The sequence below is a fragment of the Hyperolius riggenbachi genome, chromosome 10, assembly GCF_040937935.1.
Source record: "Hyperolius riggenbachi isolate aHypRig1 chromosome 10, aHypRig1.pri, whole genome shotgun sequence".
NCBI classification, from domain to species: domain Eukaryota; kingdom Metazoa; phylum Chordata; class Amphibia; order Anura; family Hyperoliidae; genus Hyperolius; species Hyperolius riggenbachi.
The window spans coordinates 76,653,393-76,797,571 of NC_090655.1; the positions used below are offsets into that span (position 1 = coordinate 76,653,393).

The following is a 144,179-nucleotide window of genomic DNA, read 5'->3' on the forward strand; positions in this document are numbered from 1 at the left end:
GATACAGTTTATCATCTCCTGGCCAAGCAGACTTCCATGTTGCGTTACAGCTGCGTGAGTACCTTCCTGCTGAAAGTACCCAGGTCTTCTTGTATCTACTCTATGTTACATCTAGACTACCTATGTACAGCATACATTATATCAGATTACAGAAAGGAAGCACATACTTAGAGGTCCCAGTCAGCCTTGCGAGCTATTGCGAAAGTAAAGAGCAGAATGAGCTCCCATAGCTCCCTCAGCCTTTAATACTGACTAGGAAAGAGTTAAATATGACTTCTCTTCGAGAAGTCATATTTATACACCAATAGTCTGATCATCTTCGCCACCCCCTAGATCAGACTATTGGTGGACCCACTCGTGGTGTCATCATACACACCTACTTGATTAATAATCAATGAGGCTCCTGACCTATATGCAGGAATGTGAATATTTACATAACATGGCTGATGTTTATTGTTCTAGTGGCGGTACATGCGCAGGTCAGGGAGACCTGCGGCCTTGTACTAGAACAGCTTCTTGGTATGTTCTAGTTCTGCTGACAGAACTGCAGATTTTCTCTCTCAGAGAAAATCCCCTTAAAGGGCCGATCTGCACTCCAAGCCTTTTTGACTAACTCAGTCCAAATAACTGAGGCCTACTTAAATTATAACAGTAAACAAGTAATAAGGATGCTAAACAGGCAATTCAAAAGTTAAAATCACTATTACTGTGACGATTGAGTGCCACACCTCAGATGTCTGATTATTGGTGATCTGCGGAATCACCAAGAATGCAGACACTATACCCGATTATGTGTGATCCGCAGAATCACCAATAATGCCAGTATAGCAAGACTGAGAGCAGAGAGTGTAGTGATTGGTGTCACGGTAACTATAATGCTTTAATGAGGCCTCACCAGAGGGGCTGATGAGGTAGGAACAGTACACTGCGTGTGTACTAACGTACAACCTCCAGCAAGCTGGGGAAACAAAACTGAAGAGACTGAATCTCTCGAGGAGCGGGTAATTCAGACTATACTGCAGGCAAATGAACACCCAAGGTGCGGGTGCGTCATACTGAACTGCAGTTTATGAGATACAGTAATACTAAAACAACAGGCACCTAATGAGTAGGTAACTAGAACTAACTATAGCCTAGCAGAGCGGCTAACCAGCGGAGCTGGCGCAGTTAATACCTCACCAGTGGCGAGGGCCCACTGGCGAGTAGATTGGTCAGACGGCAGGGTTCGGCAACAGAGAGGTAAGTATCAGTACAGAATTGTGAAACAAGAGAATAGTGGGTAATCAGGCAGAGATTCAGCAACAGGCAGGCAGATAGGCGAAAGTACAGGAACAGAAGACAGGATCAGGGTCCGAGTAATAGCTAAGAGTCATACACAGGAGATCAATACAGAAGCAATAACCTAGTCTGGGTGTGCAATCCGTAGCGTCAACACCCGGGAACTAGTCTAAACAAATAGCAATAACAGAGTAGCAATATCCTAAGCTTGGGGGTGAGGTCCTTGGTCTCAACCCCCCGGGACTGGTCTAAAGTATAACAGAGTAATGAGACAACAATCCTGAGCTTGGGGGTGAGGTCCTTGGTCTCAACCCCCTGGAACTAGTCTACAGTATAACAGAGTAATGAGACAACAATCCTGAGCTTGGGGGTGAGGTCCTTGGTCTCAACCCCCCGGGACTAGTCTAAAGTATAACAGAGTAATGAGACAACAATCCTGAGCTTTGGGGTGAGGTCCTTGGTCTCAACCCCCTGGAACTAGTCTACAGTATAACAGAGTAATGAGACAACAATCCTGAGCTTGGGGGTGAGGTCCTTGGTCTCAACCCCCCGGGACTAGTCTAAAGTATAACAGAGTAATGAGACAACAATCCTGAGCTTGGGGGTGAACTGATCTAAAGCACAACACAACTATGACACAGAAATCCTAGGCTTGGGGGTGAGGTCCTTGGTCTCAACCCCCTTGAACTGATCTAAAGTATAATACAGCTATGACACAGAAATCCTAAAATAGGTGTGAAATCCGTAGCATCACACCTGGGATCTAATCTGACAGATAAAGCAATAGCAATATCCTAATCTAAAGGTCTGAGCGCTGACACACAAGCATTCACAACAACAGACAAGGACAGAGTAACAATTCCTGGTTTAAATACTGAAAGCAGATTCAAGCAGCCCCGCCCGAGGGGCTGAGCCATGCTGCAAGGTAGATTGACAGGTGGAAGTCAGCTGACCACAATGTCAGCTGATCTGTCTCCTCCGCCCATAAAGGTCCTTTTGCTCCATGCGCAGGCGTGTGGATTTAAGATGCTGTGCAAGAGAGATTCCTGTCCCCCCGAGTCGGGAAGCGACACCCGGGATGGCATGGCCGCAGAGGTAACGTCTTTGATCGTTACAATTACTTTTTTGTTTATAAATCATCATTCCCCTGTTTACCTGACCCTTATTTGGTACACACAAAATTTGGTACACACAAAGGAAGTTGCAGGGCATGCTGGGTTGTCCTTTTTTGCTTCTCTACTTCCCCTCAGATTTAACTAATGCAGCCTGATTGTCTGAAGCCTCTTTCCCTCCTGTTTTCCCCTCCCCCGTTCCTCTCTGATTGGCCAATATTTCTCATGCTGAGACAATGCATTTTCTATAGTGAAGGGCAGGCAATGCATACACAATCAGGCAGAGGAGAGTAAGGGAGGAAATGACATCAGGATTGGCTAAACAATAGTCACAGTTCAAATGGGAAATGCGAATAAGGATTTCTTTTGTGCTACTGTAGAAAAATCACTAAAGTCAAAACGTGGACAGTGCAATACATATGTTATGTAAGTAGAGCAAATATTTATCTACTTATATATGTGTTTGTTTTTCTGAAATAGCATGGCTGAGCTGACAGCTACTCTTTAACAAACTGTTCCCCGTCCGCTTCTTGCACCTATCATACTGTGGTTGTCCTTGGCAGGTTTTGTTATGTATAGCGTGCTTGCGGGGGAAGGGGGGGTGTAAAACTTGCCCCGGGGCGCATAGCTCCTTAGCTACGCCACTGCTTGTAGGATGAAATGAATACATGGTTAGCAGTGTTGGGCTTTAGGACCTGTTGCCTTTATTCCAGTCTGAATACATTTGTGTCACATTACGTGTGACAACAAGCTGTTCTTGGCTGAGTGTTGTGATGTGTCACAGATAAGCTGAGCTCCGCCTCTATCTTGTGACACGGCTTCTACTGTTACATCAGCTTCTTATGTTTAGAACAAAGTGATCTAATGTTAATAACACAAAACAGCCATCAGAGCGAGAGGAATGTGTCATGCCATTAGCACGTCACAGTAAGGTAGAGCTAACGAAGCTAGAGAACATTGGGGAACATGACAGAACCAGCAAACCACAACTCTGTTTTAAAAGGTGTTCTATATGTTTCCAACCCATGCCTGGTGTAATGATCTGCTCTGCTGTCTGCACAAGATTATCTTAGAGTAATTCCTTGGGAGTGCACTAGCATTCCTTCTACCGTAGTCAGGTTGTATTATCTGTTTTGCCTTGTACTGTCTGTCTGTTTGGATCGCATTCGCCCTAGCGGTAGCGGCGGTGGTTCCTTCTGTATTCGACCTTAGGGGTGCAAGCCAGAGCGGCGGTTGCTACTGGTAGCTCCATCTGTCTGTCTGTCTGGATCGCATTCGCCCTAGCGGTAGTCGCGATGGTTCCTTCTGTACTCTGTCTGAGAGTGTAGGCCAGAGCTGCGGTTGCTACTGGTTACTCCTTCTGTCTGTCTTGTCTGGAACGAACGCTTGCTGTAGGCTCGGTGAGGTAACTGTTTAGCAAACGTTCGTGTTCTCTATTCGTTTTCGTGTTACATTGGTTAGTTAGGGTTGGTGTGTTTTGTCTCTGTTGCGCTTTTCATGCGGAGACCGTGCCATTAGCGTGCTTTGTCACTGTTGCGCTTTTTGTGCAGCGACCGCGCTTAGCGAGTGCGTTTGTTATTTTCCTTGGCGTTCTGATCATTGTTATTTGTTGTGTCTTTCTTGCTACACTTGTGCTCTGTCTTTATTCGGTCTTGTGTCACTGTTGGCAATCGCCACTCTTGCGATTGCGTTCCCACTTTGTTTCCGCTGTTGTGTGTTCACCGTCGCCGAGTGGCGACTAGATTGGTGAACACACATACATTCTGTCGCTGTGCTCACTCTCTCTCTCTAAAGGGCTGTCTTGCCCTGCATTGTTGCAATTCGTACAATTCCCAGCTGGAATCTGTGGCAGTGCAGAGGGGTTGTTCCTCTGCACTCCACAGCTTCATCTGCCGGTGGGAATTTCCCTCTACAAGTGCATTACACCAAAGCTGGGTTCTGCCGTTTTATATGCTTGTGGAGGACTTCCGCAGTGTTAGCGCACATCTTGTGCGCTGACCACGGAGATAATTCCACAATCGTTACACCTGGGCCAAAGGATATCTGAAAGATTTGTTGTTGTTTTTTGTAGTTGACCTACAGTAAGTACCAGAGCCAGATCATCCACAAGGAAATTCTAGGCAGTTGCCTAGAGCCTGGGGAGAGTTTAGGGGCCTGGTGGATGCTAGACCCCACCAAATCTTACTAAAAAAGCCAGGCGACTATCAGCAGTTGGCAAAAACTGCTATCTTACCTACAGCCCCATTTCATCTTAATCTGTTTCTGCTAAGTACTCATTTACATAGCTAAAGAGCCATGGGTTCCAGTGCACATGTCACAAAGCCCCCCCCCCCTTCACCCCACTATGTATAATAAGTGTATGGTACGGACCGCCAAAACCAGCTCTACAAGGAAAACAATTAGATATAGACAGTTATTGCTAGTTATTTATAAAGTTGGACTCGGGGTGTAACTACAGATCATGGGGGTTCCCCAGCAAAACTTTGATGGGACCCTCCAATGTTAACACCCTTTCCCTTGCTAACCCCCTTGTGACCCTCACAGCCAGGGAGCCTAACCTGCAAGGGTCATAAAACAAGTGTGGACATCATATTATTCACACCCATAACACGTGTAGCCACAAAACCTGATCTGAAGGATGGACCTCTTTATCAGAGGGAGTAAACCATCAATTGCCCCCCCCCCCCTCCCCTCCTCCCCTGCAGGGACTGCTCCAATGTAGTTATGCTACTTGGACTTCAATAGGCCTTCGATTGTATCATTTCTACCCTTTTTACTGATGTTGTTTACCATTTGCTTTTCCTGTATGTTATCCTGCAGATTTCAGTTTGAGTTGCCATTCATACTTACTATGGCATGCCATTTCTTTTTTATTATTATTGGTGTAATTGTTGTTATTGTAACACTCATGCCGCGTGCTTCAATGTGTCATGCAAGAATCATAATTGCGGTGAACATTCAGCGAGTCCCTTTCAATAATTTTTGCTGGATACAAATGGTAAATACAAATCAAAATGCGAAAAAAACAACAACAAACTTTACTCTAGAATCCTATCAACAACTTTTTTTTTCTCAAATAGGCTTCACGGACCTTTTCCCCTGAACAATGCAGAGTCCACAGGAAAAACAATTGCAGGATGATCATTACATGCTATGCGGTTTCCAGTGCCATTAAAATAATTCATTCAGTTTAACTAAAGGGGGCGTAACATATGCAGCAGGCACGGCGTTGGCAATTTCGTCAAGAATTAGATTGCATCAGTGGAAATGGCGCACCACGATTTACATTGGTGTTGTGATCCTCAAAACACCTGAACATTGGATCAGAACACATACAGTGAAGAAAATGCCCTAAACAGAAACACCTTTATTGTTTGAGAAAAACACAGCCCATTCAGTTCAGCTTGCCTACATTGCATTTCTGTGCATCTTCTAAAACATCTGCTTACCTAATGTTTTCGTTCATAAGAAATACCCCCGTAGATAAAACATCTTCTTCTAGTACATAAAAGGTACGGTGTGTAGATGAAGCTCCCTGATTTGGGGTTACTGGAATACTGTACATCATAAGGAGGTCTTTTTGCAGCCTTCTTTGACTTCTTTGTGCATTTTACCTTTGTGCTCACTATAAGTCGTTAGGATAGTACGTTGCTTGCTTATGTATCAAAGATGGAGGGACAAGTCATTTATTTATCATTATAGCATTTCATAGAGTTGAAGGGGATTAAAATGAGGGGTTTTATTGCTTTGTTCCTATTAAACATATTTACCCTTGTAACTTGTCCCTGTGAGTTGCATGAAAATGATAATACAATTGAATACAAAACTTATTAGCGTCATGTGTTCAGTAAATGATAGTAAGTTAATTAAGGGGTTTAACTCTTCCCTACTTTAAAAAAAAAAATGAAATGTTTCCTTGTTGCTGTTTCTTTCAATCTTGGAGTACTTTCCTTCACTTCCTGTCTGTACAGGAAGTGAAGATTTTCACAGATGGGGTTACATGACAGCGGTAAAAACCTAGTAGAGATTCTAACCCTCATTTTTTTTTCTTGCTGAATTTAGGCTTTAAAGAGAAACTTTAGCAAAAAGGGGAAACAAATAAATCAATACATTGCACAGTGAGAAGTTAAAAATAGAAGACAGATCAAGAAAGTATTGATCTTCGCCATGTAATTCGTTCATAGTGTTAGATCCACAATCAGCCTGCACGTCGTCATCTTTACTACTGACAGATATGAAAAAAAGGGATTGAGATACTGATTTCCCACAATGCAACAAGGCTCACAGAATGGAAACTGTCAGGACCTAGGTCCTGACATCACACTGTGGGAGGGGTTTCACCACAATATCAGCCATATAGATCCCCATTATCATGATCTATTTGAGAAAAGGTAAATATTTCTCATGTGAAAGGGGGTATTAGCTACTAAGGGCCCTTTTCCACTAGCGCGATTGTGTTTGCTGAATCGAAAAAGCGCAAATCACTAGTGATTTTAAAATCGCTAGGGTTTGATAAGTAATATAGGAATTGCGGTAGGTTATTTCCACTATCACAATTCGATTTTTACACAAACGCGATTGCACGGAGGATCGATTATTGGCGCGATTTTGTTATGCCCTGCAGTGCATAGCAAAATCACAAAACGCTATCACCGGGAAAAAAAGGATTTTGCTGAATCGCAATCGCTAGCGTTTAGCGCTAACGCTAGCGATTGCAAGTGGAAAGGGGCCCTACTTGTGATGAAGTTCAATCCTTGGTTACAGTTCCTCTTTAAATTCCAAAAAGAAGTTGAGACCAGTAAGGGACTTGGCATTTCTATGTTTACAGCAATTGCAGCATCATTTAGCATTCCAAGGATGGGTTATTATTGGTGCTGCCAGTCATGCTGCCAATATTCTTCTTCTGCAGGGGCTGAAGAACCTCATGTAACCAAATCTGCCAGCCAGCCATGGGTTGTTCACCTAGTAAAGACATCCAGTATAGCCATTTCTTCGAAGCTGTAGTTGCACCAGAACAAGGCGTGCTGATGGAAGCAGATCCAGACCACGTCTGTACAGTGGAGAAGGGTGAACTATTTCAAATGGAACTGGTGCTGAAGATGGTAAGCTTTTTTCTTTAAAGCTATTGATGTATTTGTTTATTATAGAAAAATGTTTAACAGGTTATCAGAAAAAGGATTATCAGGTAGAGTAAAATGATAGCTTTTCATACCTACCTGGAAAAAAGTGTTATAATGCAAGCTTTTGTGGATCTAGTCCCTTTCTTTAGGCATATTTCCTAATGTAAGCTGAACACTGGATTCAAACTAATTATGTTAAATAGGGTGACATGAAGCCAGTTCCACAGTTAAGGCCTCTTTCAGATGATAGGCTGAACTGCACGCTTGCCAAGTAGCTCAGCGTGCAGTCTGATTCTCACAAGCAGCATTTGGGTGCAATTTGAATAACTCCGCTTTTAACACCCTGCATGTGAAGCGCCTGCACGCAGTGGTGTTACTAAGCGGTAAATGTGACACCATCTGGGACAGGGGGAGCAGGGGATGGGGGGGCGTTGGGCAGCCCTCAAACAAAACATGTTCATATCTTGTTTGCCCTTGCCTAATTCACAGGAGTGGCAGCCCTCTGGGGCATCCTTTTCTGACTCGCTGATTCTTAAAGGACAACAGATGTGACATGATGAGATAGACATGTGTATGTACAGTGCCAAGCACACAAATAACTAGGCTGTGTTCCTTTTTTTCTTTCTGCCTGAAAGAGTTAAACATCAGGTATGTAAGTGACAGTTTCTGCCCGGGTCATCGGGACTGGGTCAGACTATAGCATAACCCTCACTGATAAGTAATTACAGTCATAAAACACTTTCCTGTCAGTAAATGGCTTCTGAGAGCAGGAAAGAGATAAATTGGTTCAATAATTCATAGATTTGAGCTCTGGCATACTTCAATGAAGGTGTGATGGAGCAAAGACAATGAAACAGTAAAAACTGAAAATCTAGTTTTAAATATAAAATAAAACTATGGGATATCTTAAAAAAAAAGTAATTTTTAGGAGATGGAGGACAAATACAATTGTTTTTCTCATTCGTTTATTTTTACCTACGATGTCCTTTAAGTAGTGATGATCCATTCTTGTGCACAGTTTCTCCTACATAAAAAATCTCCTACATCTCAATTTTAAAAAAAAATTCAACTGAAATATAAAAATTGTTTTTTTTCCCACAAGTTGCTTACCTAAGTAGTGGGAAGCCACTGGATGTTCTAAAGTCTTTTCAGATCCTCCTGGAGCCCACCACTGCTGCCCGTGACCCTCTTCATCTCCCTGGTTGTACTCCCATTTGTGCATGATCATACTGCACGTGTCAGCATGCCTGGTAGCACAAAGGCTTTTTTCCTCTGTGCAGAGTGACTCCATGCTACTAGGCATGCATGGAGCACTGGTCTCTGCACAGTACAGCCAGACTTGTACATGGATGGGAGTGCGGCTACGAAAGTATATTGAGCAAGCCCTTGTCGAATAAGCTCAGAGGGAGCAACACTGGAACAGTGGGCACCAGCAGGATCGGGGAAGCCTCTGGACTATCCAAAAGATCCCTTCTACTGAGATAAGTACAGAGGCGGACCTACCATGAAGCACCCTGAATCATGTGATTCCGGCAGCAAAATGCAAGGGGTGGTGTTTGGACAAACAGTTTGGGGCGGGCAACCTGGCGCCTCTTCTTTGCCGCCTACCTTCCTGCCACACACACTACCCTCCCCATCCACACATCCCCGAATCCCCATCTTCATTCGGCCGGTGGCAACTGCCATGACCAATCAGGCAGGGGTTCAAGCCGGAAGGAGGAAGTGACGGCAGCGAGGCTTGGACACAACTAATAGGACACATGGACCGCTTTGGAGTGCAGGGGGGATGCTGATTTATGGGTAAATAACCCTTTCATCCCCGCCGCACACCTGCTGAAATTAAACCTCACTTGAATCATGAGTAATCACTCGTGATTACCCGTGATTGAGGATGGAGAGCATCCCTGATGCGCAGTACAGAGCCGGCCGTCTTTAGGAGCACTTGGGTTTCCAAAGACTTCTGAAGCCTACTGCAGCGGGTAATTCAAACGAAGGAGCCAGCGCTGGAACGAGTGGGCTGTGAGAGGAACGGGAAGGCTCTATAGGACCCAAAGCCTTCCCTCTCCTTTGGTATCTTTTTTTTTTTCTTCCCATTAGCTTTAATATGGCAATTTACATTCTCATGCAATTAACACTGAACATAGTTCATGGGTGCACATCCTCCAAAGTCTAGAACCGGGCCTTGATAATTTTTCCCTTCAGGTTCACTTTGAGCACCAGAAGCTCTGTCAAAGTCCAGCATGTTTGTATTGGCTTTTCAGCATACTGTTGTCTGTTGCACTGTTACTTTCATACTGTTGTCCGTGTTCAGCTGCAGGAAATTGGTCCAGAGAATCTTATGAGAGAACTTCTTCAAGAATGTGCTTCAATAAAGACTGATCTGTTATTCCTGAAACATATTCTAGAAAAGGTAAGTTTTCCTGCAAATCAATTTGAGCAGATGAAATGTGAGCAGATGAAATGTGAGCCCTGAATCTATACTGGATTCTAAATGGGTCATGTTCACCTCCAGCAAGAAAAGTCTTCTGTTATTTCATAAAGCTCTGACCTGGTGGACAACTAAAAGTCATGAGGCCCCACAGCACAACTATGATGGAAGCTCACAAGTGCTTCTCTGCCATGCAACAGTTTTATGGCTTGTTATTAGTTACAGTATGCCAGATCTTTCAAAAGCTCAGAGGACACTTGGGGGTTGATTCATTAAGCTGCGCTGCTAAAGCAGCACAGCTTAATGTTAGGAGCACAAGTTGTGCGCGCGGTAGTGCAGTGAGCTCCATTCAAGTGACAGGCAGCCTCTTGGGCCAATCAAAGAGCAGGGATCACGCCCTATGAAGCCACTGGACCTGACGGGCTCAGGGCAGGATGAGTAATGCAGTCGTTATGTGAATGGAGCGTGCCTAAGTTACCAGCGCACGCTACGCTGCACTATCCTGTGTAGCGTGCGCACAACTTTAGCAGCGCAGCTTAATGGATCAACCCCTTGATTCTTGACTGAGACAGCCCCGAATGGCCACCTCAGCTAAGTTTAGTATAGTGTACTGTATGTAACTTAATGCTACAGTCTGACTCAAGTCTGACAGAAGAGAAAGTAACAATTGCATAGCTGGATTCTTAACCCTTACATTGAAGAAAAAAGGAACACAGCCTAACCTAGTTCTATGGAGGTTTAGGACTGTACATACACTTGTTTCTCTCATCATGTCACGCCAGTTTAGGTACACTTTAAAGTGGACCTGAACTCTTGCAAAAGACAGAAGGAACAAAGAGAAATGCACCCTGTATGTATTTAGATAGAAGAGCCTGTCTAACTCCCATCTGTGAATAATCACAAGTTTTAATTTGATCTGACTGCCTCAGCACAGCAGCTAATTTGTAAACACAATATGTTAACCCTATGTCTGCTTCCATGAAAGCAGGAAGTAGACACATTGCAGATTTATTCCAGGATTTGTATCAGCTGTAACAAAGAAATGTTTTTCTTTAAAGGTTATTATGCTGTGGCTTATCTTTTTAGAGCAGTGAGGAAGTTCTGAGTTCAGGTCCGCTTTAAGTCAGTTTCAACATAATAATCCATGTACTGAGATGCAACCCACACACATTTACACTGGATAGAATTATTTGTCTATGGTGCTAAATGTTGTTTGTTTGCTTTTATATGCAGGACAGCCTATGGGAATCCAAGAGCTAGAGAGAAGATCGTGGAGCATCCCTGAGATTATGCACTTTATTAGTTAATGGTAATGTTAGAGGAGATTTCTACTTTAAGGCTTCACACTATGGCCCTTATCCAATTAACTTTTTCACCTACGTTTTCTCCTAGGGGATAATTTTTCATCTTCTATTTAAAATAACTTTACAGTACTTTTCAACTAAAAAAGTACCAACAAATAAATGATAAAGTACTATCAAAATTATTTTAAGTATTTTCTTGCTTTCTGGTGGCTTAAAGGGCATTTTATTGACAAGTTTAAAAATACCACCTAGGAGAAAACTCAGGAGAAAAAGTTAATTGCATATGGGCCTATGGCCCTTATCCAATTAACTTTTACTCTCTTCCTTTCTCCCAGGAGATAATTTTTCATATTTTTAAAAAAATACTTTTTCTGCACCTAGCAACTGGAAAAAGTTCTAGAAAGTAGGTAACAAAAGTGATATCAAACAGAGGTGTAGCAATAGCCATAACAGCTGCTATAGAGCCCTGAAGCAAAGGGGGCTCAGGTACTTACTTGATGTAATCACTAATAACTGTCTTGTGTTCCTCCAGCTTCTGACTGTGTCTTAGTGCCCATAGACTACATACAGTGTAGATTGCATGAGAGTGAAAACTGGCCACATATCCATAGGGAAGGGGCAGGTGGCATTGCCTATGTCCCATGAAAGTTTTGCTATGAGGCCTCATAATCTTTAGCTATACCCCTTATTTTAAGTATTCTCTTGCATGCTGGGGGCTTCAAAGGTATTTTATTGGTATGCTTTGATAATATCACAGGAGAAAAGTTAATAGGATTAGGATATGGGCCTATGTAAGTTGCATGATACCCAAAGATATTATTCAACGCAAATTCTGCATGTTACAACAGGCAGGTAATTTTCATAGCATTGTAACATACTACTTTGTGGACTACCAACTAACAGGATGGCACCGCTCCAATCTGTACTGAATTCAGCTGCTCGTCTCATTCATCTCTCCTCTCGCTCTTCCTCTGCTGCTCCTCTCTGTCAAGCTCTTCACTGGCTGCCAATTAACCAGAGGATCCAGTTCAAACTCCTAACCCTAACCTACAAAGCTCTCCACAATCTCACTCCCCGTTACATATCCTCACTATTTTCCAGATACCAACCCAACCACAATCTCAGATCTGCATGACCTTCTTTTGTCCTCCTCTAGAATCACCTCCTTGCATTCATGTATACAAGATTTCTCATGTGCCTCACCCCTCCTCTGGAATGCCCTTCCACAACAGATTTGTCACTCTCCAACCTTTGATATCTTTAAACGCTCCCTTAAAACTTACTTTTTCCAACAAGCATACACTAACGTTGGCCATTTCCCCTTTGACCTCAGGGCAAGTTGCAATCCGTATTAGACAACCTAAAAACACACTGCTTGTAGGTATGCTTATTGTATACTACCCACCTCTCTCCCCCCCCCCTATTCCTTTAGATTGTAAGCTCACAAGGGCAAGGCTCTCTCACCCTTTTGTGTCTTGGACTTTGTTATACATTTTATTCATTATGTTACTTTTGTCACTGTAATTACCAATTCTGTAATTTGTATCGATTCTATATTTGGTACCAATTCTGTATTTTGCATATTGATGTACAGTATACCATTATCTGCATTATTATGTATAACATGTTTGTTCCTTACTTTGTACAGCGTCATGGAATATGTTGGCGCCTTATAAGTCAACAGCAATAATAATAAACACCATGAAGAATTGCCATGCTAATTCATTTTAAACCAACCTACTGTAGAAAGTGTGTAAGGATAATGTGATCCTTCACAATGCAGAGAAATGCAAACATGCCCATACAGTTTTATGATCAGTGCAATTACATACAGCAACACGCATAGTGTTGACTCACCCTAACCTTATTGTAATAGATACGTGTATTCCTCCACAACGCACATAACGCCCCCACAACTATGGTGTCTGTTGATCTTTAAAGTGTATTGTATTTGTAAAGAATAATTATGCAATGTATTAAATAAAGTCTTTCTTGAAGTTATGGGATTTTTTTTACAGATCAATATAATTTTAAAGAGAAACCGTAACCAAAAATTGAACTTCATCCCAATCAGTAGCTGATACCCCCTTTCCCATGAGAAATCTTTTCCTTTTCACAAACCGATCATCAGAGGGCTCTGTATGGCTGATATTGTGGTGAAACCCCTCCCACAAGAAATTCTGAGGACCATGGTACTCCTGGCAGTTTCCTGTCTGTGAACCTCGTTGCATTGTGGGAAATAGCTGTTTCCAACTGCCAAAAAAGCAAGCAGCAGCTACATCACCTTCCAGCAGTAAAAATGTCACCATTTGATAAATGTCAGAATATAAATAAGGGATTTAAAAGATTTTACAATGGGCAAACACTGACTAAATCATTTATACATAAATATTGTAAAAATGAAGCACTTTTTTTATTACATTATTTTCACTGGAGCTCCTCTTTAAACACTACTTTGCCTTTGTCGTAATTTCCTTTCAAAGTTTTGTAAAAAGTTTGTGATGCTTAATCTAGGCTTAAATGTATTAGCAGGGATTTCTAGAGCTCCTGTTGTGCTAACACGGGAAATCAAGTTTTCCAGGCAGAGTCTATTGTTCCTAAGATGACACTGCTAACTCTGGATCTAAGGATCACGCTGTCTGATCTTTTAGATATCTCTACAACCGATTCCCGAGGCATACACAGAAATTATTTCACCTGCAGGGATTGGGGCCCAATGCTGTACAGACAAGTCACTAGTCTCCAGGCTAGTAATGCATTCTGTTGCTAGAGAGGAGGAAAGAAGGCTAATGGCACAGTGCACAATGGGGGTGGCATGGAGCAATGGAGTAAGACCTTTGGGCCTGTGCTTGGCTGAGACAATCCGCCAGGCTGATTACTGCAGGGGAACCAGGGGACTCAACCGAGGACCAACGGCTGTCAGACCAGCTACTTGTTGCCTGTGTTTGTCTATGGATGGGATGGAATAAATTGGTGACTTGCAAACTATTGGTGCCCGGTTTGCCTTTCTCCTTGAACTGGAGGACCACCTGGCATGTGTACATACGGGGCATGAATGAAACATTTTCTGGCTGATAACTTTTTACAAAAAAAAAAAAAAAGGAATATATATTTCTTATTATGCTCTAATCAAGACCACAGAAAAATTCAACTGGAATATAGTAATCTAATTTTTAATTCTGCCATTCCTATCAATATAAAAAAAAACAAACGTGTTTTGCACACCTTTCGGTTGGTGGCAATCAGTAATTGTGGAATGCTGAAGCTCCTGCAGAGAGCATGACCGCAATGTAATCGATTGATAGCAAAGCTATCCCATCCATAATATCCAGTAAGAAGCCGGCAACCCGGCTTGGGGTCTGCAGTTGTTATGGATGGGACAGCGGGCGGCATCCTGAAGGACAACAGAGCTGCAACACTGATTGAACCTGATAGACTTCTAAGAGCATGAAGAGGCCCCAGGTAGGTAAAGCTAAAGCTTTACTTATTTTCCCCTCTGATATTCTTTAAAGCAAATCCCAACTGAAAATCAGTCAGAATAAACATACACAGGTCACACTTACTTACCTCCCTTGTGGTCTGCTATCAATCTCTTTTTCCTCTCCTGCATCCTGTTTGTCCACTGTGATTGATGGAATTCCCTGTCCTCCATTTTAAAAATGGCCATTACCCCATAACAGCTTCCTGGTCAGCACTCTGTTCAACTGTAATATCATCCACTTGAGCCATAGGGAAACATGGACATTACCTTGCTCATCAGTTGTCCTTTCAGCTAGAACAACTGATATATAACTGACAGCAACTGAGATGTTTCAGTTCAGGGAGGAATCATTGTAAGAAGAACATCTTCCACAAACAAACTGACCACAAGATTAGATACTACGGCCTTAAATTATTATTAATATTTAGTATTTATATAGCACCGACATCTTCCGCACCGCTTGCTGCACAGTGTATATATAGGCTTGTCACTTATAAGGATTTAAGACTGATGCCCTGATTCTGTCTCTCTCTTTGGAACTGGATACATTGTTGATTTAATCACAGTTTGGAATGCTGAAATACATCTTATATCTGGCCAGTCAGCATTTGGGGCAGCTTCAAATTCTGGGTTATTCTCTCTTGTTGGTCCATTCAAAGTGTATTCAACTCAGTTTACCTTTCAACTACATAGATTTGGTAAGATTGGATTAAGATTGGATGAAAATTGGATGAACGAGATTGTATCATTGGAAGGCACCTTTAGAGACCGTAGGTCAGATTTTTGTTTTCTTTATTTCCAGCTATTATTGATTTTCTTGCCTTTATTTTGGGGAAAACTTCTGGAAACTCAGCAGCTACGATAAGCAAGCATTGCCTAATCTGGGAAATTCTACACTTGTTCATACTTTTCCATCCGGTGACATTAATCAGTGTAGCTTTATTATAGTAACATGGTTATGGACCAGAGATGAATGTTTTCTTTTCTAGGGACATCTGGTTATTATAAATGGGAACACACTAGATTAATAAGGATGATGACATCACGTTAAAGGCCCAACCTCAGCCTAGAGGCACCAGAATGTGTTAAGGTCAGTTGTCTGCAACATGGAGTTAAAGTGGACCTGAACTCAGAACTTCATCCCTGCTCTAAAATATACGCAACAGCATAAAACCCTTTAAAGTAAAATATATCTTTGTTACAGCTGATAGAAACCCTGAAATAAGTCTGCACAGTTTTTACTTCCTGATTTAATGGAAGCAGACATCTTGTTAACATCCTGTGTTTACAAATAGGCTTCTCTGCTATGGCAGTCAGGTGACACAGGGGAGAGATCAAATAACAACTTGTGATTAGACACAAATGAGGGAGAATTAGACAGGCTAAACTCTCTTAATACATACAGGGTGCATTTTTTTATGTTTTCCTTCTGTCCTGTGGAAGAGTTCAGGTGCACTTTAACTACTGACTGTGCGGTTACTGCCTATACACCTAAGGCTGTCACTACATCAATCATGCTATATTTTTGCTGTTGGATTGAAGCCTGCTGACCTCCAGTGCTGCCTTGCCTGAGCACCTTGGCTTTTAATGTTTGTGGTGTTAGCATAGGTTTACAACTCCCCTCTCATGGCTAGTGCTCTTCCACAGGGTCATACCGGACCCAGATGTCAGGGACTGTAGAGGTCACAAGTTTACAGGTCCTCACTCCTCTCTTCACTATAACCGCCACACAGCACAATCTCCCTGCCGCTCCCGTCTCTGCATGTCATGTGACATGAGCTGCAAGGAAATAGGCTTTACAGCGGCTACAGCGAAGAGAGTAGTGAGGACCTGTTTCTCCACTCGCTGGAAGAAGGTAAGGTATCACTCAACTTGACTACACCTCGACACAGGACCGGGCCCTCTTAGCCCCAGCCCCCCACTTCAGTAGTGGTCACGGGGGTTTTTGTTATGCCCCTGGCAGGAAGTGCGTGTGATTGGCATACTAACTCTATCAGCTAATTCAGACCATTCATTGCTCTATGGGCAGCACGCTGGCAGGGCCGGATTTCTGCAAAGGCCGCAAAGGTCACGTCCTAGGGCGGAAAAAATCAGAAGGATAAAAGGGCGGCAGGACCTGAGAGAGATAAGAGGCTGCATGTCAAAATAAATCATTTCTCCTGCTCCGAAGCGCCCTGGCTTTGCTGCACACACAGTCAGAATTCCAGAGCTCCATGTATTTTCCTTACTTCGTGGTGTGCGATGAGACAGTGCTATCTACTGAACATACAAGCTTCAGTTTATTGCCAGGGGTAAGAGAAACATGGATCACAATGTAGACAATTTCTGATCCAGTAAAAGTAAACATTTTAACAGAATTATTTCCACTTTACAACTCAAGCTGGGCTAAACAATGTATTGCTGGTCAGACTCTGTTAATGACTTGAGCCATTCCTTCTCCTCTCTCCCCCTGGATTGTAAATCTTAAACAGAAAGATAAGGGTTTTTTTTCCTTAGAGAGATTTATGGCAGCCCCTTCTAAGCTAAATCTTAACCCCTTGCTGGCTCATTTTAAAGGCAGCAGTAGTCTAGTATGAGATAGACAACTTCTCTATAATTATAATTGCAAATGTACTGTTGGATACTTTTGTATTGTTACATTCTGTTTTGTATACCAAAAGTAATAACATACACTAAAAATTAAAAAAATATATATTTGTACCGTGTTGGCAAACAGTAAAAAAACACCCGTGAAAGAATAAGTACAATAAATACTATAAAATAAATGCAACAGATCTGTGATTACAGAAGAGCAGAGAGGGAGATGAACGCCGCTCTGCTACTTCATGCTTGGTACACACCATGCAATTTGCCATCAGATAGATGGGTTCAAATTGATTATTTCTGACAGGTCTAATCTGATTTCTGATCATTTTTCTAATCGACTTTGTATAAGTGAACGGAAAATCGATTCAACCCATCTATCTGGTGCGTACCAGGCATTAGGGACTCACTGCTCTGACAGGAAAAACAATCATTCATCATTTTTCAGAGAGAAAACATTCATAGGTATCCTGCAAACAAGTGATCGTTAAGGCTCATACACACATCAGACTATAGTCTTTGGAAAAAGAAAGATCACAGTCCAATCTTACCACTATTCATGTAGTATGAGAGCCATACCTTCACAGTCTTTTCTATGGAGCTGAACTCCCCATCAGAAAAAATCTTTGCAAGATTCTGCACACACAGATGCTGTACAGACACAAAAGATCAGTATCTGAAAAAGATCTGTTCCTGCCAAAGATCCGTTCCTGCAAATTGCATTCATAGTCTATGAGATCTGCAGATCATCATACACACCTTGTTTAACTGACATTCATCTGCAGATCAGACAATCATCTGCAGATCTGAAAATCCATCCTGGTGGATCGGATCTGCAGATGAATGTCTGTTAAACAAGGTGTGTATGATGATCTGCAGATATCATAGACTATGAATGCATTTTGCAGGAACAGATCTTTTGCAGATACTGATCTTTTGAATGTGTACAGCATCTTTGTGTGCAGCATCTTGCAAAGATTTCTGTCTGATGGGGAGTTCAGCTCCATAGAATAGACTGTGTAGGTATGGCTCTCATACTACATGGAAGGGGGTAAAATTGGTCTGTGATCTTTCATTTTCTTAAAGGCTCATACACACATCAGACCACAGTCTTTGGAAAATGAAAGATCACAGACCAATTTTACCCCCTTCCATGGAGTATGAGAGCCATACCTACACAGTCTATTGCATGGAGCTGAACTCCCCATCAGATAAAAATCTTTGCAAGATGCTGAACACGTTCAAAAGATCAATATCTGCAAAAGATCTGTTCCTGCAAAAGATCCGTTCCTGCAAAATGCATTCATAGTCTATGATATCTGCAGATCCTCATACACACCTTGTTTAACAGACAATTATCTGCAGATGCGACAATCATCTGCAGATCTGAAGATCCATCCTGGTGGATCTGATCTGCAGATGAATGTTTGTTAAACAAGGTGTGTATGAGGATCTGCAGATATCATAGACTATGAATGCATTTTGCAGAAACGGATCTTTTGCAGGAACAGATCTTTTGCAGATACTGATCTGTTGCATGTGTACAGCATCTTTGTGTGCAGCATCTTGCAAAGATTTCTATCTGATGGGGAGTTCAGCTCAATAGAATAGACTTTGTAGGTATGGCCCTCATACTACATGGAAGGGGGTAAAATTGGTCTGTGATCCTTCATTTTCCAAAGACTATGGTCAGATGTGTGTATGCACCCTGAGTGTGTGTGTGTGTGTGTGTGTGTGTGTGGGGGGGGGGGGGGGGTTGGTGGTACCGGGCCTAGGGCACTGGGAAGTCCAAATCCGGCCCTGCACGCTGGCATAGTGGAAAGCACTCTTGCCTTGCAGCGCTGGGTCCCCGGTTCAAATCTCAGCCAGGTCAACATCTGCAAGGAGTTTATATGTTCTTCCCATGTCTGTGTGGGTTTCTTCTGGGCACTCCGGTTTCCTCCCATATCCCAAAAACATACAGATAAGTTAATTGGTTTCCCCCTAAAATTGGCCCGAGACTACAAAGACATAAGACTGTGGTAGAGATTAGATTGTGAGCTCCTCCGTGGTACACTTAGTGACATGACTAAATACTCTGCAGAAGATATCGGCGTTATATAAATACAGTACTTTATAATAATAAATGATAATAATAAGTGACAGCTCACCACCGGTGCTGAAATATTGCAGCGGTATTTAACATTTTGTTGTTTCATGTTCTGTGGTGGTTGTTTGATGCATATTGTTGGTGAACATTAGAAAGCGTTGTTTGTTTCTTATACCGTACTACTGCGAATGTAACAAGGGACACACTGTTACATGAAGTGACCTTTAGATGACAAGCCTGACAGGAAACATCCTTGAGCACTGGCACACGGTCACATCTGCCCTTCTCTATGTGTGAGGCTTTTGTCTGGAACCAGATACTCTTCCTTTGATACACTCTGCTTTATAAACACAAATTATCTCCTTCTATGAACACAAATAAGGGCTTGTTTCACCTCACATACGCAGCAGAGTTGGAGTTGCGGATTTGTGAAAAAAATCAAACAGCAGGAGAATAAAAATACTGGCTAGAGAAAGACCTGACAACCACTTTTTGACACATATGAATGAACTGTAAAAAAATAAAAATAACACCTCATTTTGTCCCCCCCTATCAATACAATCTCCTCATCTAGTCACCTATGCTAAATCCAACATTTTATTTTCTTGTGATAGTCTGATCCAGATTTCTGTGAAGGCCACAAAGGCCCAAGCCTTGGGCGGCCACAGCCCAAGGGGGCACCTGGACATGAAACAGAGGTTGCTACATATGAAAGAAAAGGCTGCAAATGGGGCACCACCCATGAAAAGGTTCTGTTACTGCCACGCTCCCGATCAACCACAACTGCCCCGACATCTTGCAGCATGTTCTATCGATACATGCAACCAATTTTGCCCTGAAATTAGTCGCATTATTGATCGGGCATGTTCTTGGTGGCACCAATTTTAATTTGATTTGATAATAATTACTGAATCGGAGGGTTGATTGGCCGCCAATACGAGAGACCTTTTACATGTAATGTAAGCTAAAATGAGGCTTGCTCTAATGAATAGAACTGAACCAATGGGGTTACTTTTATTCAGCAATTGTGGAGTACCACTTTAAACACTGACTGTCATTGTTGTGATAGTAATAAACAGTTTTACGTTCTAATTCCACCACGATTGAGTCGTAAAAGCAGCGTCTGTCCCGGCTTGTCCTCAGATGTGAGAAAGTGGTGAATAATAGCTGGCTTTCAGAAAAAAAGATGATTGAGAAACCAGCTGTCTCTCAGAGGCTGCTTTTCCTGTAAACGCCGGCAAGATACTCAGAAATGTCATCCTCTGGCTTTAATGTAGCTCCCGTCATCTAAGTTTTGGAAGCTGGGATGGATGGCAATTAAACAATCTGGCATTGCTTCAAAAAATAGCAAATCAAAGTCAAGAAGTGTGGTATCCTCAAAGAGTGTCAGTCTGCAGAAATTCCACTCATGCAATTGCCCATAATGCCACCATCAGATGTTAGGAAAATATATATTTCCTGCGGGTCTACAGTGGCTGGTGTAGCCAGCATTTGGGCACTCGTTCAGCAGCATATTTGATCCATGAGCACCATGGGAAGATCAATGTGCCCAGGGTAGGACTGAGACATTAAGGGCCCACCAGGGAGATTTCAGCCTGGAGCCCACGTGCCCCCTGATTTGGATCTCACATACCCATGTATTTTGTAAATTACTGCAGATGTCAGTGCTATATGAATACATGATGATTTGGAACTAACGCAGGGAATACATTGTGAGCTCCTCTGAGGACTGTCATGACATGACTATACAGGGGCTGCTCTAGAAGTTTTGTGAGGGAGGCAGGGGGCTATGTAGGTGCTGGATTCACTGGCATGCACGGGGTTGGCTATGCACTGGAATATGGGTGTGATCATGATGGGACATGAGAAGACCCAAATATGGTGGCTGCTGACTGGATAGTGTACTGGTTAAAGGCTCTGCCTCTGGCACAGGAGACCTGGGTTTGAATCTCGGCTCTTCCTGCTCAATATGCCAACACCTATTCAGTAGGAGACCTCCTTAACCACTTGAGGACCGCAGTGTTAAACCCCCCTAAAGACCAGGCCATTTTTTGCTGAATTGGGCACTGCAGCTTTAAGGCCAAGCTGCAGGGCCACACAACTCAGCACTCAAGTAATCCCCCCCCCCCCTTTTTCTCCCCACCAACAGAGCTTTCTGTTGGTGGGGGTCTGATCGCTCCCCCAGTTTTAATTTACAAATATTTTATTATTTTACTAATAAATTTCCTTTAAAAAAATGTTTTAAACCCGCCCTCCCTCCTCCTGCCAGTCAATCACTGTGATCGGCTGTCATAGACTTCAGCCCATGACAGCCGATCACCCCTGAGCCTTTGGATGGGACAGCCGTGTGACACCTTAGATTGCAGTGCTGTACTGAGTGAAAAGATGGTGGTTTCGCCGTGTAACAGTCTCCTAGTTGGGGAGACGCATGCATTAGCGCGCGTGATCTCCTGCAAAACAGGCCCGCAGGACCTTACGGAGGATCGGCGTTAGGCAGTCCTGGGGCTGCGTGACGCGGTCGGCAAGTAGTTAACACTGCTATTGCTGAGCGCTCACTAGTGGCTTCAGCTCTGGCGCTTTGAGTCCGCCAGGAGAAAATAAATATTATTTGTTTTGTCTTGTCAAATGTCCATTAAATAAGTAGTGGTGTCATTCACAGGGTGGGCCTGCCAAGAAAGGACATTGGACTATGGTAGGATTAGATGGGGATCTCCTCTGAGTACAGTCAGTGACATGACTATGTACTATGTAAAGTGCTGCAGAAGATGTCAGAGCTATGTAAATACATAATATGGTAGGACATTAGACTATGGTAGGATTAGATTGTGAGCTCTTCTAAGGACAGTCAATAACATTATATGACTATGTACTTTGTAAAGTGCTGCAGAAAATACAGTGGGTTGCAAAAGTATTCGGCCCCCTTGAAGTTTTCCACATTTTGTCACATTACTGCCACAAACATGAATCAACTTTATTGGAATTCCACGTGAAAGACCAATACAAAGTGGTGTACATGTGAGAAGTGGATCGAAAATCATACATCATTCCAAACATTTTTTACAAATAAATAACTGCAAAGTGGTGTGTGCGTAATTATTCGGCCCGATGAGTCAATACTTTGTAGAACCACCTTTTGCTGCAATTACAGCTGCCAGTCTTTTAGGGTATGTCTCTACCAGCTTTGCACATCTAGAGACTGAAATCCTTACCCATTCTTCTTTGCAAAACAGCTCCAGCTCAGTCAGATTAGATGGACAGCGTTTGTGAACAGCAGTTTTCAGATCTTGCCACAGATTCTTGATTGGATTTAGATCTGGACTTTGACTGGGCCATTCTAACATATAGATATGTTTTGTTTTAAACCATTCCATTGTTGCCCTGGCTTTATGTTTAGGGTCATTGTCCTGCTGGAAGGTGAACCTCCGCCCCAGTCTCAAGTCTTTTGCAGTCTCCAAGAGGTTTTCTTCCAAGTTTGCCCTGTATTTGGCTCCATCCATCTTCCCATCAACTCTGACCAGCTTCCCTGTCCCTGCTGAAGAGATGCACCCCCCGAGCATGATGCTGCCACCACCATATTTGACAGTGGGGATGGTGTGTTCAGAGTGATGTGCAGTGTTAGTTTTCTGCCACACATAGCGTTTTGCATTTTTGCCAAAAAGTTCCATTTTGGTCTCATCTGACCAGAGCACCTTCTTCCACATGGTTGCTGTGTCCCCCACATGGCTTGTGGCAAACAGCAAACGGGACTTCTCATGCTTTTTGTTAACAATGCCTTTCTTCTTGCCACTCTTCCATAAAGGCCAACTTTGCACAGTGCATGACTAATAGTTGTCCTATGGACAGAGTCTGCCACCTGAGCTGTAGATCTCTGCAGCTCGTCCAGAGTCACCATGGGCCTCTTGACTGCATTTCTGATCAGCGCTCTTCTTGTTCGGCCTGTGAGTTTAGGTGGATGGCCTTGTCTTGGTAGGTGTACAGTTGTGCCATACTCCTTCCATTTCTGAATGATCGCTTGAACAGTGCTCCGTGGGATGTTCAAGGCTTTGGAAATCTTTTTGTAGCCTAAGCCTGCTTTAAATTTCTCAATAACTTGATCCCTGACCTGTCTTGTGTGTTCTTTGGACTTCACGGTGTTGTTGCTCCCAATATTCTCTTAGACAACCTCTAAGGCCCTCACAGAGCAGCTGTATTTGTACTGACATTAGATTACACACAGGTGCACTCTATTTAGTCATTAGCACTCATCAGGCTATGTCTATTGGCAACTGACTGCACTCAGATCAAAGGGGGCTGAATAATTACGCACACACCACTTTGCAGTTATTTATTTGTAAAAAATGTTTGGAATGATGTATGATTTTCGTTCCACTTCTCACGTGTACACCACTTTGTATTGGTTTTTCATGTGGAATTCCAATAAAATTGATTCATGTTTGTGACAGTAATATGACACAATGTGGAAAACTTCTAGGGGGCCGAATACTTTTGCAACCCACTGTATAAGTGATGCATATTTAAATAATATGGTAGGAAATTAGACTGTGGTGGGATTAGATTGTGAGCTCCACTAAAGGACATATTCACTGACTCACCAAGTGTGGGTGAATGGCTTCTTGCTGGCCGAAAAGCTTGCGGCTGTCTGGTTGGCTGGAGTTGGCTTGTTGGAAAGCCTGCTGCTGCCATCTTTAGTGCTGCTGAGAGTTATAGAGATTAGATAGCATGCACATGCATTCGGAAACAATCAAGTTGTCACATGCCTCCAGATAAAACAATCAAGTAGTCAAATGCATCTAGAAAAAACAATATGTAGTCACCCCCCCCCCGTAAAGATTAGCAAAAGATGCCCCCCCCCCTTGTATAAGTAGCCCTCAGTATAAGGTAGCCAAAAGTGCCCCCAGTATAGGTAGCCCCCACCCATAGGTAGTTAAGATGGTATAGATAGTCCCCCTCGTAGATATCCTAAGATGTCCCCAGTATAGGTAGCCTGACCATAAGCAGCCAAAGTGTTCCCAGTATAGATAATAAGGTGCTCCCAGTATAGGTAGTAAGATGTCCCCACTATAGGTGCTCCCAGTATAGTTAGTAAGATGTCCTCAGTATAGGTGATCCCAGTATAGGTAGCAAGGTGTCCCCAGTATAGATGCTTCCAGTATAGGTGGTAAGATGTCCCCAGTATAGGTGCTCCCAGTATAGGTAGCAAGGTGTCCCCAGTATAGGTGCCCCTGCTATAGGTAGTAAGTAAGCCAGCACTGGGGATGTGTGCCCAGTATCTGGCTACACCTGACATAAAATGTTATAATAAGAGCAGGAACAAAAGGTTGTATTTTTTTACTTACAAACAGGTTATGTTCCAGGAGATTGTATGTTTTTTGTAAGTTGATTCCTGTGTTATACATTGGGAAATGTGGATACATGATTTACTTTTGGACAACTCTGGATTAGACATATAGTATAAACTGTTTTTTAGGTTGTTTACAACATGTTTTTAATTTGTTTTTCTTTTCCCTCAAACTCAGCCTTGCATGCACCCAACTGCACAAAGAGACAGAGGACTTCATCACAGTGCTCCTCTGTTGAGTTTCTATTTTGCATCATCTGTTTGAGGTTACTTGCTGAAATAATCATACTATCCTTCTTTATTAATAAAAGTAAAATTATGCAGAACAGCAAAATACAAACAAAACAAAAGAACAAAAAAACAAACAGAAAACAAAAACAGAGAAAATGTGGAAAAAATTGGTTTAAACTACTTACGACAGTTTATACAAAACTGCAAAATTTAACAACAAAAATAAATAATAAACAACAGTACTGTATATTTTTTACATTGAGACAATTCTGTTTGTATGTACACGCATTCAGAAAACAATCAAATAGTCACATGCCTCCAGATAAAAAAAAATCAAGTAGTCACCTCCTCCCCCCCATATAGGTAGCACCCAGTATAAGATACCAAAGGTGCCCCCCAGTATAGGTAGCACCCACCCATAGGTAGCCAGGTGTCCTCAGTATAGTTGCTCCCAGTATAGGTAGTAGCACCCACCGAGCCAAAGGTGTCCCCAGTATAGATAGCCCCTTGTAGATATCCAAAGGTGTCCCTAGTATAGGTAGCCTGATCATAAGTGGCCAAAGGTGTATCCAGCATAGGTAGTAAGGTAGTAAGGTGTCCCCCAGTATAGGTGCCTCCAGCATACAGTAGGTAGTAAGTAAGCCAGCGCTGGGGATGGGTGCCCAGTATCTGGCTACACCTCACACAATGTTCTCATGAGAACAGCAGCCAAGGTTTTTTTTTTTTACATCTTAAGGCAGCATTAAAGTGTCATCACTCAAAGTGGAAATACTTTCTAATGAAAATATATTTTATTAAAATTGCCTTCTATGCAGTCTAATCTGGGCATCCATTTGCATGCACTTGTGATCCAACAGCATTCCATAAAGAGGGTTAGTAAGCACACTTTCCCTGGCCCATGATCTATGCACACAGCTGTTTACATATAGACATGGCCACAGGTGATACATGTGCCATAGAGATTCCACCACTAGGTGGCCTGTGGCTAGACCAGGTACCTTACATTGTATTGATGGACAGCAGCCAGGCAAGAAATATGTTTATATACTGGCGGTACCCTACTTACAAACAGGTTACGTTCCGGGAGTTTGTAAGTTGAGTTTGTTTGTAAGTTCAACCCTGTGTTATACACAGGGAAATGTAGATAAACAATTTACTTCTGGACAACACTGGATTTGGACATATAGTACAAACTGTGTTTTGGTTGTTTTGAACATGTTTTTAATGTGTTCTCTTTTTGTTTTGTTTTTTTTTTCATTTACCTCAAACTCAGCCTTGTGTGCATCCAACTGCACAAAGAGAAAGATGACTTTATCACAGTGCTCCTTTGTTAGGTTTCTATTTTGCATCATTTGAGGTTACTTGCTGAAATAATCATACTATCTTTCTTTATTAATAAAAGTAAAATTATGCAGAACAGCGAAGTACAAACAAAAAAACAAAAGAACAAAAATAAGAAACACAGAAAACAAAACCGAGAAAAATTTGGAAAAAAAATACAATTAAAAAACAAAACAAATAGTTACTTTAGGGACTGAACTTATTTCATATGAATGTCAAGAGGGTATATTACTGTTACTTTTTAAATTATGGGCTTGTAAACAGTAAGGGACGCAAAGCAGAAAAAAATGCACCTTTATTTCCAAATAAAATATTGGCGCCATACATTGTACTAGGGAAATTTTAGGGGGAAAATGTGCAAATAAAATGTGTGTATGTTATCAACAGTAGAACTGTGAGAGATCGCGGAAAAGCAGCCACATGTGCTACTGAGCAGGCGGCTGATTCCGCGTCCAGTGCGGCGGTTTGCACGCAGAAGCGTGTGTCTGGTGTGGCTGAGTCTTTTAGTGCATATAGACTTAGGAATACGCGCGCGCGCGCTGAGAGGCAGAATTCTTATACTAAGCAGGAAGAGTCAGCTGACCACGCCGATCAGCTGACTCCTGAGCGGGATACTATTGATTGAGCAATTAGGGGTGGTGCTGGAGAGCACTACTCCATATATAGTTCCTGCTGGTCACTTGCAAGTTGTTTGCCGTTGCAATCACTACGTGGAAGCACTCAGACCTAGTCAGATCCTCAGTGTGTTTGAACCAGGTGGACCTGGGAATTCACACTTAGCCAGATTATTGTATTGTATTATGTTTATGCTTAAGCTAGTTCCAGGGTGTTGAGACCACGGACCTCGCACTCAGATTAGGGAACTGTATTATCTGTGTTATACTCCAGACTAGTTCCAGGGTGCTGAGACCACGGACCTCGCACTCAGATTAGGGAACTCTATTATCATCTGTGTTATACTCCAGACTAGTTCCAGGGTGCTGAGACTACGGACCTCGCACCCAGAATAGGCATTGTTTGATATGTTATGACTTATAGCTTTTCTGACCACTCCTCTGTCTTCTGATTCGGTACTTCGTATATCTGTTACTCCGTTGCCAGACCCTGCTTGACTTGGATACCGAATCAGCCTTCTGTCTTTGTACTTTATCTGTCAGTGTGTTGCCGACCCGGCGTGCCCGACCTCGAGAGCTATCTCTCCTCTTAAAGAGATAGTCTCCAGTACGGTTAGTGACATCCTTCTTAGGTGTCACTCACTCCTAGCCCTTCCCGTCTCCAGCCTGACTCCTCCCCTCGGGAGCCTCAGGCTGTTGGAAGGGTTCTCTGTTCCCAGAACAGTGTCTCTACATTGTATATCACCTGCTCAGCAGGTACATTACTCAAAGTATTACTGTTACACCAAACACTCACATATTCAAAGGTGTCCAGAGGTTAGCAATATATCTGATTATCGGTGATACTGCAGATGATCAATAATCGGGTATGTGTCTGCATTCTTGGTGATACTGCAAATCCCCAATAATCAGATTCTCTCTGCGTGCTGACACCAATTGTTACAAGAACATTTTATTTTAAAACTATCATGGCTGAAATCGGAGAAATCATAATTTTTTTTCAATTAGAATGGAAGTAGAATAAAATAATTCTTAGCAAAAAGTTCCACCCAAAGAAAGCCTAATTGGTGGCAAAAAAAACAAAACAATGTATAGATAATTTCAGTGTGATAAATACTGATAAAGTTATTGGCAGATGAATGAACGCAGCACTGAAAGATGAAAATTGCTCTGGTTTTTAAGGGGGAAAACCCTTGGAGATGAAGTAGTTAAAACACATTTTTATACAAAAGGTTTTTTTGGGGTAATTATGGGAGAGTGTGGAAGGTAAGGGGTTAATTTTAAATCTATGTATAGGTCTTTATATAAAAAAAAAAATTGGTGTAGTTGTAATTTTACTATTTGGCCACAAGATGTCTTTCCTTTCCTGTGCATACTATTAGTACGCAAACAGGAAGTAATGCTCAGACGTGTTACTTTCGGCTTTTGTGAATGACCGTCGCATCTCATTGATGCCGATGATCACTGAGACGAGGACTTAGATCAATGAATGGAAATTGCATTCCCATTGATCTCTGCTTTAATGATCGGTGGCGAGAACGAGCATGGGAGTGGGAGCATGCAGCAGCAAGGGACGAGTATGCAGAGGGATTTTGCAGGGACGTAGATACTCATCCCGGGAGAGGGGAAGTGGTTAAACTATTCACAACAGTTTATACTACACTAACATTTAACAACAAAAGTAAATAATAAAAACACAATGTTGTATATTTTGTACATTGAGACAATATTGATTGTATGCATGAAAAATTGTAACTCAAGACGTATGTAAGTAGGGGACTGCCTGTATGCTATACGACAACACATTGGAGGTGTTTAGAAAGTAAAAAATCCTTGTAGTAGAAGTGTACCTGAAGGGGATAAAGTCCCCAAATGGTTACTTACCTAAGTAGCCAGTAACCCAGAGGCTTCCGCAGAACTCTTTCACATACAGGAGCGTGGCCGCGAATGTCTGAGGGTCTCAGCGCTGGATTGTTGGTCGGGAGAATGACTTGGGAAGCCTTCATAGGAACCGGAGGCTTCCCTCTCCCGAGGTAAGCATATAATATTTAGATCTCACAGGTTGACTTTAAATATCCCTTTAGATGGGGCAATTTTTTAGGAGTTCTACTTGGATTGTATTTTAATTGATGCAGTGAAATACAATGTCAAATATGCAACTACTGTGTTTCCATGAAAATAAGCCCTCCCACTAAAATAAGCCCTAGCCTATATTTCGAGCATGCTTGAACTATAAACCCTCCCCCCAAAAATAAACTCTAGCTGACCATCTTAGGATCCCTGTAATTACTCTCTCGAGCAGCAGGGGGCACTGGTTCCGCCATATACACCTTACAGAGAGTGGAGAGGAAGAAGGGCTATGTTATTTCTGGCAGTCACAGGAAAAGTTGTGGCATGCGCTAGTTAGTGACTTTGACTGCCAGCTGTCCTCCTGCCATCTCACCGACCCCGGGTCAAGGAGCACCGACCATTGGGATACTGGAGCCATTTACAGGAGAACGGAGGGGGATGCAGCCACAAGGGAGGTGCAGTAAGAGACTGCAGACCTTCTCATACACCAAGATAGCATCCGATACCCCTCAAAATATGAGACATGTCCTAAAACAAACCCTAGCATATCTTATGGATGAAAAATTATTATAAGACAGTGTCTTATTTTTGGGGAAACACAGTAGATGTATTTTTATTTACTGTTATAATATAAAATACCCAACATCAACGTGACATTTTTTAACTAGATATTTGGGCATTATATATATATATATATGTCCAGCCCAAGACAACTCTTCTTCTAATGTGGCCCAGATACACCAGAAGGTTGGACACCCCTACTATAAAGGGAACTTGAAGCGAGAGGGATATGAAGGCTGTCATATTTATTTCCTTTTCAAGTGTACCAGAGATGGGGCCCCCACCGTAAAATATACATACCTGGGGCTTCCTTCAGTCCCCTCTGCCCCCTGATCCCTCCCACAGCGTCCTCTTCTCATTTTCTGTTCGCCCACAACTGGCTCTGTAAAATCCTATAGTCGGGGCCAGTTGACACAGGCGCAGTCCAGCCAGGGACGCTCTTCTGTCTCGCTTCTTTCACCGTGAGCGTTCTGCATCTGCACACGACTACTGCGCACGCACTGAATGCCTAGGTATGTATATTTTATGGCGGGGTGCCCATCTTAGGTTCCCTTTAAGCAATACCTGTTGCCTGGCAGTCCTGCTGATCCTCTGCCTCTAATACTATTAGTCATAGCCCCTGAACAAGCATGCAGCAGATCGGGTGTTTCTGACATTATTGTCAGATCTGACAAGATTAGCTGCATGCTTTTTTCTGATGTGATTCAGCCACTACTGCAGTCAGAAAGACCAGAAGGGCTGCCAGGCAACCGGTATATTGTTTAAAAGAAAATAAATGTCAGCTCCCATATTCTTCTCACTTCAGGATCCCTTTAACAAATGCTGTGATGCCCAGCTTTCCATATCTGTGAATGTAAATGCACGAGATCCCTTGCTTTTGTAAGAGAGACACCATCATATAGTATCCATGTTTAGAGCCATAAAACGGACGATTACTTTTTATGTTCTCAGCTATTTTCTGGCAGAGCCAGCAGAGGAGAGACATCCAAGCCATGAAACAACCTCTGGACCACAACCAACAACCTGACAAAGTGCCAAATCCATATCTGTCGAACTCTGCACCTTCTACTGTCAGATAAATACAACTATGGCCAATTTCCCACGAGAAAGTTATATTCAAGTAAAACTGTATTCATAGTTGCTGAATCTAATGCTTTCATTGTTTTTATCTGCATTTTGCATGATAAATTATTTTGCTTTAAATAGAAAAATGATGAGGCTATATAAATGAGAAATGCATATTTTTAAGGTTACAGTGGGAACCGGCATTGAGGAATTTGTGCAACCTCTGCCAGGAAGTTCTCTGCCCTCCTTTCACTCACATCTCCTGCTTCGTTTACATACAGTATATGCTTATCATTTTAAGCATTCTCTATATATTAGCCCTACCCCGAAAGTAAACCTTAGCGGCTGTAAGGGGGAAAAGTATGGCAACCTGTGGTATTACTGGAGCTGATGGTCTTGTGGGCGGGACCCGGCTCCGTCATTGGGCCAATCACTGCAGTCGCTGCTACTCACTAAAGGCACAACAGGGACACAGTGGCACACAAGAGGTGGATCCAGCAGAGGAAGAGATGGCACAGTGGGGAAGGCAGGACGACACCCAGCACAGGAACTTGTGTGTTCATTGAAATATAAGACACCCCCGGAAAATAAGCCCTTGCATATATTTTAGTGCAAAAATTAATATAAGACATCTTTTTCGGGGAAACACAGTATCAGTTGCACCTCTACCATTGTTAACGTTGTACTGCATGATGCAGTGGTAAGCTATGGGAACCTTGATCAAGTAATATGCATTGTAAGGCCCTCTTCAGAATGAAAGCTGAACTGTGCATTTGTAGCTCAGCATCCTGTGTGCCAACCACAAAAGCCTTTCGTTAGCAATTGTAACCCCATTTGTGCATGAGTTGGACAGGCAGCATCGTAACCAGGCAGCAAAAAAACATGCAATGTCATATCTGATGTTCCTCAGTACTCTCCACAATGTGTGCTGAGCCTTAGCAGGCCCCCAGCTGATGCACAGGAGAGCTGACAGTGGGTATTTCCCACCTTCAGCCTCAGGGCCGGTTTTCTGGAAAGGCTACGGACGTGGGTGGCTGCAACCCAAGGGGCCCCTGAACATGAAAAAAGGGTTGCAATATATGAAAGAGGAAGCTGAAAATCATGAAGAATACACAAAAAAGGGAAACGGATGCTCAAGGGAGCTGTTGATTCAAGTAAAAGGCTGCAGCACATGGATGATACACATGGAAGAGGGGGCTGCACATGGACTGGGAGGGGCACTGCTGCACAAGAAATGTAAGCCACATCATGCTTGGCCTAGGGGTAAAAAAGTATAAATACGGCGTTGTTCAGCCGCACCCATATGAAAGCTGCAGAACAGTTGTAGCTAAGGCCGGGCTTATCGTCTTGTTTGCAGTCATTGGGCTTGATGCACTAAAGCGTGCCAGTGAAAAGCCCCTTAGCACGTGCAAACTGCCTCTTCACACGCTAATATGGGCGTAAGAGTTTTTGCGCATAAAGTTTCGTGCTTCGCGCGTAAAGTTTTGCGCGCAACGCTTTGCGTGCAAACTAGCGTGTTAAGCAATCACTTCACGTGCTAAGGAGACTTCGTTTGCGTAATAAGCCGTGACTTCGCATGCTGAGTGTAGCTCGCAGCGCCTTTCACGTGCACCGTGTAACGCTGTACGCGCCCTAAAATAGCACGCAAACAACAACAGCTTTGCCAGTGCAAACTACTTAGCACCCTAGTTTTCACGTGCAAAGCCTTAACACGGGCTAACTGAGTTAGCACTGCTTAGTGAATCAAGCCCTTTGTGTTGTAGGCATAAACCTTTTCACCCCCTACAAGCAAACAGTACATGTAATATGTTGTCCCAATTGAACTTGTTTGATATTACTTTTTTTTACATACTTTTCAATACTTCTGTAGGCTGTTTTCTAGATAAGATGAAAATGCTTAAAAAATATCTGACTGGTAATTGTCCCCATGGTTCAAAGCTAGGAATCCGCCACGTAGTCATTGAGATAAATGGAAGCGTTCATCTTGCATAATTTACAGTCATTTGCCGTAGATTGCTCAAGCACCTCAGTCTATCTAGTATTCATGGACGCTGCAGCTCAGCCCCCAAAACATTTAAACAAGGGATTGAGTTCTGATCCTTTTGGGCCAGAGTGCATCTGTACACGTGCACACTTGTAGTTCACAGCAAGTAAATGGTGAGCAACTGGAAGATTGCAATTTGCAAATCTCTAGAGGTCTAAACTCAAGTCAAGCTCAGCAACTGTCTGGAAAGGTTCAACTCCAAAAGTGATGCATATTTAAACTAATCAACATGCTTGCCTTCAGTAATGTCTATTTAAATTTTGGGTTTAATTGAGCTTTCAATGGATAACCCAGAAGTTGTTGTGTATAATGAAGTAGAGATTGTGCCTTGAAGTAAGTGGATCCAGCAATGACTGTCATATTTGAGACACAGTGGCGTAACTAAGGAGCTTGGTGCCCCGGTGCGAGTTTTGCATGAGCCACCGAGCACTCTACTGATATGGAGCTCCAAAACCTACGGAGGACAGCTGCAGTGTCAGAGAGGTGTAATCAGAGTAAGGAAATAGCTTGTTAAGGATTTCCACTATTCAATGCATATCTAGAGGTGTTAATTACCAACATAGCACCAATAAAAGCTGATAACATAGATAAAAGAGGCTCCCTCTGGCCCAAGGGCCCTGATGTGGTCACAGCCTCTGCATCCCCTATTGCTATGCCACTGTTGAGACACATACCTGCACTCACCTCCACTCATTCTTCAGAACTTTAAGTAGTGTTCTCTGTTAAAGTGAACCATAAAACACACAGAATGACTGCACTTCCAGTTGTCCAGCTCACTTTCAGTAATATAGACAGTACCCTAAAATAGATAAAACATTGCACACATAGTGCCCAGTACAGTATATTTAAAAACACAAAGAGCACCACGTGTTGCACTCCCCAGGGATGTACCCCCACCGGACAGACACAGGGCGATGGTCCCGCCTCGTGAATCCACTCACCGGATTGACTCTTGCACACTGCGTATCATAAATCACATCTGTATATACTTCCAGGCAGGCAGCGGGTCCACATCAAAGCAAACTTTATTATACCTCAGGCCGACAGCACATCAGAAAAGGACAACCCTAGCCGCGAAACTTCGAGCGTCCACTTCGAGCTTGCCATCTCTCGATTGGAATGTCAGCGTGATCCTGCTCTTTCCAACACGTTTCGTCATGTGACTCATTCAGGAGCTCCTGAATGAGCTCCTAAATGAGTCACATGACGAAACACGTCAGGAAGAGCAGGATCATGCGTTTCGTCATGTGACTCATTCAGAAGCTCCTGAATGAGTCACATGACGGAACGCGTCAGGCAGAGCAGGATCAGGCTGACATTCCAATCGAGAGACGGCAAGCTCGGAGTGGACGCACGACCCTGAGTTCCGCGGCCAGGGTTGTCCTCGTCTGATGTGCTGTCGGCCTGAGGTATAATAAAGTTTGCTTTTATGTGGACCCCGCTGCCTGCCTGGAAGTATATACAGATGTGATTTATGATACGCAGTGTGCAAGAGTCAATCCGGTGAGTGGACTAACGAGGGGGGGACCATTGCCTTGTGTCTGTCCGGTGGGGGTACATCCCTGGGGAGTGCAACAAGTGGTGCTCTTTGTGTTTTTAAATATACAGTACTGGGCACTATGTGTGCCATGTTTTATCTATTTTAGGGTACTGTCCATATTACTGAAAGTGAGCTGGACTACTGGAAGCGCAGTCATTCTGTGTGTTTTATGGTATATGAAGAGCGAGGTGACTCTTTTTTTCTGACTGCGATCCCCTACTGTGTTAATTGCTGGTGTCTGTGTAGCGCAGTATCTATTCTCTTCTGGCATTTTTTGTTAAAGTGAACCAGAGATGAGTGATGGAGGCTGCGATATGTCCTTCCTTTTAAGCAATGCCAGTTGCCTGGCAGCCCTGCTGATCCTCTGCCTCTAATACTTTAAGCCATAGACCCTGAACAAGCATGCAGCAGATCACATGTTTCAATCATGACAATATTGTCAGAAACATTTGATTAGCAGCATGCTTGTTTCTGGTGACACTTTTGCAGCCAAATAGATAGCAGGGCTGCCAGGCAACTAGGATTGTTTAAAAGAAAAACAAATATGGCAGCCTCCATATCACTCTCGCCTTGGGTTCACTTTAAAATGAACCTGAAGTGAGAGGTATATGGAGGCTGCCATATTTATTTCCAGCAATACCAGTTACCTGGCTATCGTACTGATCCTCTGCCATAGACCCTGAAGATGCATATGCCGATCAGGTGTTTCTGACTTTTTGTGAAATCTGACAAGATAGCTGCATGCTTGTTTTTTGTGTGATTCAGGCACTACTGCAGCGATCGGCAGAGCTGCCAGGCAACCGGCATTGCTTAAAAGGAGATAAATATGGCAGCCTCCATATACTTCTCTCTTCAGCTTTCCTTTAAAGAAGTCATCAGGCAATTTAAATTACAGCCGCTTTACTTACCTGGGGCTTCCTCCGGCCCTTTGCAGCTGACTGTCTCACCGTGCAGGGACCCCAGGCCGGCGGCTGCGAATGAAGCTGTCAGCGTGAGACAGTCAGCTGCAAGTGGCTGGAGGAAGCCCCAGGTAAGTAAATCTTCTGTAATTTTAAGGGGCACTACAGTGAAAAACTGTAAAATTTAAAATATGTGCAAACATATACAAATAAGTTTTTCCAGAGTAAAATGAGCCATAAATTACTTTTCTCCTATAATGCTGTCACCTACAGTAGGCAGTAGAAATATGACAGAAGTGACAGGTTTTGGATTACTCCATCTCTTCATAGGGGATTCTCAGCAAGGCTTTTATTCTTTATAAAGATATTCCCTAAAAAGGATTTAAACAATGATGCTGGCCAGCTTCCCTGCTTCCTACACAGTTTTTGGCAGTTGGACAGAGCAACTGCCATTCACTAAGTGCTTTTGAAAATAAATATATCTCTGAGAATCCCCTAAAAAGAGATAGACTAGTCCAAAACCTGTCACTTCTGTCAGATTTCTACTACCTACTGTAAGTGACAGCAACATAGGAGAAACGTAATGTATGGCTCATTTTACTCTGGAAAAAAATGTACTTCTTATTTGTATGTTTGCACATATTTTAAATGTTACAGTTTTTTGCTGTAGTGCCCCTTTAAATTGCCTGATGACTCCTTTAAGTACCTCTTCATATTCACACAACAGGAAGATCTAGCCACATTAAGATAGATGGGGACATGGATGCTGTTATTGAAGGATAACATTTAGACTCAGATCATTATCCGTCTTTAAAGCCATTCTACATAAAGTTATTTGGCTATATACAGTATATCCAAACTATATCCAAAGCACACCACAATTACATTACAAGTAAGAAAAAAAGAAAAGTGCTAAAACAGTGTAATACAATAACTTCTCCAAATAAAAATCTTTATTTAAAAATTCTCCCTCCCACCTAGAAGACACAGGAACAGGGATGAAGGTTTGGGGTAGGGTGCATACTGCTGGCCTGGTGAAGCTGCATGAGCAGAAGGTATGGAAGTCATAAGGTTGTCCTGGGCGGGGGGTCAGTAATACTCAGTGCTTATACACAGTGTCCTCTGACAGGCAGTGTCATTATGTGTACTTGTCGAATGGAAGACCTATGAAACCAGCTCATTGCTTCCATCAAAAATCTATTTCTTTAGGTGTGACTGTGATGACCACATCCTCGTTTCCTCGTCGTACTACCATACGTAATGGTCCTTCCTGTTTAATGGCTTCGCTGACGTCGTTGCTGGAGGTCACCGTCTGACTGCCGATACTGATGATCACGTCGCTCTCCTTCAGACCAGCCCTATAGGAGAAACACAACCACAAACAGAAACATTAAAGCGTCCATCCAGGCAACTTCAAACCTTTGGGGGCCCCTGAGAAGCTTTCATGAGGCTCCTCCCCAAATGGCCACAGCCATTTCCCCTGTGGTGCTATCCATTCCAGGAGAGACCCGTCTGCCAGGATGTTACAAGTTTATATAACAAGTGTGGCCACAATGAACCCCACCCTCCATGACAAGTCGGGGGGCTACTCTACATAGCTAAATTCTTGGCTGAGATGGTACATCATGGCCGCCTCTGTTGAGTTAAATCCAGTTTGTGTACCTAGCTTTACGGTCTCCTCTTAAAGGGGCACTATGGCGAAAAATTGTAAAATTTAAAATATGTGCAAACATAGACAAATAAGAAGTACATTTTTTCAAGAGTAAAATGAGCCATAAATTACTTTTCTCCTATGTTGCTGTCACTTACAGTAAGTAGTAGAGATCTGACAGAAGTGACAGGTTCTGGACTAGTCCATCTCTTCATAGGGGATTCTCAGCAAGGCTTTTAAAGATATTCCCTAAAAAGGATTTAAACAATGATGCTGGCCAGCCTCCCTGGTCGCTACAAAGTTTTTTAGCAGTTGGACAGAGCAACTGCCATTCACTAAATGCTTTTGAAAAAAAATCCCTGAGAATCCCCCCATGAAGAGATGGACTAATCCATAACCTGTCGCTTCTGTCAGATTTCTACTACCTACTGTAAGTGACAGCAACATAGGAGAAAAGTAATTAATAGCTCATTTTACTCTGGAAAAAACATATTTCTTATTTGTTTGCACATATTTTAAATGTTACAATTTTTCGCCATAGTGCCCCTTTAAGGTGCCCATGCACTTATTGATTTTTCAATTCCCTGAAGATTAAATCGGTCTTCAGGGAAATGTACGACTGATTTTCATTCCGGCAATTTTGACCAAAAATCAATCAACAGTATCAATGGGACTGGATGGAAGATCTAGGTCAATTAGGGGTGGGGAAGGAGTGGCGATGGCCCAGTGCCGTGCAACGCTGTAGTTTGATTGATTTTCAATAGATTCTCTGCTGATAATCTAGTGAAATTCAATGTGCAGTGTGTAGCAGGATTCCTTTCAGAGAGGAAACTATCATTTTGCCACATCAGGTGGCAATCTATAAGTGTATGGCAAGCTACAGGGCACATTTCCACTAAGTGCCAGATCTCAATGCAAATTTTCTCATCAACACTGAAACCAATGCAGTTCAATGGAGTCATTTCTATTGAATGTTTTTCCAAATGCAGAAAAATACACTACATGCTGCAGATTTCCGCACCGTCCAGTGCCCCGCTCGCGAAACAGGATAAATGAAAGTCAATGGTTCCGCATGCAAATACAAATTTTCGCATTTTCAATGTTAATTTTTGAATCCCTTTTCCCAGCTATTATGTTTTTCCTGTTTCCTGTGTAGTCACAGTGATGTCATGTTGCTATAGAGATGAAAAATTAGATGCGAATTCAAAACATGGATAAAAACACATGCATTTTCACAATTTCACATGTCCTCAACCATACTGAAATCGTATGCGAGACAGTGGAAATGGCCCTTACTTTCCCATAAAGGAACAAACACAACAACTGGAGTCAGGCTGCAGGACAAAAGATGCCAACAGTAATATGAGGATCAACATTTCAAGCTAGAATGAAAACTAATAATAGGCTGTTACATAGAAAACAATACTATCCTGTTTGTGTGGATGGAAATACACAGATTTTAATGTCTATAAGTAGCACTGATGCATATGTTCAGCCCAACACGTACATGTCTCCTCCACACAGACCAGAGCGCTGTCCACTGCAGCCAGGTGCTGACATAGACCAGAGCGCTGTCCACTGCAGCCAGGTGCTGACATAGACCAGAGCGCTGTCCACTGCAGCCAGGTGCTGACATAGACCAGAGCGCTGTCCACTGCAGCCAGGTGCTGACATAGACCAGAGCGCTGTCCACTACAGCCAGGTGCTGACATACACCTGAGCGCTGTACACTGCAGCCAGGTGCTGACATAGAGCAGAGCGCTGTCCACTGCAGCCAGGTGCTGACATTGACCAGAGCACTGTCCACTGCAGCCAGGTGCTGACATAGACCAGAGCGCTGTCCACTGCAGCCAGGTGCTGACATAGACCAGAGCGCTGTCCACTGCAGCCAGGTGCTGACATAGACCAGAGCGCTGTCCACTGCAGCCAGGTGCTGACACAGACCAGAGCGCTGTCCACTGCAGCCAGGTGCTGACATAGACCAGAGCGCTGTCCACTGCAGCCAGGTGCTGACATAGACCAGAGCGCTGTCCACTGCAGCCAGGTGCTGACATAGACCAGAGCGCTGTCCACTGCAGCCAGGTGCTGACATTGACCAGAGCGCTGTCCACTACAGCCAGGTGCTGACATTCACCTGAGCGCTGCCCACTGCAGCCAGGTGCTGACATAGACCAGAGCGCTGTCCACTACAGCCAGGTGCTGACATACACCTGCGCGCTGTCCACTGCAGCCAGGTGCTGACATAGACCAGAGCGCTGTCCACTACAGCCAGGTGCTGACATACACATGAGCGCTGTCCACTACAGCCAGGTGCTGACATACACATGAGCGCTGTCCACTGCAGCCAGGTGGCGACACAAACCAGAGCGCTGCCCACTGCAGCCAGGTGCTGAAGCATGCTACTGATCTGATGAACGGCAATACACCCCACTTTCAGTAGTGCCGCAGACATACAGTACATACGGCTGCACTGCCACAGACATATGATAACGGGTCTATATGAATGCATAGATATGCAGTACATGCTGGCTGCAATCCACTGTCTGATGTGGAAACGCATACACATTGGGCACAGTGTGAGAACTGTCTCAACAATAAAGAGCAAGAAAGCGGCAGTACCATAATTGACCAGCAGAGAGAATATACAGCCATAGGCTAGAATTGAGAAGAAAGGGGAAGAAATAGCAGCACTGAATGTCCAGCTCAGCTGACACAGCTGGCGGTACATGCAATATTCTACGTGACCCTTATCACTATGATATCACCATTCCCCAGCAGTATCCATTGTATAGCGGTAAGAAAACAATGAAGTACGAGTTCCACCTACTCTTCTGCCGGCGTTTCTGGCAGCACCTCCACGATGTACGCTCCGGAGTTCACATCAGGGAAATCGTCTTTCAGCTGCTCTCTGAGCTCCTTCACTTTGCTGCAATTACAATAGGTGTTACTTGCACTGATGAATATCATACACAAAAACAGGCTTGCCAAATCATCACTTTAATCACCAAGTCTAAGTTATGCAGGGTCTGGGGCCACTTACATATAATCATTGCTTAAAGGCAACGCAGCACTTAAAAATGAAAATATATAGAATTAACTGCCCCACAAGGTAGATTAATAGAGTGAGGCGGGGGGAGGGGGAGCATTGGTTCGGGGGGATCGCCATTACTTATAGGGGGGCTGCTCCTATAGGAGGAAGAAGGTGGATCACAAGTGAATGAGTGGGGGTAGAATAGCAGCCCCGACGTAGGTAAGTATTGTCAATCGTTGCTACCCCCCTACCCCCCACCACCACACTCTATTCTGACTTTCTCTAATGGGGAGGTTAATTTTATATAATGCTCGGGTCCCTTTAAGGTTTTTCTAACAAGCCACAAGCTGCTTGCTGGTGCACTTCTACTACCCCATCAGTCAATAATCATGGGGGTGTGGCTTCTGCTGATACAGCAATCACTCTCCCTGCTTGTCCATGTGACTTAGGCCTCGTTCACATCAGGGCCATTTCTGTGCGCTTTTCACAGCGCATTGCGCTGTGCGTTCAGCAAGGTATTGATTTCCCATGTAATTAAATGTGCCTGGTTCACATCTATGTGCTGCACTGAGCTGCATTATAATAATGTAGTATTGCATGCATTTCTGTGCGTTGAGCAGTAAAGAGCACATCAATGCAAGTGAATGGGTCTGCTTTGTTAGTGCATAGAAACGCATGCGTTTCCAATTGAAAAAACAAAAATATTTTCATATCAAAACAAATCTTTATTGACAACTGCTACCGCTACAGTAAGCAAAGCATGCTTAAAGAGGAATTCCAGTGAAAATAATGTAATAAAGAAAGTGCTTCATTTTTACAATAATTATGTATAAATTATTTAGTCAGTGTTTGCCAATTGTAAAATGTTTTGAATCCCTGATTTACATTCTGACATTTATTACATGGTGACATTTTTACTGTTGGCAGGTGATGTAGGTGCTGCATGCTTTTTTGGCAGTTGGAAACAGCTGTAAATAGCTATTTCACACAATGCAACAAGGTTCACAGACAGGAAACTGCCGGGAGTACCACGGTCCTTAGAGTTTCTTGTGGGAGGGGTTTCACCACAATATCAGTCATACAGCACAGGGGGGGGGGGGGGTCTGTTTGTGAAAAGGAATAGATTTCTCATGTAAAAGGGGGTATCAGCTACTGATTGGGATAAAATTCAATTCTTGGTCGGAGTATCACTTTAAAAAAGCGCACCGCAATGCACTGAAACACGCACTAAAAATACACACCTTGCGCATGCGTTTTTTTATCACACATTTTTACACGTTTGTGAATGAGGCATAAGCAGGAGTGTCCAGCAGGCAACTGTAGATAGCGGAGGAGGAGATGAGGCTAATGAACTGGTACAGCAGATGTTTCTTTTTTTTGTATTTTGCATGAACTATCCTTTTATACAATACTTTCAATGTATAATTCATGTTTAAAAAATTCTATTATATGTAATTTCACATATGAACCCCTGCGTGGTTCTTTACCTTTGAATTGTGATTCTGTTATATGCTTAGTTTGTTATAAATAAAACCATTTGAAACTAAACAATTCTATTAAATACCTAAAAAAAACAATACAAGGACTGAAGTGAAATACATTGAAGTGATTGTTGACATTTTGCTACCCCTGCAGTCATATACGTAACAGCAGCAGAAAAAATCCTGCAGTATAAATATGTGCCAATAAATGTTTTTTAAAAATGCTGTTTTCTGTATCTAACATCTCCTCATCTTTCATTACTGAAAATATATTTTGGGGAATTTTTGTTTTACAAAGTACAACAGAAATGGATTGTGCTGTTACTGTATCATATTCCTTTAAAGCAGTGGTAGGGAACCTTGGCTCTCCAACTGTGATAAAACTACTAATCCCAGCATGCATTTTCCTTTATTAATCATGACTGTAGCTATCAGACTCCTGCAATGCATTGTGGGACTTGTAGTTCCTTAACAGCTGGAGAGCCAAGGTTCCCTACCCCTGCTTTAAAGGATACATGAGGCAAAAATAATAAATAGTGATCTAATTGGGCACGGCCGTGAGCGACATGTGCGCACATTTGCACTATCTGCAAAGAGTTTGTATGTTCTCTCCGTGTCTGCGTGGGTTTCCTCCGGGCACTCCGGTTTCCTCCCACATTCCAAAAACATACAAATAAGTTAATTGGCTCCCGCTAAAAAAATTGGCCCTAGACTACAGTACTTACACTACATAATATAGACATATGGCAATGGTAGGGATTAGATTGTGAGCTCCTTTGAGGGACAGTTAGTGACAAGATATATATATATATATATATATATACACTGTACAGCGCTGCGTAATATGTCGGTGCTATATAAATACTAAATAATAATAATAATAATAATAATAATAGAAGCTGCCAGCCTGGCCGAGTCGGCAACCGCTGCATATGGAACCCCAGAAGTGTGGGCTGCCAGCGGAGCTGCGGCAAGGAACACAGAGACTTCAGTGGGCTAGAGGAAGCCCCAGGTCAGTAGATCAGCATTTATTATTTTTCGCTCATGTATCCTTCAAAGTGGGACTATACTCAAAATAATCTATCCTGTAAAATATTAAACACAGCAGAAAATGAATAAGAAACACTGAGACTGCTCTGATGTCTTTTGAATGCATATTTGCACCTCACTGAAGCTAATTGAAATCATTGTTAACTACAAGACAAATTCCCAGATATACCGGTACTCCTAGTAAAGTAATTAGTGAGCAAACAAGATAGTTCCGTGTTTTCCTCCAGAATACAGCAAAAACGTTTCTGCCTTGTTTACACAGTTTATACACTGTCCGGCACATAATGCTGATAATTCAGATTGAAAAAAGGCAGGCTTAACAATTAGCAGTTAAATGAAGTGTAGAGACAGAGTTGTTACCCTTGAAAACCAGTCAGATGGTTTTAGCTTTTCATTTTATGCCGTGACTAATGCTTTAGACAATAGATAATATTTGAGCATAATACCATTTTAATCAGAAATGTGATGAATCTCGAGGCAGACGGCGGGCATGCATACATCTGTGGTTTTCTTCAGAATCACTATGGGAATGTGACCACACCCCTCTATACTCCCCGATATAAGGTGTACCATATACATCAGAACATATACAAACCTTGACCTGAACTCTAGAGGAATCCGACACATCAACCACATTTTCAGTTGTACAACTCATGTGCTCCCCCCTCTAAGTAGGTCACACTGACAGCCAGGCAGAGAGACGCTTGGTTTGATCTGTGAGGTCATAAGTGTACCACAGCTCCGCACCACAGATGGAGGCGGGTCTGCTTACATCCTCTGCATATGGAGCACATTTGGGGTTACAAGGTCACCAGGCGGTTACTGATTAATGTAACGCCAACATCTTCCATTGTGATGTGCAAATAAATATTTTATATACAGATGGCATGAACAAACAAGGGCCATATACATGACCATCCGTAAATAAAGGACAATACAATAGGAAAGAGGGCAATTCTAATTTATGCTCACAGTCCATGGGAGTAGGGCTGGGGGAGTCTGTAAGATGTATATAAGCTATTGTGCTTGCATGGGTTTCCTTTATTTAGGTATTCCAGTTTCTTTCCACATCCCAAAATAGTTATTTAGTTAATTAAACCCCGCCCACTCTTTAAAAGGGAACACGAGGGGAGAGGGATATGGAGGCTGGCATGTTTGTTTCCTTTTAAATAATGCACATTTCCTGGCTGTCCTGCTGATCCTCTGCCTCTAATACTTTAAGCCATAGATGCTGAACTAGGGTTGCAATGGTATGAAAATGCACAGTATGAAAACTATCTAATACAATACGGTATCATACAAATATTTGGACCCGGGCCTTTCACTTACATTAAATAATGTACACACACACACACACGCCAGATGTGCCCAACTCCCTCAGCATACATATGCTTAAGCCGCCGGGAGATTTGGGCGCAGGGTAAAGCTATAAAACGGCTTACCCTGCTCCTGCAAAACTCCTGGCAGAGTTAAATACTATTCCCCCTCCAGGTCGCCATGGATAGTGGTGGAATATGTTATTCAGCTTCCAGCTATTGCTGACAGAGAAGCTGAATTACAATGTTTTTATAGTACTTTGTTCTCTGTCTTTTCACGGTGCCCAAATTACTCACTGAGCGCCGCTATAGCCGTAATTCCTATTACGAATTATGGCGACACTAGCTGCGCCCAAATCTTCAGCACTGTTTACACAGAGCTCCTCCCCCCCCCCCCCCCCCCCCCGGTAGCCAGGTATAGGAGCATCCAGTATAGCTAGTTAGGCATAGGTGCCCCCAGTATAAGTAGCCAGGAATAGGTGCAGCCAGTAATAGGTAGCCGCAGTATAGGTAGCCAGGAATAGGTTTAGCCAGTAATAGGTGGCCGCAGTATAGGTAGCCAGTAATAGGTGGCCGCAGTATAGGTAGCCGCAGTAGGTAGCCAGGGATGGGTGTAGCCAGTAACAGGTGGTCACAGTATAGGTAGCAAGGTATGGGTGTAGCCAGTAATAAATGGCCACCGTATAGGTAGCCAGAATAGATGTAGCTGGTAACAGGTGGCCGCAGTATAGGTAGCCAGGGATAGATGTAGCCAGTAATAGGTGGCCGCAGTATAGGTAGCCAGTAATAGGTGGCCGCAGTATAGGTAGCCAGGATAGATGTAGCTGGTAACAGGTGGCCGCAGTATAGATAGCCAGGGATATGTGTAGCTAGTAATAGGTGGCCACAGTATAGGTAGCCAGGGATAGATGTAGCCAGTAATAGGTGGCCGCAGTATAGGTAGCCAGTAATAGGTGGCCGCAGTAGGTAGCCAGGGATGGGTGTAGCCAGTAACAGGTGGTCACAGTATAGGTAGCAAGGTATGGGTGTAGCCAGTAATAAATGGCCACCGTATAGGTAGCCAGAATAGATGTAGCTGGTAACAGGTGGTCGCAGTATAGGGAGCCAGGGATAGGTGTAGCTAGTAATAGGTGGCCGCAGTATAGGTAGCCAGGGATAGATGTAGCCAGTAATAGGTGGCCGCAGTATAGGTAGCCAGGATAGATGTAGCTAGTAACAGGTGATAGGTGCAGCCAGTATATATAGCCAGAAATAGGTGCCCGCAGAGAGCCAGGTGTGGGAGGAAAGGGGGACGGAGCGGCGGGGGTAAACAAATACTCACTTGCCGGGGGTCCTTCATACGCGTAATTACTTATTACTTCTTCCTGTTCTTGCAATCCATCTCCCTGTAACAGCACCCAGGGGACGCTGTTACATGGAGATGAAACGTAAGAACAGGAAGTAGGAAGAAGTATGTAGTACACGCGCGCAGGACTTCCTATTCATGTGCCCACCGTTGCATTGCATCTCCGCCGCTGGGATCTGGGAAGAATCATACTGCTAAGGAGGTTAAGCCCAGTTTTAACTATTCCTGCCTTCTCCCTTTTGTCATTTCAGACTACAAGTACCCATGGTTGCAGATTAGTCTGTAGCCATTGCAGAGAAATATCTGTAGACCCTGTGTGGCGTCTGCTGGAACATAGCCCATTGGCGCTGTTTTACATCCAACATATTTTGGCTGAATGTGTGCCAAGCAGCAGAGAATGGAGGTTCTCCAGGCATTGCCAAGCACCATCGCCATAGAAACAAAACTGTTAACAAAATGAGAATATTTCTCTAATCAGACACATGCACAAACGTTTAACTTGCCAAAAGATTTATCATTGGCCCAGTCAGGCCTGTGATTCACTAGCCCATAAGATGATATTCTGCAGATAGTTTTGTGACTTTGTCACCTGCTTTGCTCGCTACATACTGCAGAAGTAACATGACAACCCTGATTTATTGCCCAATGAGCAGACAGGTGACGCAGGAATCTTCCAAGCTGGATCTAGCAGAGGTGTGTGAATCACAAGACCGAGCACAGCTAACATATGTGTACTCTTCAGTGTTTACCCATCTGTCTGGATTTCTGCCTTTTACCCAACCTACCTATTACAAGAGTCCAAAAACAGAGAGGAGATGTTGGAGTTTCAGAATTCAACTACGGTCTAGATCAGGCATGGGCAAACTTGGCCCTCCAGCTGTTACGGAACTACAAATCCCACAATGCATTTGCCTTTATTAGTCATGACTGTGGCTGTCAGACTTCTGCAATGCATTGTGGGACTTGTAGTTCCTTAACAGCTGGAGGGCCAAGTTTGCCCATGCCCTGTCTAGATACTAATAGCTAGATAATAAAAGGCAAAACATATTGTCATTATGTATTTATTTAGCGTTGACATCTTCTGCAGCACTTTACAGAGTTCATAGTGATGTCATTAACTGGCCCTCAGAGGAGCTCACATTCAAACCTGTACCATGTCAGTCTAATCTTGTGTACTTAATACAAGTCCTTCTGTGGGGTGGGAGGGCTAATGAACTGATCAGTACGTTTTTTTCGAGATGTGGAAGGAAACCAGTGTTTCTGGAGGAAATGCAGGCAAATATGAGGAGAACCTACAAACTCCTTTAAAATAGTGCTGTCCAAACTGCATTGTGGCAGTTATAGGCGATCCATGCAAATATCCCCTTTTCTACCGGTCAGTGAAGCCACAAATCATCCCCAAGGACCAATGGAAGGGAAAATTGCACATTTACTTATTATTTATGGAACCACTGGTTGCTTTGATGTACAACCTTCAATACAAAAAGCATGTAAATGTAAAATACTGTATCTCACCCGGGACTCAGTGAAAGCATCCTAATGCCCAGGTACTTCTTCTTTTTAACGCCCTGACCTGGAAAACAAAGTCAGGTTAGAAACTGCACTATTTTTCCTTCACTGTGTGCATAGGCTTGCCTGTAAATGAATCACTGATATAACAGATAGGAGTATGCCAAGTGCTCAAATAAAATGTTCGTTTCTTTGGGACCAGTGGCTGCAAGATCTTACCTGCAGCACCCCCTGCTGGCAAAATCACACATGATTACATGATAACTTGTATACAGAAATGTAGCCAGACTGATGCATGAACTAACACTGTTAAATAGCAGTTTCCCTTTTAAATAATAATAAAAAAAAATGCTATTTTTATGTATTGTAAAAAGGCAGCTACAATCTTGTCTAAAGCAGTTCCTTGGAGCCGCTTAGTTAAGAATAGCCAAGGCCAACATCTCCAGCTCCAGGCATGTTGCAAACACATCTATGGGTCCCGAGCAAGATCATCCACCGGGCAACCTTGGCAGGTGCTTGGGGACTAGTGGGTGTCAACGGGCCCACCTTCCACCTTCTCTGACTTCTCACAAGGGGGCCCCACATTTACTATCTTACCTAGGGCCCCATTACATCTTAATCCATATGTGGATGGCCCAGTCCCACCACTGACTACTGCTTAAAGTGGATCCGAGATAAACTTTTACTCATTGCATAATTGTGTTCCTTTCATATAGTTTATAGGGCATTCCTCCAGCCAAATACTTTTTTTGTCTCGTTTTAATACTCTAATTCCCTATAATCTAAACAAGCCTTGCCCACAGCTCCTTTTGTGACTTGGCACTGTAGCAAGGGCTTATGGGAGTTCAGTCTGGGCAGGAGGAGGAGGTTACTAGCCATTAATTTTAGAGGCAGAGGGGAGGAAGGAGGAGGAGAGGGGACTGAATTTACACACAGGCAAGCTGATAGCATCCCCAGCCCTCAGCCTGTGACAAACAGAACATGGCTACCCTCATTGTATCACATGGATAAATAATCATAAACTGTTGAAGCGGGTTGCAGCTAGATATGCTGTGTAAACTATCTAAACTTTAGATAAGATATATAGACAAGTTATAGTTAGTTTTTCATCTCGGATCCGCTTTAAGGCTTTGAGGTATGAGAGGAACACAGTGCCATATTGAGTCCCCTAATTCAGTGTTTCTCAACATTTTATTGGCATGTACCCCTTTAAAACCCTGTACTCACCAAGTACCCCCTAGCATAGTAAACATTTTCACAAGTACCCCTTGACAAATATAGATTTAATCGTAGTACATGATAATTGATTCTAAACCATTTCTAAGCATTTACTATTGCTTTTAATTAGATAACACACTAATTTGGTGTTTTTTTTAAATAAGATGTATCATTTTCTAAAACTCTTAATTTGGTAAAGTATAGCAAGCTCAAGTACCCCCTGGAACCATCAGAAGTACCCCCTGGGGTACACGTACCACACGTTGAGAACCTAGGCCCTAATTAACAAATTTTCCTTATAGGCAAAATCTGGTGCAGTTCAGTTCAGCAATGTAAGAGCTCTCAACAAGTGGGGTTCAGTCAAAAAACAAAATACAAACAGTTCAACTTAGCAGAAAAAGCACAGAGGGGCAAGGTGAAAACTTGCTAAAAAATGCACCGACATTAACTGAGGTGTAACCATCAATGCAACATTCACATTCATGGAAAAAAAATGACACACTGGAGAAAGAAGCTGTCCATACACTTTGTTCTAAGATGGCTGCTTTATGCTGGTAACACACGATGCAATTTCAGGTGATTATTTCCGACATGTCCGATTAAAAACATCCGTTTTCAATCAAGAAAGGGATAGATTTTGCTAAGTTAAGATCGGAAAATTGATCTCTTTATCGATTGTGAGAAGTTTGGACATGTACACATGCTACAACTTCCTGTCCGATCACCCAATCGATCAGACAGGAAATTGCATGGTGTGTTCCCAGCATAAGTCACCAGCAACACAATACCACCAGTCCAACACTATGTTCCAGAGCCTAATACAGGAGCATAACAATGGAAGGGGGCCAGCTCCTACTCCCACCCACCTTGCAGAGCATTAAGGGGACTATATTTACTTGATTCTAATGCTTTGCATCTTCTCTTCCTCCCAGAAGCAAAATTCAAGGCAGCGGGATAAGGTAAGTATAGACACATAGGTCCGCTGCACTAATACTCAGGGGAGAGGAAGCATGCCTTTCCAAGGGCCCTCTGCAACATCCTACGTGGGTAGCCCCTCTCCCTAAAGTGTCCACACGGTGCTCTAGATTCAGATCTAGATCAGAGGAACATTTCCTTAGTAAACGGATTAACTCCCCACAGGAGAGTCCCCTCAACAGGGCAAGGGGGTGATGGCTGGTGGGGTGTAGTACTACCCGCTGTGTGTTTGAAAAACGTATTGGTCACAATACTATCACACAAGACTCGGAAACTGAGGTCAGGAAACAGATTTGATACACCTCTGCATGAAAATTCAATCTAATATTACCGTCATTATGATATATAGAAGCAATAAAGTTATTCAATTGTTTGGGACTTCCCTCCAGCACCGCCTGCACATTGTCGACTTAATAAAGCCAATGGGCAATGGAAGTAAAAAAAATTGGATTGGTCACTCCCATGGCCTAAGGTAGAGGCAAGCTTATGCTCGAGCACCCCCCCCCCCCCTTTCAATGCCCCCCAGACCTTTTTATTGTAACCCCCCATAAACTTAGAGAAAAGTAACTCTATGGCTTTGTTAATAAAGCAATTATAAGCCCTTGCATCAAGTCCCTTCTGGTGGGGAATCAAAGACTAGTGTGATTCCACATCTATACCCAACCAGGAGGAACCCCGGAGGCGTAAAAAGTGTAAAAACCTCACCTGGGCCACATAAACCATAACAAGGGTTGCTTGAAGGTGTGACTACAGCCAGGTGTCCACACCACAGGGGACTATTTGTAATATACCTGGGTAGTTCTGGATTTAAATAAAATGTTCTAGCTGCAGGTGAAAGACTATAGTCACAAAACTTCTGATTCACTAAGCATCCCTTACTGTGGTCCAATCGGAGCCGGGTTTCTTGAAAAGCCACAAAGGCCTTGGGCGACTGAACACGAAAAAAAAAAGGCTGTTACCTATATAGGGACTGCAGTACATGGATAATACACATGGAAGAGGAGATTGCACATGGAATGGGAGGGACACTACTGTACATAAAAGTGGAGCTACAACATATTTGGCCTAGGGGCATAAAAAGTATAAATCTGGCCTTGGGGCCAGATGAAGAAGGTATATTTTTGTACCATAAGGCTGGTTCCACAGTGAGACGTTAAAGTCCCACGTTACAGCAGCCAGTAACGCAGCCCAACTCACAGCACTGTAAAATCAATTGTGCCGTTCAAAGTGCCCACGTTGAGTTACATAGTAACGCAGCACGTTTAAACAAAGTGCTGCATGCTGTACGTTATACTGGGCTAAGCCACGTTAGACTGTTTGCACATGCTCAGTAATGTTGGAGGAGGAGGTCTCCCCTCCTCCTCTGCGGCCAGCCACATGGCTAATTAATATTCACTGCAATGTGGTGACTCCTGGTAGGACTGTAGTGTTGTCCGGATCATGAACGAATCGTTCATTTGATCCGGATCTTTTTTGTGATTCGAATCATCTGGATCATCACAATGAAAGATTCGGTTCACAGTGGATGTCTGTATGGAAGAAACAGGAACATACAGACTGTATAGTGCAGGGAAAGTCCCGTCCTGCTAGTCATTTCACCCAGTCTGCTTCCCTAGTAAAATGATTCAAATGATTTGGTTCAAAGATCCGGATCTTTTTAATGATCCGATTCAAATGAACCTAATCCTTAAATAGATCCGGACTTCCCATCACTATCCTGGAGCGGCTGCTTTGAGAGCTGCATAACGCAGCTTAATCTGACATCCAACTTCAACACCACCATGCGTTGTGTTAGGGGCACGTTATGCGACCATAACGTCCCCTAAAATGCAACATCTTGGTGGGTAAGTAGCCAAGGCAGATTTTTATTAAATCTAATCAATCCAGGCCAGGTTTGTGGAATCGTGTTCTCCAGCTCCGGAGAACCTTCGTTAGTCCAGATATGGACTACGGACCTTTTCAAATGGGGAGATGGCACTGCAGAAGCTGTGATGTGGCACGAGGTGAGGTTTGGGAATCGCTGCAGCAAAAACATCTAAAAAATGTCCCCGTCACTATGTGTGTGGTTATTATGGTATTAATTCTAGACCTGGGTCTGCTGAATCCACCGTGTGTTTGTTGGTTTACTCTCTAAACATCACATTGGCACAAGCAGTGGCCTGTCAGATCAGCACTTTGGCCACAAATCATAGCGAAGTGCTGGATTACAACGTGTGTGGGACTGTTATTGATGTAAGTTAATATTAACTCTCTTATTTTGGTGAACTGTCATTTGCATTCAGACCACAAGCCAGTTAAGTGGGTCAAGCTGGCCTACTCATTAAGACGCCATATTCAGCGTTACTAAAAAGGTCAGCATTCACTAGCAGCACACACGTCAAGGCAGCAGTCTGAGACTCACCTGCGGATTGTCTGGTGTGTGACTCCGCAAGAAATTTGCGGATTTTGTCTGACGGAATAGCGAAAGAGATGCCAGCAGTGACTTTTAGAGTGTTTATTCCGATCACTTCTCCGTCCTGTGGTAAGTAAAGAAAAAAGACGGTTAATGACGTGTGGCTGGCAAGCCAAGAGGAAAGTCTATCCCACCTGATGGAAACTAAGGAACAAAGCATTTCATGTGTAAAAACACTCTAAATTCAGATCTCAGGCAGCTTTACAAATGTGCTTAGAAGCACTTTGCTACCTCAGAGGTGGTGGGCAACACGGTGGCGTAGTGGTTAGCACTCTCGTCGTGCAGCACTGGGTCCCCTGGTTTGAATCCCAGCCAGGGTACTATTTGCATGCAGTTTGTATGTTCTCCCTGTGTCTACGTGGGTTTCCTCCAGGCACTCCGCTTTCCTCCCACATCCCAAAAACATACAAATTACAAGTTCATTGGTTTTCCCCTAAATTAGCCCTACGATACACTCACTTCACAATACATACATAGACATATGCCTATGGTAGGGATTAGATTGTGAGGGATTGTCTGAGGGACAGTTACGGTAATTGACAAGACAATATACTCTGTACAGCGCTAGGGAAATGTTGGCACTATATAAATACATAATAATACCTCAGAGCTAGTGAAGAGGTTAAACTGAACTTTTGTGTGAAGAGGCTCTAGCACAGTTTGCAGCTGGTTTATGACGATATTGCTCATTTTTGTAACACTTCTCCACATGTACAGTGGCTTGCAAAAGTATTCGGCCCCCTTGAAGTTTTCCACATTTTGTCACATTACTGCCACAAACATGAATCAATTTTATTGGAATACCACGTGAAAGACCAATACAAAGTGGTGTACACGTGAGAAGTGGAACGAAAATCATACATTATTGCAAACATTTTTTACAGATAAATAACTGCAAAGTGGGGTGTGCGTAATTATTCAGCCCCCTGAGTCAATACTTTGTAGAACCACCTTTTGCTGCAATTACAGCTGCCAGTCTTTTAGGGTATGTCTCTACCAGCTTTGCACATCTAGGGACTGAAATCCTTGCCCATTCTCCATTGCAAAACAGCTCTAGCTCAGTCAGATTAGATGGACAGCGTTTGTGAACAGCAGTTTTCAGATCTTGCCACAGATTCTCGATTGGATTTAGATCTGGACTTTGACTGGGCCATTCTAACACATGGATATGTCTTGTTTTAAACCATTCCATTGTTGCCCTGGCTTTATGTTTAGGGTCGTTGTCCTGCTGGAAGGTGAACCTCCGCCCCAGTCTCAAGTCTTTTGCAGTCTCCAAGGGGTTTTCTTCCAAGATCGCCCTGTATTTGGCTCCATCCGTCTTCCCATCAACTCTAACCAGCTTCCCTGTCCCTGCTGAAGAGAAGCACCCCTAGAGCATGATGCTGCCTCCACCATATTTGACAGTGGGGATGGTGTGTTCAGAGTGATGTGCAGTGTTAGTTTTCCACCACACATAGCGTTTTGCATTTTAGCCACAAAATCCAGGTTTGGTCTCATCTGACAAGAGCACCTTCTTCCACATGGTTGCTGTGTCCCCCACACGGCTTGTGGCAAACTGCAAACGGGACTTCTTATGCTTTTCTGTTAACAATGGCTTTCTTCTTGCCATTCTTCCATAAAGGCCAACTTTGTGCAGTGCACGACTAATAGTTGTCCTATGGACAGAGTCTCCCACCTGAGCTGTAGCTCTCTGCAGCTCATCCAGAGTCACCATGGGCCTCTTGACTGCATTTCTGATCAGCGCTCTCCTTGATCGGCCTGTTGTGCCATACTCCTTCCATTTCTGAATGATCGCTTGATCAGTGCTCCGTGGGATATTCAAGGCTTTGGAAATATATTTGTAGCCTAAGTCTGCTTTAAATTTCTCAATAACTTTATCCTTGACCTGTCTGGTGTGCTCTTTGGACTTCATGGTGATGGTGACTTCATGGTGTTGTTGCTCCCAATATTCTCTTAGACAACCTCTGAGGCCGTCACAGAGCAGCTGTATTTGTACTGACATTAGATTACACACAGGTGCACTCTATTTAGTCATTAGCACTCATCAGGCAATGTATATGGGCAACTGACTGCACTCAGACCAAAGGGGGCTGAATAATTACGCACACCCCACTTTGCAGTTATTTGTTTCTAAAAAATGTTTGGAATAATGTATGATTTCCGTTCCACTTCTCACGTGTACACCACTTTGTATTGGTGTTTCACGTGGAATTCCAATAAAATTGATTCATGTTTTTGGCAGTAATATAACAAAATGTGGAAAACTTCAAGGGGGCCGAATACTTTTGCAAGCCACTGTATATTTAATGATGGTCTATTATTTATGTGTGTAAGGCATCGCAGCAGACAGCACAGCAGTTTGGGAGACGTATTTAGTGGCTGAAGGTGACGGAAGTCTCTCCAGACCCTCCACACTATGCTGACACATGCTGAGAATCCCACCAACTACTCTCCCACATCACTGGCTACTCTGCACATAACTCTGAATATGGCTTAAGGTGCCCACTAATGATCCAACCTTTTTCATCCAATCTTACCATTTCGATGTAATATAAGGGCACTGCCTAAATTATCCATTCAGTATATTCACTCAGTTTACCTTTCTACTACATAGATTTGGTAAGATTGGATGAAAAAGATTGGATCATTAGTGGCCACCTTTAGAGTGACTGGAATCTTTTAGATGAGCATACATGATATGCATATACACATGGTATGCATATATGTACAATGGTGGCAATGGTGCATGTGTGGGTGGGATACGGATACAATGTTGAGGCATTTTACGGGAACAAACTTGCTACTTTGCCTAAGCTGAACACACAGGAAATTGCATCCGCCATTAGTATGGGATGTGAGCAATGCTGGGTGCAGCCAGGGGTGACTGATAGTGATGGGGCCCACAGGAGATTGCCACCCATTTCTAGCAGTAGTGTAAAAAACGTGCTGCAGCTTTGTATGGTGCACTATGGTATGTGGGCAGTAGTGCTACAATGGTATGTGAGTGATGACGGGAAGAAAGATGGATAAAACGAGCATAAAACTCAAACAGGTCTGGTACAAAGCTCAGCGCCACATTTGTGTGTGTCTACTTGGAGGTAAGTACACCACTACTGCCTCTCATTTTAACAATTTTAGCATATTTTATCCTGCAACAATACTGCAACATTTAACTACAAATATATGTAATACAAAAAAACTGTTAGAGATGTAACAACATTATTACCTGAAACTGCAGTATAGTAAAACAACCACAAGATGTCACAGTGTGTAAAATATGGTGATCTTTATGGGATTGTTTTTTCCTGTATTCTCTATGTTCCTCTATGTTCATAGTAAGCTGCATTTCCTGATGGTGGTGTATGACTTATCGCTGCATGTTTTTCTTTAGTAAAGATTTCTAACTTGTTATACTGGGTTCCTATCTGTGTGTACAGGACACTGTGCTCTTGGCCGGATTTCAGGCAAGGCAACAAACAACATGGCCTAGGGCACCAGGAAAGCAAGGGGCGGGCTGTAGGCAGCAGGGTGGCAGTAGCAGTTAGCCAGCCAAACATTTGCCCTGCTACACAGAGTTTGTACATAGCACTGGGCAGCTATCCAACAGTCAGATCTGGTGCTCAGGGGATGAAGGGGCAGAGAACAGCCACGTATGAGCTGCCTGTCACTCCCGGAATGTGGCAAGGATCTTGCAATCTAATTCGTGCCATCATATCACTAACTGTCCTCAGAGGAGCTTATAATGTACTCCCTGCCATCATTTCACTAACCGTTCTCAGAGGCACCTACAATCTAATCTCTGCCCTGCCATATCAGATATACTTACTGAACAGCACACCTCACTTGCTATGGATCCTTCCTGCACGGTCTAGTCTGTGTGGCTTCCAGACTTGAAATCCAATAAAGTATTTGACCAGCAGTGAAGATTTTCAAATTTTTTGTTTAATTCACAAAGATAGTGAATATATAGCCATCACCCGATGTAGGTATCAGGTGTAAGTATAGCTCTCAGGTATAAGTAGCTCTCAGATGCTCACAGCACTGTAGGGCACACTTGGAGGTGAGTGTGTCCACATTGCAGCCGGGCAGTAAAGCACAATTGACAGTCGCTGTTTCGAGCGGCCTCCCGCTCTTTGTCGAGTGCAGTGGCATCTGCACTCGACAAAGAGCGGGAGATCACTCGAAACGGCGACCGTCCGTTATGCTTTGCTGCCCGGCTGCAATGTCTTTGTGAATTAAACAGAAAATTTAAAATCTTCACTGCTGGTCGACTACTTCATTGTCCTGCCGTGTTGAGGGGCGGGGGTTTAGGATGCTGTCGGTCCGAGGGCAGCTGGTGATAGTGGGCCTTGGGCGGTATAAAGTACAAATCCGGCCCTGACTTTGCGCCATCAGAAACCATACTGGATATTTTGAACATGAAGACAAGTTTATTTGGATCTCTGAAACGTTGTAACTCGAGTTGTTAGTAAGTAGGGGACTGCCTGTACTCCAGATAAAGACAGGCAAGGATGAGCAGCACGGCGTGGACAGACATGAGGATGGTCAGGCAGGGGTACATAGGAAGGGAGGCGTCAAGTGATTTGAGACTGTGACCATCATTCTATCACATCATTTTTATTTTGCTGTCTGCCTTCCTATAATAAAGGTGTAATCACTTCCTGAGTGTTCATTCTCTCCCTGGATTCACTTGTACAATACACAGCTTACTCCGCTATCCTCCAGTCTGTGGTCCGGAAACCTTCATTTCCCCCAGTGACTAAACATCCCGAAATAAGTTCAGCTTTATTGAACTTTTACGTCTCTGGACAGTTAGTCAGTCAGTAACGCTGCCACCCACTGCCAGTCCTGCCAACCCTACATATCTGACTCATGCAGCAACGGAATGCCAATAGGGCAAAGCTCCTGGCGTGTTGTAACAGCACATCACGAATGTATGAACAGCACAGGTACCTGCGGGCAGGGAGGGCATGGGCTCTTACCAGGTTCACAAGAGGACCTCCCGAATTTCCATACTGCAAGGCAAACAAACACAGACTGTTAGTTTAGACACAAATATTACTCACATATTGTCTTTTCTACATACTGAGCAGAGACGGAACTACAAATCCTGGGGCTCCCCAGCAAGATTTTGATGGGCCCCCACAATGCAATGTTCACACCCTTTCCCTTGCCTAGTCCGGGTGACGCTCACTGCCTGGGGACCCATCTTACAAGGGTCATAAAACAAGGGTGGCCATCAGGATCTACACACCCATATGTGTAGCCACACAAACACCTGATCTGAAGGATGGACCATTTGTAAGTTGGGGCCCCCTTTTAGCTCAGGCCCCCCCTACGGTCGCAGGAGCTACTCCCCTGTAGTTACACAGCTGATACTGAGCAAATATATTGACTATCACACAGCATGTTCTGCAATATCAAAAACCGCAGCTCGGCAGAACTACATTGAGTCCATGCTATTCAGCCCATCAGAGCAGACTCATCCACAAGGCAACTTAGGCAGTTGCCTAGGGTCTGGATAAATACTAGGGGCCTAGTTGATGCTATCCCCCTTAAAATCTTACCAAAAAAGTCACATGGCTATCAAGGGTGGGCTCAAAGTTGTTTCTTGCCTAGGGCCTTATTTCATCTTAATCTTTGTCTGGAGCACATATACTGTAAATGAGCCTTAAGTATGCAAAAATATTAAATACATTTACATGGCCCCTTTCCATTTAAGCCTACCAAATTGAGACATATTACAATTAAACAGAGGGACGCTGGGAAATTAAAATGGCATACCAATAAGCAAATTCTTTACAATTGAATAGAAGAGAAGGAAGCACCTCCTAGATTGCAGGATTGTGATGATGACATCACTATTAAAGGACAACTGAAGTGAAAGGGATATGGAGGCTGCCATATGTATTCCCTTTTAAACAATACCAGTTGCCTGGCACCCTGCTGATCTTTCGTGGACCAGTTGTGTTTGAATCGCACACCAGAAAAAAGCATGCAGCAAATCTAGTCAAACAGTCAAAAATGTGATCTGTATAAGCAGGGTCTATGGCTAAGAGTACTAGAGGCAGATGATCAGCATGACAACCAGGCAATTTGCATTATTTAAAAGGAAATATATATAGCAGCCTCTGTATACCTCTTGCTTCAGGTGTCCTATAACCTGCTGGGCGGTCTGGACGAGCTCAGCTCGTCCAGTACCGCCGATGGCTGCCGCTCAGGCCCTGCTGGGCCGATTTGGCTGAAATAAAAAGCAGCACACGCAGCCGGCACTTTGCCAGCCGCGTGTGCTGCCTGATCGCCGCCGCTCTGCGGCGATCTGCCGCGAGCAGCGGCGAAAGAGGGTCCCCCCAGCCGCCTGAGCCCAGCGTAGCCGGAACAAAAAGTTCCGGCCAGCGCTAAGGGCTGGATCGGAGGCGGCTGACGTCAGGACGTCGGCTGACGTCGATGACGTCACTCCGCTCGTCGCTATGGCGACGATGTAAGCAAAACAAGGAAGGCCGCTCATTGCGGCCTTCCTTGTTTATTCTGGGCGCCGGAGGCGATCGGAAGAACGCCTCCGGAGCGCCCTCTAGTGGGCTTTCATGCAGCCAACTTTCAGTTGGCTGCATGAAATAGTTTTTTTTTTTATTAAAAAAAAACCCTCCCGCAGCCTGCCTGGCGATCTTAATAGAACGCCAGGCAGGTTAAGCCAGGGGACAATGGGCAAGCAACAGTGAATTTGGAAAATAAATGTTACTATTATAGTGACGTTATGATCCAGCTATCTGATGGTTATGTTTAATCTTTATTAGATGATGATCCACAGACAGCAGCTGTTGCCTACCATTGATGATCACCTGGCTTTTTTTTAGTAAGATCTGGTGGGGGCTAGTGTCAGCTGGGCCCCTAGACTCTCTCCAGGCCCTAGGCAGCGGCCTAGGTTTGCCTTGTGGATGATCCGGCTCTGAGGGAGGACACACCAGCCTCTGATATTCCAACAGGGAACAAATGAGTTAGATACCGCCCTGGCACAGCCTTATCAGGGAGGGAGGAGTTAACTCCTGTAAACACCTTTACGTTTTCAAATTTTAACCATAATGATTTTTTCAGCCAGTGCTGATTCCAGGTATGTGCATAGCTCAATACAGCAAATGTCTAATATCCTCAGAACAGTTCAAAGGCAACTGATAGCTGCATAAGCTTTAAACACATCTGCTGAAATGTAAACTGTGATTTTTTTCGGTTCACGAAAACAACCATGATGTAAACAACGTTTTCAGACCATGTAGCTAATAATCAGAAAAAAAGAGCAGAGCACAATAAAACAAATAAGTAATCACTATAAAGGCAATACATCAACCATTCTAATAGTGGCATAGCAATAAGGGTTGCAGAGGTCTCAACTGCTCTGGGGCCCTATAGGCCCTGAATCGCAGTAATAGTTCTCTCTTGGTTCTGTGCTGGTAATAATCATTTCTATAGATGCTTTGAATAGTAGTGATAATTAACACACTGTTCCCCATCGCCTTCTTGCATTTCTGACACTGCGGTTGTCCTTGGCAGGTTTTGGTGCGTCGTATCAATTGTTATGTAGAGCAGGCTTGGGGGAGCCCAATGTAAAACTCGCCAGGGCCGGAGCTACCATAGGAAAAAATGAGCAATTGCCCAGGGCCCCAGAGCCTGTAGGGGCCCCCAAGTTGTCCCTCCCCAACTTAACTGTTGCTCCCCAGGGACTCTGCAGAGTCTGTTAAGTTGGGGGGTGATTGGGGAGGTTCAGCAGCCAGCTCAGGGGCCCAAGAGGGAAATTTGGCTGCAACAAAGGGCTTCTAATGACGCTTTTTAGTCGGGGGGGGGTGTCTGTTGGAGGGCCCCCAGGCTAATTTTGCCCTAGGGCCCAATTGTTACTTGAAACGGTCCTGAAACCCGCACTGGGACCAACTGCTCCTTAGCTACGTCAATGCTGGTAGTTGCATAAGCTTTGAACACAGCTGTTGAGATAAATACTGTGATAGCCACTTTACGACCTCAATTAACTCCAAATCTGGCAACAAAACCCTCTTTCATAAATCAAATAAGCACATGTGCCCAACATAACACACACTACCCCAACACGTCTTGGCGAGTGCATGCCTTCCTCAGGGAATATTATTTATTTTCTCTCTGTGTTTGCTGAGAGCATTTCATGGTCTTTTATCCACACTGTTGCTCTAATTATACCCTGCGGAAGGTTTGCACTTGCCGAAACAGGTTGGGATAGTGTGTGGTATGTTGGGCAAGTCTATTTAGCTGATTTAGGGAATGTTTTTTGCCAGCTTTGCAGCGACAGCTTTGGTAGCAAACTGATAATTATAGCATATGTTTCAGCAGCTTTGATCTTGGCTTATACAAGCACCAGCTGTATCTGAACTTTAGGATATTAGAAAATTTGCTGCATTAGCTATATTGTGTTACCTTTTTTACCCTATTACATGCTACACTTCGTTGTTTATTAGCTACAAGTTATAGGGTTTATCAGACTATAGATACCCTATATCAGGGCCGGATTTACCATAAGGCATTGTAGGCACGTGCCTACAGCCTCCTTATGTAGGAGAGTTGGCTCTCCTCCCCAAGTGTCCCCCTACCCATTGGAGGGACTACTTAATACTGAGGTGGAGGCACATCTGGCTGCCTATACTTGGGGTGGGGGACACATTTACTACATAGATTGATGGGATTACCAAATGGGGAGGAGGAAGGCCTACCTAATATGGGGGTGTGGCCTGAGTTTAGGGGCAGGGTTTAGGGCGCCTGAACGCCTGTGCCTACAGGCTTATGAGCTGTAAATCCAGCTCTGCCCTATATACATGTATTTATATATCTGCGCTGGAGATACAGTAATGTCCCATACGCTGCCAAGAAGTAAAAGTCCTCAGATAGACTTCACCATTGATACTCCTAAAAAACTTCAGCGCTGTATGGTATTCAAGATCGCAATTCCATCACCAAACACCATTCAAAGTGCAGGCTTACCAATAATTAGAGAGACCCAGATTATAAGGTCTTAAATGCTCAATCAATAATACGAACAATCTTCACAGCGATCCACACTCCTTCCTTTCCAGGGTCAGAGATTCAAAATCACAGGTCTCCTCTTTACCATAGCAGTCACAGCTCCCAGCATAAAAACAGATAATAACCAGAGCAGATTTCCGGGCCCCTATTGACAGGGACCCTTCAAGTTAACAGGCGTATCACAAATTAGTGGAGTGCCATCTCATCTACCATCCGTAAGCCTGACCGGTTTCACTGTAGCATCATCAGAGGCATGTAATGTTTTTTTTGCATGCCCCTGATGATGCTACAGCGAAACCGGTCGGGCTTACAGATGGTAGATGAGACGGCAGTCCACTGATTTGTGATACGCCTTAACTTGAAGGGTCCCTGTCATAAGGGCCCAGAAATCTGCTCTGGTTATCATCTGTTTTTATGCTGGAAGCTGTGATTGCTATGGTAAAGAGGAGACCTGTGATTCTGAACCTTTGACCCTGGAAAGGAAGGAGTGTGCATCGCTGTGAAGATTGATCGTATTATTGATTGAGCCTTTAAAGGGAACGTACTTTGCCTGCACATGACACGCTTCACAGCGGGGAAGGCGAACAATAGGACGCGTTGCCAGGAGCCGAATGGCAGTCGCCGAAAACAAAACTAAGTCACAGCGGGGGACCAGATGACACTTGAGGCACTGCGAGAGCACTGGACGGCTGCAGGGGCCTGGGAAAGCCCCAGGTAAGTGAAACTTTTTTTCCTATCCACAGTTAAGGTTCCCTTTAAGACCTTCTAATCTGGGTGTCTCTAATTATTGGTAAGCCTGCACTTTGAAGGGTGTTTGGTGAGATGGAATTGCGAGCTTCAATACCATACAGCGCTGAAGTTTTTTAGGAGTATAGATACCCTATGACCATGTTAGGCTCCCTGCAAACTGCATGCGATTCCGGTTTTTAATCGTTTTTTACATGCGATTCTGATTCCAATTTTTAATTGTTACTGCATTCTGTGTTTTTTTTCTGTGTTTTTCTGTTGATAGCATTCAGGGAAAATCGGAATTGCAAATCAGAATCTAAATCGGAATCGCAAATTGGATTTGCAGTGTGCAGGGAGCCTTACGGCTGCTACACACAAGCAAACTGGCTCCTGACTATTCTCAGACTGGCCACGCCCCCTCCCATATTCCATGTGACTGTCACAAGCCCCCTAGTGGCCGGACCGCACAATGCCTTCCAATCGGTTTCAGCACACAGACCATGCAATCGGTGGTTGCATTCGGTGCGCAGAAACCGATGGGATTTTGCCAGCAGACCGACTAGAAGGGAGCCTGTGAGTTACGGTAATACAAATTACACACTATTTTAGGGTATAACTGCCACCACCTCTGTTACCATGGGACAGAGAAACCCACTGACTGGCTGACTCTAGACCTGTAAATAGAAAACGGTTAAAGAGGAACTCCAGTGAAAATAATTTAATATAAAAAGGTGCTTAATTTTTACAATAATTATGTATATCTGAACATCTGAACATTTGTATAGCGCTTTTCTCCTGTTGGACTCAAAGCGCTCATGATTTAGTCAGAGTTTGCTCATTGTAAAATCTTTCCTCTCCCAGATTCACATTCTGACATTTATTACATGGTGACATTGTTACTGTGGGCAGATTATGTAGCTGTTCTGGCTTTAACAGACAGCTATAAACAGCCATTTCCTGTGTGTGTCATTGTTACATTGTGGCAGTTTGCCCAGAGTACCGTACGGTACCAGAGCCTCTTGTGGGAGGGGTTTCAGCACAAAATAAGTCATACAGCGCCCCCTGATGGTCTGTTTGTGAAAATCATTATATTTTTCATGTAAAAGTGGGTATCAGCTACTGATTGGGATAAAGTTCAATTCTTGGTCGGAGTTTCTCTTTAAACACACTCTATTCTGTCTAGCTATCAACAATAGTAGCGACTCTTCAGAAGCCCGGGTTCAGTTTGTGCGGCCGAATAGCAGGGTAGTTGAACAAATAAATGACGTTAGCGTTGTTTATTAAAAATGAAATATAAATAATTAATATATACAGAAAATCATTAAAATCAACAATTATAGAGACATTAGTAGCGCAGTAAAAAAAAATGAAAAGGGAGAAAATACTTAAGTTCGTGGAAATATGTCCTTCTGGGGAAAACTCGTACAGTTCCTTTGTTTCAATTCAGGAGCAAAGTTCAGACAAGATGGCCACTAACCACATGGTCCTCTGGCTAGCAGCAGCAAGCTCTCATGAAGATGGGATTTGGAGGACTCAAGTCCGCCTGCTGGCAGTGTGCTTTTGATAAAGCTGGTTTAGGGGTGTGGCAATGCCTGCCCCCTCTGAATTACCCACCAATGACAGCCCACCTCACCCTAGGTGAATTTTGAGCTTTAATTGTAAAACACTGTAACTTATAAATGGTAAATGTCATATTTAGGTGGACAGCGGATTCATAATTGTCAGAAAATACCGATTAATATGACATCTTGCATGAGTGCGTTAGGCTGTCCTGTCCCCAAGAAGGGTCGTACACCAATAACTGGATGGGTTATTGTTATGAATTTTATATCAGCACATTGGGCAGATTTTAACGAATAAGACTATATGAATTTAATAGCTGTGCTCTACACGGTTTTCAATTAAAAGAAAGAAATCATAAACCACATGCATTTAAATCTGTTCCCCAGCGGTGCCACTGTGTCTGAGTTCTTCAGTGGACCCCTGTGGAGCTAGCTTCCTTTGGCTTCCCCTGGATGAAAGCCACCTTTTGGTGTGTTAATTATCATCTAAGCGTGACCAGCTAGAACAACCTTTGAGTTTTACACCAGGATTCCAGCTAGGGTTTCACACCTCTGGCTAATTAACAAGTCACAGGCAAAAGGCTTCATGAAGAGACTTCCTCTAGCAGCTATGAAAGCTAGATTTCCAAAAGAAGACCCCGCCCCAGACATCAAATGTTGATCTGGCAACGCAACGTCAATCGCGATTGCGTTTTCGGGTCTCACGGCTCTTCAGTGACAGTGACCCTTCCCAGAATCCCCCCAGATACTTGAAAAGTAAAAAAAAATAGAAGAGAGATCAAAAAATGATTGATATTTGGTTTGTAATTTGTTCGTGTTGTTTGATTCACAATGAGCCAGCATGTCATCATCTTTACTACTGGCAGACATGAGACAACTGTCATTATTTATAACTACACCTACTAACATTGCAATAGGCTAAAAGGTTGTTTTTTATAGATATACATATGCACAGAGGTAGACTGGTTGATTGGCAGTTGGAAACAGCTGTTATTTCCCACAATGCAACAATGTTCACAGACAGGAAACAGTCAGCACCATGCATGGACCTGACATCACACTGTGGGAGGGGTTTCATTGCAATATCAGCCATACAGAACCCCCTGATCTATTCTAGAAAATGTTAAGATTTCTCCTGGGCAAGGATGTATCAGCTACTGATTGGGATGAAGCTCAATCCTTGGTTAAAGTTCTTTAACCCCCCTGGCGGTATGAAAAATTCCGCCAGGGGGCAGCACAGCAGTTTTTTTTATTTTATTGTTTTTTTAAATCATGTAGCGAGCCCAGGGCTCGCTACATGATAGCCGCTGCTCAGCGGCATCCCCCCGCCCGCTTCGATCGCCTTCGGCGATCTCCGATCAGGAAATCCCGTTCAAAGAACGGGATTTCCTGGAGGGCTTCCCCCGTCGCCATGGTGACGGGGCGGGATGACGTCACCGACGTCAGCGACGTCGGGACGTCATTGGGAGTCCCGATGCACCCCTCGGCGCTGCCTGGCACTGATTGGCCAGGCAGCGCACGAGGTCTGGGGGGGGGGGGCGCGCGCCGCAACACATAGCGGTGATCGGGCGCGGGCCGGCGGCGATCAGAGTGCTGGCGCAGCTAGCAAAGTGCTAGCTGCATCCAGCAAAAAAAAATTATGAAAATCGGCCCAGCAGGGCCTGAGCGGCACCCTCCGGCGGCTTACCCCGTGTCCAGCACGGGGTTACCGCTAAGGAGGTTAAAGACAGGACAAAAATTCAGTTAGGTAACTTAAAGAGGGACTCCAGTGAAAATAATGTAATTAAAAAAAGTGCTTTAATTTTACAATAATTATGTATAAATGATTTAGTCAGTGTTTGCCCATTGTAAAATCTTTCCTTTCCCTGATTTATATTCTGACAGTTATCACATGGTGACATTTTTACTGCTGGCAAGTGATGTCAGTGGAAGGAGATGTGGCTTGCTTTCTTGGCAGGTGGAAACAGCTGTAAACAGCTGTTATTTCCCACAATGCAATAAGTCACAGGCAGGAAACTGCCAGGACCATGGTCCTGACATCACACTGTGGGAGGGGTTTCACCACAATATTAGCCGTCATACAGACCCCCCTGATGATCCATTTGAGAAAAGGAAAATAATTCTCATGGGAAAGGGGGTATCAGCTACTGATTGAGATGAAGCTCAATTCTTGGTTATGGTTTCTCTTTAAGTAGTAATGATGGTTAACTTGCCAGATTCCCGTTTCCTGCAGTAAATGCATTGGTTGTTACGGCTCTGTTTCTTTGCCAAAATGTGAAGATCCTTAATTAGCATGAGTAGGTTAGAGCCAACCGCTGAATGAAAAGCACTGTAAAAGCCTACTCAAATACATACATGACATAATGATATAGCATACTGTTGCATACAGAGAACAAGCACAGTGATATACTCACATTAATGATGGCATCAGTCTGGATGTAGTCCATGTCAGAGTTTCTCAGGCCCAGTTCTTTCCCGCCACGCTGTGCTGTGCTCACTATACCAGTTGTGACTGTATTCTGAAGAGAGAAGGGACTTCCAATGGCCACAACAAACTCTCCAGGCCGCAGCTCTTCTGATCGGCCCAGCAGCAGCACAGGCAGCTTCCCCTGCAGAGGCACAAGGATTCCATGAGTACATTAAATGTAAAGGGGGGCTTCACAAAAGATTTGAGAAATGCCTGACTGTTTATGTTAAGGGATCAGTATCGTTAAAAAAAAAAATAATAAATTGAAAACACATACAATAAATATAAGATGTGCATTTTTCCCAGAGTAAAATACACTATGGAGTAACCAAGCAGCTCAGGGTGACCCAAACTACTAGGAATGTATAGCTGGATAAAAGGAACCAAAAAGCCCTCCTACTAAAAAAGCAAAGCTTGGTGTAATTGCCTTCTTAAAACGGAAGGAAATTTGCAATAATTCAGTTATAAATGAACATTTGTGGTTACCCACAATGCACTACTACTAAATATGCAAATTATCCCTTTTCGCCCTTGTTAAGCCAAGCAAGCATCCAGAACCGCTGGTGTATAGCAAGCTTATAGCTTTAAGTTTTACACAGCCATATCAAACCCACATGTAGACAGCCTGTTTCGGACTTTTGGTCCTCATCAGTACATGGCAAGGATTGATAAGGCTGTATGAAATAGGGCTTGGACGAGTACAACAGAGTAACCAAGCAGTGTAGTTTCACACTTGTATTAAAGATGTATCCATGGCTCCATTTTTTGGCCCGAATCAAAAATGGAGCCACAGATACCAATATTAAAAATAGCAGCTGTCTTCACTCAAAAAAAATAAAATGAATCTGTCTGCGTTAAGAGGGTCCGTTTTGAAAACCTGAACAGCCTGGATTTGCATGATTTTCATGGACCCCGGAAACATGGAGGGGTAGTGAAACCTAGTGGCGTAGCTAAGGAGCTATGGGCCCCGGTGCACGTTTTACATGGGGCCCCCAAGCACTCTATTCATAACAATTGATATGACGCACCAAAACCTGCAAAGGATTTGATTACTACTATTTCAAGCATCTATAGAAATGATTATTACCAGTACAGGACCAATAGAGAGCTAATATTGTGCTTGAGGGAGGGCCACTTGGGGCCCCTCTGATCCAAGGGCCCTGATGCGGTTGCTACCACCTCTGCACCCCCCTATTGCTACGCCACTGGTGAAACCCAATGCAAAAATGGATCCCCCTTTACAAAGGCATCTTTGGCCCCAGAAACGGATCCATTTTTTGTGTCCCAGCCCTGTCTGTGGGTGGGGAGGGGGCCGCCATGCTGGATTCTAGTTTCATTAATAAATCATTTAAAATCAATGTATTAAATATATACAGGATCTTCTCAAAAAATTAGCATATTGTGATAAAGTTCATTATTTTCTGTAATGTACTGATAAACATTAGACTTTCATATATTTTAGATTCAAATACACACAACTGAAGTAGTTCAAGCCTTTTATTGTTTTAATATTGATGATTTTGGCATACAGCTCATGAAAACCCAAATTTCCTATCTAAAAAAATTAGCATATTTCATCCGACCAATAACAGAAAAGTGTTTCTAAAACAAAAAAGGTCAACCTTCAAATAATTATGTTCAGTTATGCACTCAATACTTGGTCGGGAATCATTTTGCAGAAATGACTGCTTCAATGCGGTGTGGCATGGAGGCAATCAGCCTGTGGCACTGCTCATGTGTTATGGAGGCCCAGGATGCTTCGATAGCGGCCTTAAGCTCATCCAGAGTGTTGGGTCTTGCGTCTCTCAACTTTCTCTTCACACTATCCCACAGATTCTCTATGGGGTTCAGGTCAGGAGAGTTGGCAGGCCAATTGAGCACAGTAATACCATGGTCAGTAAATCATTTACCAGTGGTTTTGGCACTGTGAGCAGGTGCCAGGTCGTGCTGGAAAATAAAATCTTCATCTCCACAAAGCTTTTCAGCAGATGGAAGCATGAAGTGCTCCAAAATCTCCTGATAGCTAGCTGCATTGACCCTGCCCTTGATAAAACACAGTGGACCAACACCAGCTTCTGACATGGCACACCAGACCATCACTGACTATGGGTACTTGACACTGGACTTCAGGCATTTTGGCATTTCCCTCTCCCCAGTCTTCCTCCAGACTCTGGCACCTTGATTTCCGAATGACATGTAAAAGTTGCTTTCATCTGAAAAAAGTACTTTGAACCACTGAGCAACAGTACAGTGCTGCTTTTCTGTAGCCCAGGTCAGGCGCTTCTGCCTCTGTTTCTGGTTCAAAAGTGGGTTCATGCTTCCATCTGCTGAAAAGCTTTATGGAGATGATTTCATTTTTCAGCACGACCTGGCACCTGCTCACAGTGCCAAAACCACTGGTAAATGGTTTACTGACCATGGTATTACTGTGCTCAATTGGCCTGCCAACTCTCCTGACCTGAACCCCATAGAGAATTTGTGGGATATTATGAAGAGAAAGTTGAGAGACGCAAGACCCAATACTCTGGATGAGCTTAAGGCCGCTATCGAAGCATCCTGGGCCTCCATAACACCTGAGCAGTGCCACAGGCTGATTGCCTCCATGCCACGCCGCATTGAAGCAGTCATTTCTGCAAAAGGATTCCCGACCAAGTATTGAGTGCATAACTAAACATATTTATTTGAAGGTTGACTTTTTTTGTTTTAAAAACACTTTTTTTTCATTGGTCGGATGAAATATGCTAATTTTTTGAGATAGGAAATTTGGGTTTTCATGAGCTGTATGCCAAAATCATCAATATTAAAACAATAAAAGGCTTGAACTACTTCAGTTGTGTGTATTTGAATCTAAAATATATGAAAGTCTAATGCAGTGTTCCCCAACCCTGTCCTCAAGTCCCACCAACAGTGCATGTTTTGTGGAAATCCACAGAGGTAGATAATCAGCTCTGCTAAGATACTAATTACTCCACCTGTGCATGTTTGTGGTTTTCTGCAAAACATGTACTGTTGGTGAGCCATGAGGATAGGTGTTAAGCTTGGTGGTGTATTCTCCACAGTCAGCATGCAACGCATGAGCTGGCGTGGAGGAGGTACACACACTAGCACAAGGAAACAGGCTATCCCTAGTATAGTGGAGGGGAGGACTGACTCCAATAGAAGATTGTGGCGCACAGAGCCGGTGCAGATCTGACAGCCACAAACAATGCCTTCGTTATAACGTCTCAGCGCAAAGTAGCGCTCAGCATTAACCAGAACTGAGGAGATCAGGACAGGTAGACAGAATGAACGCTTGCTAGCTAGCGGCTACTTAGCGACAGCAAGCGTCCAAAACCAGACAGACTGGAATGAGGCAGCCAATGCGATGCGGCGATGGCGTGCCTCACAAAGACAGGACAGGATAGTCAGAAAATAGCAGGATCGAGATAGATGAACGTAACACAGATAAATATACAATAAGTATGTTTTCCTAGCGTATTACAATTACAGCTATCAATGAAACTATTTGTAACGTCTGACTAACATATGTATATTGAAGTGTAGCAGGTAGAGTAAAGAAACCGGCACTGCAGATAGTCAGGAAGCATGCATGGAGATAAATGTGAGGTGTTGAGGAGTTAGTATCGGGTAATGCTGTTGGTTGCGTGCTCAAACTGAGAAAAAACAGCAATTTCTAATATAGCAAGCAGTAGGGAAGCAGTTGGCACATGCAGTGTTACAGCATAAAAAAGCTTTATTCCATTTGGCTTCATGCAAATTGCTAAGCATACATGTCCATATAAAATTGATCCTACCCGATACTTAGATGGCTGTGGGGTGAGGTGGGAGCGGTGGGGGTCGCCTTACGACCGTTTCGCTCTCCTGAGCGTCTTCAGAGGCAATGCGCACGTTACAGCGTCGGCTCTCGCCGTATTTAAAAATAAGGGAACTTCCCGTGATGCTAAGCGTGCGTGTCCCCGCCGTGCGTCTACTCTTCCGGGAGGTTGTCATCATCTGACAAGTTCCGCCAGGAAGCTGTAGCGTTCCACGTTGGTTGTAGCCACATGCGCACAATGGTATTGCGTCCGCATGATGGTAGTACAGCCACTAGATGGCAGCAAAGTAAAGGGAGGTTGCTAACCTGTATCCATATGCAAATGTGTCATTGCTATACAATGGATACAGGTACACAAGTTCTGCGGAATAAGAAATTAGGTTAAAACATTAACAATCACAATGATAGTGTCCTCAGTACAGGGATAGGCTTAAATCATTTCATGTACACATACTTATTAGTATTATGCTTGTAGTATGATTACGGTTTAGGGGGTGCTGGGTTCCAACGAGCTATTTATTACTTTTTTGGGGGATGATCACCTTATCCTCCCTTTACTTTGAGCTTCATGTCTCTCGAGCCTGCTCCCCACCAATTAGCCATAACCCTATTTCCATTAAAGACACTTACACAGTAACCGTATTAAAAACACATTTTAAAGCATCCTGATCTAAGCTACCTAATAGATGAAACCAGCAATATCTGACACTATCTGACACTATCTAAGGGTCTAGAAAACAGGCCATGTCTATGTGGTCATTTAGCCCTAATGCTCCCATAGCGTCCGTTTTAATGATCCATCTGGATTCTCTTCTTAATAAGAGCTTTTCTCTATTCCCTCCTCTAGAAGGGATGTTTACTTGTTCCAGTCCTACGAATCTTAAGCAGTTCGGGTTACTCTGATGATCAGACCTTACATGTTCAATCAGGCGTGGAGAGCCTCTACCTGAAGCTATTGACCTAACATGGTCCTGTATCCTTTCTTTCAATCTTCTCGTGGTCATTCCTATGTAGAAACGATGACAAGGGCACCAGATGACATATACTATGAACTTTGTCTGGCATGTAATTAAGGTTTTGAATTTCGTATCTATTGGGCCTAAGTGTAAGCGGGGGCATTGCATCATAAGGGGGCAAACTGAGCAGCGGCCACATTTAAAGTTGCCTTTAGGTTGTAGCTCTTCTAGCCAGTTCTTATTAATTGGGGTTTTGTATTCACTATTTGTTATTTTATCTCCTATAGTGGGGGCTCGTTTGAATGTGACCAAGGGTGGTTTACTGTATATCGCTCCTAAGATCGGGTCCCTCTTGATCACTTTCCAATTGCTTAAAATACTCCTCCTGATCTCTTTTGACATAGGGGTGTACTCGAATGTGAAAGTTGCTCTTTCCTCTGTGCTCATTTTTCTTTTTTTATTATTAATGTTCTTTCTGTGTAACAGATCTGCCCTATTGGCTCGTCTAGCTCTATGAAGGGCCTGCTCCAACTCTTCTGTGTTGTATCCTCTCTTTTCCAAGTTAACTTTCAATTCTTGTGCTTGTTGCTCAAAGTCCTCTTCCCTCATGTTGTTTCTCTTTAATCTTAAGAATTGACCGTAGGGTAGAGATTTGAAGGTGTGCTCGGGATGGTAGCTATGGCGGTGTAGGAGTGAGTTGCCAGACACTGGTTTTTTATAACCCCTGGAGATTAGTCTACCCTGCTGGATATCTAGGATCAGATCAAGATAGGGCACCTGACTATCACTGTATTCGCAGGTAAACTGCATATTATGTTTGCCACTATTCAGGTAATTAAAAAACTCCATAAAGGTATCTTTTGTCCCGCTCCAGAACACCAGGACATCGTCCACATATCTGGACCATCTCCTGAGGCAACCGCCATGGGGAACAGCGGGACCGTACACATACTGGTCTTCCCACCAAGCCAAAAAAAGATTGGCGTATGTGCACGATACCGACGTCCCCATGGCCGTGCCCGACACCTGCCAATACCACCTCCCGTCGTACGTGAAGGCGTTGTGATCCAACACAAACATCAGGCATTCACATATAAAGTCGATATACTTCGTATCGTAGTTGCTTTTCTCCAGAAAGAACCTAACTGCTGCTACCCCTTCTTGATGGGGGATTCTATTGTAGAGATTTACCACGTCAATCGTGACTATGGAGTCTCCTTTGTTCCAGGGCACTCCTTCCACACTGTTTAGTACGTCCAGAGTGTCCTGGAGGTAGGATGGCACATGTACAAGCAGAGGCCTCAGGAGATGGTCCAGGAACTTTGACAGTCTCTCGGTGAGAGAACCTACACCGGAGACTATCGGGCGTCCCGGTGGTCTGCAGCGGGACTTGTGGACCTTTGGTAGATGATACCATGTCGGTTTTCTGGGGAACTCCGGCAGTAAGTCTTCGGCCATTTTTTGTTTGAGGTACCCTAATTCAACCCCTCTCCTTAGGAGGGTTTGCAATGCTCGTTTGAATCTAAAAGTTGGATTCGCACTTATTGGTTGATATATTTCTCGATCCTGTAATTGACGCATTGCTTCTTCATTGTAATACTGTGATGTCATGACTACGATGGCTCCTCCCTTGTCCGCTCTTTTCACTACAAGGTCTGTCCTCTCTTTCAGCCAGGCCATTGCGTTTTCTTCTTCCTTACTCAGGTTAGGCGGTGCTTTCTTGTATTGCAACGCCTTCAACTCTTCCTCTATCTGTAATTGGAAGATGTCTATGGCTGAGCCTTGTGTTACTGGGAACGGTTTAGTGGATTTACAGGGTCTAAAGGGTAGTTGTTGGTCCTGTTCAGGGATTGCTTCTTCCAAGACTGAGTTTTGATTTCCTTCCTGCCAGAGTTCTTCCAGATTCCTGAGGTTGTCTATATCCTTTTCTGTCCATTCTGTTCCTGGTATGAAGCCCAATGAGCCTATTTCCTTAACGGGGCCATTAAGCTTCTGATACTGCTCTTTTTTGCTGAAAAACTGTCTGATGTTCAAACGTCTCACGCCTTTGTAGAGGTCTATCTTGAAGTTACAGTAATCGAATTCTTGGGTGCAGGAGAAGTTGAGGCCCTTTTTAAGCAAATCTTCACATTCTTGGGGTAGGGGGATATCCGTAATGTTTACCACCTCTATTTGTTGCTCTCCTTGTGGTATTTCCTCTTCTTGGATCTCTGTTCGTTGTCTACTTTTTGGCCTTTCCAGCTCACTTGTTTGTTTTGTTTGTCTTTTGGCCTTGCCCCTCCCCCTTCGTATCCTTTTCCTAAAGGGGTTTTTTTCTGTGTTTGCTTTGGTTCCTTTGGGTGTCCAGTGTTCGCCTTTTTGGTGTCTTCCTCTTCACCGGAGTCTGTGTCCGTTGTCCAGTACCCTTTCTTCTGGTACGGTTTCTTTGGATAGTTATTGGGTCTACTGTATCTTGCTTTGTTCGAGCTCCATCTAAATAGTTGTCCTGTTTTATAGTCCTCAGTATCTCTCAAATATTTCTGAAGCTTTCTTTGCTTAATCTCTTCTTGTATAGGAACGAGTTTACTTTCTATTTTCTTAATTGTTTTATTATAGATCTCTTCTGTTACTAAAGCTTTGTATTGTTCCTTAAGTGTTCTGATCTCCTTTGATAATGTTAGATGTTCTTCCTCTGTTCTATCTAGAACAATGTTTTGAAAAATCATAGCCTGTGCAATATGGGCATCTCTCCATCTCTGCATAAACTTGGTATCATTATGATGCAATGCCCCCGCTTACACTTAGGCCCAATAGATACGAAATTCAAAACCTTAATTACATGCCAGACAAAGTTCATAGTATATGTCATCTGGTGCCCTTGTCATCGTTTCTACATAGGAATGACCACGAGAAGATTGAAAGAAAGGATACAGGACCATGTTAGGTCAATAGCTTCAGGTAGAGGCTCTCCACGCCTGATTGAACATGTAAGGTCTGATCATCAGAGTAACCCGAACTGCTTAAGATTCGTAGGACTGGAACAAGTAAACATCCCTTCTAGAGGAGGGAATAGAGAAAAGCTCTTATTAAGAAGAGAATCCAGATGGATCATTAAAACGGACGCTATGGGAGCATTAGGGCTAAATGACCACATAGACATGGCCTGTTTTCTAGACCCTTAGATAGTGTCAGATAGTGTCAGATATTGCTGGTTTCATCTATTAGGTAGCTTAGATCAGGATGCTTTAAAATGTGTTTTTAATACGGTTACTGTGTAAGTGTCTTTAATGGAAATAGGGTTATGGCTAATTGGTGGGGAGCAGGCTCGAGAGACATGAAGCTCAAAGTAAAGGGAGGATAAGGTGATCATCCCCCAAAAAAGTAATAAATAGCTCGTTGGAACCCAGCACCCCCTAAACCGTAATCATACTACAAGCATAATACTAATAAGTATGTGTACATGAAATGATTTAAGCCTATCCCTGTACTGAGGACACTATCATTGTGATTGTTAATGTTTTAACCTAATTTCTTATTCCGCAGAACTTGTGTACCTGTATCCATTGTATAGCAATGACACATTTGCATATGGATACAGGTTAGCAACCTCCCTTTACTTTGCTGCCATCTAGTGGCTGTACTACCATCATGCGGACGCAATACCATTGTGCGCATGTGGCTACAACCAACGTGGAACGCTACAGCTTCCTGGCGGAACTTGTCAGATGATGACAACCTCCCGGAAGAGTAGACGCACGGCGGGGACACGCACGCTTAGCATCACGGGAAGTTCCCTTATTTTTAAATACGGCGAGAGCCGACGCTGTAACGTGCGCATTGCCTCTGAAGACGCTCAGGAGAGCGAAACGGTCGTAAGGCGACCCCCACCGCTCCCACCTCACCCCACAGCCATCTAAGTATCGGGTAGGATCAATTTTATATGGACATGTATGCTTAGCAATTTGCATGAAGCCAAATGGAATAAAGCTTTTTTATGCTGTAACACTGCATGTGCCAACTGCTTCCCTACTGCTTGCTATAACATATGTATATATCGGCAATGAACCGATATATGACATAAGCAGGAACGCTGACTAGGACTGGAGTAATACAGGGAACAGGACTCAGAAGGATTCACTATCTCTTCGCAGAGATGAACGCAATCCACAAACAGTAACAGAACTGGATTCAGAAGGATTCGTTATCTCTTCGCAGAGATGAACGCAATCCACAAACAGGACCAGGAACAGGATAACTAGCTCAGCACGGGTGTTCACGGTACGCGCAAACTACCAAAACGTGCTGGAAAACTGACTAACTGAACACAGGAAATAAACAGTTCGTGTACGTATATATCAGCGACACTGATGTATCAACGTAACACGAATACAAGGAAAATAATAAACGTGCTAGTATGCATATATATTGGCAATGAACCAATATATGATGCAAAACCAGCAAAGTATCTTTAGAACAAGAAACACGATCGGGGGCTGAAGCGACAGCAAGACTGGCTTAAGCTGAAGCTATGAAAACCCAAGGAAACCCTGCAGGAAGCAGATCTTTATACTGAGGTCATCCAATGGGAGCAGACATGCAGATTCCCACACAGGTGAATGATAATCAGTCACAAGCTGACAGCAGGGAAAGACAGACAAAGCTATGCAGCTTGCATGGAAATAGATCAGAACGGCCTGAGCTGCAGCACTACTACTTCCAGCAATAGCTGCTGCAGCAGCGATCATTACAGTACCCCCGCCCTTAAAAGCGGATTCCAGACGCTTTTCAAAACTGAAATTCCCAACAAAACAGTCTGACTGATAATTCATGATGACCGGGACAGCCCGGCAAGACCGAATTCCAGAATCAGTCCCCACAAGACTGGACCCATCAGAACCAGAACCTACAGAACCATGCCCATCAGTACTACAAGCCCCAGTGTGACACCCATCAGAACCATGATTTCCAGAAGAAAGCCCTCCGAAATTCCCTGAGCGATACCCACCGCCTTCCAGGAACCGTTCAGAAACGCCAAAGCCTTTGCAATGCCCACCGGTACTGTCTTTACCAACACAAAACCCACTGTTGAACCAGTCCAAGGCACCAGGACAAGTTTTCTCAGAGACCTCCCAGAACACCTTGAAGCTCCAAAGAGATCCCCATAGGTCAGAATGCCCCTTAGGCTCACATGGAGAACTATCAAGAACCCCTATGGAACCTAGGGCAATTCCCGAGTCAGGGCCACAAGGACAAACATCAATATCAGGGCTTTCAGGGACCAGAACCATCTCTGGGCATGCAGGCAGACTGGCAACATCAGAACGTGTTCCCACTAAGGAAGCATCAGAGCACGCTAACACCTTAGACACACTTGGGCATTCTGGCACACAAAGAACATCTGGGCACACCGGCACAAGAGAAACCTCTGGGCATGTCAAGGAACTGTGAGCCTCAGGGTCAGCCAAGACAGGACCAAAACCAGGACTGGCCAAAAAAAAATCATCATGACTAAACTTCGCAACTACTGGACTTTTACACGAGAATGCTGGATCAGACTTAGATGTCGCTGATTCCAGCAAAGTCAGTAACAAATCAGATTCAGGGGCACTAACAAGACAGGACAAATCTTCTGATGTATGCACTGAACCAGATAGGGACTCCACAACTACCTCTGGACTGGACAGAGACTCATTTAATACACTGGATTGGAGCTCATGAGGCGCTGCAGAACAAGTCAGTATTGCAGCAGCCCCCACTGGACTAGGCAAAACTGAGGAATTCCCTGGACAGGAAGGGGACTCTGGAACCTCTGCCACAGCGGCCAGAGAACCAGAATCTTTCAGGATACAGGGCTGGGTTTCAGGAACACTCATCAGACCGGACTGAAATTCTGAGATTTCTATTATTTTGACCAGAGAATCAGAATTATCCATGTTACAGGGCAAGACTTCTGAAACATTCAGAGGACAGGGCTGGAGTTCCTCGGCTGTTACAACACTGGAGAGGGACTCAACATTGGTTAAATCAGACTGTGTACAGGGCAAGGTATCTAACACAATTGCTGACGAGGACAATATTTCAATGGCTTCTGCTTTGCTGGGCAGAAATTCACCAAGTTTTATTAGAGCAGACTGTAATTCCAAAACAGCTGCTAGACAAGTGAATATTACTGCAACACCAACTGAGGTAAGCAGTGCCTCAGACCCTTCTGCTAGAGGGTTTGAAATATCCAAAGTACTGGGTGAAGCATAAGACTCTGCGACCACAGCTTCACTGGACAGGATCACTGAACAGTCCATATTGCAGGGCCAAACCATGGAAGCACCTGCTGGACAGCATAATGATTCTGTGACCTGAGTTTCATTGGAGAGATCTACTGCACAATTCATGGTACAGGGCAAATTTATTGGAACATTTTCTGAACAAGGTAATAATTCTGCGATTTCAGGTTCACAGAGCAGATGCTCTGAGCTATTCACAAAACTAGAGCGAGGTGTAGAAACAGGAAGATCAAGACACAATGTTTGCGCATCTGAATCACCATTCATTTGTAAAATTGGAAAATTCAGATGCTGGGGTTCTGAGGATTCTAGACAGGATTGCTGGGACTCGGAAACTGATGTAGTGCATCTATTGGCATCTGCTGGATCAGACAGGAGTTGAACTTTATTAACACAGGTAATTTCTGCAGAAGTGTTTGCAGAGACAGGCAAGATTTTTCTGGTGTCTGTTTCACTGAACAAAGAGTCATGAGTACTGGCTAGGCTGGACTCGGAAGTCAGCAGGACCTCTGGATTCTCTGCTGAGAAATTTGCGCAGGGCAAGGTTAAGAATGTATCAGTGGCTTCTGTTTTACTGGTAAGTAACACTGAGTTATCCATGGTACAGGGTGGAATTGCAGGAACTTCAATTTCACACAAAAAGAGCTCCGAATCACCTGCTGAATCAGCCAAAGGTGCTGAAGCAGACGGGTCAGAACGCCAAATTTGCGAATTCGGAGTCACATAAAAATCATCCAGAATCATTTCCCACACATCAATCAATGGAGCCACAAAGTCATACTCACACACACCAGTTTTTATTAGGTTATAGGCAGACTTAATGCATGCATTCAATACTAATTCACTTTTTGCACTGTAAAATTGACAAAATGAACTTGAATCATTCTTCCATTCATTGACCAGAGCTTCCATCTCTCCTTTCTCAAATGGAGGATTCCAAGCATACTTAACAGGCAGATCATGGTTTGCAGATATGATTGTAGCAGGGACATATATTGGGCTAATTAGCAGGTGATTGGCAGATTCCTTATTCCTAAGAATCTCCAATACCTGTAGCAAGTGCTGAACTGTAGTGTATGCAAACTTTCCTTGCTTCACAAATAAGTTGATTTGTTCAATACTCTGTAATATCTCCTCATAATCATACTCAGATAATTCTTTTAAACAAAAATCTTTATTTTCCCTAGCCAGGGAGGAAAGTTCATTAGTAGTTTCATAAGTCCATTTAACTCCCCTGAAAGACAATTGCATTTCATTATCTGTTAATGGCAGAATCTCATTATAGGTCTCAGTCGCTAAGGATAACGACTCTGCAGATCGGACACGTTTCTTAGAACGTTTGCGTTTGGCCTTAGACCCTGCTATTTTCCCTGCTGTTCTTGGTGATTTATTCAAGGCTGCAGGAAAATTATCAGTAACACTTTCTGCTTGCTGAACATTTTTGCAAGCAATTGAAGGAGTAGCTGATTGACCTGCTGCCAGGAGTTCATTAAGAGGAAAAGGCAATGGATCTATGCGCAACCAGTTATGGATCACAAACGCTAGAAATTCCAGCGGTCTCTCTTTCAAATCGGAATGATTGAGAACATCAAATGCCCACTGGAATAATTCCCCTTTAAACAAAATATAACTTAGTTGGAGTGCCCAGGTTGAAACAGGAGTCGCTTGGAGATCAGGATTGGTCAGGAACCTGGCACATTCAGAGAAAAACTCATTTTCTGTTTCAGAGCTAAGTTCTTCAAATTTCTTAAAGGAACAGGAACCATAATTAACAGTGTCATACTTTCTGGGAATCCCCCCCACAATGGGGATTGGTAAAGGGGTTTTCATAATGTTAAGCTTGGTGGTGTATTCTCCACAGTCAGCATGCAACGCATGAGCTGGCGTGGAGGAGGTACACACACTAGCACAAGGAAACAGGCTATCCCTAGTATAGTGGAGGGGAGGACTGACTCCAATAGGAGATTGTGGCGCACAGAGCCGGTGCAGATCTGACAGCCACAAACAATGCCTTCGTTATAACGTCTCAGCGCAAAGTAGCGCTGAGCGCATAAACCAGAACTAAGGAGATCAGGACAGGTAGACAGAATGAACGCTTGCTAGCTAGCGGCTACTTAGCGACAGCAAGCGTCCAAAACCAGACAGACTGGAATGAGGCAGCCAATGCGATGCGGCGATGGCGTGCCTCACAAAGACAGGACAGGATAGTCAGAAAATAGCAGGATCGAGATAGATGAACGTAACACAGATAAATATACAATAAGTATGTTTTCCTAGCGTATTACAATTACAGCTATCAATGAAACTATTTGTAACGTCTGACTAACATATGTATATATCGGCAATGAACCGATATATGACATAAGCAGGAACGCTGACTAGGACTGGAGTAATACAGGGAACAGGACTCAGAAGGATTCGCTATCTCTTCGCAGAGATGAACGCAATCCACAAACAGTAACAGAACTGGATTCAGAAGGATTCGTTATCTCTTCGCAGAGATGAACGCAATCCACAAACAGGAACAGAACAGGATTCAGAAGGATTCGTTATCTCTTCGCAGAGATGAACGCAATCCACAAACAGGACCAGGAACAGGATAACTAGCTCAGCACGGGTGTTCACGGTACGCGCAAACTACCAAAACGTGCTGGAAAACTGACTAACTGAACACAGGAAATAAACAGTTCGTGTACGTATATAACAGCGACACTGATGTATCAACGTAACACGAATACAAGGAAAATAATAAACGTGCTGGTATGCATATATATTGGCAATGAACCAATATATGATGCAAAACCAGCAAAGTATCTTTAGAACAAGAAACACGATCGGGGGCTGAAGCGACAGCAAGACTGGCTTAAGCTGAAGCTATGAAAACCCAAGGAAACCCTGCAGGAAGCAGATCTTTATACTGAGGTCATCCAATGGGAGCAGACATGCAGATTCCCACACAGGTGAATGATAATCAGTCACAAGCTGACAGCAGGGAAAGACAGACAAAGCTATGCAGCTTGCATGGAAATAGATCAGAACGGCCTGAGCTGCAGCACTACTACTTCCAGCAATAGCTGCTGCAGCAGCGATCATTACAGTAGGATTGTGGAACTCTGGTCTAATGTTTATCAGTACATTACAGAAATTAATGAACTTTATCACAATATGCTAATTTTTTGAGAAGATCCTCTAAAGGTAATCAGCAAGCGCGGAACTTACTTCCTTGCTTTCCACCGCTCGCCATCACTTCCTGCAATGCCACCCTCTGTACTTCATTGGGCGGCATTGCAGGGAATGACAATGCCGCCAACTGATCTGCAACAGACAAGTGTGGACCTAATGGCATTTGCTCAAAACTGGCCCTAGACTACGTACAATACATGCAAGTGCTGCGGTGGATGCCGTCCCCATCCCCAAACCTCCCAGTGGTGCTGAGAATGTCAGTGGAAGTGCGCACAGCCTGGAAACCTCAAAGCATGCCCCACAAAATGACGTAATGCACATGCGCCTACATGGAAGAACTCTGGAACATGTTGAGAGCGAGGACATAGAGAGAGAAATTAAGACAGTAAGCTGCTCAGATGAGTTCTCTTCTGTTTGTCATGGGGTAAAGGTACCTTTTGACTGTTGACTTAGGCCAACTTCTTTAGATGGCAATGTGCATCCATCAGAAAAACAACATATTTAGCCATTCAGAACACGTCAAAGATGATGTAAAGTGAAAGAAAGATGGGTTCAGGTTTTCAGCCATGTCTTTAGAAGGACTGTTACTCTTTAGGCCCCGTTCACATCTGAGCGTTTTGCAGGTGATTTCGGCAAAACGCTCAAGCGCTAGCGCTTTTTAAAGCGCTAGTGCCATAATACCCTATGGGCCTGTTCTCACTTGGGCGATTTGCGTTAATCGCCGGCGATTAACACAAATTGCCAAATGCAAATTTGTATCCTGCACCATTTTCAGGCGATTTCCCGGCGATCGCGTTTAGTGCTATAGAAGCGCTAATCGCGATCGCGAAAAAATTGGCAAGTGTGAATGCCGATTTTTTTGGGGCCTTAAAGCAGGATTTTCAGCCACAAAATCAAATTCCATTTATCCACTGCTCTGTGTTTATTACGCAACCTGCAACCTGACCCTGCATTGCAAGCATTCCCATTACTCCTAAATGTTTCTTCTGTAATAAAGCTTATCTCAGTCAGCTTGGCTCTATTTGGTACATTGCCAACAAGAGGGAAAATTGTCATCTCCCCTCCCACCTTTCTGCTCCTCACTGATTGCCTTTGGACAGTTCAGTGTGAAGCTGTTGAAATATGACCTAGGCCTGTGCTCACATGTGTTTACAAAGCAAGCTAGATATGACCGTGCAGTTTCTAGGAGTAAGGGAGGAAATTACATCAGGATTGGCTTCAGACAGAAGCAGTAAAAATGGAAAATGCCTGAAAAAGTTTTCTCTTTGTCTATTATATAAAAGTTATTGAAACCAAAACGTGGACAGTACAGTACATATGTTATGTAAGTAGATCAAATATTTATCTACTTATATTTGTGGGTTTTTTTTTATTCCCGGGAGAGTTTGGCTGTCCCTGCTGCCTATATTTTTATATCTGCAGACTTTCAGCACTTATGTGAGCCCAGAGTACAGTCTCAGAACTCAAAGAACTTCCTGGAAATTGGGAATAATTAGGAAAAGGTGCTGTTTTTCCACATGTCCCCATTGCCTGGCAACACAAATCTCCTGAAAAGTCCACATATTGTTTTCATAACCGAGCCTCTGCCCCATCATTTTGCCTGAACATCCCAAGAAGACAAGCACAGGGCTGGGCCAAGGCCTGGACCGGCAGTCAATCTTCTTTCTCTAAATGCTGCCACAGTCCTCAGCCAAAAACAGCTGTATATGACTCATACAGCTATCAAACATGCAAAAAAGGGATATTTACACTAGAAACTAACTGTGTTGTCCTGTCAGAACTGCTAACACCTGGGTGGGAGTAAATGCCAGTCATTACATACATCAAACGCTTTATCATTGGGAAGACGATTTATTGCGGAACCAAAATAAGAACCATTATTTGTCTTGTCAACAGAAAGGCTCCTTGGTGATGTCTCACTCTGAGGCTGGCGCTTATAAATAACAGTGTGAGCCAGACATCACATTCTTGGACTCGTCAAGTTTAGACTGTATTCTGTTTACAAACAAAGGCAATTTGCAATTAGAGGCAGACTACGTTTTCGCATTTTTTTCTGCTAAAAACGTACTGATTGAAAATGAGTTGAAGTGAATCACTCACAGCTGTGTCCTTGCACGTTAAAGTAAATATCCGCAACAGTTAAAGGGATCAGTTACTAATCAGAAGGAATACATGCAAACTTTCCATGCTTTTAAGAGTGATGAGGCTGTCTATGTATGTATATGGAAACAGCAAGTCAGTTTGTTGTAATCCATATGTTTATCTTTTACTCTGACCGTAAGGATGGGAGGGGGTGTCTTTATTTAACGTGTACTCAAACGCATATTAAAAAGAAACAACCAAAAACATGTGAATAGATAATATGGTCAGTAAAGAATTAATAATAACATTTTTGAAAGCTAGTGAAGAAATCCAATATTTTCATGATATTTTCACATGAGATGAACGCACAGCATGCTATCGGAGTCTGTAAGAGGCAAGGTTACATTGTAAGCACTAGCATGGCATCACAACCTTGCAGAGTGCTGATAGCATAGCTTGATTGCAGGAGAAGAAAAACAGAGTGATGACTAAAGGCTCATATACATGTCCAATCGCAATCTAAAGTGTACCTGCCCGCCTCTCCACAACGTGAGTGACCAACCGCACCACAAGTAGTTTACACAACAAGTAGGTACACACATGCCAACCAACTAAAGTACCAACTCACTTAAATACTATGCATGTCCGCATTCAAAAACAACGTTTTTCAAACAACGTGTACACACATTCCAACCTTCAAGATAGTTGGGCAGGTTGATCCACCGGATACATCTGGCAAACCACCTTATCAGTTGGTCGTCTAGTTGTTTGCCATCCGTACACATAACAGACTAAGTTTCGTTTAGATAGACTTAGGGCCTGTTTCCACTACACGCAGATTGGATGCAGAATGGATGCAGAAAAACTGACTCCAATGAAAGCCTATGGACCTGTTTCCACTAAACGCGATTTTTCTGATGCAGATTTTCCCATAGGCATTCATTGGAGTCAGTTTTTCTGCATCCATTCTGTATCAATTCTGCATCCAATCTTTGTGTAGTGGAAATAGGCCCTAAGTTTAGATGATAGTTGGGCGGATTGTTTGAATGAGCCTTTAAGGTGCATACACACATCTAATCTTGATTGGCCAGTTTTACCACTTGAGTATGAGAGCTTACTTATACAGTCTGTTCAAAGCATTCAACATTTGTTGGAAGTGGTCAAAGTGGCCAAATTGGCCAACATCAAGATTGGATGTGTGTAAAAGACTTTAGCCTTCATACCCATGTCAGATGGTTCTATGATGAGACTTTTGCGTGTGTACAGCGGCCCCGATATGTTGGCGAGAGATTCAGCCTGCCGGATCATCTCATCTAAGCAGAGCCTGATGCTATTGTTCCCCAACCTTACTTTTCCTGCTCCTTCGTGCACCATGCTGTCATCCCTCCCCCCTACTCCATAGCACCATAATGGATTCCTAACCTGCAATCTAGCAATCAGTCTGTACAGCACTTAGCCCTGCACCTTCACTCGAGGGATCAAGTCTTAATCCCTGGGAGCGACAGTCCTCATAGGTTGGGTGTGGGAGGGGCTACATTCACGCAGTGTTATTTTTAGCTGGAGAATAGAGCCACAGAACAGCCTATGTTGAAGTTCTCTATTTGTGTTATCTAAATAATATGAATGGCCGGGCAGAATAATTTTATTTTATCCATGCATTTAGCAGTTTGCAAGGTTAAATGTGGAGATCACAGTTAAGTTGGAGGGTGATCGGGTTGGGAGTGGGGTTAAGGGGGAAGACAGTGGACACCGGGTGGGTCACCGGCTACAAAATCACTATTATTTGTGTGCCAGCAAGATAGGAAATTAGGTAACCAGTAGGGGAGTATGTACTTTTTACATTTTCCCTAGATTACCTAGCGTAAGGAGTACGGATTTTATAGGTATGTAAAATCAAAAGGCATACTGGACACCAGCAGCTTTGGATATACACTTGGTATCAGAGACATAAAAAAAAATAATCACTGTGTATACACTCATTGAGCAGAAGTATTGCATTGTGGGAGAATGTACATTTACTGCCTCAACCTCAAACTTTTGTAACACCACCACAACTTGCACCTATTCAAACTTGTGTGTTATTCAATCTGCCTGTCTAGGGTCAGAAAGGGAAACGACTGTATTTCAGCACAGTCCTGTAAGACAATCCACCCCCCATGCCCATATGTGTACAGGCATGTCTGGGCATTCATATTCAAGGAAAAACCTTTCAACAGTTGGATCATATCGGAGTCATAATCACACCCAAAGCAAATATTAAAAACTGATATCATCACTTACTAACTACAGATTAATGCCATGCAATTTGGCTTTCACTAGTTTGTGTACTGAGACTGCCAAATATTCATCTAATAAGCATATAAAGATGTCTCCACTGCCTCTAGACTAACAGACGTAAATGTAAGATCACATGGACCAGTTACTGGATACAGATTGATTGATAAATTGCTAAATAGATAGATCCACACTATTCTGCTGACGTTGTAGGCGCTTGTGAAAACTTGCTGTGACTTGTGAAGTGAAGGTGCTTTCAAAAATAATGGGATGTTGAACTCCACACCCCCAAGGCCGAGGTCTTCACACATTTTTGGCACAGCCTAAAATAATTGATTTGGGGCTGAATCAGGAAATGTGGTTCATCAAGCAGAACACTTTTCTCCACTTCTCAGATCATTCTAAACCTTGGCATGCATATGGCCTTCAAGCCAGAACTGGAGATTGACACCTGTGATAGGTTGCAGTAGTTCAGTTCCTTCAATCTCTTCATGTGAGTCCTGATGGACTCATTGATGTTAAGTTCAGGGCTTTGTGGGGTCCATATCAACTCTTCCAGAAGTACATGTTCTTCTTTTCTTTGGTGATACAGTAGTTCTTTATGAAGTTTCCTATTTGGGGTTACTGTTCTGCTTTAGAATGAATTGGGGCCAATCAGACTCCTCCATGTTGGTACTGCATGACATACAGGTATCCCTCTCATCCATATCAGCTTTGAGGAGTCTATTACTTCTGAGCAAATATTTATCTCCACATGCAGGATAGCAGCCCCATTCTTGCAAGGAAACCCCATCATGCTTCACAGTTACCTGCCAACATTCATCCTTCATCTCCAGGCCTTCAGTGAAGAAGATGCCATGTGTAACAGGCAAATACTTAAAATGTTGACCTTTTTATGCATGCTGGTTCCTCTGTTTTTTTGCACAGGTGACTTGCTTGGACTTGTTTCTTCATATGGATTTTTAGCTACAACACTTCCATTAAGACGACCTCTGACCAAACTTTACAAAGGTGTACTAGCATCCCACTGGTTCCTGCAAGGTCTTAGCTAATGATGCCACTGGCCATTTTCTGAATTAAAGGGGGAAGTCAGCATGATTTGTCTTCTTCTGCACCAAGTTTACTTGGCTGATCGCTGTGCTTTTGACCTCTTATCTATTTCCTTGTGCTTCTGCAGCAGAGCTTGGGCTGCAAGTTGGAAACATCTGTTATCCTTGAAGTATCTGAGACCTTGTTGAAACAGTAAGACCAGGAAAACTTTATTCCTAATATACTTATTTGTCCTCATTGCCTGGCTAAAACATTGCACTCTGTAATTTAATGCATCTTGCCAAAGGAGAGTCCTATCCATCTCCAAAAAAAAACATTATCAAGATAAGGCTGGCAACAACTCTAAGAGCAATTGCTGAACTTGGGTTGCATCTCCAAAGCCTGACAAATCCTCTAATCTTTTAAGTGGCTCTGAAAAAATAAGTGAGCTAGCTTCAAGAAAGCACAACCGACAGCACAATGTTCAAGCTACGACATTTCAGATGCAATTCCACTTTCCTATACACATGGAAGTAAATCTTAACTGTTGAAAAAAACACATTTCTTTTGCCTAACAGCACTTTTTAAACCAGGCACTCTGGTATTTGTTACACAAGGGAAGCCCATTAGTACCTGTACATTTATTCCCACTATGGCCTCAATTAACTAAGGGCAGTTTGATAAAATAATTTTAGGTCGGTAAAATACCGCATTCGGTATTTTACACTTTCTTTCCAAATTCACTAAGATTTCCCACATGCGGTAGAGGTTCAGTAATGTACTGAAATATGCTTCAATTCACTAAGCACTGTTCGGTAGTCTCACCAAGTTTGGAGCAGGTCAGGCAGCAAGCTATCAGTCTTCTCTTACAAGTGCATGAGCCATTCAGTTTTCTGTCCAATGCATCCCTGGTATCCCTTTACATGAGCAACTATACTAACTAAAAAGAGCTCGTCTGTGTATCAGTATACAGATATGCACATCTAAAGGGGTACAGAAAACCTTTTTGAATGTCTCCTCCTACTGCTTTGCCATTCTAAAGTCCCACCCTTCAGGGTATCGGATCAAATGGGGCGAGAAGCAGGGCTGTGTGACTCTACCTATTGGCTGCCTGTCTCCCTATTGACTATCATTAGCACCACAGTAAACGAGCAGACATATTCAGGCAACAATAATTACCTAATACACCTAAATAGGCTAAATAAACAGGAGGAAAGAGGTCATCGACCTCCAACTACACTAATCAACACATAAGAGAACAAAGCTCCCCCTCACTAATCATAAGTAATCTGCTATAAAGCAATCATAAAATTTGGAGTCTGAAACAATGGAATCAAAATGAAACATCTTTATTTATTGCCAACTCAATATCCATCTCATATCTGTCCAAGGGTAGCGCTGTTGCAGCCTTCTTAGGTCCTATTACTTCATTATCGGGTGAGTCTTTATGTCTTTTCTCCTCTGGCTTTGGTTATCACTTGTCAACTTCACACACTTTATTGGCGTTTTTACGTCGCCATCTTTCTCATGCTGCTATTTTTTCAGATCTACCTTCTTGTTAATATGCTCTTTTTTCACATGTTTTCTACCTCATTGCTCTTTGCACATTATGAATGGGTCACAACTTATTGATGTAATTTGATGTTAGGATGATGTGTTTTTTATGATATATAATATATTTAGTTGTTAAAATATCAGCACTGATTGGTGATTATATCCTAAGCACTAGCACTTTATTCAGTGGTTATCCCAGAGGAGGTTGATAAATATTTATTGTATGTTTACATATCTAGTTTAGTTTCCCTGTGGGTCTATATGTGGGGTGGATGTCTCTAGATAACAATATTGATAGAATATATATGGGACACCGCTTTGGTATTTTCCACATGATCCCCAGGCAAACAATTGATTCATTTAGGTTTATTCTGACATTTGACTCTGCATATGATAAAATAACAATATTTAGGGGCCTGTGACCTTGGTTGGCTGCTTGTTTTTAATAAAGATTTTTCATTTTGATTCCATTGTTTCAGACTCCAAATTTTATGATTGCTTTATAGCAGATTACTTATGATTAGTGAGGGGGAGCTTTGTTCTCTTATGTGTTGATTTGTCTCCCTATTGACTGTCTGGCACATCTTTCAACTTTTACCGCATTGAGATTGTGAGTTAAATTTCTTAACATTTCTTGAGGCATTTATCACACAAGTCAGTAATTTAAGCTCATTAGTCTGTAATTTTACTTTTGAGTGAATTGAGGCCTATGTGCTGATCAAGCAGCTAAGGTGTGGGATTCTCTATCAATGATTGATCTTGGAAGTAAGGGTAAACTTTCTAGCGAATGGATGGACTTCATACTATAAAAACAAACATCCCCCCCATCTCACTGACAATCCTTAGTCAGCAGGGATATTTTTTTGCAAAACCACACAGAATGGGGCCTAAGTGAGCTGCTGCAGTTTGCGCATGGAGGAGAGGGCTCCTGCTGCTGCACAAGAAAGTACAATATATAACAATAACACACACCCACATATGCATAGGATCCAAATCACATGCAAGTGTGAGTACAGCCAGAGGTGCCATTGATAGTGAAATGTTGCCACCTCCGCATCAAATTCTATCATCCTATAATAAGTGACTTTTCCAATAAGAGTCTGTGCATGACATAATAAAAAAAAAGCTGACCAATGGCAGATCAAGGAATAACAGCAGCCAGATATTATAAAAGGAATCCATATGGAATCCAGCACGGTGGTGTAGTGGCTAGTGCTCTCGCCTTACAGGGCTGGGTGCCTGTTTCGAATACCAGCCAGGGCACTATCTACGTGGAGTTTGTATGTTCTATTCGTGTCTGTGTCTGTGTGCATTTCCTATGGGCATTCCGATTTTATCCCACATCTCAAAAACATACATGTAAGTTATCCGTTTCCCTTTAAATTGGCACTAGACTACAATACATACACTACACGATACATACATAGACATATGACTATGGTAGACATACACTACAGGATACATACATAGACAAATGACTATGGTAGGTATTAGAATGTGAGCCCCTCTGAGGAACAGTTAAGTGACAAAACAATATACTCTGTACATCGCTGCGGTAGATTTCAGCGCTATAGAAATACTAAATAATAATACAATAATAGGACACTCTAGGTTAAGCCAGTGGTTGGGGGAAAGCTTAGGAATCAGTGTGTTTAAATGCAAAGTATAGTCAAATGACTGCACAGCCATCCAGTTCCAGAGAACTCTATTGTGTGGCAGACTTGTACAGAACGCTGCAGTCTGGCACTCAGCCAGCACACACAGTAATAAACGATGTGTCACTGAAATGCTTAATATGGATGCAGAAACGAGAGAATAAGCCAGAGAGATGTATAGAGCGTTCAGTGTACTACGCCTGGTCACTTATTACTCTCACTCAGAGCGTCCAACCATTGTCGGGGGCGCCCAGGACACAAGTAAATGTTTGGAATGGAGTTGTCAAGCAGAGTGAGGCTCTGTCAGATACCCACTGGCACTGAGCTCAGTGTGCTGAGGAGAATTAGCCTTTGAAGCCCAACATTGTAAAAGCCTGAGCAGTGGAATAATTTGAAATCATGAGGCCTAAAAATAAAATAAAAAAATCAACTGTAATATGAAGATCCCAACTGGCAGCGTCAGTTGCCATATACTTCCTTCCTCCAACCAGCTACAGCTAGTAGACCCGCCTCCAAATGTACCTTTAAACGGTTTAGTCAAATAATAAATAACCCTGACGCATTGTGTCCTGAATCTCTTAGTGTAACAGCCAAGCTTAGACAAGGGTTCCGTTTCCATGGGCTTTGCAGAAGCAACCTTGGCTACACCTCTTAACCCTCTAAACAAGCAGAAATACCAGCCATGTGACCTTCCACCACAAAGTGCATAACTAGGACTGGTGTTTCCATAGGAGCACACTGGGCAATTGCCTCAGGCCAATTCCGTTTTCCCCGACACAGTTTTTGGCAGCTTAGAGACTTAACTCCATTAGTTTGTGCGTTCAAGTCTTTATCCCCTACTGGCATCTTCCCAGTGACCCAGCAGCATGTAATTATGTAATAATATGCACCAGGTCACCGAGAGGTGTCCCTGGGAGGATAAAGAGGGGCACACACGGACTAATGGAGGAGCATGCCGGCTGGGACAGGTAAGTTACTACACTGCTGAAAACTCTGCGAGGGCCCTGGGGACCACAACAAAGTTGGGGGAAACCTGGAGGAGACCTGCAGTCTTTTTGGGAGCCCTAAAGGTGTAATTTGTCAAAGATAAAGAGCACCTAACGCTGCTTATGGGTCAGAGAGGGGTTCAGGGGTTCAGGCCCCCCCCCCCCCCCCCCCAGTTCACTTTGCTTAGGGGCCCCATTGTAAATAGAACCGACTCTGTGCATAACAAACTATCCTAGGATAGCCAAATACAGGGATCTGGACACTAAGGCCTACTGTCCCAGTCCCTCCAAAACTTGCAGATACTTGTGAACAACAGTTACACCATCTCCTGAACCTGACATCAGAAGCCGCTCATTTATTTTCTTCTCTCTCTCATATAAATTAAGATGTAACAGCCAATGGAAATAACTCACTAAGGGATGGTTTACTTTAAAATGTAGAGGCCACCCGTTTCCTGTCTACTCCCCCGAGCAGCACAGGCTGTTTCCACAATGCTGTATCTTGTGCTGAAACTGACCTTAGCAGTGCAGCACGTTACAGCTAGTTCATGCGAGGCCTGGATCAAGAGGTCACATGACATCTGAAAGCGCTTATTCTGTCATTTATAGAAAGTATGCACAGCCTGTTAGACACTCACATTATTCACATATACATAAAATACAGTACATGGAATTTACCTTTGGCTTGATCTTAATTAGTGCGATATCAGCCTTTTCATCCAAATCAATGATTTTGGCGTCATACGTGGAGCCGTCACTCCGCTCTACTTTCAGTCTTTGCTTGTTGGTCACTACATGTGCGTTGGTGAGGATCAACCCGTCTTCTGAGACAATGAAGCCTGAACCGCTAGCGGCCGGCATCTCCCTCTTCCCAAAGAAAGAGAACCTGCAAAGAAAGGGCTCGTAAGGAAGGCAAATTTATTTAGGTTTTGGTTTGCTCTTTTATGTATAATGCCTTTTGGGTAATGTCATTAGTCCAATTTGCAAGCTGATGTGATGAATAAAGGTGCGAATACATCAGATGATGTATGGGCAGATTGACCAAGAGGCAGATCTCTCACTGATCGAATCAGATTATAGAGAGATCTGTCTGCTGCCCATACACCGTAAACGGATTAACAATCGATTTCAGCATGAAATCTCCTGGAAATCGGCCTTGTGATGCTACACCCCTGCCTCACCTGCCCCCCCCCCCCATGTAAAACGTGCCCCACCCCCGGTGTGCAGTGCAATACACTTTACCTGTCTGTGTCCGCCGCTGGCTCTGGTCTCTGTCCGCAATCCGCATCCACGTGGTTGCTGGCGTATACATGTGTACGTGTGTGACGTACTACATGCGCCCATGTTACTCTGGCAACCACGTGGGCAAAGTGCATGTGCATTGCGGATGGAGCCCAGAGCCAGTGGTGGACAGGAAAAGTATAGGGGGGACCCCTATATCCCCTATATCCTATATGTCCCGATATCGTTCAGCAGTACCGCCAAGCACCCGATCAACCACGATGGCCCAACATCTTGCAGCATGTCCAATCAATATTTGGTCGCATCACAGTGGTGAATTATTTAATAAAGTTGGGATGTTGTAATTGTTTAAGGAAGAAATCAAGTTATTAAAGGACACCTGACCTGAGCAAGGCTAGTATAGGTAAGCATAGAGGCATGCTCATGCTGGCTTCACATACCTCTGTGCGTTGTCACAAATCTCTAACTATGGATCAATGCACCTCAAAGATCCTTTTGCAGACAATGAGTGTCATAGAAAATCTACAGGAATTATAGAGCATCTCCAGTTTGGTCTCCAAATCATGTGCATAAATATGTAGAAGGGGCATCCAGAAGGGGCATGTGTCAGAGCCAGACCTGCCGACCACACAGGAGGAGGCTGAACGTGAGTCAGCAAGACTCAGCATGAAGGCAGGATGTTGTTCTAGTGACATGGAGGCTCAGATACTCAGGATAAATGCCCGACACCAGTATGGGCCGTCTGTCTGTGTATACAGTTGCTACACTCTCAGGAGGATTACAGTGTTTTCATAATGTTTTATCTTTTTTGATAGTCCATATACATGATCACATTCTTATCTATTTGCTATACAGATTAGATGGGCCCCACGGGCCCTGTATAGTTTTATATGATTATTTTAGAGATTTATAAGTGATATTCTAACATTACATAGACACGGTATCACAGCACTTTTCTGATGATCTACTACTATACTGACAGTATTTCACAGTAGTCCGTACACTTCACACATTTTTGTAATTTTTTTTTTACTCTATCTTCTCATGGGACAACACTGAAGATATGACGCTTTGTTACAATGTTGTTGTTCTGTGCTGATGCCCCCTGCCTCTAATAATGTAAGTCCCTGGCCCAGAATGAGCATGCTGATCATATGCTATGACTCTGCTCTGACTCCACTGGCTGCATGCTTGTTGCAGGTGTGTAACTCAAAAACAACCAAAGCCTAAAGCTCAGCATGACAGCCAGGCAACTGGCTTTGTTTATATGGGAATAAAGTGAACAGCCTTTATGTTCCCCTCACTTCAGGTTCCTTTAAAATTAAAACCCATTTTCTGTCAGCAAGCAGAAGCTGGGGAAGGGTGGGGTCTCTAAATTATCTTACATAAGGAAAATGGATGGGTCTCATCCTAAGGTGGACAAAGCCAGGAGGAAATATAGCTATATATATTACAGAGCGCATGACTGAACTTTGTATGAGGGCACTTGCCTTAATAAGTCAAGGCCACTTTCCACAGATCAGCATGAAATAAAAACAAGCAGGCTGCACTCTGCAGACATAAATCGTAATGATGCAATTACATATGTACTGTACGTGCCAGCCACGCTCTAAACTCTGTGCATAAATTAATTGACCCAAGCAAGGTTAACTAATTCCATGTGGCTGCAAAAACCCAAACACATCCTGTATAACATTTGTGGTTAGTACGACCCCATTTGAACCAGATTGTATACATCACAGTGCTGAGATTTACATGCGATACAGCTCGATGTGCACCACAGCTGGGGCTATCTTCTCCACCACATCAGCTATGAAGTTGTACTTATAGCGAGGGCTGTCCGGGTCCTTCTGTCCTGTAATATGAAGAGAGGGGGAAACATTATATAGGGATGACTAATAGAGAAGAAAACAGAGTCTTGAAGGAAACCTGAAATGAAAGGTAAAAGTAGGTTACCTTTACGGACTTTTGCTACTACCCTGATTGATCTCTTTTATATATCTGTAACTTATTCTATGAATGACCTTAACATAAATGTGAAGAAGGGGGGAAAAAAGTTGGATCCTACAGAGCCTTCCTTGCACTCTCTCCATCCCATAGTTTCAGCACTGGGCCCAGATGAACAGCTTAGTACAGATGTGCCTTTTTTCAGAAGTATTTGGGAATGTGAGTACTTCTAAAGGTTACAGGGGAATGCAGAAGACTTGTGCCATCTCCAGGGGTCAGCAGTGGAATGAGGGGACCGAGCGAGAATCGTGAAGGCTCTATGGCAGGTATGCAAAACTCAAATACAAACTGAACACTGGGGCCAATTCACAGGCCAACATCAATGTTCAGTGGTCAACTCCCTCCCTTTCTAGTATTTCTAATTAGTTTTCTAATGCCCCTGCCTCACCTATACAGTTCACTGGTGGCTTTTGCCCTTCTTCCCCCCTTATACAGTTCCTTGCTGTCTAGTGGCTTCCTCCCTCCTCTAAACAGGGCTTCACCTCCAATATAGCGTCCCTGGTGGTCTAGAGAAGGCCAAACATAATGCAAAGTGGGGAACCACTTGAGGGCCAAATCTGATGGCTCTGCGGGCTCAATTTATCCCATAGGCCAGAGTTTGACATATATGCTCTAGGGCAAGGGTGAGAGCTACTTTAAAATTCGTCGAGGCCAGGAGATCTACCGACGTTTCAAATGCACCCCCTCCCCCCGGAAAGGTAGTTAGGTATAGGTCCCTTCAGTATAGGTTAGTAAATGTGCCTCAGTATGGGTTAGCTAGCTATAAGTGCCTGTAGTATAGGTTAGCTGGGCATATCAGAATCAGAATCAGAATCAACTTTATTCGCCAAGTGCGGCCGAAGCCGCACCCGGAATTTTTTGTGAACACACGGCAGTTGGCATAAAAAGCATCAAACCAATTGGCATAAAAAGCAACATCAACATGGTACATATATGGCTACATAGACATAACCACAGTTTGACAGACAGTGACAGCAATAACACACATGGTACAGATTCTTAGCTACAGAGACACCCAGACGTCAGTTTAACAGACAGCAGCAGTTCAAAGATCAGGTTGGCAGGACTATCTTATGCAAAGTGGACATACTGTACGGTGACATGTGGTACTGCGTGGCCAGCTTGGAGACAGTTCCTTCTGTGCGCGTATTCCGCAGGGGGGCGGCTGGGAGAGATTAGGGAGATCAGTTGGGAGAGTGCATGATTAAGTAGAATTAAGTAGAGCAACCGCTTGGGGAAAGAAGGTGTTTTTGTGCCTCGTGGTTTTGGTGAGAATGGTCCTATAACGGCGACCTAGAGGGAGGGGGACGAAGAAGCGACTGCCAGGGTGGGAGGGGTCCTGAATGATCCTGTTTGCCCTGGACCTCATTCTAGATGACTGCAGGATGTCCAGGGGCGGCAGGGGTGACCCGATGATCTTCTCAGCAGCACTGATTACCCTTTGGAGTTTATGTTTGTCCCTTGCATTTGCCCCGGAATACCAGACAATGATGGAGGAGCAAAGGATAGACTCGATGGTGGCAGAGTAGAAGCTGATCATTAGCTCTTGCGACATCCCGAACTTCTTCAGCTGCCTGAGAAAGAACAGCCTCTGCTGGGCTTTCTTTTGAATTACGGAGGAGTTCGCCTCCCACTTCAGGTTGTCTGTGATGGTGGTACCGAGGAACCGAGCGCTGTGTACCCTGGAGACCTCTGTACCATTAATGGAGACTGGACTGGGAGACGGAGCGTTCCTTCTGAAGTCCACAATTAGTTCCACGGTTTTTGCTGTGTTTAATACGAGATTGTTTTCCTCACACCACCTGAGGATCCGCTCAATCTCCTTACGATATTCGTGCTATATGTGTCTGTAGTATAGGTTAGCTGGGCATATGTGCCTTTAGTATATGTTAACTGGGCATATGTGCCTTTAGTATAGGTTAGCTGGGCATATGTGCCTTTAACATGGGTTAGCTGGGCATATGTGCCTGTAGTATAGGTTAGCTGGGCATATGTGCCTGTAGTATAGGTTAGCTGGGCATATGTGCTTGTAGTATAGGTTAGCTGGGTATATGTGCCTGTAGTATAGGTTAGCTGGGCATATGTGCCTGTAGTATAGGTTAACTGGGCATATGTGCCTGTAGTATAGGTTAGCTGGGCATATGTGCCTGTAGTATAGGTTAGCTGGGCATATGTGCCTGTAGTATAGGTTAACTGGGCATATGTGCCTGTAGTATAGGTTAGCTGGGCATATGTGCCTGTAGTATAGGTTAGCTGGGCATATGTGCCTGTAGTATAGGTTAGCTGGGCATATGTGCCTGTAGTATTGGTTAGCTGGGCATATGTGCCTGTAGTATAGGTTAGCTGGGCATATGTGCCTGTAGTAATAGGTTAGCTGGGCATATGTGCCTGTAGTATAGGTTAGCTGGGCATATGTGCCTGTAGTATAGGTTAGCTGGGCATATGTGCCTGTAGTAATAGGTTAGCTGGGCATATGTGCCTGTAGTATAGGTTAGCTGGGCATATGTGCCTGTAGTATAGGTTAGCTGGGCATATGTGCCTGTAGTATAGGTTAGCTGGGCATATGTGCCTGTAGTAATAGGTTAGCTGGGCATATGTGCCTGTAGTATAGGTTAGCTGGGCATATGTGCCTGTAGTAATAGGTTAGCTGGGCATATGTGCCTGTAGTATAGGTTAGCTGGGCATATGTGCCTGTAGTAATAGGTTAGCTGGGCATATGTGCCTGTAGTATAGGTTAGCTGGGCATATGTGCCTGTAGTATAGGTTAGCTGGGCATATGTGCCTGTAGTATAGGTTAGCTGGGCATATGTGCCTGTAGTAATAGGTTAGCTGGGCATATGTGCCTGTAGTATAGGTTAGCTGGGCATATGTGCCTGTAGTAATAGGTTAGCTGGGCATATGTGCCTGTAGTATAGGTTAACTGGGCATATGTGCCTGTAGTATAGGTTAGCTGGGCATATGTGCCTGTAGTATAGGCTAGCTGGGCACACGTTATCACTTACCTCCCTCCAGCTCCAGCGGTGGCATCCTGGTCTTCACTCCCAATTCGGTGGCTGAGGGGTGCTGCTGGAGTAGGTTGCGGCGGGCAGCGTGAGTGGAGGCGGAAGTATTGCTTCCAGCGCCGCCCCCAGCCATGACACTGCGTCATGGCTGAGCCGCCCCTGGCCTCTCAGCCGCGCCTCTCTCCTCCCCGCGAGATTGCTGGCCGCAAAAGTCAATGGGACGTGGCCATGAGACCGCGATCTACCAATCAGGTGGTCGCGATCTACCGGTAGATCTCGATTGACCTATTGGGCAGCCCTGCTCTATGGGATCTATAGCCTTCCCAGCCCATAGGTGAGTATTACACTTTTTTTTCCTCTGCTTTACATTTAATGTAGCAGTCAAGTGATCTAACATCACTCCCTTCATCCTTGCTGTGGATATGCAGAAATCAGAATGCAAAAATAATTTTTTAACTGAATGCACACATGGCAGCCGTCATATTCTTCTCATGCAGTTCTTTCTCGAAAGGGACCTGAAATTACTAAAACAACCCTAAGGTGGACACTGGCAGCTTTATCACCTTGGTTGAATCTGCCATTGATCACTGACCTTCACAAGCTTAAAGATGCCCATATAGGCATCAGTTTTCCCATTTGATTTCCTGCAGATTCAATAAATCTGATGAAATCTGATGGGAAATTATGCTCTTAATATGTCAGATCAATACAATTTTCCTTTGATGTTGACCAAATACTGATTAAAAGTATCTATCGAACAGATTGGAAAATTGATCGGGGGCAGGACAGGGGCCGTGGTAGATCAACACCCCGTAGAAATTGCACAGCATTGAACAGTGCAACATTGAGTGATTTTCAAAAGACTGCTGGAATCTATTGAAAATGGATGTATTAGGGGTTGTTGGAATAGACTCGTTTTTGAATTAATTACTTTCAGAGAGAAATTGACTGTTTTGAGGCATTGGGTGGAAATCTTTATTTGTAATGCCAGCTTTCCTGGTATTCCTCCAAACGTGTATCTTTCAGAACTTTCCACTGCATCAGGAAGAACAAAGCTAGAAGCCACTGCAGTTCAATCAACTCTGAACGTTTGGTGCAAAGGGTTAAATGGATTGCTGCTCTCCAATCAGTTACTGAGAGGAGGTGGTTGAGCAAGTTGGAGCAGTGGTCTGGCAAGGGACCGTGTTCTAGGTAAGTGATGGTGGCAGATGAAATACCATGATGCTGACTGCATCATCCAGTCATCATCATGAATTGGTCACTTTTTTTGAATTAATATTTCTACTATAAATGTAATACTGCAGCAGAAGTTTTATTTTGTTTCATGGTGCAGATGCCTACAGTAAGTATAGGACATCTTTTTTATAATCCACTTTCTACACGCTGGGCCACTAGTGTTAGAACTTCAACTTGTGTCACATGACCAGGAAGAGAAGAGGACACAGGGTGGAGGCGACCTGAGACATGAAGTAAACCACAGGACACGGGAGGACATGCACCATCGGGACAAGTAAGAGCTCTACTGCCAGTCGGGGGAGCACACATGGAGGGGGGGGGGGGGGGAACCTGAGCGGGCAAGGCAGGTAGCAGCTCTAAATATTTTCAATCGACACAATCGATAGCTCTCCTGTAACCACCTCTATACACTTAGGGCAGCACCTCCTAGATAGGTCCTTCGACCTTACAGTCCACCTTTCCAATACAGGTCCTCAGCACCAACAAAACCATGATCTAAAGGAGAATACTTTATAAGCATCATGGCTAAAAAAACACACATGAACCAAACGGTAAGGTTGCTACATGGATTTTAAGTCTCTGAGTTACAAAATAGAGTGTGCTGAAAGAGAAAACTGCAAGGTGTTGGACAGCAACACCTGAAGGTACACTATGGATCTTTATCTAGACAGTTGCCAGGAAGGCTGGTTCCAGTGGTCACCTGTTTTTCAGAGCAGCTTCCTATAACTGCAGAAGCTGAGAGGAGGCAGAATATTAAACCAGCTCAGATCTGTTTGTGGTATTTTTAAATACAGCTGCAAAAAAAAAAAAAAAAGAGTAAAACCATATGTATAATGAAGCTTAAGCAGAAGCATATTGTCTCACATATTTCCCGAGAGGCTGGAATACCATTCATTCATAATGAACAGATGCAAGTGTAGCCGAAAGACACCAGTTAACTTTCACTGCTCTGATTATTTATATGAAAAGCAACATTTGATTGGTTGCTATTACACCAAACTTTGCTTTTTTTTAGTAGGAGGGCTTGTTGGTTCCCTTTATCCCCCTATACATTCCTAGTAGTTTGGGTCACCCTAAGCTGCTTGGTTACTCTGTTGTACTGGTCCAAGTCCTATCTCATACAGCCTTATCAATCCCTGCCATGTACTGATGAGGACCAAAAGTCCGAAACAGGCTGTCTACATGTGGGTTTGATATGGCTGTGTAAAACTTAAAGCTATAGGCTTGCTATACACCAGCGGTTCTGGATGCTTGCTTGGCTTAACAAGAGCGAAAAGGGATCATTTGCATATTCAATGGTAGTGTATTGTGGATAACCACAAATGTTCACTTATAACTGAATTATTGCAAATTTCCTTCTGTTTTAAGAAGGCAAATTACACCAAGCTTTGCTTTTTTTAGTAGGAGGGCTTCTTGGTTCCTTTTATCCCCCTATACATTCCTAGTAGTTTGGGTCATCCTGAGCTGCTTGGTTACTCTATTGGTTGCAATTGTAAGTATAACTGTGTCTTCTTAAAACATAAGATATTTACCAAATAAACTCGTGTATAAGCCAAACATTTTGAGCCTGAATATAAAACCTAAATATTGTGTTGGTATTTGAGCAAGCCAGGTCCTAATGTGAGGTTCTCCACATTTCCGCATATCTGATCTGATAGCACATGTTCAAGAGAGTGCCAGTAGTTTATATTTACCTTCTGGGTTCTGTGAACAGTCTTTCCATCTTCAGATTCCTCTCATGAGTTTTACAGTAACAGTCACATGACTGAGGTTACCGCCTTGGAACTCTCACGAGGAGTCAGAAGATGCAGTGCAGATGAATGGTCTACTCTTGAAACTTGGAGAGGAAAATATAAACATTCCAATTTGTGCTATTCACTTTGACATACTTCCAACATGAATAGGGAGCTCAGAGGAGAACATGAGGACTTGTGGGCGAGGGTCAGCGTACTATGTCAGCTATGTCATATTGCTGTATCATGGATGGACATTTTAGAAATTTAATAAGCCTTTTGATAAGTATATATAGTTTAAATTGGACCTTCACATGAGCAAGAAGCAACAACTACAAGGTGTCACATTAGGTCAGTGAGTGGCATATGCAAGTCAGTCCTTTTTTCTCTATGAAAGCCCAGTATACATCCAGAATCACTGAGCCCACCAATTGTTCATCATTTTTACAACACTATATAATGTAACCTGCAGACAGCTGTTTCATGATGTTTTGGACCCAATTAGTAGAGTTTTAGAGGGTATCTGGTTAAGTAATGGGGGAAGCCGTACCACCAAAACCAGGAACCCAAAAGCATCTTAATGAAAGTACAATGTTGCCTTCTTAAAATAGACGGTTGTGTTTGGATGCTATTGGTGTTATTCCCCTTACCGTCCAGATTGCTTTGCTTAACTAAAAACAAAAATCAGTGAGGCAGATTTAAAAAAAAAAGTGAAGCCACTGTAAAAGAAAAAAAGGCAGATACTCACCTATGGAAAGGGCCAGCTCTGGATCCTACAGAGCTTTCTCTCTCCTCTCTTGGTTTCCTTGTTCCAGCATGGCACCCCATTTCAGGAACTCAACCAACTGGTTGAATGCGCCTTCGGGGATCCCTAGAAGACTTTGGAAGCACTCTGGGACTTGAGGGCTTCCGAAGCCTTCTGAGGACTCCTGGAGGTGACAAGCGCTGGAACAAGTACATCGAGAGAGGAGAGGGAAGGCTCTATGAGAGTTGGAGTCTTCCCTCTCCATAGGTGAGTATCTGACTTTTGTTTTTACAGTGACTTCACATTTACTGTAAAGCTACTGAAAGGTATATTGGAACAAAACCAGTTCAAAAAAGGAGCAATGCCTCAGAGGGACCAATCAGAATGCTTGATCTGGGCATCTGTTCCACTTTCTACTCCAATCACGCCCAGAGGAATATTCGCAAAGAAACAAATACTGTAATGGGAACTATGACCAGTAGTTTGAAGATTATACGGTAGACCGCCCCCAGTGCAGGTCCTTGCTGTAGTAGTTCTTACCTAGCTGGCAGTCTCCTCTCTGGATAGGGATGATAGCTGCAGATCCCTGACTCTGCACTGCTTTACTTTCAGCTTGGAGTTTACAAAGGGTGCTATAAGTGTTCCCATCGCTTCCGCATACAGGCTGGGGAGATGGACACTGGCAAGTCCTGGGACTTCCTCCAAGCCCGCTCTTCACACAGCGCAATGAGGAGGCACACATAGGATCGGCTGGTCCTTCTCCACATCTCTCTCCCTCATCAGCAGCACACACTGTACAGCAGCCACACCGCACTGCAGTCTCTCCTGATGGGCAGTTCGTAGGTACTGGAGGGCAGGAGGATGGATCACAGCGTGCTGGACAGCGAGAGCCGGGGGATGGAATCAGAGCAGCAGGAACCCCACAGGACAGCAGTACCACAACCCACAGCATGGTAATACTTGGTCGCGACAGTGGAGGGCGCAATATATGGAGATACCCCTGAAAGGTAATTCAACCTAAAAAAAAATGTAAACATCATATGTCAAAAATATAAAGGCTATGTCTGGAAATATAGACACAACTAAAAAAAACCTAAAAAGTAACATAACTGTCCCATATACTTAGATAATACCACTGCCCACATGCAATTATTAAAATGAATGAAGAACAATAGTACAATTAAAGCCCCAAAGCAGTAAAATTAATGAACAGTAGTACAATAAAAGCACCAAAGCAGCCCTCAAAAAAAGGAAGTCCACTGCAATGCTAAAATACAAAAACAAAAGAAACTACTCAACATGATATGAAATGTACTCCATAAGCACTTACTAACAGCATGAAATCCTGGTTTACAGTACAGCCATACCTGATGCCAGCAGGCAGTATATGCCAGGTCCAGAGGGCTGATCTCAGGAAAAGGGCTGCTGCCAGCACAGTCTGATATCTCCAGCAGTGGTATCTTTTGCTCCTGCCCAGGAGACCAGCTCTCTTCTCTTCTGTCTGCAGGGAGCTGCTCTGCCGGCCTCCCTTCTCACAGCCCAGCTCTGATTCAGCTTCTTTTATCTGGAAAAGTCCCAAAACAGAGCTTTTACTCCACCCCCCCCCCCCCCCCCCCTCCCATGTGAGAAAGCAGGGCAGCCAGCCAGGGCACAGCGCAGAGTGCAGCGGAATCAATGCAGGACATCATAGTGCAGCGCACGCAATGGAGAGAGGACAGGCGTGCTCAGTGTACAACACATACAGTTCAGCAGAATACAGTGTAAAAGTCAGTTCTCCTTTTACTGGGCTGTGCTTTTTTTGTTAACCAAATCTCTTTGTCCCCATTTGATCCTCAATGTGTCCCTCTTTTAGGTCTTATGCGTAGGTTGGCATAAAACATGTACAGTTTAGTTTCTACAACTGTTTATACTTCACATTAAATTACTTAATTGCCTATGTTAAGGAAACATGCATGTTCCTAGTACTCTTGTGTGATTGCTGAAGCAGCTGTGGAGGGAAGAAATTCTGACTTTTGCTTAGGAATTCTTCCTGATCCTTATAACAGAAGATGATGTTCTGGATAGCTTGTTTCTTTGCCTAAATAGTTTTGCAGTAACGGGTGTCCCTCTTTCCCATTTCAAAACGTTAGATGGTATGTCAACTGTACAACTCAATGCTGCTGAGTGCAGAACTTACTATAGTCCAAAGAAAAAAGATACAGAACCATGTGCAATTCAGAATAGTGTAGTGTTCATCAGGGCCGGGCCGAGGTAGAGGTGAGACAGGCTCCAGCCTCAGAGCGCAGTGTAGGAGGGGGCGCACAACTCACTCAGCTATCATTCCCCTATAGTGTTTGAAGCAGGGAGAAATAAGAAAAGGGGATACATGGCAGTGACTGCAAGCAAGATAACAAGAGACTAAGGTGTTAGGGGCCCTAGGGCGCCTCTTAGTCCAATAGCAATCAGTGTGTGACGGCTGGGGTGGGAGGGATGGAGGGGCACACTTTGGTGTCTCAACCTTGGGTGCTGGAGGACCTTGTCCCGGCTCTGGTGTTCATTCAGCTCACAGCACTAAACAGTGTCGGACTGGGAGCTGGAAAAGCTGAGGAAATCCACTCGCTGGCCAAACAGCAGTAATCACGTGTTGCTGCTCACAGTGAAGACTTGCTACAGGTTGCTATTGGGAGTGATAACAGGGTAACTGCTGCTTGGCCAGCAGGTGGATTTCCTCAGTTTTTCCACCTCCCAGTCCGACACTGGCACTAAAGCAGTGTAAAAATGTAGAAAGAGTAAAATAAAACACAACAGATAGAATTCAGCCCAGTGTAGTGTATACATACAGTGGGGAACAGAAAACAGCGCAAGAACAGAGTGGAAGAAAGTTCAACTCAATGGAATAGAGTTCAGAATAGTATGTAAAGCAGAACACCACTCCACTCAGAAGGATGTACAGTACAGAACATACATCTCAGCATGCCTGAGTACAACGCAAAATAATAAGAGTATAGAACAGAGTACAAATTAGAATAGTCATAGAGAACAGAATCAAACCAGTACTGCATTTAGCTCAGAACATAGCAGAGCATAGTACAGAGCAGAGTAAAACTCTACAAAACAGTGCAGAGCAGAACTCATGATGAACTCATCAGAACACTGCAGTGCAGAGCACAGAATACAATTGTATAGAACAGTGCAGAGTAGAGTAGAACATATCAAAACAGTGCAGTGCAGAGTACAACTCTACAGAACAGCGCAGAGCAGAATAGAACTCATCAGAGCAGAACTCATAAGAACAGTGGAGAGCAAACTACAACAGTGAAGAGCTGAGTAGAGATGGGCCGAATGTCAAATTTTAGGTTTGCGAATTTCGAATACGAATCTCCACAAAAATTTGCGAATAGGAGAGTCCCATAGACTTCAATGGGCAGGTGAATTTTAAAATCCACAAAAAATGTTTCTGGCCACATAACTGTATGAAAAATTATTTCAAGGGCCAGGGGTCTAACACCTGGACTGTGGCATGCCAGAGGGGGATCCATGCCAAAAGTCCCACCAAAAATTACGGAGTTGACGCAGAGTAGTGTTTTATTCGCTAAAGGGCAGAAATCACATTACATTCCAAATTAATGGAATAAAGTGCTTTAAAAACATCCGGCGTGTGTACATGTTGATCAGGTATTGTAAGGGTTACACCCGCTTCACACTGACAGAACAAATTCTGACAGAATAAATTCACTGTGTAACGCACAGCAAAGAACCACAGAGAGTTGTTTATAGTTGACACTCTCAGGACATAAATGTTAGTCCTCTCTGCGGCAACATTTGTGTAGTGGTCGCGTGCTCATATGCACACTCAGGAGAGTGCAGGCGATGGCTGAGTTAGTTCAATGACAGTGTGCACTTGGAGTAGAGGAGAGCACAGCAGCAGCAGTAGTAGAGGAGGACTGAGCCGAGGATGACAGCGAAGAGGATGGAGGAGGAGTAGGAGGAGAAGAGGAGGTGGCACCAAGCCTGCCTGTCAATCGTGGTGGTGTCACCAACTCCACTGCCAAGCCACGCATTACATGCTTGCAAGCGGTCAGCAGGTTTACCCAGTGTGCGGTATAGGTGATATACCTGCGCTGACCATGCTTTGCAGACCAGGTATCAGGGGTCAGATGAACCCCTTGCCCCAACACTGTGTGCCAGATATGCCTTGACTTGGCTTGGCTTTCCACATTACAGTACAGGTTAAGGATTGCCTTTCTTGAAAAATACGTCCTGCTGGGTACCTTCCACTGCGGTGTCCAAATGGCAAGACATTTTTTAAAGGCCTCAGACTCCACCAGCTTGTATGGTAACAGCTGGCAGACTAACATTTCTGACAAACCAGCTGTCAGACCCCGGGCAATGGGGTGACTCAGAGACATCGGCTCCTTCCACTCTAATATTTCCTTGACAGAAAGCTGACTGTGGACAGATGAGAAGGAACTTCTCAGGGTGAGAGGCGGAGTGGAGGGTGGCTGAAGAAGCTGGACCAGAAGGAGAGTGGCTTTGACTTTGAGTGCTGCTTCTCCTTGTGTGTTGCTCCCATTGGGGTGGGTGTTTGGAGCTCAGGTGCTTTCACAAAACCGCTGTGCCTAGGTGGGTGTTGGACTTCCCACAACTCAGTCTTCTGGCACAGGTTACAAATGGCTTTGCTGTTGTCAGAGGCAGACACACAAAAAAATAGCCACACTGGTGAGCTTTGGGATGTTGGAATTCTGGTGGTGATGGTGGTAGTAACAGCAGAAGTTGGCGGGCGTGTTGGCTGGCTGACCCCAGTTGCCGATACATGCTGTGTGGCAGTGCCACTAGCTCCCTGCAACAATTTCCCCTTGCTTACAACAATTCATCTCCTCCTCTTCTCTATCTTAAATCAGAACTCTCAGCCTCTTCTTCATCTCTTCTTTAAGACATCCACGTCACGTCCATGGATTCAACATTGTCATCATCAGCTGTTTCACTTGTTTCTGACATCTCTAAAAAAGGCACCAGCAGCGGGTACTACATCATCATCATCATGACACCTTATGTCCATGTGTCTACTGAGGCCTGACTGAGACATATCAGGTAGTGTAACATCCGTAGAAGTTATCAGAAAATTGATAAGAAAAATGATCGGAAATCTGATCGGATCTGTTGGAAATGATCTATCGACCCATCTATCTGATGGGAAATTGCATGAAGTGTACCAGGCACATCAGCCCAACTCTCCCAGTCAGTGGAACGAGTTTCACATCACCAGTGGGTGCAAAGATACGCCATTGCTGGTCTCCCCTTATCCCTGTAGTGACAGTTTGGGGATGAATTCTGTACAGATGTGGTGCTGTTGCAGAGTCTAGCAATGTATTCTGTTGCTATGAAGGGGTAGTATGGATGACGCACAGAACACATCGGGGAAGGGGGGGCAGTGGGGGCAAAGGGGGGTAAGCAGCTGAAAAATAGAATTGACCACCAGGCTGGATCTCTCAATGATGTACACACGCTAGATTTTTGTCAGAGGTGGCTGAAGTTTCACTTTGGATAGCTAAAGTAGTCATACAGTGCCTAGAGACAAAATGCCCCATAAACTAACCTCACATAACAAAATATGAGAAGAGAATAACAAATTGTGTAAGAAACGTCTATATTTCCAAAATGTTTTCTGTCAGAAGCTTGTGGTGATTTGTGTGTCCTTGTTGTAGGCCAAAATGTTCTTTTCATTCTTATTGGTAATTTGGATCTTGGGGTGGCGTATTTTTGCTTTCAACATATTTCACATGTAAATAGATCAAGTGTCTTCAAGTACACACATATGACAGCAGTGCTGATAAACTGGGCACTGCCTTATTCAAACGATAAGTAGTGGGAGCAGTGGCGTAGCTAGGAATTACGGGGCCCCATAACAAACTTTTCATTGGGGCCCTCAGAACTAGCCACTCTTGATCAATGCCACCTGGCCCTACCCTATGGATATGAGTTGATTGGGCAATTTACATTCCTGTTCAGTATACACTGTGTATAGTCCTCGAGCTAAGAGACAAAGTCAAAGGGTAGACAAATAAAGGAAAGTTAACGGTGAACACATCAAGTACAACCTGGGCCCCCTCTGCTCTAGGACCCCATTGCAATTGCTATGGCTATTGCTACGCCCCTCAGTGGGAGCCAAGATTGTTATTATTTTTGGTTTATAAAGCGCCAACAGATTTCTCCTAATATCTAGTTGTAGGGCTCTTCTGAAACCTATAACGCTTCAGAACCCCATAACTATCCATACCTTACCCTACCACCTGGTCTGTGTTAAACTCCACCACTTGTTCTCTCCTCTGACAGATAGCTAAGAATTTCTTATCTGAAAAAACAAAACAAAACAAAATAAAAAAAACTAATGTAGGGTCAGCGGGATAGCGTACTGATAAGGCTGCTGCCTTTGATACAGGATTTGAAACTTTGATCGAGGTTTGAATTATGGTTTAAGCCAGTACATAAACCAGTAAGGAGTCTTTGGGCAAGGCTCTCCATTGATAAGTGGCTGGATAGTGTACTGGTTAAGGGCACCACCTTTGACATGGGAGACCAGGGTTCCTGGCTAAGGTCAGTGCCTATTCAGTAAGGAGTTCAAGGCAAGACTCCCTAACTCTGCAGGGTGGTCTCTTGAGCGCGCCCTAAGTGGCTACAGCCCTGAAGTGCTTTGAGTCAGGAGAAAAGCGCAATATAAATGTTTTTGTCTTGACGGGCTATGCTTTCACAGGGCTTCCTGGCATTGTTATATCTATTTTACTGTCTTATGTGATGTTAAAGTTAGTTACTGTATACCAATAATAAAAATAATATATCTCAGGAGCCTATAGCCACAGAAGTCCTGGTACCCTAAACCTCACCCTCCACCAAAACTGCAAATGCCGACATGAACACAGGTTTGCCTATCGAACCATACCCCATGTGTTTTAGCTGCCACTGCCCCAGCAGTCACCTCTCCCCCCTCCTTCCCTTGCCAGTCCCCCTGCTGAACTTACTGCCCCCTGAGCATAGAAAACTGGGATGGTCAGGGTGAATGGGACTGCCCACCCAGCTCGCTATGCTTCCTAAGCGGTGACCAACCCAGCTCCGGGGTGATGAGATTAAGGTTATGGAGAGGGACGTCTACTGCCACCAAGTACCAAGGGTCATTACAGGAGATCAATGAGTGATAAGAGACATCGTATACTATTAATGCACCAGTCTTATAAATTGTACAGAGTACCCAGATAGTGCATGGTCAATCAGCACCACAGGGAGAGTATAAGGGGCTAAAAGAAACTAAAAAAAAAAAACCTCTAACTAAAAAACTATGCTAAATAATTTTCCTTCCTAAAACAGAAGTTCTTAGCAATAATTCAGCTTTAAAGTAAGTATGAAGCAAGTAGAAAAAAAAAAAAGGAGAGGGAAGGCTCTTAGTCCTATAGAGCCTTCCCGTTCCTCTCATGGTCCCCTATTCCAGTGCTGGTTCCCCCATTCATATCCCCCGGTGGGGGAGGCTTTGAAAGTCTTCAGGAGCCTGAGTGCACCCTAAGACGTGCGTTTCCATACTGCACATGCGCGAGTGTGCAAGAGAACATGCTCACGCATGTCCAGTACAGAGCGGCCTGTCTTCGGGAGCACTCGGGCTCCCAAAGACTTCTGAAGCCTCCTGAAGTGGCAGACAACAATCTCTGACCCATCGGTCAGACTGCTAACGGGGTAGCCTACGCTGGAACGTGGGGACTGTGAGAGGAGAGCCTTCCCTCTCCTCATGAGTATTTGTTTATTTTTTGGAACTCGCTTCAGACTCCCTTTAAGTGAGCAACTGTGGTTGCCCATAATGCTTCACTCCCGAATATGAAAAACATCTCTTTATGCCCCTGAAAGCCTGACACACATACAGAAGCGGTTATAACTTGTACAGGGCTTCACTTTAAGGCAGGGGGCACACTTGTCTATTGTGTTTAAAACTGATTTAAACTTAAAGATAATGTTGATCAATGGGCTCGTTCAGACTTAATCCCGCAGCAGAATTCTGCACATTTTGTCAGTTTTCTCTATCATTAGCTGCTGTGAAAAAAATGCACACTTTTTTTGCATACAAACACATGGCGTGCAGAAAGTGCATGTGGAAAACTGAATGACAAGTTTGTCCCCTGCCACAAGCAGTAGGCAGTACACAAAATGATTGTTGATTGACTGCTGTGGGAACCTGCACTCATAAAAAAACGCTTTATATCGGAGATACAAAAAGATGGCATAAAAGTCTCCTTAAAGAAGTGCAGGTAAAAAATAGAAATGTGGCCACATTGTGCAAGTTGCAATCTTGTTTATAACAGCACATCGTAGTTCAGCACAATCATTAGAAATGTACAGTAGATTAAAAACAGGCCTGGTACACAGGCACAGGGGGTGTGGAGCTCACTAGAACCTCACACAATGCAGACACTGCTGTACAAGTTTATTTTCCCAAGAAACCATTAAGAATAAAATGACTAAGTGATGTTAATGTTAGTTTGCCAGAGGGATTGGCTGACTCGTGTACCAGGCCTGCAGCAGTCTGTAGGCTGGAACACGCTGCACTGGGCAAGGTCAATGTGTTGCCATTGGGTGCTGGATCAGTTACAGTAAAGCAGATTTGTTATATGAGATTGTATTACATACAGAGTCATACTGATCTGAATAATGAAGGACAAACAAAACACAATGTCACAAAAATACAAAGAACTTAAAGCAGACCTCCAGTGTATAAGTAAAACTCATATTATTAGCACAGGCAGCAGACGTTATAGCAGAGTAGCAGGAAAAAAATTCTAAAAACTGACCACTTGTACCATAAAATCCAGATTTTGTTGGTTAGCCACGCCTCCTTTCTGAGAAACGGCCCCGGCAGTTTTCTGCCTTCAGTGCGGGTATTCTGCTTCAACCTGTGCCACTGAGCCAGCCTCTCTCAGAGAGGAATGGTGAAGAGGGAAGTAGTGCAGTGTCAGCCACAGTATGAGGCCAATCAGAGCTGCCACAGTGGTTCTCTGCTGCTTAATGAATCAATCACCAATTGCTGCTTTGGGTAAAAAAAAGGGGGTGGGTTCACACGCCCCCAGTGGCCGGACCGCAAAATGCCTTCCAATCGGTTGCTGCACACAGATCGCCCAATCTCGTGAACGCAATCGATAAGTTGAAACCGCTGGATTTTTGGCAGCGGACAGGCTAGAGGGGAGCTTGTGAGTTACCGTAACACAAATTACACACTAGTTCAGGGTATAAAACTGCAACCACCTTTGCAGAAGGGCAGAGGGCCTACTTTAACTGAAGACCTACGGATAAAACACATCTAGCTATGAACAGTAGAAGCGACTCTTCGGAACGCTAGGATTCTTTCTGTGTGGCTGAATAGTAGGCATAGCCGAAAAATAAATGACTTTTAGAAGTCTTTTATTATAAATGCAATATAAATAATTATCTATACAGAAAATCATTAAAATAAATAATTATAGAGACAATAGTAGCGCAGTATAAAAATAAAAGTAAGGGAAGAAATAAACGGATACTTAAGCTCAGGTGAAAATGTCCTTCCGGGTATGCACATTAAGTTCCTTTGTTTTCAGAGCAAAGTTCGAACAAGATGGCCGCTGCTCAGTCCTCAGAGCAACAGCATGCTTTTGTAACAATGGAATTTGGAGGACTGGGGGAGGAGTCCCGGTTGAGTTATTTTGAATGACCCACATTTTTGGGTGGGGTCTCAGGATCAGTCCCAGGGTCTGGACAGGGGCAGTTACCCTTCTGGGTGGGACATTTGTCATCAACCAAATATTACATTTTTCATACTTCAGCTCACGCATCCCACACACACAACAACTACAGATTCATATTCCTCAGAATATGACAATTCTTAGGACATCAAACTTGATTAGGGTAACATGTTATGGCATGAAACCGCTGAATACCTCGGTGACTAGGTATGTCAGTGGCACCAATTTAATATTAAAATATTCACCAGATCCGGACCAGCAGAATGATATAAATTTCATACCTCTCATATAAACGGTACTCCTTAAACAGGCTAAAATCATATACTCCATGTATTCCTTATGCTGGGTACACACACGGTGTCAGTGGCGTAGCTATGGAGCTATGGGCCCCGGTGCAAGTTTTACATGGGGCCCCCCAAGCACTCTATACATAACAATTGATACGACGCACCAAAACCTGCCAATGGCAACTACAGTGTTAGAGGTGCAAGAAGGGGATGGGGAGCAGTTTGTTAATGATTACCACTATTCAAAGTATCTATAGAAGTGATTATTGCCACCACAGGTCCAATAAACAGCTAATACTTTGGTTGAGGAAGGGCCCCACGGAGCCCATCTGGCCCAAGGGCCCCGATGCGGTCGCTACCTCTGCAACCCCTATTGCTACGCCCCTAACGGTGTGTTCCCTCATCGAATGCGCTGCTCGATTCCCAATGATTCGATTATTTCCGAGCATTTCCAAGCGCATTTCGATGATTTTTAGGTCGATTGCCATGTAAAGTATGGCAAATTGACCTAACGATCCATCGAAACGCGAATTGGACATGTTGGAAATAAACAAATCGAAGGGAATCGAGCGGCGCATCGACGGGAATAGAGTGCGGAAACACACTGTGTGTACCCAGCATAAAGGCCCATACACACGTCTGATTTTTTGGAACGACGGGTCGTTTGAACGTCCCATCGTTCAGACGTCCGCCTGCTAAATCGGGCGTGTGTACAGACTGTCGTTCGCGTAATAAGACTGAGTTTGAGCGATCCGCCCGGCGATGACCTGTCCGATGACCTGCCGGATAGATTCCCCGCTCGATCCCCGCGGGCGGACATTAGCAGGGAATCAAGCGGCTGATCAGGCATGCCCGCGGGGACGAGTGGGAATCGATCCGCGCAGACGAGCGGTGACGCGCTGGCTCGATACCGGCGCAGACACAGTCCGTGTATGCCCAGCATTAGGTGTAGGAAGATGATACATTGATCCAGTCTGGGAGGTGACAACAATGGAACTATAATGCTGGGAATACACCATACTGTATATATCATTCTGTTAGATTTTTCTGTAAAGCTGGCCATAGACTGGCCCGATTTCCCACCGATCGACAGCAGATTCGATCACTGGGATCAAATCTGCTGTCAAATAGTTCGCGCTAAACGCACCCGACCGATTGATTTCCTCCTGATATCAATCGGTCCGTCGATTGCGCCGTGCGGGAAATTACCGTCAATCGCCCACGGGTAGGGAGCGCGTCGCTTGCGGCGCACGATTCGGGGCCTTTCGACGCAGGTACACATTACCTGAGGCTGGCTCCCGGGCATCCCGTCCGTCACTGCTCCCGTCATGGCACCTCCGGCATCCTCGTATAACTTCCGCTGTCACTGGTGTGATATTTGAACTATTTTGCTCTATTTGCTCTATTTGAACTTCCGCTGTCACTGGTGTGATAGCGTAAGTTATATGCGGATGCTGGAGCCGGAGGTGCCACATCATGACGGGGACATCACGCCCGGGAGCCAGCCTCAGGTAATGTATGCCGGGGGGGGGGGAGGGAGGGGACCGGCGGCAGCGGCTGCTCAGCAGATTGTGAATCGGTTTCAGGCTGAAATCAATTCACAATCTGTTTGCAGTAAAGGCAGCCATACGATCCCTATCTGATCAGATTCGATCAGAGAGGGATCTGTGTGTTGGTCGATCTGATGGCAAATCGACCATTGTATGGCTACCTTTAGATTTTCTGTTAGAATCCATAATTAGATTATTTTCTGTAGAGAATGGTCATTATCTCTGCTGCATTGTCTTCTGTTTATCTCCTGCTGAGTAGAACAATGCCTAATTGCTCTGCAGATAGATGGTAAGATAGGTAAATTTCCAACATGTTGAACTTTATCTATCTGGAAAGTAAATCTAACAGAAAATTGTATGGTGTATTCTCAGCATTAAGCTGGCCATACACTGGCCCGATTTGCCGCCATTTCAACAGCAGATTCGATCACTGGGATCGAATCTGCTGCCAATCGTTCGCGCTACAAGCCGAATTTCGATCCATTTCGTCCGATCCCGTCGATCGCTCCGTGCGGAAAATTACCGTCGACCGCCCGCGGGTAGGGAGCGCGTCGCTAGCGCCGTTCGAGTACCCGACGGCCGACGCAATAGAGCCGCGTACATTACCTGCTCCGCCGGCACGACTACCCCCGGTCACCGCTGCTCCGTGTCTGCGCTGGTCTCTGGCATGCTTCAGTTCCTCCTGCCTGGCAGGAAGTTTAAACAGTAGAGGGCGCTCTACTGTTTAAACTTCCTACCAGGCAGGAAGAAGTAAAGCACGCTGGACCTGGAGACCAGAGCGGAGACGGAGCAGCGGAGACCTGGGGACTGGAGTCGCGCCGGCGGAGCAGGTAATGTATGCGGGCATGCGGGTGGGAGGAGCGGCGGCAGCACCACCACCACAACAGATTGTGAACGGTTTCAAGCTGAAATCGGTTCACAATCTGTTTGCAGTAAAGGTAGCCATACGATCCCTCTCTGATCAGATTCGATCAGAGAGGGATTTATCTGTTGGTCGAATCTGATGGCAAATCGGCCAGTGTATGGCTACCTTTAGACTTTGGATGTGAAGGATCAGCACAATTGCCAGAACATTTACAGTATCATTATTTGAGGTTTCCTTTAAGTGTATAACAAGCCTGAGAAGTCATGCCAGTGCCTTGTGTAATTTGCATTGTGTTGTTTCATAACAGTGCACCAAAACATCATAGAAATGTAAATTGAAAACAGACCTTTATGCAACAGAGTCACATAAGTTTACTGCCCCGGAAAGCTCTTAAAAGTAAAACTATTCCCACTGACTTTCCTACTATTTTGGCTGAGTGACTGGAAGACAGCAAGCAGGTTGATAGCTATGCCAGGCCTGCAAAAGTAATAGAGGCTGGAAATAGCTGCATCAGGCAAGGCCATTGTGTGGAGCCTGGATGCTGAAACAGCTTCCATAGAGCCAATATGTTCTGTGGGATGATGTTATATACAAATGTACACTGATCTGCAGAACGGAGGGTAAATCAAGCAACACTGGATAAATACACAAAGTACAATGTACTCAGAATGAAGACAGGCAGGAAAAAGCAGCTGGCACTAAAAGAAAAAAGCAAGCAGAGATGCGCTAAGCACTCTTCTATGAGCCAGCTGGAGTGGTAGTCCTAGGTGCCATGTTCACAGGAAAGACAAAAGCAATCAAGTACAGATATGGAAAAACGAGCTTGGTGCTGTTGGAGTCCACATTTATTGTACTCAAACTAGCAAACAGGATATCAAACAGGCTGTGGCTTAGACCTGGACTGACAGCCGTTTCACATGACAGCTGTGCTTCCTCGGAGGAAAATCTCTGGCCATTAGAACAATTCTAACCTTGTACACCAGTCTTAATGTATACCTAACCTGAAAAGGCTCCCTAAAGGAAGCCCAGAGATATGTTTATGCTGGATCCATATATCTCTGTCATTGTCCATTTCTGTCCTCATTCCTCCTAGTTCCTGTAAACTTTCCTTGAAAAATCTGACTTTTGGCTAAAGTTAGATCTTCAGACAGTAAGAGGCAAGCTTGTAGTGATGTTTCCTAAGGAGTAGTAAATGGAGCAGGGAAGAGGAGAGAATTAGAGGGTAATAGGAGGTATCATCACAGCAAGCCTGCCTCTTCCTGTTTGAAAATTTGACTACTCTGGTTTCTCTTCAGATCGCATAAATCTTTCGCCTTTTACTAAAGATTTGCAAGGAGAGAAAGAAAGAAAAAAGCGCAGTACTATTCTCCACCAGAGGGAGCGCACTGCGCTTGCTCAGACTGGCTGAACTTACGGGACTCGGTACAGAAGAAGGAGAAGACTGAGGACGGCGGCGTGGGAGCGATCTGTGCGGATGGGGCTGGAGGAAGACCCAGGTATGTATAAAACTTTGAATATAGTTTGTCTCTGATACACTTTAAACATTTCTGGCTTAACCACTTCAGGACCACAGGTGGTGTACCTAAAGACCAGGCTATTTTTCACAATACAGGGCTGTGCAGCTTGGTCAGGTTGCTGCACAGCTCTACAACTCACCACACAAATGAATTTTGCCTCCTTTTGTTGCCCTTAATAGGACACTCTGCCGGAGGTCTCTGATCGCTGCTGTGATCTTTGTTTTTTTTCTATGAGAAAAGGGAGGCTTTTCCCTCCCTCCCCCCTGTGCCGTCCTAATCGCCATAGGACGGCGATCGTCACTCATCTCCGCCTCTCATACACATCAGCCTATGAGAAGGCTTCAATCCCCAGCCAATCTAGGGGACAGCCGAGTACAAAGGCAAAGAAAGGGGAATTATTTCCCCTTTCGGCGGAAACCAGCCTGCTAGCCGCAATTGCAGCTAGCACCGGCAGGGAATGATCACGCATGCACGCACGCGTTCCCTGCTAAACTGCAGCTCCAGGACTTGATGCCGATCAGCGTTAGGCGGCCCTGGGCTACCGCCGTGGTCACACCCATCGGCGTGACGCAGTCATTTGGTAGTTAAAGGACCTCCTGTCAGTGTGTGTTTTTTTTCTTACGAGGAAAGTGACATGCCATAGGCAGTATTTAAAGAGAACCAGAGGCAGTTCCTTGGGGGGCAGATGGGACACAGAGGCATGTTCTCTGCCTCATGACATGTCCCCCACCGCCGCATTATCACCTCACAAAATTAGCAACAATATTTGTTGCTATCTCGGAGGGTAAACAGAGGAGAGGCATTGCCTGTTCAAAGTGCCCACCACGGGCGTTCCTGCAGGGTTTCCAGAGCTGCAATTGAGCAGCTCTCTCTCCCCGGCCACGCCCCCTGCCACTCCCCTGCCTCCCTGCATGCTGGGAGAGAGAGATATCTCAGCCCCCGGATCAGGTATCAGTTTTATTTTATGAGCCCACCTCGGGCTCTCTTTAATGAAACAGGATCTCCAGAGCAAAAACAAGAAGTCTTGTCCTGCGATGCCATCCTGAAATCCCTGCATCACCCGACTTCCGGCACCTGGCCCCACCTCCTCTCTTGTCGCAGAGAAAAACGCCAAGCTATTTGCTACAGTGACTAGATCCAGTTGTTGTTAAAAGAAAATGGTAAGCTTCTGAGAGGAACTGATGGTGAGGAAAGTATGGAGCGGTTGCAACTCATGTCTCCGAGACCCACACGCATCACATCTCCTCCTTGGTCTTTGGTGTCCCGTCTCACTGGTAACAGCTCCTCCCTAAGATGACATCACAGGTGGCGCAGTTACTAATGAGACAGTATGATGCACCCTGCCCCCCCCCCCATCCCCGCCGCCGATCTTGGTCTACCTAAACATTGGGTCTTTCCGGCTATATAAACAGGTTCCTGGCTCTATAGTTTCTGTTATCTGGCCTAATATAGCCTGAACCCAGCCCCTAAAACCCAAAAGTATAGATAATGAAACTAAGAAATCCTCTTAATCGGTATACTTGCGCCAAATAACTGCATTTCTGGAGAGGCCGTAAAGGCCGGGGCCTTGGGTGGCTGCAGCCCAAGGAGGCACCTGGATATACAGGGAGTTGCTACATTATAAAGAGGAGGCTGAAAATGGGGAGCAACACATGAAAAAGGGAAATTGATGCTCAAGGGAGCTGTTTATAAAAGGGAATCTGAATTGAAAATAAGCGTATGATATAATGTGTATGTGTAGTACAGGTAAGAGATAGAACATTATTAGCACAGATATGAGTCTCATATTGTTTCCAGTACAGGAAGAGTTAAGAAACTTCAGTTATCTATGCAAAAGAGCTTCTCTGAACTCTTTAACCCAACTTGGGTCAGCTACAGTGCTGTTTTCTGAAGCACTCAACCCATCTCTCACTCTTTCTTGTTTTTTTAAGGTTTTACTGTCACAAAGTTCAAAGGGTCATTAGCTCTGCTCTGTTTCATCATTTAAAATACAAAGTGTAATTTGTAAACTGAAAATATTAGAAAATGATGCAATGTAACAGAAAATAAGCTACAGTATATAACTGAAAATAACAATATGAGACTTTTCCTTGCTACTTATGTTCTATTAATTGTCCGTACTACACATACAATTCATTATATCGTACGTTTTTTTTTCCACTTCTGTGTCATTTTAAAGAAAAGGGCTGCTGTACATGGATTATGCAGGGAGGAGGGGACTGCACATGGAATGGGAGGGGCACTGCTGCACAAGAAAGTGGAGCCACAACATTCCTGGCCTAGGGGCAAAACAAGTATAAATGTGGCCTTGAGTGCATTATTATAGAAACTGGAAGATTAGCATAACAGCAAGAAAGCTGGCATCTTTCAGGGAAGGACAGGCGTGGCAGCGTCCAGAACCCTCTCATGACAGGTTTAGTTGCAATATTTCATTTCATAATGGAGAGCACAATCTGAGAGTGTAAATATTCAACATTACATCTGTGCCAATACATTACATAGCGAGTCTAACACAGCAAGACTGGCACCATGCATGCACCTGCACCACACACTTTCTGGAAGGTTACAGATGTGATTCCTGTGGAAGAATGGAAAGAAATGTGAGCACCTTCTATGTTTTTAAGTGCCATCCAGACAATATGAAAACAGAAATATCCTCCAAACATGGGGGGAGAGTCATCCAAATCTGACTCACTAAATGCAGGTCTCCAAAATAAATATTGGTGTCTAAAATGTCTGCAAAAATTATGTTTTTATGGCTTTTTCTAAGTAAAAATGTGAAGTTCCTGTAAAAAGTGTACACATCAATTTACGTTTCGCCTGTGCCACAGCCAACATCCTTGTCAGCTGTAGTTTCGGGGGAGCCAGAGCTGGATCCCTGAGGTTTAGGAAGATGGTGAAGGCCTCATAAGGGTACAAAGGCTCTCCCCTTTTTTTTACAGATTCTCTTTAAAGTGTACCAGAGCTGAAAATTAAAAAGATTTTATGCATACCTGGGGCTTCCCCCAGCCCCATCCGCCTGCATCGCTTGCACGGCGCTGTCCTCCGCTGCCCGCAACTACGAGAAGCGGGTCCCTGCGCTTCCGTCAGTTGGAGCCAGTCTAGCGTAAGAGAAGTGCGTTGTTTGCGCATCTCTCCAGCAGCCGCCGGAGAGATACGTAGAGGGCGCACTTCTCCTGCGTAGGCTGGCTCAGATGACGTAAGAGACAGGACTCGGTTCTCATAGCTGCGGGCAGCGGAGGACGGCGGCGTGCGAGCAGTCCAGGCGGATGGGGCTGGAAGCCTGAAAGAAACCCCAGGTATGTATAAAATCTTTTTATTTTCCCCAGCTCTGAGCGCCTTCAAGTTTAGGATCTGTTCGGACATGCACTTTGCGGTGATGGAACACAAAGTCCCATCTTGTACCTTCAAATCGGCGCTTTGCATGGGGGAGGAGGGGGGGGTGACAGCAGCACATTGGGGTGGATGTTCAATCTGTGGGTCATAGCTTTAGGCCTATTTTTTTTAGGACAAGAGAAGGGAGATCAGCATATGTGTGGGAAGGCTTATCGGTGCGTATACACAGAAAGTAGATTCCAAATAATCTGTCAGCAATAACAACAGTTTGTGGTTGGCCAGCAATAACAACTAGTCACTAGTGGTAGTATCTAGTTACTATGTTGAACAACTAGCTGCTGCCAACTCAATCACCCGTGTGCCTTGGTCCTCTGACTTATACATTTAAATGGATTTGAAAGTCATAGCAGCTAGTCAACTAGTGCACCTGACTAGTCTCAGCAACTAGTTGCCATGACCCAGCTATCCCTGTGACATTGCCCTAAGGTAATCTCTCTTATCGAATAATGTTCAAATAAATGTCTTGTTGCAAACATTTTCATAAGGTTATTGCTAAATATTTCATGGAACTAAAACCTATAAACATAACTTGGCCCCATGCGTTGTTCAGTTTTCCTTATTACCACATCTAGCCAACCACAAACTGCAAGGTCTCTTAAGCCACAACCCAGCGGCTGAAAGTCCAGGAAAATGAGCACCTTTCCAAAGAATACAAACACAAGGCCAGGGAACCTTTTCACTGATCGGATCTCATATATACAGTTGCACATCTTGCTGTGTTAATTTAATTTAACATTGAGATTGGTAAGGAGAATGTTTGTGAAGCCAGCATGTAATCAGGTGATGACATGGGCTTGCACTTGCCATACGCAATATAGAAGGAACATTTTAAATCGTGTTGGACAACTTCCATGAGAAACAGAGAAGCGGGCTACAGAAAATATTGCAGGTCATATCAGGCTCTAACAAGAAATATATTTCTACAGGGAAATTAAGTGAGACGTTACAGGCAAAAGACAACAGCCAGCATTGGTACTGCACCTACTGGCCAAGGCACAGAGGGTTTTATTGTGAGTCTCATAAACTGGGCATAAATAACAGACAAGCTTACTCGTTAATTCAAAAGTTGTACATAACTGCATATAACTTACTACTTTAACAATTTTTTTCCATCCACTTGTGTTGCTTAGCATTCTGGAGAGAAGCAATTCCCTGATGTATGAAAGCTGAACAGCCAATGGCATGCTGAGCCAGTGCCTTGTTGGATGTGATGGAATATAAAATATTTATTAAAATGTGTACTATATAAAAAGGAGCTCCACTTGGCACTACTGTATAACCCCTCAAAGTGGGATCAATCAGTTGTACCTATTGCTGGGGACAAGAATATTAGTTTAACCAGCCGGGCGGTATGGACGAGCTCAGCTCGTCCATCACCGCCGGAGGCTGCCGCTCAGGCCCTGCTGGGCCGATTTTCATCAAATAAAGAGCAGCACACGCAGCCGGCACTTTGCCAGCCGCGTGTGCTGCCCGATCGCCGCCGCTCTGCGGCGATCCGCCACAAGCAGCGGTGAAAGAGGGTCCCCCCAGCCGCCTGAGCACAGCGTAGCCGGAACAAAAAGTTCCGGCCAGCGCTAAGGGCTGGATCGGAGGCGGCTGACGTCAGGACGTCGGCTGACGTCCATGATGTCACTCCGCTCGTCGCTATGGCGACGATGTAAGCAAAACAAGGAAGGCCGCTCATTGCGGCCTTCCTTGTTTATTCTGGGCGCCGGAGGCGATCGGAAGAACGCCTCCGGAGCGCCCTCTAGTGGGCTTTCATGCAGCCAACTTTCAGTTGGCTGCATGAAATAGTTGTTTTTTTATTTAAAAAAAACCCTCCCGCAGCCACCCTGGCGATCTTAATAGAACGCCAGGGTGGTTAAAGCACATATGTCAAACGCCAGGCCTGGAGGGCCAGATCCATGCCAGTGTTTAGGATGGACTGAGAAGGAGAGGAATGTGTTCTACCTGATGGACCACACCTATCCTGATTCAGACCCATTGAGCTGTGTCAAAAATGTGTAAGGACCTTGGCCCTTGTAGGACCGGTTTGACATAACTGGTTTAAAGCATACCTGAAGCGACATAATGAGATAAACATATTTATACATAGTACTAATTTTCCAGTGCAGCAGGAGTTAAGGGAAAAAAAATGAACACTACGTATGAACATTGTTTCCCCCGAAACAATTATCAGCTACTTCTGTGGATATGATGGCTCAATACAAGAGTGTGATTTCTTGCAAATATGGAGTGCTGGTATACTTGATGATTTACATATGAAAATGAGCTTGCTGGACAGCTTGTCAAATTTAGTCTGGTTTCCTGAAAAGTAAATAGCAGCTAAAATACTATTATCTCTGCCTATCAGAGAGAAGGCAAAACATAAGGTTTTAGTGCAGGGGAGTTCAAAGAACTTCTGGTCTCTTATTTCAGCTAAACAAAGCAGAGTGCGACTTCTAACACCAAAACGATCGAATGAAAGTTGAAAAGAATCTTTTTTTATCAAGAAAAACGAACGATTATCCAGTTTTTTCTATAAAAATCCGATCAGACATGATAGCAATCTTTATATTTGATCTAACGGAATAATCAAACAAAATTATCTAATAGAAAAAAGAAATTGTACCATGTATGAGCACCTTTAGATTTACCATCAGTACGACACATACAATTAATTATTTCATAAGTTTAATTTCACTTCAGTTTCACTTTCACAAAAAGGAGTTGATTATATGGAGAAATAATCAGACGATACAGAGGGCCCAATCCAATTCACTTTTTCTGTTAAATTTTCTCCTAGGAGATCATTTTCATCTTCTGTTTAACCGCTTCCGGACCACAATATACATATTTGGGACCTGTTATCCCTGCCAGGGTGTAGAGTTCAACTACCCAATTGTGCCACTCTCATGTCGCTGCAGCCCACTTGCTCTGTTGTTGCTATGACAGCAAAGCTCCGTGAGCCGGTTAGGAGTTAATTTTTTTTATTGGCCTCCTGACCCTGGGATCACTATGATTGGCTCATAATGGTCACAGGGTCAGGAGCCATTGAAATCGGCTCCTGAGCTGCTCATGGAGCTCTGCTGTCATACCAACATCAAAGCGAGTGTGCTGCAGCAGCGCGGGAGATAGGAGCAAATGGCGAGAGAGACCGCTAAGTGTGGCGTAAGGTCTGTGAGCCCCTTTTTAGTACCAGAAAGTCTATGGTCCTTAAGGGGCTGGAGACTTCAGGTACTGCAGTGGTAAAATAACTTTTCAGCACTCTACAATTGAAAAAATACCACAAAAGTAGGTGAAAAAGTACCATTAAAATTATTCTGGGTATTTTATTACTTGCCAGTGGCTTAAAAGACATTGAAATGCCACCTAAGAGAAAAGTAAATTGGATTGGGCCCAGTGTGTCTAAAATAAAACAAATTTAAGGTACAAGTGTTTTATATTGCATTTTATCCCACTTTAAACTTTCTATAGGAAAAAAAGAAAAACAAGATTGTGGGCTGGCTGTGCAGCTACTACTCACCAGCAAGTCATTGGCACAGTATGGCTCACAGGAAACCTCAGTGATCATAAACCGTCCTTGTGCTAAAGATCTGAAAAGTAAACTAATGGAAAGGCTGGAATTCTGACCACGGCAGCCATAGCCCCATCTCCTCCCATACATCTCACCCTTCAACATGTGAAAATGGAGCCCAGGCCAGACTATGATGCCCTCATAAGGCTTGCTTTAGCCTTGCCATTTAAAGTGAGAACTGACAACTTAACCACTTGCCGACCAGTGGATTTTACACTGATCGGTGCTGCGTGGGCTCTACAGCCCGCAGCACCGATCAGGAGTCCAGCAGGGCGATCAGACTACCCCCCTTTTTTCCCCACTAGGGGGATGTCCTGCTGGGGGGGTCTGATCGCCGCCGGCCATCTGCGTTTTGCGGGGGGGGCTTCTCAAAGCCCCCCTCCGCAGCCATTTCTGCCCTCCCGCTCCTTACCTCCCTCCCTCCCTCTCTCCGTAATGCGCAGGACGGAGTTCCGTCCTGCGCATTGAAGGATAGGCTTCAGCCTATCATATGCCGGCGATCCCCGGCCAATCAGAGGCCGGGGATCGCCGATCTGCCTAACGGCGCTGCTGCGCAGCAGCGCCGTATGATGTAAACAGCGGGGATTTCTTCCCCGCCTGTTTACATTTTGCCGGAGAGCTGCGATCGGCGGCTCTCCGGCTGTTCACGGAGACACCCTCCGTGAACTGACATGGAAAGGCCGCTCGATTGAGCGGCCGTTTCCATGGTAACCCGCAGACGACCAGTTTACGCCAATCGGCGTTAGCTGGTCGTCAAGAGGTTAATGTGTAACAATCCTACAGCCCTAATAGCTTAGGGCTCTTTCACACTAGGAGCTGATCCAAACGTTTTTACAGTTCACTCCTAGTTTGCGTTTAGAAAGGTAACATGAAAGTCTATTTGACTTTCATGTTAAAGAGAATCTGTACTCTAAAATTCTTACAATAAAAAGCATACCATTCTCTTCCTTATGTTATCCTGGGCCCCTCTGTGCTGTTTCTGCCACTCCCTGCTGCAATCTTGGCTTGTAATTAACAGTTTTAGGCAGCGTTTACAAACAAAAGACTGGCTTCTAACCAGAGTATCATAGGTTGAGAACTAGCTTACTGTGTGACTCATGCAGAGCTTGGAGAGGGTGTGTAAGCTTCTGCCAATGACAAGCAGTGCTGCACATTCCGCACATTCCAGCCTCAGCCCGACAGACACAAGGAGATAAGATTTATTACAGAGACAGTGCAAGTAGGATAGGCTGCAGTAAGACAGACCACATTAGAACAGGCATAGGAACTTATAGGATAGAAAAAATAAGGCTCAAAATTTTGTTACAGAGTCTCTTTAACTTTCACATTAGACAAAGTGTTCCAGAGTGTTACATTACCATGCATCTGGGAGGTTCGTAACATCACGCCGCAGCGTTTTCCCATCAGGTAAATAAGAACTACTGTCGCTAATCAGCGTCCCACTCCCACCGCAACTTCCCGACGTCATGCTGCAGGCCAGCTCCTGCACGTGTTTGGTAATGTGAAAGAACCCTTAGCAAGTTTAAAAATGTAAACAATACAAGGGTATTTATGTTAGCAGTTTAACATATACAAATTGGTGGTCTTCTCAATCCAGGAACAATAATGATGTAGGTTGACTAACTGATTCCTGCCTCCCTGAATTGCAGTTTTAAATTCAACGGCCCTGATTCAGCTAAAATTTCTAAATTTTTCTCCTAGGTGATATTTTTAAACTTCGTAATAAAATGCATTTTAAGCCACCAGAAAGCAAGAAAATACTCAAAATAATTTTGCTAGTACCTTTTCACCTAATTTTCAGTAATTTTTCAGTTGAAAAGTGCTGGATGAAAAATGATCTCCTAGGAGAAAACTCATGAGAAAAAGGTGAATGCGTATGGGCCAATAGGTTTTAAAGTGAACCTCCAGACTAAAAATCGACTCAGCAGCACTGAAAAGGCCTGGTGTTTCTTTAACAGTTTCACAGCATCAGAACTTTGTTTCTCTTATACAAGCCTCATTTTTAGCTACACAGAAGAAAACTGCCCGGGCATTTTTCCCCTGATGCTGTGCAAAGCATGATGGGATTTCTGATGAGGTCGTTCTTGTTCTGCTGTTTTGGTGCAATTTTTTTTCTTTTACATTTTGAATTAGACATTTGAAGCCTAGCGCATGCAGCTGGGAGGGGTTATCAGGACAAAGGACAGTTGGAACTGTGTCTTATGCTCCCTGTCACCTCCTTTCAACCAAAAAGATGGCTGCCCCCATGACAAAGATGGCAGCCCCCATGAATCACAAACATTTGCCTGTTCTTTTAAAACAGGGTGGGTAAAAAATTATATTGCCTATCTATTCTAATTAACATAACTAATGTAACTTAATGACAGTATGTTTGTTTTTGGCTGAAGTTCCCCTTTAAGCTCATGGCAAGTGAAACGGTATCAAAAATGGTTGTTGAAAAGCACTACAAAGGACACTGGAATGCTGAAATATACTACAGGGGGAATTGCAATGCTGAAACACTACAGAGGACACGGAGTTGTTGGCATACACTATCAGGGTCAGGAGAAACCTGGACCATATTATTACAGAAAACACTGGACTGCTGGAGAACATGACACGGGGGAAACCTGGAAAACATTATTACAGGGAAATGGCATTCTAGAATATACTACAGAGGACTCTGAAATGTTCGTACACACTACAGGAGAAACCTAAACCGCATTATTACAGGGGGGCTGGAATACATTCTGAAATGCACTACAGGGAATGGGAAACATGGACTACATTATAACAGGGTGACTGAAATACACTATTTAGGACACTAAAATGCTAGGACATACTACAAAGAACAGGCGACTCCTGGACCACCTTATTGTGGGGGGACTGGAATTCTGGAATACACTGAAGAGGACAATGGAAAGCTGGAATTTACTACAAGGATTACTGGAAATCCCAAATACGGTATATTAGAGTGAATACTGATTCTCTGGAAAGCTGGAATACAGGGTCCCCGCCGGCGCAGAGGCCGACCTCGTAAGGCTGCACCTGAGCAGTACGCTCCAGACAATGTGGACTTGATTTACAGTGACACTCGGGCAGACGCAGTAGAGAATGACCTCGTGAGGTCAGCCTCTGCACTGGCGGGGACCCCGGGCTGGCGACTGAGAGCGGAGCTGCGTCATGGGACATGTTGGCTGCAAGGGGGCTGGAGGAAGCCCCGAGTAAGTAGAGCTTGAATTTCATAATTTTGCCTGACATTTCCTTCAAGGAGGTATATGAACAATTCTCAGAGCAGCTTCTCAATGCCTAGAGGGAAGGGCCTTCCTCCCATCCATGGTTGTTCATAGGATGGAGGAACATTAAGGCTCCTTTCAAACTGCAAAAAAATCGACCTGCGTAGCACATCGCAACAGATCGATGCGGATGTGAACGGATCCTATTAAGCAATAGGATCCAGTCACATCTGCCCGTTCAGAACGTGCGGAATGCAAGTTTGGTTTCCACACAATTTTTCTGGATGGTTCAGACTCAAGGAAGGGCGGCCGCGACTACATGCTAGCCCATGAGAACAGACGGTGTTAGTTCTCATTTGGCTTTTCGTTCTGTGCATTTCTCAAGATACCTGCCGCTGGCCATTTCGGTCCCTGCATACTGGAAACCAGGGGCGTTTCTAGGGTCCCTGGAGATCAGTGGCACCTGTGGGCACCAGGAGGGGAGGTGCCGTGGCAAAAAATGGGCGTGGCCATGCGGTGAGTGGGTGGGGCCATGGGTGGGGCCAAATGTACATGAACTTAGCAGCGGTGTAAGCTACGGATAACGGGCCTGCCGATCGAAATATTGGACGGAGCCCCCTGTACTTTATTTCGATCATTTACAATCAGTATAGGCATAGATCAAAGATGTATACGCACATACAATTTTGATTGATCAATCACTGACCCCCAATTTCCCACCCCCGTGCAGTAAGTGGGCCAACAGACAATGAATTTTATGAACAGAGCTAAAATTGGCTAATCAAAATTGTATGTGTGTACCAGGCTTTACAGCTAATACTGTACATACTGAAAGTAGCAGGGATCAGCATACAATACAGCTGGTTTACAATCAATAAAGGCACAGAGTAACACCTTACACTGTACACACTGGAGGTAAATCAGCACACAGTGCAAGCACTAGAGAACAGCGTATACTGTACATACTGTAGGCAGCAGAATTCAGCACACTGCAGCTAGCGTGCCAAAAATATGACGATCACGTTGTGTGGCGTGCTTATCGCGCCGCACCAAAAAATGGGTGGGCCATGGACCAGAATATAGGTGTGGTAACGGGTGGAGACAAATTTACATGAACCTAGCAATGGTGGGACATCAGATTAGGACAGTGGTGGCGAACCTTTTGGAGGCCGAGTGCCCAAACTGCAACCCAAAAGTCACTTACCGGTATCTATCGCAAAGTGGCAACAGCAATTTAAACTAAATACTGTACAAACGTTTTAACTCATACATGAACATTATGGAAAATCCAAGTTGAAAATAAACTGTGAAGATAAACAATTTCATCCATGCTACTCCTGAAAAATGTATTCAATTTTTTAGAACCTCCCAGTTTTATTTTCTGTTTTAAAACGCTAAAAAAGTAGGTTTAATGCTATTGTCTCATATGATAAGGATTCAGCTTTTCCCATAGTCTCGCAGTTAGCAATCATGTGACCCCCAACAAGACATATTCAGCAATCATGAGGCCCCCAACAAATCAGGAGGCCCCCAACAAGACAAATTCAGCAATCATGAGGCCTCCAACAAATCATGAGGCCCCCAACAAGACAAATTCAGCAATCATGAGGCCCCCAACAAGACAAATTCAGCAATCATGAGGCCCCCAACAAATCATGAGGCCCCCAACAAGACACATTCAGCAGTCATGAGGCACATAAATAGACAGCATTTCACATAAATAGGCAGAATGCCCCCTTAATATGGTAGCCCCCCCAAGTTAGGTAGTGAGTGACAGGGACCCCCAGGTTAGCTAGTGAGTGACAGGCGCCTCCAGTTAGGTAGTGAGTGACAGGGACCCCGATAGTGAGTGACAGGGAGCACCTTTAGGTAGTGAGTGAGTGCCAGGGAGCCCCTTTAGGCAGTGAGTGAGTGCCAGGAAGCCCCTTTAGGCAGTGAGTGAGTGCCAGGGAGCCCCTTTAGGCAGTGAGTGAGTGACAGGAAGCCCCTTTAGGCAGTGAGTGAGTGACAGGAAGCCCCATTAGGCAGTGAGTGAGTGACAGGGAGCCCCTTTAGGCAGTGAGTGAGTGACAGGGAGCCCCTTTAGGCAGTGAGTGAGTGACAGGGAGCCCCTTTAGGGAGTGAGTGAGTGAGTGACAGGGAGCCCCTTTAGGGAGTGAGTGAGTGACAGGGAGGCCCTTTAGGGAGTGAGTGAGTGCCAGGGAGCCCCTTTAGTGAGTGAGTGCGTGCCAGGGAGCCCCTTTAGTGAGTGAGTGCGTGCCAGGGAGCCCCTTTAGTGAGTGAGTGCGTGCCAGGGAGCCCCTTTAGGGAGTGAGTGACAGGGAGCCCCTTTAGGGAGTGAGTGACAGGGAGCCCCTTTAGGGAGTGAGTGACAGGGAGCCCCTTTAGGGAGTGAGTGAGTGACAGGGAGCCCCTTTAGGGAGTGAGTGAGTGACAGGGAGCCCCTTTAGGGAGTGGGTGCGTGACAGGGAGCCCCTTTAGGGAGTGGGTGCGTGCCAGGGAGCCCCTTTAGGGAGTGGGTGCGTGCCAGGGAGCCCCTTTAGGGAGTGGGTGCGTGCCAGGGAGCCCCTTTAGGGAGTGGGTGCGTGCCAGGGAGCCCCTTTAGGGAGTGGGTGCGTGCCAGGGAGCCCCCTTTAGGGAGTGAGTGAGTGCCAGGGGAGCCCCTTTAGGGAGTGAGTGAGTGCCAGGGGAGCCCCTTTAGGGAGTGAGTGAGTGCCAGGGGAGCCCCTTTAGGGAGTGAATGAGTGCCAGGGGAGCCCCTTTAGGGAGTGAGTGAGTGCCAGGGAGCCCCTTTAGGGAGTGAGTGAGTGCCAGGGAGCCCCTTTAGGGAGTGAGTGAGTGCCAGGGAGCCCCTTTAGGGAGTGAGTGCGTGCCAGGGAGCCCCTTTAGGGAGTGAGTGAGTGCCAGGGAGCCCCTTTAGGGAGTGAGTGAGTGCCAGGGGAGCCCCTTTAGGGAGTGAGTGAGTGACAGGGAGCCCCTTTAGGGAGTGAGTGACAGGTAGCCCCTTTAGGGAGTGAGTGAGTGACAGGGAGCCCCTTTAGGGAGTGAGTGCCAGGGAGCCCCTTTAGGGAGTGAGTGAGTGACAGGGAGCCCCTTTAGGGAGTGAGTGAGTGACAGGTAGCCCCTTTAGGGAGTGGGTGCGTGCCAGGGAGCCCCTTTAGGGAGTGGGTGCGTGCCAGGGAGCCCCCTTTAGGGAGTGAGTGAGTGCCAGGGGAGCCCCTTTAGGGAGTGAGTGAGTGCCAGGGGAGCCCCTTTAGGGAGTGAGTGAGTGCCAGGGGAGCCCCTTTAGGGAGTGAGTGAGTGCCAGGGGAGCCCCTTTAGGGAGTGAGTGAGTGCCAGGGAGCCCCTTTAGGGAGTGAGTGAGTGCCAGGGAGCCCCTTTAGGGAGTGAGTGCCAGGGAGCCCCTTTAGGGAGTGAGTGCGTGCCAGGGAGCCCCTTTAGGGAGTGAGTGAGTGCCAGGGAGCCCCTTTAGGGAGTGAGTGAGTGCCAGGGGAGCCCCTTTAGGGAGTGAGTGAGTGACAGGGAGCCCCTTTAGGGAGTGAGTGAGTGACAGGTAGCCCCTTTAGGGAGTGAGTGAGTGACAGGGAGCCCCTTTAGGGAGTGAGTGCCAGGGAGCCCCTTTAGGGAGTGAGTGAGTGACAGGGAGCCCCTTTAGGGAGTGAGTGAGTGACAGGTAGCCCCTTTAGGGAGTGAGTGAGTGACAGGGAGCCCCTTTAGGGAGTGAGTGCCAGGGAGCCCCTTTAGGGAGTGAGTGCGTGCCAGGGAGCCCCTTTAGGGAGTGAGTGAGTGCCAGGGAGCCCCTTTAGGGAGTAAGTGAGTGCCAGGGGAGCCCCTTTAGGGAGTGAGTGAGTGACAGGGAGCCCCTTTAGGGAGTGAGTGAGTGACAGGTAGCCCCTTTAGGGAGTGAGTGAGTGACAGGGAGCCCCTTTAGGGAGTGAGTGCCAGGGAGCCCCTTTAGGGAGTGAGTGAGTGACAGGGAGCCCCTTTAGGGAGTGAGTGAGTGACAGGTAGCCCCTTTAGGGAGTGAGTGAGTGACAGGGAGCCCCTTTAGGGAGTGAGTGACAGGGAGCCCCTTTAGGGAGTGAGTGAGTGCCAGGGAGCCCCTTTAGGGAGTGAGTGAGTGCCAGGGAGCCCCTTTAGGGAGTGAGTGCGTGCCAGGGAGCCCCTTTAGTGAGTGAGTGAGTGACAGGGAGGCCCCCTCTCTAGCCGCCGCCGCTCCCCCCCCCCCCCTACCTCTCAGCAGACCTCAGGATCAGCGGCGACCCGACCAGATGTACGAGCGGGCGCTGGACGCACTAGTGTTGTCCGGATCATGAACGATTCGGATCTTTGATCCGAATCTATTTTATGAGTCGATCATCCGAATCATCAAAATGAGTGATTCGGATCGCAAAAGGGGTGGGGCCAGGAGCGACACGCCCCCTCTCAGCGGGCAGCGGGGTCCTGGAAGCAGAGCAGAGATGGATCGCTCTGTTGGAGGGGACTCAGGGGAGGCAGCCTTGCAGGGACAGGTAGAGAGGACATGGGTGCCACTGCCAGATATGTGTAGAGCACACATACTGGCTATAATGTGCTGCGCATTATAGGCTGTCTGTTCCATAGTTGTGCACAGTGATCACATTGGAAGCTTTTGGCTCAGCACAGCTCAGTAACTTTGCAGGCACTGTGATTGCCGGGCAATTATATGATCCTCCTGCACTCAGCACTAAACAGCTGCACTTATCTTTGGGGAATGCTTTCTTTCACTGTGCGACCTTTTCTTTCAAAGTGTACAGATGAACATATAGGTGAAATATATGTAAAGCATATGACTTCAGCATGTGGGTATTACGTGCAAACATTTCTGCTCTCTGCTCGTCCCTCCTCCCTTCTCTGTCCACTCCCTGCCCTCTGTCCATCTTCTCCCCTTCTCTGTGTGTCCACCCCCTCTCCTTCTCTTGTCCACAGACCTGTCCTGCTGTTCATTTCACCCCCGAATGCTTCTGGTAGTAAAATGATCCGAGATTCGGATCAAAGATCCGGATCTCTTCAATGATCCGATTCGAATCATCCGGATCATTGAAAAGATCCGAACTTCCCATCTCTAGGACGCACCCGCTCGATATGCGGAAGTGATGTCACTTCCGCATATCAGTGCGGGCGCTGGGTCCTAGCGCCCGCACGATTGGTCGCCGGCTCGCCGCCTGATCCTGAGGTCTGAGACTGTCAGTGACGCGGCGGCTGGAGGGAGCCGCTGAGTCTGACAGAGGGGGCGGCCGGGCGGAGATCCGTGGCACCCCAGGAAAGATTGGGGGCACGTGCCCCCCTAAAACAGGGCTAGCGACGCCCCTGCTGGAAACGCTGGTATACCGAACCTAAGGCCCCATAAGAAGTATCTCAAGCTCCCATTGGTTGCAAAAGACCAATGGGTCTGTTTCTCCCCAGGGAGAATTCTCATTAGTTCACGGAGTAGTGGACCTATGAAAATCCTCCCTGGGAGGTAAGATTCCCATAAGTCTATTGCAACCAATGGGGGCCTGAGATGCTTCTGCTGGGGCCCTGGGGATCAGTGTACAGTGCCAGCATTTCTAGCATGCTGGGACCTTGATGGATGGCAAGTGAGGATGTGAATGGACAGCAGGACGCAGCAAGCAGGTGGCAAACAGAATGGATAAGCAAACTAGATGAAAAACTGCTGCACAGTGTAAAACAGGATCCATTTTTCATCTGTTGTAGTGTGAATTCAGCTTATAGGCTTGTAAGTGCATGAACGGCCATCTGGTCACCTCTTACTCAAGGAACCCATAATAACACTAAAGTGTCTATGGCTAATGCTATGCTATGATGATTGTAGCTGACGTAAGGACTCTAGATAGAGAAGTTTCTTGGTACAAAGATTCAACTCGCTGACAGCCATCCATCCAGAAATATACAGTTCTAAAGTTGGCATGGCAGAACGCTAAATATCAGTGAAACAGCTGTGTTTAGGTTGGAATGAATAACTATATAAAAGTAAGGCTGTATGGGAGCTATTTAGCTATAAACCAGTTATAGGTTCCCGCTTTGCACTAAAGGGCATAAGAATATTTTTCCATAATTTGCATTGATACCTTGATCTGAACTGATGCATGTAGATCCTGTATTTTGAACATGTGCTGGAAGTTATGAGCTGTAATTACTCTCTGGTTTAAAAGGCAGTTGATGTACTGGCCTGTGTCACCAGCAGCGCTAAAGGACCACTACTGCGAAAAAAGCAAGTATTTAAAGGACAACTGTAGTGAGAGGTATGTGGAGGCTGCCATCTTTATTTCCTTTTAAGCAATACCAGTTGCCTGGCTATCCTGCTGATCCTCTGCCTCTAATACCTTTAGCCATAGACCCTGAACAAGCATGCAGCAGATCAGGTGTTTCTGACATCATTGTCAGATCTGGCAAGATTAGCTGCATGCTTGTTTCTGGTGTGATTCAAACACTACTGTCCCCAAACAGATCAGCAGGGCTGCCAGGTAACAGGTATTATTTAAAAGGAAATATATATGGCAGGCTTCATATTCTTCTCACTTCAGTTGCCCTTTCAAATCTGACAGGACTGAAAGGTTTTGGACTTGTCCATCCACTCTTGGGGGTTCTCAGGGTTGTCTTTGTTCTCAAAGACAAAATATATGCACATACACCTGATGAAGGGGCTCACCCCGAAACATGTTATGTAATGTGCGTGTTGTGAGATTTGATAAACGCAAGTTTAAAAAACCTATTGAGTGCCTCCTTCTTATCCGTATAACTCACAAAAATAGTAAGATACCAGCAAACCTCCCTACTCGCTTGCAGACCCTTTTGGCAGTTGGACTGAGCAACTGCAATTTATGGAATGCTCTAGAAAACAAAGAAAATCCTGAAAATACCCCTTGAGGATATGGACTAGTGCAAAACCTGTAGGTTGTGTCAGATTTTAACTGTTTACTTTTTTCAATGTAGGGGTCCTTTTAAGTGAGAATAATCTCTCTAATGGAAGTTACAATGGGTCAAGCAATAAAAAGAAATTGGAAAATTGTCAATGCGCCCTACAAATGTTTCCACCTGAAGTTTAACTTGAGATCAAATCCAGTGAAGTGAAGCAAATATGAAAATAATATACTGTATATGTTGTCCTCTTATATCTGCTCCATGTCTGTGTGTGAGAGAGAAGGATGTCTGTATACTGTGCTAGCAGTGGGTGTACAATGTGTGGCTTTGTAGGGGATTTATAGCGCCTCCCATAGTGTGTGCCCAGTATTTTATAATTAGCACTTAGCAGTGTGTCCCAGCATTTCAAAGTCTCCTTCCATAGCGGTCTCTGATATAGGCGGCTGAGAGCCGAGCTGCGGCGTGGGACAGGTTGGCTGCAAGGGGCTGAAGGAAGCCCCAGGTAATTAGAGCTTGAATATCATAACTTTGCCTGACATGTCATTTAATCTAATAGAGTTAGATGTATCTGCTCTTTAGTGTTATCTTTATTCAAATTTGACCCCATTAAACAGTAATGTACTTTGTCTGGACAGAATGGCCATCTCCTCTATGAAACATTGATCTGCTGGATCCTGAAATGAGAACTCAAGCATTGCCCAGGTTATTCCGAGGCATACTGCAGTCTATAGGAATATTGGCTTACATCCATTAAGCACAAATACTTTGAAAAGTAGCTTTTTGATGAAACCTGTTTGTTCTTGAAATTTCCTCTTTTGCTGGACCCTCCAAAACGTTATCCTTACATCTAAACCCCTACAGAAATATTGTTATTCAGACAGTTGCAAGAGAATTGTTATGTATGTATTTTGTATTCGATTCATGTTTTATTGTCTTTACTGGTAAAAAGAAAAACAACTTTTTTTTTTCAGGTCATCCTTAAACGCCAGCAATGAAAATGTAATGTTTGTTAATCATTCTCAATACGGCTAATTAAGAAATTAAGAATAATGACCAGAGACATTCTATAAAAGGCAAATGATATTCGTTGATATCAGAGGTTTCCACATGTGCAGTCACTTGGTACATATAGAAAAGCGATGCTTCCCGGCAGACATGAGCGTTAGCTAAGACCTGCAAAAAGCAGGTCTAAACTAGCTAACGCACGTCGTCGCCGCAGCATCTGGGGGTCTCCTTCAATAAGGAGACCCCCAGAGCTCCCCGTCGGGTCGCCGCACAGTTTAGAAGCCCCCGCGCAGCTCTGCAAAGGCTCCCCGTCATACGTACCACCGCCGATCACCCGCCGCCTCTCGCCGCAAAATCCATCACGTAATTACAGAGTATCTAACACTGTAATTACTGTCCGCATAGAAGGAGCCCGGGCAAAGCATCTTTGAATCTGCAGCCGGGCTCCCCATTGGTACGCTGTCTGAACCAATAAAATGGCTCAGGCAGCGGACCAATGGGGAGCCCGGCTGCAGATTCAACGATGCTTTGCCCGGGCTCCTTCTACGCAGACAGTAATTACAGTGTTCGATACACTGTAATTACGTGATGGATTTTGCGGCGAGAGGCGGCGGGTGATCGGCGGCGGTACGTATGACGGGGAGCCTTTGCAGAGCTGCGCGGGGGCTTCTAAACTGTGCGGCGACCCGACGGGAAGCTCTGGGGGTCTCCTTATTAAAGGAGACCCCCAGATGCTGCGGCGGAAGATGTCGGCGATGTTAGGCGGGCGAGTGTGCATGTGTGGGGAGTGAGGCCGTGGTGCTGATGGACAGCACCACAGCGTAAACTTCACTCACCATCGCTCGGTAAAAGGGAGCATCGCTCAGGCTTTCGCCTGAGTAATGCTCCCTAACGATCGGCCATCGCACGAAGGATATGGGCAATAGGATTTGCCGGTAATCCTCGCGCGATGGCAAGGTGATAAGTAGCATCAGCTTGCATCTGCAAGCTACTTATCACCTTGAATAGGATATGGCCCTTGGTGTTTAACAGTTTCACAGCATCAGAACTTTGTTTTTCTTACCAAAGTATCATTTTTAGCTAAGCTCCACCCATCAAAGAAAACTGCCTGGGCTTTTTTTCCCTGATGCTGTGCAAAGCATGATGGGATATCCTATGTTGTTATTCACGTTGCCCAGCAACTATGAGGGGTGATCAGCACACAGGACAGTTGGAACTGTGTCTCATGCTCCCTGTCAGCTCCTTTCAACCAAAAAGATGGCTGCCCTCATGAAGTAAAACATTTTCCTAATCTTTTAAAACAGGGTGGGTAAGAGATTAGATTACCTATCTATTTTAATTAACATAACTAATGTAACTTAATGACAGTATTTTTGTTTAGGGTGAAGTTCCTCTTTAAGGTCTGTAGCCACAACTCAATTTTTGCGGTGATTTTTTTCCCGCCAGGCGACTTTTTTTTCGCAACAAACGCTTCCGCGATTTAACAACTGTGGGTATGTTCGCGCAATTAAGCAACAGCTTTCGTAATGTGCGGCAAATGCTACTGCCATGACGGATTGCATCTCCGTAGACTCCCGTGCAAAGTACCGTGATTGTGGCATAACCATTGTGTTTTCCCGCAGTAGATGTATTGGGAAAAGATAGCTTGTTGGGTTGCGGTCACAGTAGGTTCCCAGATCCATATTCTGCTGATCTTGTGGTGGGTACTCAGCTTAACCTCCTTGCCGGTCTAATTCCCGCTGGCAAGGAGGCAGCGCAGAACTTTTTTTTAAAATCATGTAGCAAGCCCAGGGCTCGCTACATGATAGCCGCTGAGCAGCGGCATCCCCCCACCCACTCCGATCGCCTTCGGCGATCAGAGTAAGCAGGAAATCCCGTTCAGAACGGGATTTCCTGCAGGGCTTCCCCAGTCGCCATGGCGACGGGGCGGGATGATGTCACCGACGTCATGGACGTCACAGGGAATCCCGATCCACCCCTCAGCGCTGCCTGGCACTGATTGGCCAGGCTGCGCAGGGGTCTGGGGCGGGGGGGGGCAGCTCGGCGCGGCGGGTAGCTGAGCTCGGGATAACCGGCAAGGAGGTTAAAGGAAACCAGAGCTGACATAACCTTAAAGTTTTATACATATCTGGGGTTTCCTCCAGCACCATCCGCACGGATCGATCCCACGCTGCCGTCCTCTGCCTTCTCCTGCGCCGGGTCCCATAACTTCCTCCAGTAGCAGCCAGTCTGACGCAAGTGAAGTGCGCTATTTACGTATCTCTCCAGAAGCCACTGGAGAGATACTTGGAGGGCGCACTTGTTTTGCGCAGACTGGCTGCGACTGGAGGAAGTTACGGGACCAGGTACCGGCGCAGGAGAAGGCGGCGGCGTGGGAGCAATCCGTGCGGATTGCGCTGGAGGAAGCCCTAGCTATGTACAAAAAACTTTTAGGTTACGTCTGCTCTGGTACACTTTTAGTATCAGTCAAGTTCGACACCAGTTGTGGAAGCTCAATGGGGTGACAGACCCTACTCCAAAGATAAAAGCTTGCTTAGCTAAACTACAGGAATGGATGAATGACAACTAGCTGAAACCAAAGCTTTTCTCATCGGACGTTAGTGCTTGGTATCAAAACAGTTCCAATCTCAAACAGCTGCACCATTGAGGGTCAGGAATTAAGGCCTAAATAGCTCTGACCTGGTGCGCAGTCTGGGTGTTCTTATTGATTGTGAATTTAACTTTGTAGAAATATTTAGCAACTGCAAATATTTTATTTCCAGTCATCTAAGGAACATTGCAAAAATGAAACAACTCATACCTCCAGAAGATCTTCCAACCCAAGTTCACACCTTTATCACATCATGGTTGGAGTACTACAAATTCCTTCCACACAGGCTTACCAAATAAATACCTGCACTGCCTACCATACAGAATTAAGAATCCACTTCAGAACTAGACTTCTGACATTCAAATTGCTTCACAATATAGCAATTTGATACTTGAAGGAATTCTTGCAACCAGAACAGTGAGGAGACCTTGGGAAAAACTCCCTAACACTGATAAGTGCCCTAGTGGCTGCAGCTCTGGTGTGTGGAGTGTGCCAGGAGAAAAGCACAATATAAATGTTCTGTGTATTGTCTGTGTCTACATTGTTGTTGTGAATGATTGAGCAACCCGGAAATGTTAAACTAACTTCCACCAAACTCAGTTGTGCAGGTAGTGAAGCAAGTCACTGCCTGTGATTGGAAAGTGGAAAAATTCATGAGCAAAAATAATTTACATCTTACTATAACCATTCATTGGTTAGGTAAGGCTGGGAGGATTTATCATCACAGGGCAGCTGCACTGAAACACCTGTAATCATAGTAAACTAATTATGTCACCTCTGCATTTTTGTCCAACTTGGAAAGAGATTGTCTCTTCATTTTTAAGCCAAGAAACATGCAGTGTTTATTTTCCTTAAGGGGGTTGTCCACCTTCAGCTTAACACAACTGGGCTTATCCAAGCCTCACTCGATCTTTCCTAATTAAATTGCCTCTGCAATGCACGTGCGCTGTTTGACAACATATTTACACAAACAGGGCTTTCATTTTATTCATGGGGTAAATTAAACAGTAGCTGAAAGTCATTTATCCAGATAGGTACAAAAACTCCTGGAGTAAAAGTAGAGCAGTTGCCCAAATGAAACATGGATTCTTAGGGCCGGTTCACACTTGTTTAAAAAACAAACCCGTTCGGTGTCAACACTGAACCGATCCTCCAGGAAAGATAGGTCTACATGGAAGACCATTGCTGTCTTTTTCCGCTGTTGTCACACTTTTTTAAACAATTCTCACCTGACCCATTGTTTGTTTCGAGAGATGGCAGTTAATCGCGAGTATGGAGTTTAAAGAGGAACTCCAGTCAAAATAATGTAATAAAAAGTGTTTAATTTTTACAATAATTATGTATAAATGATTTAGTGAGTGTTTGCCCATTGTAAAATCTTTCCTCTCCCTGATTTACATTCAGGCATTTATCACATGGTGACATTTTTACTGCTGGCAGGTGATGTCACTGGAAGGAGATGCTGCTTGCTTTTTTGGCAGTTGGAAACAGCTGCTTCCCACAATGCAGCAAGGCTTATACAGTGTGATGTCAGTACCTCAGTGCTGTGAGGTGCTTACATCCCACTGTGGAAGGGTTTCACCACAAAATCAGCCATACAGACCCCCTGAAGATCCGTTTGAGAAAAGGAATAGATTTCTCATGGGATAGGGGGTATCAGCTACTGATTGGGATTAGGTTCAATTCTTGGTTACAGTTTCTCTCTAAGAGGGAACAGCCTCTCTTACGATTTGCAGACACGACCTCTCTGAAGTTGGTAACAGGAGAAGTTGGAAGCCAAGTGGAAAAGAGTGGTAAAAGATGTTAATGCCAGGTAATTGTTTGGGAAGTCATAGTACCATAATAACCAGTTAGCAAGTAGTAGGTAGCAAATAAATCTGACTGCAAGGTAAAAAAAAAACATGAAACCAGATACACAGTCACATACATTTCCTAAAACCACAGAACAAAATCTCTGACACAATCTTTCCAGTAAAAACTTTGCTCCAGATCAGTCAAGCTTCACAGATCAAGCATCAACAACAGTACCGACAACACCTGAATCATCTCCTCAGAAGAAGGGGTTGTGATTTCACAATAATGACATTTTTTCTAATCTAAGAAGAAACATGTTAAAAACTTTTCAGGACTATCCCTTGGCTACACAAGAGCACAAAATTAAAACAACATGGTTTCTGGTGGCCTAACCCACTTCAAGACTTTTGGAAACATCAGCTCCTGATGCACTTGCACCCCTAATAAAAACTCTAGGTCAGTGATCCTCAAACTAAGGCCCGCGGGCCGTATGCAGCCCCCCCGAGGCTTTTTTTTACCGGCCCCCACACCCAAAATGTATTACTTCGAGATGTGGTCTGCTGCATCTTTAAATATTGGAGCCCCACATATAGAATAGCAGTGCTGGCATCACCCATCCACATGGCAGCCAGAAAGCAGTCATTCGCTGGGTTCCAATCCAATTCCAAATCAGGTGACTGTGACTATGCTGTCCAATTGGATAGCAGGTTGTCACCTGGGTATGCTTCACTGTCTGGCCCACACAAACTTCTTTGGGTAACTTGTGAATGAATGGCTGCAACTGGGTGTTCTTTTCCGGGCATGGTGTTGGTGTGGGGGTGAAAGGGTAGTGGGGCTAGAGGTAATGTAAAGGCAGTGTGTGTGCGTGTGTATGGGTGGATAATTTGCAGTTCATGCGATTACTGGGCAAAGGGGGTAGTTGTGAAAATATGTATTTTGAACACTGATTGCTTTGCATGTGGGGGTTTGCATGTCAGGCTGCTGGGAAAAGTTGTTACCAGGTGGAGGGGATGACTTGTAATGAGTAGAATTACATGTATTTTGGTCAGTGCTATTCAGGAATGTTATGCTCACTTTGCGAAGGGAAAATTGAGGGTTGTGCTGTATATGTTGCTACAGTGACCGTGTGTGTATGTCCGAGATTGTATTGCAGGCCATTGGATGACATTATGGCTCACATATGACTTGCTATGTTAAGGGGCCCATACACCTAACGATTTTCTCTGCGATATACAGCAGATTTGATCACTGTGATCGAATCTGCTGTGAAATTGTTGCGCAAATACAAACTATTGATTTCTGTCCAAAATCAATCGTTCCCGTCGAGCCGTCCGTGTGGAAGATTTTGCTCGATAGTCGACGGGTCAGGAGTGCGTCGATAGAGACGTTCGACTGCCCAACGATCGACGTAACAAAGCGGCAGTACATTACCTGCTCCGGCCGGCGCGAGTCCCCGCTGTCTTCTTCTCTGCTGGGTTCCAGATTCCGGACCGGCTGGCTACCTCCTGTCCTGGCAGGAAGTTTAAACAGTAGAGGGCCCTCTACTGTTTAAACTTCTTTGGACAGAAAGAATTGAAGCCAGCCGGTCAGGAACCCAGAACTCAGCGGAGAAGAAGACAGCGGGGACTCGCGCCGGCCTGAGCAGGTAATGTATAGCTGGCGGGCGGCGGCAGCACCACTACAGATTGTGATTGGCTTCATGCTGAAATCGATTCACAATCTGTTTGCCGTAAAGGCAGCCATACGATCCCTCTCTGATCAGATTCGATCAGAGAGGGATCTATCTGTTGGTCGAATCTGATGGCAAATCGACCAGTGTAAGGCCATCTTTAGGGTCACAATAGATCTGCACTTGCTGAGTTGAAGGGCATACTATCTGCACATTCTGTGTTGGGGTCATAACATCTGCTCTAATTAAATGGGAGACATGAGGGCTGCACACGTTAATAGGTGCGGTCTGTAATACCTAGGTTCAATGTAATGTTTTTCTACATTATTTCATGTATACTCCAGCCCCTGGCAGTCTAAAGTATGTTGACCCGGCCCTTGACTAAAAATGTTTGAGGACCCCTGCTCTAGGTACCAAGCCTGGGTTTTGATAGACTACTACTGATTCCACAGAGAGTTGGACATATAATTGCTATAGACTTTATGGGAGAGTTGCTTTCCTGGGAAAGGTTTAACACAATTGGTGTGGTTATAGGTTATCTAGCCAAAATTGCAAATTTCCTACCCTTGAAAAGTAACACCACAATGACCCATATGCAATTGACTTTTTCTTTTCTGCTCCTAGGTGATAGGTTTTCCCCTTGTCAGTATAATGCATTTTAAGCCACCAGCAAGTAAGAAAATACTAATTTTGATAGAAATTTTTCACCTACATTTTGAATCGCAACGTGCGGAAAAATATTTTTAAAGATTATCAACTCACATAATGCTATGCGTATGGCATAGTGATGTTGTACACATGTGCAGTGCAGCACCTAGCAGCACTAATTAGGACATAGAATCTACGTCCTGGAACAGCAACAGCTTAAGGATACAAATTTTATTGAACACAAGAACGGACACCGCGTTTCGCGGGACCTCCCTGCTTCCTCGGGGTTACAGTACAGTGTCTTACGCATGGACTGGGAGCGCCTATGGGCAGAAGATAACTTCTGCCCATAGGTGGGCAAACCTATGCATATGCCTGTGACGTACATAGGAGACCAGTATACAAATCCTGGCAGGAGCCAGTACTTAACCAGTAAGGAGTTCTGGGGCAAGACTTCCTGAAAGTGAACCGAGCACCATTTTTAGCAACCAGGGCACCTCAATAGCACACTAAAAATGCATGCCAACAATGTGTCTCATAAAAAAAAACTTCAATTTTAACATATATTTTTTACATTTAAAATTTAGCAGATAAAAAGTTAAAGGTTTTATTAACCTACTTCAGCCAACCTGCCCAACCGACCACAGAGTGTGAGAGAACGCGGAAACGACGCCGCGTGTACTGACAGCAAGGTGGCTGATTCCGCGTCCAACGCGGAAGCGTGCATCTAGTGACATGGCAGAACGCAGAAAAGCGGCGGCATGTACTGACAGCAAGGCGGCTGGTTCCGCGTCCAGCGCTGTGGTTTGCACGCAGTAGCGTGCAGCTGGTGTGGCTGAGCCTGTTAGTTCACACAGGTTTAGGAAAAGGCAGAACTTTTATGATGGTCAAGGGGGGGGGGGATCAGCTGACCAGGCCAGTCAGCTGACCTCAGAGCTGGTAACCATTGGTTGATCACTTTAGGGTGGCGCCAGAGAGCACTGCTCTATATATGGTTACTGCTGGCCACTCTCAAATTGTCTGCCGTTGCGATCACTACGTGGAAGCACTCAGACCTTAGTCAGATCCAACAGTGTGTTTGAACCAGGAGAACCTGGGAATTCTCACTGAGCCAGATTACTTGTGATTATTATTCTGTTATACTTCAGACTAGTTCCAGGGTGTAGAGACCACGGACCTCACACCCAAGACTAGGGAACTTGTGTTATCATTCTGTTATACTTCAGACTAGTTCCAGGGTGTAGAGACCACGGACCTCACACCCAAGACTAGGGAACTTGTTTTATCATTCTGTTATACATCAGACTCGTTCCAGGGTGTAGAGACCACGGACCTCACACCCAAGACTAGGCATCGTTTGATATTTGTTATGACCTGTTGCTTTCCTGACTATCCCTCTGCTTTCTGATTTGGTACCACGCATATCTGATATCACGTTGCCAAACCCTGCCTGACTTGGATACCGAATCAGCCTTCTGTCTTTATACTTTATCTGTCCGTGTGTTGCCGACCTGGCTTGCCCGACCTCGAGAGCTATCTCTCTCCACTTAAAGGATACCCCAACTGAAATGTGACATAATGAGATAGACATGTGTATGTACAGTGCCTAGCACACAGATAACTATGCTGTGTTCCTTTTTTTCTTTCTCTGCCTGAAAGAGTTAAATATCAGGTATGCAAGTGGCTGACTCAGTCCTGACTCAGACAGGAAGTGACTACAGTGTGACCCTCACTGATCATAAATTCCCCTTTTTTTACCTCTTTCCTGCTATCAGAAGCCATTTTCTGCTAGGAAAGTGTTTTATAGTTGGAATTTCTTATCAGTGAGGGTCACACTGTAGTCACTTCCTGTCTGAGTCAGGACTGAGTCAGCCACTTGCATACCTGATATTTAACTCTTTCAGGCAGAAAAATAAAAAAAGGAACACAGCATAGTTATCTGTGTGCTAGGCACTGTACATACACATGTCTATCTCATTATGTCACATTTCAGTTGGGGTATCCTTTAAGAGATAGTCTCCAAGATCAGTCAGTGACATCCACCTTCAGGTGTCACTCACTCTCTGGTCCTTCCTACCTTCAGACTGACTCCACAACTTGGAGAGTCTCAGGCTGCTGGAAGGTTTCTGTACTCTCCATAGCAGTGTCTTCTGTACTGCTTAGGGTCACCTGTTCTTCAGGTGGGTTGCTCAAAGTCATACTGTTACACCAAACACTCACCATAAATATCTAGAGGTGTCCAGAGGTTAGCACTATATCTGTATTATTGGTGATTCTGCAGATCATCCATAATCAGGTATAGATCTGTATTCTTGGTGATACTGCAGATCACCAATAATCAGATTCTCTCTGCGTGCTGACACCGATCATTACACAGAGGTTTCAGGCAGCTAAGGAGGAATATTAGCAAGAAGTAAACAATACCTTTCATCAACAGAGGGGAGTGGGTAATTAGGACAACTGCTTTAAAGAGTTTATGCAGTGGGAAGGTGTGAAGACAGCATCTGTGACTTCTGTAAATTAGGACAGCTAGAGGGGGAAGGGGGGGGGGAATGGCAGCTCCTATAGCTATTAGAAACCAGGATAAATAGGGCACTCAGCTCCCTTTAAAGTGAACCTAAAGCCGGGGGAAAAAAAATGAGATTAACTCACCTGAGGCTTCCCTCAGTCCCCTGCAGCCGATCGGTGCCCTCGCAGCCCCGCTCTGACGCTCCAGGACCCGCCGGCGAGCACTTCTGGTTTGGCCGTCACCGGCCGACAGGCATGGGAACACGAGTGATTGTTCCAGGAGGCCGCAATAGCAGCATAGGGGGCGATATACAGGCTGGGAACGCGAACAATCACTCGCGTTCCAATGCCTGTCGGCCGGTGACGGCCAAAGCGGAAGTGCTCGCCGGCGGGTCCTGGAGCGTCAGAGCGGGGCTGCGAGGGCACCGATCGGCTGCAGGGGGCTGAGGGAAGCCCCAGGTGAGTTAATCTCATTTTTCCCCCCGGCTTTAGGTTCACTTTAAACCTTCACGGTGGCCTACCGAACACAACCAAAATGGTTTTACAAACTGGTGATCGGGCTCTGAAAGCTGCTTCACCACTTGCAGTAAGAGCATATAATATTTTTTTAGCTCACTTCAGGTACAGTTTTTTTAAAAATCCAATTCAGGTTTACTGGATTGCGTATGCTCTCTAACTCTATAGAGAACCTTAAAAAAACTACCCTAAAATGTAAGGACACTAACTCTTTACATGGAAAAAGACACATACACTCACCTTATTGGAAGCCAATGTTTTTGATCTACCATATTGCCCAATCTCTGCAATGCTCTGGCTATGGTTATGTTTAGACAAGGGCTCCAGGGATGCATTCTGAAAACTGTAAACAAACCGATGATCTGGGTCTGTTTTGTTTTCATGAAGTACCAGCTGGAATCCACAACCAAGGAGGGATTGGTACATCGCAAACAGTTGGCATTTTTATTTTTAGGGTTATTGCATAAACACCTGCACTGAATGGTCCCTTTGTTGTACGATTTTGTGAAAACCATTGACCAGGGAGGGGCTTGTTTTTCGGCCAGGCTGAGGACAATTTCTAAGTAAATTTGGAGAGCTTAAACTCACTTATTTCTAAGAACAGATGAAGTCTCTCATACATGGGCAGTGAACTGGGGCGCACAGCGCATGTTCCTAAGGCCTGCTGAAAGCTCTTCCCCATCAAGGGTTTTAGTATTTAGAGCCATACCCACATATCTAAAATATAGCTTCTTACCAATTTCCCTAATAACAAAAACATTGCAAAACACCAAACCTCATAACATGCAAGACATAAGCATTTGCTAATATAAAACAGAAACCGTAAAGACACAAATGTCCTCAATTATTCAGCACATCCATTTTTTTTACGGCATAAAAAAGGAAAAGTGCACCTTCCACCCTGCTGCAAATGCGGTTTATTGTGTGGGTATCCATGCAGATTGTTATGACAATTACCCTTTCACAAACAAACCATCTGTAGGGTGGGTGGTGGGGGAACAGTTGGGAGCTGGTGACGACTGTTTTGCGTCTCGGAGACGCTTGGTCACGCAGCATTCCACCAAGTGTATCAGAGACGCGAAACAACCGTTGCCAGCTCCTGCATTACATTACAGATGGTTTGTTTGTGAAAGGGTAATTGTTGTCATAACAATCTGCATGGATACCCAGACAATACACAGCATTTGCAGCAGGGTGGAAGGTGCACATTTTCTTTTTCCTTTATGCCCTAATCAACAGATTCTTGCTTTCTGACCCAACATGGTGTTGAGTGATTTTTCTTGCTCATACTTTATTCACTGTCATTTTAGATGAGTGCCACCTAATTTCCTACTTTTTTCTTGATTGCAAGATATCCATTTTTATGCTGATTAACTGGTTTTAGCTTGGACAAAAAATAAATAAATACCCAATTGTTTTTATAAAATAAACAGATTAATAATATTTATATACAAAAAATAAACACGGGGGAGAAAAGGGGGGGGGGGAAGTCACTTGTGGGCTGTGTTGTGCGGTCCTGCAGCTTGGCCTTAAAGGGAGCCTGTACTGAGTAAAATAATTTAAAATAAACACATGAGGTAACTTCAAATGAACATTAAATAGTTACCTTCATCAGTTCCTCTCAGAAGCTCGCGATTTTCTTCTGACAATAATCCCTTCCAGTTCTGACAACATTTTGTCAGAACTGAAATATATCAGTTGCTGTCAGTTATATATCAGCAGCTGTCAGTTATAGCTGAGTGGATAACTGATGTGCCCGGTAATGTCCATGTTTCCCTATGGCTCAACTGGGCGATGTTACAGTTTAACAGTGTGCTGACCAGGAAGCTGTTATGGGGTAATGGCCATTTTCAAAATGGAAGACGGAGAATTCCCTCGATCACAGTGGACAAACAGGACGCGGGAGAGGAGAAAGTGATTGAGGAGTAGACTACACGGGAGGTAAGTGTGACTTGTGTATGTTTATTTTGACTTTTAATTTTCAGTTCAGGTTTTCTTTAAAGCTGCAGTGGTCTATTAGCAGAAAAATGGCCTGGTCTTTAGGGGGGTTTAACACTGTGGCCCTGAAGTGGTTAAAGAGAAGGAAAAACATCCTCAGCAAAGCACAGTTGTGGCCGAAAGTCGAAGTTAAATAGAATTGTTAGAAAAGCTTGCAAGACCACGGCTCCTAAAATCACTGCAGAGCTTAATGAACACCTACAGAACCCAGTTTCCACAAAAACTGTTTGTCGGGAGCTGCACAAATCTGGATTCCATGGAAGAACTGCAATTAGAAAACCTCTGCTCTCAAAGACAAATGTTTCAAAGCATTTAGAGTGGTGTAGAAACCACCAGAATTGGTCCCTCGAGCAGTGGAAAAATGTGATTTTCTCTGACGAATCATCGTTTACCTTATTTCTGACCTCCTACCGAGTGTACGTTTGGAGACAGCGAAAGAAGCATTTCATCCAGACTGCCTTCTCCCAACAGTAAAACATAGCGGGGGTTCTCTTATGATCTGGGGTGCTATTTCTTGGAAATCCGCCGAGCCAATGATTTCCATTCATGGAAGAATTAGCAGCCGAGACCATTTAGGAATTTTGGGCCACCAAGTTCATCCTATGGTTCAAGAACTGTTTCCGGAGGGGAATGCCATCTTTCAAGATGATAACGCCCCAATCCATACAGCCAGAATTGTTAAAGAATGGCACGAGGAACATTCTAATGAAGTTGAGCATCTCATCTGGCCACCACAATCCCCAGACCTCAACATTATTGAGCATTTATGGTCGTTATTAGAGATTCAAGTAAGTAAGTCGATTTCTGCCACCATTGTCTCTAAAAGAACTGGTGGGTGTTTTAAGAAAAAAAAATTCCTTTGGAAACAATTCACAATTTGTATGAATCAATACATCGGAGAATTTAGGCTGTAATTGCTGCAAAAGGTGAACCAACACCATATTAAAATATATTTACTGTATATAATAGAGTATAAGTCGACCCCCCAACTTTTACCTAAAAAAGGGGAAAAAATATGTTTGTCCCGAGTATAAGCCAGGGGTAGGAAATGCCACAACACCATGACCGGCCACAACCATACACAGGAAAAGCAGAACAAAATCATCAGCAGATAGCAATAGGTTTACAGAATGAATGTAAACTTTTTATTGATAATGACATCCAGAATGCCCCCTCCACCATATGCTGGTGGTATTATGGTGCAGGTGAATCATGTACACATGTCAGCATGCATAACACATGTGCCCCCAGTGCCTGCTCGACCCCTGCCTGTGTCCCCTGCCATAAATGGGTAGTCATTGTGCTTCTATAATTTACTAGCATCCTAGCACCTACTCCAAGTCCTCCGCCTGTGTCCCCCGCCTGTATAATGCTGAATAATGTTGCGGCTATATAGCATGTCACTGGCTCATTTACCAGCATGTCAGCGGCTGCGGCTACCCCCGCATCGTTTACTCCCCCCCCGCCTCTTACCTCCCCACTGGATCGATGTGGTCTGGGCTGGCATAGCGGTGCACGGCATTCATTCACAGGACCACCCCACTGCCCGAAGGAGTCTCAGCTCTATGACGTCCTGCAGCGGCGCACGCAGTTTAAGGCGCCACTAGAGGGTGTCATAGACACGAGACTCCTTCAGGCAGCCTGGTCCTGTGAATGAATGCCGTGCACTGGCGCTATGCCAGCCCAGACAACATCGCTCCAGCAAGGGGGGTAAAAGACGTGCAGGGGAGCCGCAGCTGCTGACATGCTGGTAAATGAGCCACTGATATGCTATATA

The 144,179-nt window shown here is 44.4% G+C and overlaps 1 protein-coding gene and 1 non-coding gene across 2 annotated transcripts; one reads left to right on the forward strand and one right to left on the reverse strand.

Moving 5' to 3' along the window:
- Window positions 1-36,033: 36,033 nt before the first annotated feature.
- Window positions 36,034-100,232, reverse strand: HTRA1 (HtrA serine peptidase 1). The gene is made up of 10 exons (XM_068258411.1): window positions 100,046-100,232; window positions 99,219-99,695; window positions 91,711-91,810; window positions 89,392-89,599; window positions 64,868-65,062; window positions 56,109-56,141; window positions 51,076-51,190; window positions 46,488-46,545; window positions 39,577-39,675; window positions 36,034-36,456 (listed from the first exon to the last, which is right to left on the reverse strand). The coding sequence occupies exons 2-10, from the start codon at window positions 99,628-99,630 to the stop codon at window positions 36,288-36,290; spliced, it is 1,389 nt and encodes a 462-aa protein (XP_068114512.1). The 5' UTR covers window positions 99,631-99,695; window positions 100,046-100,232; the 3' UTR covers window positions 36,034-36,287.
- A 12,152-nt stretch (window positions 100,233-112,384) lies between these two features.
- Window positions 112,385-112,498, forward strand: LOC137537377 (U5 spliceosomal RNA). Its single transcript, XR_011024613.1, has one exon. It is a non-coding gene; the product is annotated as a U5 spliceosomal RNA (small nuclear RNA).
- Window positions 112,499-144,179: the final 31,681 nt, after the last annotated feature.

What these genes read in the sequence shown, in the direction of transcription:
- HTRA1 (XM_068258411.1), bottom strand. Translation starts at nt 99,630, where the DNA reads ATGCTGTGGGTTGTGGTACTGCTGTCCTGTGGGGTTCCTGCTGCTCTG. An exon ending in GAGGTCCTCTTGTGAACCTG is followed by an intron (nt 51,191 to 56,108) that starts GTAAGAGCCCAT and finishes TACTTACCACAG; the next exon opens with GACGGAGAAGTGATCGGAAT. An exon ending in CCAGAAACGCCGGCAGAAGA is followed by an intron (nt 36,457 to 39,576) that starts GTAGGTGGAACT and finishes TTTCTCCTATAG; the next exon opens with GGCTGGTCTGAAGGAGAGCG.